The 144,179-nt window shown below is 39.5% G+C and overlaps 4 protein-coding genes and 1 non-coding gene across 6 annotated transcripts; 1 reads left to right on the forward strand and 4 right to left on the reverse strand.

Moving 5' to 3' along the window:
- Positions 1 to 6,879: 6,879 nt before the first annotated feature.
- Positions 6,880 to 38,084, forward strand: LOC121510696 (kynurenine 3-monooxygenase). The gene is made up of 15 exons (XM_041788866.1): positions 6,880 to 7,047; positions 7,780 to 7,849; positions 7,990 to 8,087; positions 10,955 to 11,044; positions 12,461 to 12,509; positions 18,759 to 18,846; positions 27,953 to 28,118; positions 28,207 to 28,278; positions 32,070 to 32,191; positions 32,685 to 32,832; positions 32,913 to 32,970; positions 33,067 to 33,149; positions 36,139 to 36,240; positions 36,318 to 36,377; positions 37,557 to 38,084. Exons 1-15 carry the CDS (start codon positions 6,985 to 6,987, stop codon positions 37,701 to 37,703), a joined length of 1,416 nt encoding a protein of 471 aa, XP_041644800.1. The 5' UTR covers positions 6,880 to 6,984; the 3' UTR covers positions 37,704 to 38,084.
- A 6,584-nt stretch (positions 38,085 to 44,668) lies between these two features.
- On the reverse strand, positions 44,669 to 58,596 carry opn3 (opsin 3). Its single transcript, XM_041790198.1, has 4 exons — positions 58,270 to 58,596; positions 49,940 to 50,259; positions 45,613 to 45,864; positions 44,669 to 45,001 (listed from the first exon to the last, which is right to left on the reverse strand). Exons 1-4 carry the CDS (start codon positions 58,592 to 58,594, stop codon positions 44,729 to 44,731), a joined length of 1,170 nt encoding a protein of 389 aa, XP_041646132.1. The 5' UTR covers positions 58,595 to 58,596; the 3' UTR covers positions 44,669 to 44,728.
- A 19,266-nt stretch (positions 58,597 to 77,862) lies between these two features.
- On the reverse strand, positions 77,863 to 77,935 carry trnar-ucg. The gene has a single exon. It is a non-coding gene; the product is annotated as a tRNA-Arg (tRNA).
- Positions 77,936 to 85,677: 7,742 nt separating this feature from the next.
- On the reverse strand, positions 85,678 to 93,827 carry LOC121511295 (C-type lectin domain family 4 member M-like). 2 transcript variants are annotated; one of them, XM_041789913.1, is made up of 7 exons: positions 93,728 to 93,815; positions 93,337 to 93,394; positions 90,019 to 90,129; positions 89,677 to 89,892; positions 89,434 to 89,579; positions 88,279 to 88,388; positions 85,678 to 86,492 (listed from the first exon to the last, which is right to left on the reverse strand). In XM_041789913.1, exons 2-7 carry the CDS (start codon positions 93,374 to 93,376, stop codon positions 86,360 to 86,362), a joined length of 756 nt encoding a protein of 251 aa, XP_041645847.1. In that variant the 5' UTR covers positions 93,377 to 93,394; positions 93,728 to 93,815; the 3' UTR covers positions 85,678 to 86,359. The 2 variants fall into 2 exon arrangements, with proteins under 2 accessions (XP_041645847.1, XP_041645848.1); XM_041789914.1 differs by lacking the exon at positions 93,337 to 93,394 and having other exon boundaries at positions 93,728 to 93,827.
- A 3,973-nt stretch (positions 93,828 to 97,800) lies between these two features.
- On the reverse strand, positions 97,801 to 107,059 carry LOC121511266 (CD209 antigen-like protein E). The gene is made up of 7 exons (XM_041789868.1): positions 106,975 to 107,059; positions 106,584 to 106,641; positions 105,690 to 105,800; positions 105,345 to 105,563; positions 105,106 to 105,251; positions 102,691 to 102,800; positions 97,801 to 98,962 (listed from the first exon to the last, which is right to left on the reverse strand). Exons 2-7 carry the CDS (start codon positions 106,621 to 106,623, stop codon positions 98,830 to 98,832), a joined length of 759 nt encoding a protein of 252 aa, XP_041645802.1. The 5' UTR covers positions 106,624 to 106,641; positions 106,975 to 107,059; the 3' UTR covers positions 97,801 to 98,829.
- Positions 107,060 to 144,179: the final 37,120 nt, after the last annotated feature.

Here is a 144,179-nt window from a genome sequence, read left to right on the forward strand (position 1 = left end):
CAAATGGAAAGCGATTTTTACGCTCTTTTACGCTCTCTATCTATCTAAGCCATCTAGTGTTTAATCACCTGAATATTTAAAATTGTTTTATCCTTCTATTACCTTAGAATATGCCTTTTGTTCGTACACAGGGAGGATCCCCTCCACGGAGTCTGTCATCTTCGGGTTTTTGCATCATGCATGTTTTCACAGTGCCACAGAAGGGAACAAAGAACAGAAACCCATTTTTTATTCCACTGGTTGCCACAGTTATCATCAGAAATGAGAATTGCAATCTCAAATCTGACCGTTAGATGTGGCTAATATTCCCCAATTTTACAGACAGCACCGTTAATGTGGGAGCTAAAATTATGGCAGAGTACAGGATTTAATTTGGACTTCAGCTTTTTCCATTAAAACACACTAAATCAAATATTTTCAAGAAGAGTACAGTCATAACAAACACATGACCTCTCAGAGTCTGACGTACTTTCTGGGAATATAATCCGTTGAATATTTCACTGATGACAAATCAACTTGGTTCAATCAGAGATATCCTGAATTGTGTCACCCTTAAAATTTTCAAAGAAACTGAACTGCCCTGGATTAAACTTTGAAATTTAACATTGCATGACTGTACTGTACTGTCTCAATTCCATCCATAATTTTATGCTTCAGTGTCTGTGACTTCCTATTGGTGAATCCTCAAAGAAAGCAAAGTCTTGTGTCATGTGTTTGTAGGCTACTAAATACCTTGAATTTCTCTCAGGACTGATAAAGTAAGCATCTATCTGTCTATCTATCTATCTATCTATCTATCTATCTATCTATCTATCTATCTATCTATCTATCATCTATCTATCTATCATCTATCTGTCTATCTGTCTATCTATCTATCTATCTATCTATCTATGTATCTATCTATCATTTAGAGTCCCGGGTTTTATCTTCGAGAAACTTTGCTCTTTACACCACTTTCCACATGATTTTGCAAATGACATTTTTCTCTTATTTTCCTAAATATTAATGCAAATGACAGTCATAATATTTTTCAAGTCATCAGCCGTTGGAGCATAATTCAAATGTTTCTGAACAAACTTAATAATGATAACCATTATTTTTTCAAAAACAAAAACCTCAAAATGCACTGTTTCACATTATTAAGCAGGCCACAGGTTTCAAGCAATATGGGAAAGAAAAAGGATCTCTGCTGCCAAAAGTGTCAAATAGTGCAATGCCTTGGACGAGGAATGAAAATGTTTGACACTTCATGAAAAATTAAGCGTGATCATCGTACTGTGAAGAAATTTGTGGCTGATTCACAGCGCAGATGGGTTCCTGCAGATAAAGGCATAATGAGGAAGGTTTCTGCTAGACAAGAGTTTCTGCTAGACAAATTCATCAGATTAAGGGAGCAGATGCTAAAAGCAGCAAACAGGTATTTAAAGCTGCTGGTGCCTCTGGAGTCCCACCAACCTCAAGGTGTAGGATCCTCCAGAGGCTTGCAGTTGTGTTTAAACCTACTATTCGGCCGCCATAACCAAACTCATGGTGTGGCCCCATCCTCTCCTGACCTTTAACCCTACTGAGAACCTTTGAAGCATCCTCAAGCTAAAGATCTATGAGGGTGGGAGGAAGTTCACATCAAAACAGCAGCTCTGGGAGGATATTCTGACATCCTGCAAAGAAATTCAAGCAGAAACTCTCCAAAAACTCACAAATTCAATGGATGCAAGAATAGTGAAGGTGATATCAAAGAAGGGCTCCTATGTTAACATGGAACTTGTCCTGTTCAGATGTTTTTGATTGAAATAGCTTTGATTTCAGTGAATATGACCTCCTAATGCTGCAGATTCAACAAAAACCATTTTCAGGTCTTTACAACCAAAGAAATGTTTTAAAACTCTGTCATGGTTAATAATGCAGAACAGTGCATTTTGAGCTTTTAATTAAAAAAAAAAAAATAACGGTTATCATTATGAAGTTTGTTCAGAAACATTTGAATTATGCTCTAACAGCTGATGACTTGAAAAATATTCTGACTGCCATTTGCATTTATATTTAGGAAAATAAAAGAAAAATGTCATTTGCATAATAATGTGGAAAGCAGTGTATAGAGTTCAGTGGCCCTGAGTCTGGATATGAGACACCTGTGACCGAGTCTTCAAGGGATGGAGGTTGGGCCTCTGTTGACCTCAGAGGGCTCTGGAGGATGCAGGTTGCCTTCGCACAAGCTTCTACATGTGGGGATGTTGCCTCATCACCTGCCAGAACATCCAAAACCTGGAAACAAGGATCCCAAATGTGTACTCTGCCTGTAGAGAGCAGAGCTAAGGAGAGATGGAAGCTGAATTATGTATTCAAACATCAAAAGTCAAAATTGTACATTTTAAAGGTCAACTAGTGAAAATTCAAAGTGGTGAGATTAAAAGGCTAAGATATGAGAAATAATTAAATTGTGCATCCAAAAGGTCAAAATAAGTGATCAAATTCAAAGTTGTGAGTTTAAAAGTTCAGAGTATGAGGTAAAAGTCAAAATCATGATTTCAAATGGTCATAATATGACAAATAAAGTCAGAATTGTATGTTTTAAAGGTTAAAATATGTGATTAAGGTCCAAATCATGAGTTTGAAATATCATAATATGAGATAAATGTCAAAATCCTGACTTTAAAATATCAATATTATATGAGATAAGCATCAAAATTGTGAGTCACAAAAGTCAAAATATGAGATAAGTGTAAAAATTTTGCAGCTAAAAGGTCAAAATATGTGATTAAATTAAATTAAAAATCACAAGTTTGAAAGTTCAGAGTAGGAGATAAAATTCAAAATCATGTCTAAAGGTTTAAAATATGACAAACTCAAAATTGTGAGTTTTAGAGGTAAAATTTGTGATTGAAATTCTTCTAATCTTAAGACACATCAGACCATACTCTGTTATGAGATTGCAATGATCTGAAATTAATCTGTGATGAGTACACACTTTAACTGTTGCAACATAAAACATACATTTTTTAAATGTATGTTTTAAATTAACTCAGAATAAGCCTGTTATTCATACATAGGGAGGGTCCCCTCCAAGGATGCTGCCATCTTGGATTTTTGCATTTTGCCTGTTTCTATGGCACCATAGAAGGAACCAAATAACAGTTAAGCATGTATTGATTTTTAAACTTCACTGGTTCCAACAGTTATCACCAGAGAAATGAGCATCACACTCCAGAACTGAACTGTTAGATGTTGATAGTCCCAATTTTACACACTGCACCTTTAAACATTTTTAGGACTGGATTGATCCACTTTCTCCATGTTTAATTTATGGATGAAGGAACAATGCACACTGGTTTTAATTTATTGGGTGCAGATGGCATTCAATCCAGCTCACTTCTTTGTGTGTGACACGCCTACACTGAAACGCAGCTAACATGTCGGTAGTGTAGACTTCAGGCTTCTGTCTGTTGAGGACAAAATTTTCAAATACCTGAACTTTTTCCTCTTGCCATAAAGCTCCTTTCTGACCAGGAGGATCAGTGTCACTGCTGTTTCTATGTAGTGTAGTGAGCCGGGGGCGTGCCTGTAGCTAAATAAATGTTTTATTTTAAAATATTTTGATATTTTATTTTGGTGAACATTTTCAAAACTTGCTACTTATATTCTCTGTCTAAAACAGTCATAATGGTTATTTCTGTGCACCTTGAACCTATATTAAGAGCGATTTTGTAAATAAGTTATTTAGTTCCGCATTACCTGTTGTAGGGGGGATTTAATTAATGAGACGCTCAGAGGCACAGGTATGAGGAAGCTGCGCGCTCCTGTCTAAAGGGGGTCGGCTTCTGTGCTGGTAAGAAACATTGTGATGCTCTCTCCCATTGTTTTAAGCTAGCAAGTCTAAAAGTTGCTAAACCTGTTTTAAACTGCATAAAAGCGTAGTGTGAATTTATTTTAAATCTGTATATGACTGTTACAGTTGGTTTTGTTTGTTAAAAGTGACGCTAAATTATGTTAAAATCGTCTTAGATTTAGCCTCATTTGCATATTGTTTCACTGCAGGGGAGAGACCGCACCATTTTTTTGATTTATTATTTAACCTTTATTTAACCAGGTTGGTCCCACTGAGATTAAAAACCTCTTTTCAAGGGAGACCTGGTCAAGATAGGCAGCAGCAAAAAACACAAAGTTACAGACGGAAATACAAAGACAGACAAAGTACAATTTACCAAGCACAACGTTTTGGATTAAAACCATCTGTGAGTCATATCCGGGAATCAAACCGGGCTAAAACATCGACATCCTAAAGAAACTGCTTCTATGTCTTTCATTTTAGATTTAAAAAAAATTTGAGGGCACCAGTTCCGTGAGCTTTAAGTCATTCTGCAACTGATTCCAGGCTGAGGGTGCAGAGTACCCAAAAGCCCTTTCTGCGTTTGGGCCTGAGGGCATAAAAGGTCCTGAGAACGCAAAGAACACTGTCCGGTACTTCTCTGCATGATAAAAACACATAGACAGAGGGGAAGCAGACCAAGAATTGGCTTAGAAATAAAGGTGTACCAGTGAATGAGCCTCCGGGTCGCCAAAGCGGGCCATCCAACCCGAGAGTACAGCCCACAATGGCGAGTCAGAGTTTTACAGTTTGTAATGAACCTCAAGGAATTCAAAATGTGAAATAGACTGAATTTACAATTTAATTTGAAAGTGTTTATACTTACCCAGTATGGTTGTGTATTCTGTATTTGCTGCAACACTGTGTATGTTGTTCAACATGTTTTTAATACTGTGGAAATTTTAATGTATAAAATACATGTGCTGTCTCTTTATATGCTCTCTCTTGCTACATTGCAGAAAATTATAAACATTATAAACATTAATTTGTTTTAGATGATGTATTATTATTACTACTGTACCTACTGTTTATTGTGAACTGTGTGAGTTTGAGTGTGTTTGATATTTGAAACTGCATTGCTGCCATTCTTTGCCAGGTCTCCCTTGAAAAAGAGATCTTTGATCTCAAAGGGACTAACCTGGTTAAATAAAGGTTAAATAAGATTAAAATAACTGTGATTTCCTCTGAGACAGCTTGCACAGAATGTAATAAAATCAACTGCATCATAAATGGAGGAAAAATGTATAATGGTAAGGGGAACAGACTGATCAACTGATATGGCTCCATGGTAAAAAGTTTTTTTTTCTTTTGTGGAAGACAACAAATTTAACAATGGTAGGATTATTTCTTTACCTGTAAGCTACTGGTGTGGAGAAAATATGACATAGCCCAGGTTAATCAAAGTAAATTAGTCATCATAGGCCCAATGTGCCACAAGTCAGTGCTGGAGAGGGGCAGCACTGGCATCAAGGCAAGAGTGAAGCTCGACACAAGGCAACACACATGAGTGTCGCTCAGATGCTAAGGTCAAGCTCGACAGCATCTCTATAGTCCAGGTTTTTTTTAACCCCTGGAGACTGCCTTCAGTTTTTTAAGTCTTTGGGACATGTATGTTATGACCTGGGGCTCATGGCAACACTTATACACACTCATACCAAACCTGAGGATAATAACAAATGTGAGGACAGACTCAACCATTGAAAAATAAAGTAATTCATTTTCTACACACCCAAAACCAGATGAGCTTTCACAGGCCCTTTTAATCTACATCAGCATTTTCATCAAATGGCAGCTATTGACAATGACAACACATAACTTTGGATGTGCTTCACAGTCTTCCCCTTCATTGCTATTAAAATCAGTGAATATGATTTTCCTCTTAAATTTATACAGAAGTTGGTCTTGTGACATCTTTTAAAGGAGTAGTCACGCCACTCACCAGCCAGGCCTGCAGAGAGACATAGCCATGCCCCCCTGTAAATGGGCCCTCCTTAGATCATCTATTTATGATAATGCACACTTATAAGATCAGTAGCATTAGTGCTAGCCCCCTGGCTAATATTTCCCTCCTGGTCCTGGTTTGATAGGCTTTTCCAGCTGACTGAATTAATTTTGTTGCAGGTCCAGGCATAGATATGCAGTCCAACAATACTGACCTTACAGGAGGGTTCTTTCTTTCCACCTGTTACTTTATGAAATAAAACAGCAAATTCAATTTCAAGAAGGGGATTGCATTTTTAAATAGGCAACAGCAAAACATGAAGTGCTCTAATAAGTACAAGCTAATAAGTACAAGCTAAAAAAATGAACTTGGTTTTCATTTTTCAAGCTTAGAATAAACTCTATCTTTGGGCCCCTAAATGGCACCTGGGCCTCAAAAACCGTTGCCTTTTCCTTCCCTATGGGAAGCCCTGCCACCTGTCCAGGTGCTGCATCCTCCCTGGATGATTCAATTTTTCAAATAGCATCTGTATTTACATGTGTGCTACCTGCATGTATGTGCAGTGTAGAATGAGCATAATCTAAACTTAGTTGAGCTTTGTCACTTGGGTTTTTGTTGCAGTTGCCAGAAACAGCCACTAGATGGTGACAGATTTCTTTCCTTTAATATTCCGAGTTAAATTCATTGCCCTGACATCTGACACAGTTTTCCAAACACTAAACATTTCATTAATTTTCACACATGGAAAACAACACTGCCATTATCACCCTGCCCCATTAATATGACCAGACAAAGCTAATAATTGTGAAAGCTTCACTTAAGCACATTTAACACCTTTAGCAGGTTGTTAGAAAGGCTTTTGAGGGTGTTTTTGCACCCTCTTGTCTGCTATATATCAATTGAAAGCCATTATCTAATGAGACACAAACTCTGCTTCTCTACTCATTGACCTGACTGGAGTATTCGGTTCAGCCCTTATGACACCAGAGGATTGTCAGACTGTCCTCAGTTATCTTTCACTTGTGTTTACTTTAAAAGGGGAACTGATTTGACGAGTGACATTCATGGGACCGGCTCTGCTCCACCTCTTTTTAAATCTCATTCTCCTGCTTGTGTAAATCACTCTGAAGTGTGCACGGTGAGAGGGTCAGACCTGCAGAGAGCTGTCAGCAGCACCGCCATGGAGGAACCAACTCACAGAACAAGCAAGAAAAAAGTGGTGGCAGTGGTGGGCGGCGGTTTGGTAAGACAAGGAAAATGAAAGTAAATAATTTAATCATTATACAGCACTTGTGGACTTTTGAGCTTCTGAGCTTTTGACTTATCACTGACCTTAGTAAAGCTCCTCCTTTGACAAATCACACCTGATTGGGAAGAATAGGACTTTATTTTTTGAATTCTTAATGATAATGTGTATCTGGGCCTAAAAAGTGTGAGATAAAGGAAGTAAGCTAGCAAAAAAGTGTTCAAGTACAGCTACACAGCCTGTAAGGTCTCCAAATTCTTAATATCTTGATAATATTTGATACCCTGTGCTTTTATTTTTTTGGCTTTTATTTAACAAAAGTAATAAAAGTGCAGAAGCTTTAAAAAATGACACATAGTTCATAAGACAGCCACAAAAGAGAGGACTACATTCATGAAAAATTGAAAATGATCAACCTCATTTTGTCTAAATTGTACAACCATGTTGGCAAATATTGCCAGGTTAGACAGTTTGCAGGTTTTGCTTGCAGTTTTTAAGAGCTAAAGGCAGAGAAATGTCCAGATCCTGAGGACTTTTGCTTTTTGTTGTCCTGGTATAAAAGAAATTATCCATGTCTTTTAGGTTTTTCAGTAAAATAATTTCTTGGTGAGGTGTTGTGCCCACCCTAACAGCTTGTATAGTGTGATTACTGTAACACAAAAGGCAAAATAACTGGTTTATACAAAAGGGACACATATTAAAAATGCTGTCCTGACTGCCCTCCTGCAGGTGGGGGCCCTGAATGCCTGCTTCTTTGCCAAAAGAGGCTTTGAGGTGGAAGTCTTTGAAACTCGGGAAGGTAGGCTTCAAAGCTCTGTCTTCTTTGTAAATAACACTGTCACCTCACCTGAGTCGGTGGAAATTACAATATTCCTAAAGCGGAAAAGTCATTTTTAACACATTGTTCCACATTTAAACTTTGTGTTTGATTCTGGTCAGATATCCGACAAGCCAAAATCGTGAAGGGGAGAAGCATCAACCTGGCTCTGTCTCACCGAGGTCGGCAAGCGCTAAAGCACGTTGGGATGGAGGAGAAGGTAGGCAGATCAAATATTCTTATTCCTAATATTTATTAGGAATAAGAAGAGTGTGATCTTAATGCGACCTTATCTGTCTTGTTATGAAGTCTAAAAGGCAGGTACTGTATATATAAAATAAACTGTTTGGGTCATTAAATAGTCCTACACTTTAAGAAAGAAAAGTGGTGAAAATCAAAGCATCTGCTGATTTTTTAGGATTTATTACAATCTTGTATTGTCCAAATTTGGTGAGCCTGTGTGAATTGTAGCCTCAGTTTCCTCATTGGATGTATTGCACATTCAGAGATGCTTTTTTGTATACGCCTTCTGTAACAAATTATTTTAGTTTTCTTGCTTTTCTATAAGCTTAAACCTGTCTGGTCATTCTCAGACGTCCGCCACTGCAGGTCACTGGATATTTCCTCTTTTTTTCTCACTATTTTCTATAAACCTTGGAGATGTTTCTGTCGTAAAATCCTAATAGATTGGCAGTTTGAGAAATACTCACATCAGCATGGCACATTCAGAGTAACTTAAATCCTCTTTCTTGTCCATTATTATACTAATTTTGTACTCCCTCAAATGGTCTTAACCATGTCCACATGCCTAAATGCATTGGTTGCTGCCATGTGATTGGCTGATTAGATATTTGCATCAATGAGCAGGTGAATAGGTGTGCCTAATAAAGTGGCTGTTTTGCAGCTGGTTGCTTCACTTTCAAAAGTAGAGAACTTTTCTAACAGTGTGCTCTTGTTGTCACTGTATTAGTCCCCTTGAACCCCGACATCATGAACTGAATTTGAGCCAAGCAGTTCGGGAAGCCTTCACTTTTTGTTGAGCTCGATTTGTATTAATGAAATATTAACTTTGTGGCCAGGCCTCAGGGACTCAGTCCACTCAGGACACTGGCTTCTGAGGTCAACACGCTCCTCTTTTTTATTTTTTTTGTTCCACATTTGCTTTGCTGCACTGGCCGCTTTGATGCGTGCCTTAGAATACTGCATCCAACCCTGATACTTAACACATGCATGAGAAAACAGGGTTTTCACTCATATCAAGGACAGATACTGGGTCATGTGAGCAAGCTGAGTGGTCAACAGCATGATAAAGTCCTTTTCTAAGTATTCATCTCACCACCGTGGACTTTTTCTCTTCATGCAGTGTTAAGAGGAATTTAAATGGACATTTTACAGCCTGTTAAACAAATATGAGTCTGAAAAGAAGACATTTGTTGGGTTCAAAATATGAAACCTCAAGGCAGTATGCTGCACCTGAGCTTTTTTGGGGGTTTCATAACAAAGCACTCAAAGCTTTTAATATCACTAATGCCATTAAAACAATGTGACTTTCAGGATAAAGTTAGGTTTATTGCCAAGTAAAGCCCACATAGTCTCTGCACCCATCTGAAACCATCATATATCCTTGTCAGCACGGGCGATCTTCTTAAAATCAGATCCTTATGAGTGCTCAACTCGCAAAGACATTGTGACATTTAGACATTTTTTGTGTTCAGTACCCCTACCAAACAATGTCACTCTACTAGTGATATTTTCCTACATGCATCATTTATCAAATTAACAACAACCTGGGTTTCACCCAACAGACATTTATGCTATGATGCTGTGCTATGGTGTTTAAGCTAACATAGTGCTGATTATTACTACGCTTTAAATGGTGGCTAGAGATAGTCATGTTTTAAAAGTCTGGTTGGGTAATTCCCTTGCTATTTTTTAGGGGTGCTGAGATGAAATTTAGGGTGCTTCAACCCTGCTTAAAGAAATTTAAAATCGCCTATGATAGTCAGTTTTAGAAATCTATACCTCTGGAAATTGATATTACATTTCAGTAATTCCCATAAAGGTAGACGTTAATGTCAAAGGCCAGACTTCCTACTTGTGGGGCATTTACACATGCAATTTACAAAACCCTATTAAAAAAAGTGGGACATTGTGTAAAATGTGAATAAAAACATGATGCAGTGATTATTAAATCCTTTTCAACCCATGTTCAATTGATGCAGAACAAAGATATGATATATAATATTCAAACTGAGAATGATTATTTTAGATGATATGCACACTCTGAATTTGATGCCTGCAGCATCTTCCAAAAGAGTTGAGACAGAAGTATGTTTACCAAAGTGTTACATCACATGTTCCCTTAACCAGCACTCTGGGAACTAAAGACAATAATTATTGAAGTTTTGCCGATGGAATTCTTTGCCATTCTTTCTTGTTGCACATGCAGGTCATGTCTCTGTCTTTCACCTTGAAGCCATGCTGTTGTAACTTATGCAGAATGAGCATTGTCTTGCTGAAAAAATCAGGAATGTTCCTGGATAGAAGCATGTATTTCTCCAAAACCTGTATGTCCCTGTCAGATTTAATGGTGTTGTCGCAGAAGTTCAAGTTACCCACGACATGGACACTAACGCACCCAGACACAATCATACATGCTGGCTCTTGAACTTTGTGTTTCTAACATTCTTAATGGTCCTCTGTACACCCAAACGTCTCGATGGCAATTTATTAATAAAATAATTTTAAATGTAGACCTGTCCAACCACAGCACAATTTTCCAGTGCAGTTGTTACATGTGAAATTTTATAAAGTTCAACAGAGCACAAATTGGTTAAAATGTATTTATTTTTCGTGAAACTGGTTGGGATAGAAAAGCGCATAATAATCAGCATTCAAACAGTTCATATTCATGCAAAATATACAGAGGTGAGCAGAATAGCATAATATTGTCTGTTCATCTATATAGTATTTAAGAGGACCTTTAAGCAGCATAACATTTTTTTTCAATTGCAGGACACAAGAAATATTTTGCTCTGGATGGAGATAAATGCAGTTTTCAAAATCTGACTCTATGTCTGTCTTCAGATTGTCTCTCAGGGGATCCCCATGCATGCAAGAATGATCCATTCACTCAGTGGGAAACAATCACCGATCCCTTATGGCAAGAAAGGACAGGTAAGCTGGATATGTTTTATTTAGAAGAACAAAAAGAGATTCAGTGATTTGTCATACTCATCTAACATTACACAGTAGGATGACTTTTTCTAGAATTTTTAATGCATTCATTGTGATGTTGGAATGAAGTTGGTCTACACGTGAAAAATACAAAGGGTTTCAGCATCTTCAGTTATTCAGCTCTCTTCAGTCACAGTGTTTTAATATAGTCTGCAGTTTTGCTATCTAACCTGGCTTTCATTACACATGTGAATCTATGCTACATGTTACAATTTGAGGAAGATGGATTGCAGTCTGAGAGGCATGTCTTTTCTGTATTTGTACTTAATTTTAAGGATTTTGAAGCATAATTTTATCTACCTAGCAGTTCCTTAATATTAAAATTTTGGCCGATAATTCATTAAACAGTTTTCATTAAACAGAAAGTATTAACCGAATGAAAATGACTTTAATGCTCTTTTATCATGTTATGCTCTCATCTGTAAGAGGTCCCAATCCACTGAAAAGCTAAGTGACCAACTGCTTAATCAGCTGCTGTTACAAAAACTAAACTATGATTGGTATAGATGTCAGCTTATGTCACTCATAGATGATTGGTATCGGTATCTGCAGCAACAAAAATGACTGGGATGTCCCTAGTAAATAGCACTTAACTTTAATAGTGTTTTATATGAAATAGGTGTAGAGCATGACAGTTGTAAGTTAGAATTTTATTAGAAATGTCTCCTGTAAGCTGAGTAATAGTGCAGCTCTGCTGAATGCATCCCAGCCATAGCAATGAAGCATCATGCTACGTCCACCACTTTTGATTATTTGCTTCTTTTGAACAGAGGAGTCTTTTCAATGAAAATGGCATTCAATAATGCATTACTAATCATTAATTACTATTGTCATTACATGGATGAATGTAACACATAGAGTGATAGAAGCTGTTTTTTGTTAACTGTTTCTGTGGTGATATGCTTTGACTTTATTTTATTTTGTCAATCCATATCTTTATTCCAGTCAGGTTTTGTTCCATCTAAAGTTCAAACTGCAGCATTTGTCATTTAATGAATTTTAGTGGTAGAAATTTTGCAGACATTTGGGTCATGATCTCTCAGTAAAGACGTGATGGTATGCCCTCTAGACTAGACTAGTTGAGAACCACTGCATGAAAGAGGTTATGATTATGTGTGCTCCTTTAATATGTGTGTTTGAAAATGAGAGTTTTTAATTAGAGTTGGTTGTAACTCTCAGGAGGAAGAAGAGACTTTCATATTTGAACAACAAAACAAAATTAAACCAGAAGGACAATCAAAGCATGTAGAGCTCTTATTACCCCAGAAGCTCCCTGTTCCCCTTTCAGTAAACACTGTCTGAATTCAGTTTGTGAAGCTGCAGATTTCACTGAAACACTGATTGTTTTTGTTTCAGTACATCCTGTCAGTGGACCGAGCCAATCTAAACAAAGAGCTGCTAACAGGTAAGAAGGCATGGTGTAAATTTGAGCTGATCTCATAGATATTATAACTAAGAACTTAAATGAACTTGTCTAATTTGAATTGCCATGATATCCACTATAATAGGAACCAAGAAGTCAACAATGCAATACCTAAAATCTCAGTGAGATTTGTCCATTTCTATTTAGGAAAATTTTCATTCCACGTATTATTGGCATAAAGATAATCCGATATGGATTGGTTAACCGATCTTGACATCAGCGGTCCGAGTGCATCGGTCCACAGAGCCCTGGATCGGTAAAAATGCAGCATGAACCGATCTTTGGACCGGTTTTAACGTCAGAGATCGGTTCACTGAGGCTCTCCTGCTTGTTCTCATAGCCCGATCCACCATGCTCGGGCTCAGTGTTTGTAATCTTGCGCAACCCATGGTGACCTTTTACCTTTAAATGAGAGTTCCGTTCGGCGTAGGTGCTCATTAGGTAGCTGGATGTGTTTCACTGGTCATCGCCTAAACGTCTTTCAGTTACAGTTGTGCACCTCACGAAAAAGTCATGTGGACTTTATATGAAGGAAGGATAACTTTTGAAATGTCCAACTCCAAACTCCAGCGAGAAATGCACGCTGGCAGCTCAAAACTTCCACATAATTTATACTTGATGTTCACAATATAGTCATTTTATACATCGTGCGTGGCAAAAGCCACCATACATCGAGTATACGTGATATATCGCCCAGCACCTACTCCCAACTTTGTGGGAACAGTTTGGGGATGGCCCCTTCCTGTTCCAACATGACTGTGCACCAGTGCACAAAGCAAGGTCCATAAAGACATGGATGAGAGAGTTTGGTGTGGATCAACTTGACTGGCCTGCACAGAGTCCTGACCTCAACCTGGTAGAACACCTTTAGGATGAATTAGAGTGGAGACTGAGAGCTAGACCTTCTCGTCCAACGTCAGTGTGAGACCTCACAAATGCACTTCTGGAAGAATGGTCAAAAATTCCCATAAACACACTCCTAAACCTTGTGGAAAGCCTTCCCAGAAGAGTTGAAGCTGCAAAGGGTGGACCGACGTCATATTAAACCCTATGGATTAAGAATGGGATGTCACTTAAATTCATATGCGAATCAAGGCAGGTGAGCGAATACTTTTGGCAATATAGTGTAAGTAGAATTACAGACAAAACGCTTAGATTTGTCAGGCCTTGGAAGCCCTCAAAGACATACATCTGTATGTTTTTAATTTTACCCTGATCGTCCATAATAGCGAGTAAATTCCTTTTTTTTTCTCAAGAAACAAACTATTTATTAGAGTGTCTTGGAATTAAAACACTTGTTTACCCCAGACATTAATTAGTTAAAATAAACTGCATGTATACATGGCCTCTCAGAGCTTCCATATGGATCTGCTTTTTTTACCATGGTTTATTATATTAATTTTACATTGCAGAATAAATAAAGCCTTATTTTTTAGGTCTTAAGGAAAAAAGCAATTATTGCATACAAACTCCTACATATCGCCCAACACTTTCATTAGCAATGCTTTCATACTGGACTTCAATCAGGCAAGGAGTTTATTAAAACAGATGGTGCATCTTGGAAGCTGGTGTAGCTCAGTGGGTAGAGCAGGGCTACAAGCTTACAACCAATCAACACCAAGATAACAGATCTAAATTTGTTGATTCTTAAATTAATAGATGAGGCAAATGTTTCTTTCAGACATAACCTGAAATTTCAGGTTTTCTAAAGTTAACCCAGCAGACTTTAAATATCTATGAACATGTTTTGTGAGGCTGTTGGTAGACTATATTTATGGCTAAGTATATTTGGTTCAAGGCTTGGGTGATGTGGCCTAAATGTCATATCACTTTTTTTTTGCCCTTTGCAGTAATGTATTATATCATGGTTTTACAAAATTACATGCATTTAAGTGTTTATTTAGGGGATACAACACTCTTCTCCCCCTAAAACAAACTTGAGATGGCATATGAAAAGTGTACCTGAGCATAAGATCCCACAAAAAGTATGTCATACATCGTGAGTTAACAGAACTACAGAGTCCACAGCTGCTTCTCTGACTCTTGTTTATTGCCACACCCCGCCTTTTGAATCATTGTGGACTAAAAACAAGCAAACACCCCAGGCTGTGGTTACTCACTACATCCAATCTTTACCCCACCCTAAAGGTTTGGACTTTATTTTTTTGACAGATTATTTCCCATGTCCCTGGTAGTGTGCAAGGTCATCCAGAGCATGACTGGGTTGTGTCAATCCTCCTGCCCACCTGATGACACTTACCTGTCACAAAAACACCTTGATGCAGCCTCAATGTTTGGCCCAAACGTGCCTAAAAGGCCTGTAAATGCAACTTAGCCCAAGTGCAGGGTACTAATCAGCAAGCAAAACTGTCAAGTTATTATTAGGCATCTCCTATATAAAAGAATTGTTGAATCTGTGCAGCACTGACCCTTCTGCATGATAGATGTGGATGTAGGAAGAAGGTTGTTGTCCTAAAACAGCAAAAATAGCAATAATGGTTGCATGGTCTCCATTGTCTGCACGGAGCATAAGCAAATGTCGACCTGAGTGGTCGCCATGAGTGTCTGTTCTTTCTCCTTGGCAGATTTGCAAACATATTCATGAAACAATTTTATTAATGTGAGAGAAGACCACAAGAGAGAAGAGTGAAGGAAGGAAGGATTAATTGTGTGGGGGACCAGCACAAAACAATCATGCCTAATGTGAAAACACTCATTATCAAAAATAGTGCAATATTACGCGTGACTCCTAAAAGGCTCAGTTGTAACAAAGAATAACCATAGGGAGACATAAGGAGTTTAATGATTTAGTTTTATAACACAGAACTGATGGCTGATTCAAAGTATTCAGAATTTCACTAATAAGTAGTAACAAGTTGATATTTATACCAAGGTGGGCCATATGTAACAATTAATTTAAAGAACAACAGGCAGATCTATAAAAAACAGACATTTAATACCCCTAAATACACTATATGGACAAAAGTATTTGTCTTCAGGACCATTAAATCAGTATCTACTGTAATGACGTACTCCAATACGTGTGCTTTAATATGAAGTTGGCCCTCTTTTCTAGCTATAAAGGGCTCCAATCTTTTTGGAAGGCTCTCAACAAGATTTTGGGGTAATTTTGTAGGAATTTGTGCCCATTCCTTCTGTGGGTGGAGCATTTTTGGGGTCAGGCACTGATGCGATTTTACATGGCCTTCTGCATTGTGGCTGAGTTGCTTTTGTTCAGATAAAGTGAACCTACATTTTGAATCCAGATTTTTCTTCTCTCTGGGTACTCCGGCTTCCTCCCACCACCAAAGACATGTTCGTTAGCTTAGTTGATCACTCTAAATTGGCTGTAGGTGTGGATGTGAGTATGACTGGTTGTCTGTCTCTATGTGTCAGCCCTGCAATTGACTGGCGACCAGTCCAGGGTGTACCCCGCCTCTCGCCCAATGATAACTGGGACAGGCTCCAGCCCCGCCCCTGCGACCCTCAGCGGGATAAGCTATGCGGTATAGAAAATGGATGGATGGATGGATTTTTCTTGAAAGAAAACTATAAAGTCAACGTGTAGATTAATTTACATTAATTCACCTTTAAAAAGAAAATTTGAAATCTAAAGTTCCTCCTATGTGTTTTTTTTAAACAAAGTAATCTATTCTTTATCACTTTAACGTTACTTTCTTCATTACTTTGAAAAAAGTTAAATTGAGAGTATATCTTTTGGAAATCTTTGAAATAGAAAAATGCTATTTTAAACAATTCCAAAATAAAACATAGAAAGCAAAATATGACATAAGGTAAGTCCCTTTAAATTCCTGTTAATGGCAACCGTGCAGCCTTTCTTCCTGATTTGGAATTTACCTGTGTTTTCTGAAGGAATATCACCATATCTTCATTCTCATGTGGAGGCAAAGATCTCGGAACATTCACAACGTCCACATTAGTACAATAAACCCTTTTACTTGGGATAGAAGCAGTGTTAATTTCATTGACTAAAACTATGACTAAAAATTTTAGTCGACAGCCTTTTTTTCCATAACAAAAACTAGAGTAAGACTAACAAAAATAGATCTGTAATGACTAAAACTGACAAAAAGTAAGTTTAGTTTTCATTATGTTGAATAAAACTAGACTCAAATGCAATGTAGTTTTTGTCAGACATTCAAAATCCGTGATATTTCTCCACTTTGGGTAAATCTGTCAAAAAGCATTTTATCTGTAGCTATTCTGCCTCTCAGCTGTAGAGAGCAGGGACCCCAAGTTTAGCAGAATGCGTAGAACACACTACCATGACTTGGTACCCGATTAAGGCAAGAAAATAAGTGTGACTAAAATGTGGGGACTTTTTATGGACTAAAACCAGACTAAAACTAAAAAGGGCAGAAGTGACAAACTAAAACTAACTAAAAGACTAAAAGACATTTAATGACTACGACTAAGACTAAAATTAAAAATAGCTGCCAAAATTAACACTGGATAGAAGTGGTTAGTATGGAGAAACATGACTTTGCTAGAGGAAAAAAGTAGAGTTTTCTTTACACCACTGAAGTCAAACTCCACTCCAATGTGTTGCTACATCAGTGATTATCTTGTGTGGGGGCAGTTCCAGTAGTTTCTGTTTTGGCGTGAGTACAGTGGTAGCTGCTCTGCTCTGTTGGAAGAAAGCCGCAACTCGCCCTCTTGTCCCAGGAAACGATTGATCTGCGGTTTCTGCAGACTAGCTTGGGTGGCCAAATTGAGCAAAGCACTTGATGTGTGTGTGTGTTATCGATGATAACAGCATTGTGTTCTCGAGTTTGTGTAACTTATATTTATTTTTAGCTGATTGAGGATATATCCTATACACTCCCACTTTCTGATATCACTTACAGTTGACTGTGGAATATCCAGCCAGGGGAAAATTTCTGTCTGAATGCAAAGGTGGCATCCATCACAGTACCACGCTTGAAGTCACTGAGCTCTTCAAAACGTCCTATTTTGTATCTCAAATGTTTGCAAGTGAAGAGTGCACAGCTAGATGCTTGATTTTATACACCTGTGGCAACAGGTCTGATTTTTTAGTTTAGTTTATCTATTTGCACATTATTAAACAAAAAAGAATAACATGAGATAATTAAAGCAAACCTCGTGCAAGAGATGTTAGAAGCCAAAAAGGCTAATCAAGATGAATCCCCCTCATACATCTTATTCATATACCTGATTCTAGGTAGCTAGGAAAAAGAACAATAGCTTTAAACACTTGAATTCATGACAGATGTGGCCAAATACTTTTGTCCATATAATGTTGCTGAAAAGGATTCATCCTTGTGTCACAAGCATGACTGGGCCATGATGTTGGCAACTGAATGAGGCTCTTTTGAATGAATCATCAAATATTTGAATATTTTAGGTCACCCCTACCTCATCAGGAGCCACCAAGTTTAGCTTACACCAGGTACATCCAGATACCCTGTCCTCTTAAGGAAAACTGTGACATTATTTTGATTGGAGTGATCGCCCCTTTAATTTTAAATATTTTCAACCTTTACTTTTCATGTGAAAGAATGAGTTATTTCTTCTTCTGTATATTTCTACAAACAGCATATTATACTATGAGTTAATATATACTCTCGTTAGAAAGGCTTTATCATGTCTGTACCCTTAGTGCATACTTAATTCATGACCTCTGCTGCACAAAGCTCACAGTTAAAACCTACTCAAACCAAATGAGGCTGTTTGCTAGCGTGCACAGACCCGTGCCGCAGATACTCCCTTTGCTTCAGCTACACCCCAGATTTTTAAGCTGTCTGGGTACAACAGGCAGGCGATGTGCCAGTCTTTCCAGGCTGAAGGGATCGTTCTTTACACTTAATGAAGAGCCTGCGTGTGTGCTTGGAGATAATTTGTGACAACACGGTCCTGTGCTGAATTAATTTGCCAAAACAGAGGCTGATTGTGAAGCTGAGGCTCTTATCTTATCAGGAGCGATCCAGACTCCTGGAATGAAGGTTTGAGATAAAGAGATTTCAGAAAGTGTGACAACATAAACATCATTTTCTGTATCTTGATTCTCTGCTCAGCAGGAGGTCTGTCTCCTGCAGCGAAGGGCGAACTGTTTGCTGACAGTCTGTTTCTGACTGTGTTTTATAAGAACAGTTGAAGGTTTCCTGTCTGTTTTAACAGTCTTATTAAACTGCTGATGTTATGTCACCGTGATATAAGCTCCTTTTGTAACATGTTATGTTCCCTCTACAGCGGCAGAGACATATCCAAACACTAAGCTGAACTTTGACCACAAACTGAAGGACTGGAGTGCTGAAACCGGGCTAATGACCTTTGTCAGGTAAATAGTTACTGATCCCACACACGTGCACCCCCGTACTCACACAAACTCCTCCTTGTTGGAGGATTCTTTGTTTTAACAATGCTTTTATTGATCCTGCTCCCTCTGTGGTCCCACATGTAAATACATGTTAACATCCTGAGCTTAAGGAGGCTGATAAACATGCTGCCTTTGAAGCCTCGGTGTGTGACTGCTGCTCTTTAATTGGTTGTCCTTGAGGTAAATGTGACACGCAATTTACAGCCCAATTAACACAGAAACACCTGCAGGTGTTTTAAGCTGTGGGAATTATTAACACTGCATGCAGAGGCACAACCTGAGCTTTAAAATTGGATTCATCCTTATCTAAAACTGTGTAAAAAACAATCTGATTTGTGTGTCGTTGTTTCTGGTAAATTTTTATTTTTATGCCTGGCAGTACAACATGTGCTGAGTCAAAAAAGTGGATTAGAGTCACTGTGGCAGTAAACACTGTCATGCACTTTAATTTAATCAAGTTTTACATGACGGCTGTGAGTGTGCCAGGAATATAAAAGCCCCCCCTGGAGAGCACCTTACTCGTCCAGGACTCATCCCTCCCTCCCTGCTGCAGCCGAGCAGCTTGTGTTTGCTCTCCAGCTTGTGTAATTAAAGGTACACGGAGAGCCTGATGCAGCTGTGATAGCATTACCATCCTCCCACTGCAGCCAGGAAATGTTCACAGATAGACATCTGCATGAAATAAATGTTAATGACCTGATCTTTTCTTATAATCATCCAATAATCCACCATATTACTGTAAATCTAATTACAAGTTAATGAACCCTGACAGATCCTGATCTGATTTGTCAAAACAAACTTATCAATGTAAGGACTCAAACATAAAACAAAGGATTGCCACACTGTAAGGAAACCTCATAATGGGTTGTTTTACCATTAGGCAAAGGTAGGCAAATACCTGGGACCTCATGCTCCAAGGGACTCTAGATACAGTCATTATAGGTGTGCATACAATAATGAGGCAGACTACATCGCAATAGACCTGAACAATTTGTGACAATGATCTAATTGTTTTTTTTTCTCCCAATATTGTGATTTAATATGCAGTTATTTCTTGCTTTCTTATCTTACCTGTAGTTCACCAAGCACAAGAAATCATTCTATATTATAATTAGCACAAGAGTAGATTAACTAGGGATGAAAGATTAAAAAAAAAAACCTAATTGTGATTTTGACTCATATAGCAAATTTGATATCAATTGCTCTACTGAAGGGATGACATTTTTTTTTGTTTTTCTGTTTTTTATTAAAAAAAAAAAATTATTCACATGAACAGGAAAAGTAGGATTTTTGATCCAAAAGAAGACACTTGATTGTATGCACCATGTGAATTGAAAAAATTTCTTGTGCTACAAAAATTGTATCAAACCTATATTTTGACATATTTCAGGTTAAGGGAATATTGCGCTGTCTGCGATTTAAAAATTGCAGCAGGCCATATTGCGATTTAATCTAATTTGTGATTAACTGCCAAGCCCCACTAAGGAACGAGTCATTAAGATGTGCATTTCCAGTGTCAATATGCTGCCAAGAGCGGATATATAGCATCAAAATAGATTGAATTTCAAAAAATGTCCGTGAGGAGGACCCTTCCCTGAAGCAAGGGGTCAAAAGTGCCAAAAAAGTCTTCATACTAAACTAGTTACAGTTATGTAGATCTCTCTACATATATATTCAAACAGTGAATATGTGCATTACTGTGATGAAAAGGCATTAAAAGAAGATTTGTGGCAGAAGAATGGATATTGGACCAGCAGCGACCATATAATATCTATTTCTATAATTTACCCCGGGCCTGGAGACATGTTTATGTATTACGATGTGGTGAGAATTAGTTGCGATGAAAAGGCGATGAAGTGTTGATCATGTTGAATGTTATGTTGTTCTTTGGCTTTACTAGATGAGAGGTAGTCTTAAATATTTTGTTCACTCACTGTGATCCCTTTTGGCAAAATGGAGTGGAGCTCCATTTTTTGGTCTTTGTATTATCAAAATACCCCAAAATTTTCAGAATAATTGACAAGGAAAAACAGAAAATCTTTACATAGAAGTTTTGGTTTTAAAAGGGGCCAATCAATCAGTTTCATGATACTTAAAATGTACGTCATCAGATTAGCTTGAGATTAATTGTTTAAATTGACCAAATAAGAGAACGCTACTGTGCTTTTTTTATGAATGGAAATAGTGCCCATAAAAAGTGTTCAGCCGCTTCGATGGTTTATCCCGTTATTTATTTTATAAATCAATCATGGTCAATGTAACTTGGCTTTTTTTGGCTGAAAAGATTGCAAAAAAAAAAAACCCTCTTTAATGTCAAAGTTGAAACCGGTTTCAACAAAGTAATGTCTGTTAAATAAAAATATATAATGCAAAATAAGTGACTGTTAATATTCATCCTACTCAAGTCAGTATTTAGTAGATGTACCTTTGGCTACAATCACAGTGCTGAGTCTGTGTGAATAGGTCTCAGTCAGGCGTGCACATCTGGACACTGCAATTTTAATCAGTTCTTCTCTGCAAAACTGCTCAAGCTCTGTCAGGTTGCATTGGACCAGGCATGAACAGCCCTTTTCAAGTCCAGCCAGTAAATTCTCTATTGGATTGAGGTATGGGCTTTGACTTGGCCACTCCAGAACATGTCTTTAAACCATTTCTTTGTAGCCTTTGCTGTATGTCTTCGCTCATTATCTTTGTGGAAAATAAATCTTCTCTAAAGTTGTAGTCTTCTTGTGGACTGAATGAGATTGTCCTCCAGGATTTTCATATGTTTTGTTGCATTTATTTTACCCTCTACCTTTACAAGCAGAGTCAAGACGTATGGTGCCACCACTGTGCTTCACAGTGGGGATGGTGTGTTTGTGATGATGCTTGGTTTCCATCAAACATAGCATTTTGTCTGATGCCCAAAATTCACCATTTTTGTCTCATCAGACCAAAGAACTTTCTTTCATTTGACCATGGAGTCTCCAACATGCCTTTTGGCGAACTCTCGTGCAGATTTTGTACAAGTTTTCTCTACCAGTGGCTTTGTCTTTGCCACTCTCCCATAAAGTTTTGGATGGTGAGGAACCGGGGCAACAGTTGTTGTATGCAGAGTCTCTCCCATCTCAGCTGTTGAAGCTCGTAACTCCTTCAGAGTTGTCAGGTGTCTTGGTGGCCTCTCACACTAGTCTCCTCCTTGCATGCTCACTCAGTTTGTGAGGACGGTCTGATCCGGGCAGATTTACACATGTGAAATGTAATGGCAGTATGTATGGCTGATATTCTGGCCACAAATATCAGGAGAAATTTTCATATCTACAGATAAGATATCTAACTTTTTAAAGCTCCTTATCTACTGATACTGATATCATGCCGATAATATTGTAGATTCCTAGTTCATGTCTTCAAGAATTATGGCTTTACAAAATTTCAGCCTTAAATTTAAACGAAAAATGATCTGGGATACTCTAGCAGTGTTTGAATGACTAAGAAATTAGTGTATTGCAATAATATGAATTGCAAAATGAGAACAGTGAAATTATTATTGCAGTCATAGTACCTGCCAAAATTTGCAGTGAGTTTGTACCATATGATGCAGACTTACTCATGGTACGTTGGGTAAAAATATGTTAAAGGATTTAAAATATACAGCATGTTGGCTTGTGTCTAAAGGCTTGGAATAATGTTTAATGCTGCAGGGCACAAAAAAACATCATCATGTTCTTTTGCAAGGACCATTAAATGCCATAACAGACAACAGACAGATCTACTGAATGTAATAAATGCAGCTTCAGCTTTCAGGCTGTTAATGTGAGTTCAGTCATAACCTAAATGTTTAGAAATTCTACTTTATGGAAAAATGACAAGAACTCATGCTGCTGGTGTCACATAAGATTGTGTTTGAAAATGTCAAAGCTTTGACTATTGTTTGGAGCAGATGCATGCAACAGTAAACTGTATGTGTGTTTAAAAATGCAATCATCTGTAACCACCTCCCCTCAGTAAAATGACTATCAATTGCAAATTGTTTAGATGAACGAGTTTGTTTTTCAGAAGCTTATTATTACAATTAAAAAGTCAACCATCATTTATTTGGTGAAAAGCATTCAAGTCAGCAAATCCATCTGATGTTATAAAATAGGAACAGAATGGAAAAGTTGTTTTTAAAAGAAATTAAATCCAATGATTACACATGTATTAAGCAATAGAACAATTAAACTTTATCAAAGTATTTTGCATTTTTCTGTGATGTCAAACAGTTGTCTCTAAGTCAGCCATGTATGCTGTGATGTCATTCTTCATCTGCTGCCAACAGTACTGAGAGGACATAAACCTTAGTGTGTGCTCTGCTTGACAAACAACATGATGTGGCTCCCTCACTAAATCCCTCTGAATACATATTACATCTGCACCATTGATGCACAAGAAGAAAAAGTGCACCACACTGGTAGAAAAAGATATTGCACAATAAGCAATATAAACATGATATGGACGAGAGTATTCAGCTTCTTGACCATTACACTCACAGGGACTGAAAAGACATTGTATTCAAATACATGTCCTTTAATCTGTGGGAATTTGTGCCCATTCATTCTGTGGAGAATTAGGTCAGGCACTGATGTTGGACAAGGAGGCCTGGCTCGCAATCTCCATTCCAGTTCATCCCAAAGGTGCTTGATGGGGTCAAGTTCAGTCAAGTTCTTCCACTCTAAACTCATCAAACCGTGTCTTTATAGTCCTTTCTTTGTGCACTGGGGCACAGTCATGTTGGAATAGAAAAGGGCCTTTCTAAAACTGTTTCCACAAAGTTGAAAGCATAGCATTGTCCAGAATGTCTTGGCATGCTGAAGCATTGAGACTGGCCTTCATTGGAAGAAGGGGTCTAGTCCAAACCCTGAAAAACAGGTAATGTTCTCCTTGCATAAGCCAAAACCATTACTCGCCCATCTGACTGCCAGACAGGAAGTGTGAATTGTTACTCCACAGAATATGTGTCCACTGCTCAGTCCGGTGTCGTGTGCCTTACAGCACTCCATCCAACGCTTTGCACTGGACTTGGTGATGATAGGCTTGTATGCAGCTGCTCAGCCATGAAAACCCACTCTATTAAGATCTCACTGCACAGTTTTTGTGCTTACATTAATGCCAGTAGAAGTTCAGAACTCTAAAGCTTCGGGATCAGCAGAGCATTGGTGACTTTTCTGCACCATGCTCCTTAGCAGTTGTTGACCCCGCTCTGTGATTTTATGTGGTCTTTTGCTTCATGGCTGAGTTGCTGTTGTTCCTAAACACTTCCGCTTTCTAATAATATCACTTACAGCTAACTGTGGAATATCAAGCAGTGCTGAAAATTCATAAACCTTACTGCAAAGGTGGAATACATCACAGCACCATGCTTGAAGTCACTGAGCTCTTCAGAACAACCCTTTTGTATCTCAGATGTTTGCAAGTGGAGACTGCATGGGTGCTTGATTTTATAAACCTTTGACAGCAGGCCTGAACACCTGATGGGGTATGACCAAATACTTCTGTCCATATGGTGGATCTTTGGTAGAATGTGATTGTTGCGCTGTAATTGGAGGGATACACCTATCTAACTACTTTAAAGAGTAATGAAACCTCTGAGTTTCAGCTGAGGAGGATCTACACAACTCAACACTGCCCCCACAATTAGCTGTAACATTTAGTCTATCCTCAAAACTTAAGTCAAAACATGCAAAAACGAATGCAGAGTGCAGACAGAAACCTCTGTCTGTATCTGTATGTATTTCGAATGCAGAGCATAAAGGAGCCTTCACATGTTTATGTCCACATTCTTGATCTAAATGTAGTTACACATTGCTCTGGTCAATATGGCAAGTTAACTTTATCTCAGTTTTCTGGATCAAAATACCACTAGAGGGCTTCTCATACTAGCTGCTATCTGCTACAGCCTCCTCTAGTGGTGAGTGCTTTTGTTACAGTTCAATCATAACATTTAATGCAATTGGGACACAACATCTAAAATTATGAATTTTTAATTGAATGGACTTGTAACTTTGGTGCTGACTAGCCAGGGTGATGATAGCGGTTAACCTACGAAATGCACATAAGGGGATACTATTGTATATGGATAGGAGAGAAGGATGAAGGATAATAAACACTGCCCCTATTGTCTGGTGCATATTAGAGGTCGGTGTGCTTAAAGCATTAGTGAAGACATTGCCTTAGATCAGTCTGTCCTTCTGATGGGCCTGAAGCGCCTGCCAGAGGGCACTAGCTTTAATAGTTCAAATCAGGACGTAGGCAGTCCTTCACAATGTTGTTTGTTGAGGCTGTGAGAGTTGTAAATGTCTTTCAGGGAGGAGAGCATGCAGCCTGTCACCTTCTGTGCTATTCAGATTTTAGTAATAATATCTAGAGACCAAGGATCAGGCTCTCACAATTTTCAAATTTCACATTTTTTTAAGTTTTGTAAAATGCATCTTGTAAAATTTTACAAGTATTTGCATAAAATGAAATAGGTGTAATCAAGTTAGACAAACATACTGTACATAATCAAAGTTTGCTTTATGGAAGGTTAGACACAATGCAGATACAGCTCTTTGTAAATTCAAACAGAAGCAGATAGCCTGAGTACATTTTCTCAGGCTAACACCTTTAATGAAGCATTGAGGATGCCTTTATTCTTGGTCTATACCGAGCTCAAAGTCCGGTTTCCTTGGCCAATGAGAGTGCTTTGTATCAGCAACAGGCATGGTACACTTCCTTGGACCTGGAACAATCGATATGCTATTGCCATATGCTTTGGCTTGTTTGTGCACACATAAGCACTGGTGAGCTGTCTGGATGTACCATTGATATGACTGTTCCTTTTCCCCATTTTATACATTTTAACATTTTAAACAACGGCGGAGGGTTATCTGACCAAAAAAGTTGGTGGCATGTTGTCTGTGTATTTCTTCAGTGTGCCAAGTCTGTGAGACCAGGCATCTTGTGAACTGTCTGTGGCATATTACATTATCCATACTCCTGCCCAGTTGAGCTTAAAGAAGTGTGACTGCAGGGCTGACTGGTGAGAGGGGGGCAGCATGCTTCAGGATGGTACAGGCAAACTGGCCTCAGTGTGTGTGCTCCTTCATTATCCTGCTGGTTGACAGTAGGAGGCATTCTTCTTCAAAAGGTGTCTATAATTGAATAGAACATAAAATATTTTATTATCTACTTTTGCAGACAAAATCAGTTTTTCCCCTTACTTGTATGTGTGATTTATTCCTTCAAACACTCAAGGTAGAGCTGCAAATTATTTAATTTTTTGATGATCAGATTTTCTGTAGTAAATCACCACTGATCTTCCCATTTTAAATTTCTACTGTTTTGCATTCAAAAATATTTTTTGTATGGTCTTAAACTGAATGTAATTGACTTCCTGTTTGAATACAGACCTGCTTTTTTTGTTGAAAGAAACAAAATAAAAATCTTCAGGTAGATTGAAGGTTATAACGTAAACTTACAGAAAGAAAAGGAACTTGTTAGAGATTGAAAAGGAAATAAGGGTACAATGAAAAGGTGAATGCTGGAAAACACAAGGTGCAGATGACTTTTTACCTTTCCACTGAACTGTCTGTGAGGGTTTTTTTTTATGTTTTGGTGTTTTCTAGCCTTTATCTAGATGAGACAGCTGAAGAGAGACAGGAAATACAGATGGGGCAGACATGCTCCAAACAGCACACTGACCAGGAATTGATCTCAACACATGTCATGTAGCATGGGATCAATTCCTGGTCACTGGTCAGTATATGGGCGCCTGCTCTACCCACTGAGCTAAACCAATGCCTCTCTGTGGATTTTCTAAAGTGAAATGAGACTGTGCCAGTGTGTAACATTGGGGATATCAACATCTAAGAGGAAATTCTAGAATGCAGTGCTCATTAGTATTTGTTATTTGGCTCCTTCTGTGGTGCATGCAAATTTCAAAAATCCAAGATAGCGCCATTCATGACGGGGACACTCCCTCTGTATGAATAAATGACTTCTTTTGAGTAAATTCAATAAATAGCATTTATTTATTCAGATGATTAGACACTAATTTAGATAACCCTAGTTATAAATGATACTAGACAAAATATTACACACTGCACCTTGAAGGAGCAGTAGTGGACTTTTTACATCTCTGTGCCTGCAGGGTGGCGCTGCAGTGGCCAGAGTATGCCAAAAGGGACAATAAAGCATGCTATTAATCTGGATTTTTTTTAAAAATGCATGCACAAGGCCTTAAATAATAATTTTCAAAACGCATCAAACACATAACAACAACCATTAAAAAAATGCAAAACACCAGATACATTAACAACTGCATTAAAAGGAGGGTAGATGACACTTACTGAGGTACATATGACCATAAATCAGCTGGAGGCCCGGGGGCCACATCAGGTCCCCCAGGGCTTCCCATCTGGCCCCCAGGTGATAACTGAATTCAGAAAATTTTAGAAGTGAAAAATATGGCATAGTATTGTTTGACTTTTTTCTTAAAGTTTGAATTAAACCTTCACCCTAGGGGCTTATCAGACAAGAAGCACACTAGTATTTCTGTAATTTGACATACTTATTGTTATCTGGGTTAAAGTTGTAGTTTTTTGCATCAATTTTCCACTTGAGGCTCTTTGAGAGTGCAATTTCCCCCTCTGAGAATCCTCACAGAAGAACTGTTTCCAGCTTGACTTTTTTGCCAATAATGACCCAGCATATTAGCAATTGAACTTGGTAATAGAATCAGGAGGGCTCCAGAAATATGTAGCAAAAATATCTCAATTACTCCCTTGTGGCTGGCTGCAGTATAGGGACTGATCTCACTGTTAAGGCTTAAAGGTCAAATAATTTTTGGAAGGAAATAATATTTTTACAAGAATGTGCTAATTAGAAGAAAAAAGGATTTTACTTCAGTTTACTTAAGTGTCCGCCCCCACAGCGTTGGTCAAGAAAAGTTGGCCCTTGTGAAAATGGAGTTGATAACCCCTGCCATAAATAGTTCTTTACATGGTCTTTGTGAAGATTGCCTATTTGTGCCTTGGACTAAGTATGGAGAGGATTATTTGTATATTTTCAGGTCTGATGGATCCACACAGCAGATCCAGGCTGACCTGATTGTTGGCTGTGATGGAGCTTTCTCTGCCATCCGCAAGCAGTTCCTCCGCCGAAGCCGCTTCAACTACAGCCAGACCTACATCCCCCACGGCTACATGGAGCTCACCATGCCCCCCATCAATGGAGAGGTCAGACATCTGTACAGTAACCCTCTTTTTTAAATGTATCTTTAACATTTTTGTTTATTTAATGCCCCACTTTGATCATCCCTCTCAGTTTGCCATGAAGCCGAACTATCTGCACATCTGGCCGAGGAACACATTCATGATGATCGCTCTGCCTAACCTGGTGAGTGGAGATTGTGATGACTTGTGCTTTGGGGCTGATTTCCTCCATCACTTCATCACTGTAAGCTGTTAATTTGTTATTTCTTCACATTATTCTGCCACCGCACCCAACAAAAGCCTAATCACTTCAGGAAAACGTGCAGCATAATTGACCTCTGGGACGCCCTCGCCGAGTTAATTATCCTCATTCACAGGCGCTTCAGAAACCTTCCCTTCTTCTCACACAGTGCCGCGTCTTTGTGTGTGTTTGAGTCAGACTTTACTCCGTCCTTTCCGTCCTTCTTAATCCCAGAGTGATTTCTGTGCTCGGCTGAGTCAGCACAGCTCAGTGAGACCAGGTTAAAGCAGCACATTCACTCTGTGGCTGACTGCCCTAGTTCCCAGGAAAACATTCAGGCAAGAGGGAAAAAAAAAAACTAAACCAAACACATCAGTGCTGCTGTGGATGCCATGGTAACGGAGATGGTGTTAAAAGGTCCTCAGGGAGGATGTGTGTGTGATGTTGATAGATAGCACCTGCTCAGACAGGCTGATAATGGCACACCTACAACCTTTGTGTTCTTTCATCCATCAGCTACACTGGGTGGAGATCAGCTGTGACATTTCATTAAGGAGGGAGGATTTTTAAGACCCGTGAAAGTGAATATGCATGAAAACATGGTAAATGGCAAAACGAATGTGTAACATTGCTGAGATACAGGATGCAGAATCAGGCCTGCTGAAGGAAGGGTCTGTTTTCCAGAAAAGTGGAACTTTTTACAGTTTCTCCTCTAAATCAAATAACATATAGCTGTGTTGTACATTGCATCAGACAAGTTCTCTAAACAAGCATAAGTGGAAGCATCACATAAGTTAATTTTTACAGTTACAATATGTAGAATTTTTGCACTGAAATGTAACTAAATTAACCAGAAAATTAATACTCCTATATGCTTTAGTTGATTGCCTCAAATTTTTCCAACTGTTTTTTTAAACCAGAGAATTTCTTGATTTTCTTTATTGTTAAAGGATGTGTATTATCATGGTGGCTGTCATGATGGACCCACTGTGAAAGACAAGATTTTTATCATTTCCATGGAAATGCTCAGTGTAAATGAATGCTACATGATGCAGAGGGAACTGCTACTGCCAGCTGCCTTTCTGTTGCTGTATCTCGTTTATGTGTCTCACTGATACTTGTGATGGACAGCATTTTTCTCTGACATTGGTTGTGAGTTTGGCTGCACAGCAGCGCAGGGGTTAGTGCTGTTTCTCTGTTCTCTTCCCCTTCAGGGCCTTTCTGTGCAGTTTGCATGTTCTCCCTGTTCATATTAGGGTTCTCTCCGGGTACTCCAGCTTCCTCCCACCACTAAAGACATACTCGTTAGCTTAAATGTGACCTTAAATTGGCTGTAGGTCCAGGGCATACCTTGGTTCTTGACCAATGACAGCTGGGATGGGCTCCAGCCCCCTGCAACCCCAAATGGGATAAGCTGGGTATGTTTGAATAAGGTTGTTGTTGCCAGGCAAAAATCTGAGCCTGTGACATCCCCAGTCTTGATGGGGGAATGCCCCGCCCCTCTAACACTACAATGATGTGAAAATACAGAGCATTTCATCTCAGTACAGTCTGTTGTTAGCCGATGTCACTGCCTTCATTGAAAGTTAACAGCCAGTTAAATGCTGTCTTCTTTTTTGTTCATTGTGAGGTAAATTTCCTAAATCTATCAGCCATGGTGGCCTATAAGCCATTAAAAGTATCAAATCAGAGAGACTTGCACCAGAATACAATACATTTAATGTCAGACTTCTGTCTCTCCGCTCCGGCACAGACCCAGGAAGTTGTGCTCTGATCAGAAGCATTTTTTAAAAGTTGAGACGATCATATTTCTCCTGAGTGGGCATGGCTTCAGCTCATTCAACTGACACACCCACACATCCTAAAGCAGTTCTTACTGCCTCATTTTTCATGAGTTTGAAGCTTATTTTTATAAACGTAGAGATGTTTTTCATGGCTGATATTTGACCTTCAGTTTCATAACAGTGGCCTGTCATACAACAAACCTTAAAAAAAATTTTTTTTCATTACTTTACAGGGACTTTAAAATCTCTCTCCAAAAGTTGTATTACTGAGAATAAGAAAAAATGTCAATAGTGCTTTTTTTTTTTAGGTTCGCACTACAAGAAATACCAGCATGCTGAGTAGCACTGGTCTTTACTAAGGGTCTACTGATATTGGTTTTTCAGGGCCAATATCAATACTAATTTTTAGTAGGGCATGTGACCGATAACATGTATTTGGAATAGATATGTGTTTACTGTGACAAAAAATATAGTTAAAGTGGCAAAAGTAAAACTGCTTTTTTCAAAAATTAAGGAAAATAAACAATTTCGCACTATCTCTGTCAACATGAGTAAAGGAACAGAGCAACGCAGTAGCTCTGTGCTGATGTCGTACACTCCTGATGTCAGTTCCACCCCGGCCTCAGTGCTGATAGGCTGGTAGTGGTGTGACATCAAGCCAATCAGAAAGTGTTCTGGGCAGGATCTTAGGTGAGACTGTCGGGAGTAAAAATAAAACCAAAGGGAAGCAACATCTTGCCATGGAACATTTTATTTAATTGATTTTGGCCCTTTATTAGTAAAATAGAATGACAATAATATGCTGAATGCCAATATCAGCATCAATAATTGGCCACGCCTGTAATTGGTCTACCCCTAGTTTGTCCTTATCATGTTGTGTTATTGTTTTGATTGTGAGCCCCCTGGTGGTGGGATTTACATATTATTCATTTTGACAGGTTTAGGGCACAATCATAGAAAGATGTTCTAGTTTGGGTAATACAGGTGCATCTAAAACATTTGAATATCATGGAAAAGTGGATTTTTTGCTGTGATTTGATTCAAAAAGTTAAATGTTCATATATTCCAAATTCATCTCCACAAAATGACATTTTTCAAAACTTTTTTGTTCAAATCTTGATGATTTTGAAAAATTGCAATATTATGATATTACAAAACAAAATGATTACTAATACAGAAATGTTCAACCTCTGGAAAATTCTGTTTATTTTATACAGTCAGTTCTTTGTTGTTGTTTTTTTGTGTGAATTACGGCATTGGTGTTATGTGGCGTGGAGCCAATCAGTCTGTGGAACTGCTGGGGTGTTATGAAGCCTTGTTGCTCTGATAGCAGCCTTCAGCTCATCTGTATTGTTGAGTCTGGTGTCTCTCATCTTCCTCTTGATGGCTTGCCAATCAAACACAATAATACTATGGCGTGGTCAGGTGTGATGTCCTGCTGGAAAAGTAAAGAAGTATCTCCATAGAGCTTCTCAGCAGACGGAAGCATGAAGACGGCTAACAGCGTTGACTCTGGACTTGATAAAGCACAATAGACTAATAGCAGATGACATGGCACCCCAAATCATCACTACCTTCACACTGGACCTCCAGCATCTTGAATTCTGTGCTTTTCTGATCTTCCTTCAGACTCTGGGACCTAGATTTCCTTATGAAATGCAAAATTTACTTTAATCTGAAAACAGGACTCTGGGCCCCAGAGCGGTGGTCCAGTTCTTTTTCTGTATAGCCTAGGTGAGACACATATGTTCAAGGTTAATTGAGAGCATATGAAAGTTTAACTTTTTGAATTAAATCACAGGAAAAGAGAACTTTCTATTGCATGGGTCTGAATAAACTTTAAAAACAACATGCATTTTCACATGTTTGCGTATGTAAATAAAGATGACCTGACGTGGTTGTTAAATTCTGCCTACAATGGGTAAACATCTTGCATTTATTCTGTTTCAGGACAAGACGTTTACCTGCACCCTCTTCATGCCTTTTGACGAGTTTGAGAAGATCACCACAGGAGATGAAGTTATCGAGTTTTTCCAGAAATACTTCCCTGACGCCATCCCTCTAATAGGAGTGTAAGTCACTTTCTCAATACTGCACCTCCCTCTTTTACTCTGCCAATCCTATCTCTCCATCCAACCTGCCAAACCATCCTCTTAAAACATTTTCTTTCCCCATCATGCATCACTCCAGGACACGCATTGCTAGGATCTGTGAAGTGTGAAATTGCAGACTCAGTCTGACATGGGTTTGTGCAGTGAAGTTTTAATTTGAGATGAACCGTATGTCGAGGTGACGCAGAGATAGCTGGGGGATTTCATTCACCCCCTTCCTCTCTGTGCTGACTTTGGTTTGAGCACTCAGGCATGTTTTAGATTCCTCTCTTTGGCTATCTAACTTCCCTGGGACTCACAGATACACAGAACATGGTCATTTTAGCTTCCTGAGATGCAGCAGGGGCTTTTCCAGCAGGCTTATTCAGAATCTGTTGTTTACAAGCAAGCAACTGTGAAAAGAAACATCTCAAATTGAGTTTCTAATAGTTTTATTTCCATTTCTTCCTTGCAGCGAGGCTCTCAAGAGGGATTATTTCCGACTGCCTGGGCAGGCCATGGTGTCTGTCAAGTGCTCCCCGTATCACATTGGGGACAAATGTGTCCTAATGGGCGATGCAGCCCACGCAGTGGTGCCTTTTTACGGGCAGGGGATGAACGCTGTGAGTAACACTAAATGGAGGGGAAAAAAAGGCAGGAAAGGATTGAATTGAGACCTTATTCATGTCTCTGTGCTTTTCAGGGCTTTGAGGACTGCATTGTCTTTGACGAAATAATGGAAAAGTTCAATGAGGATTTCAGTAAGTACTTTTTAAAAGAGGAGGATTAAAATGGAAGCAGACTATGGAGTGACAGTTCATATAAAATGTCTCTTTTCCCCTTCTGTGTCTGCTCAGGTGCTGTGCTGCCCGAGTACACCAGAGTTAGAGTCCCAGACGACCATGCCATCGCAGACCTGGCCATGTACAACTACATTGAAGTAATGTGTTTTTAAGTTCTTCCTAAATGAAAATGTCCCAGCTATGTCCTAGCATTTCTGTGCTTTGATCAATCATATTAATATCAAATAACACCAAAAAAACTGCTTAAATATTCTCAGAATGTGAACGTAATGTAGCATAAATTTGATTTACAATAGAGAAAAGTGACAAGAGTAATGTGGTTTTCTGGTCAAGTTTGATGCTTTAAAGAAAGAAAATGGGATCGATTGAGAATTGTTATTGGCAGGTTCGACCTGGAAAGAAACTGTAATCAGAATCATCCAAAGTTATTCCAAACATGATTGGCCCATTCTGGATGGAGAACATTTCAGCTCGATGCCTCTGCAAATGTCTCTAACAGCGAAGTGACACATTTCTCTGTGATGTGTTGTTTAATTTGTGCAGGGAGGAGTGAAAGCTTATTTTGATCAGGTTAACGATGGAAAGAAAGGCTTGTGTTTCCTCTCATCCCAACTGTACTAGATATGTGCCTGTCCTATAAAAGTATATATACTTGTTAGTTAAAGTGTTAAAATGCTCAAAAGTTGAAGGTACCATTTTTATTTACATTTAAAATTGACTAGTTCAAGTAATTTTTAACATGCCTTAGTCAACCTGAATAATATGAAATGTAATTTCATATATGTAATTTAATGTCAAGCACAGGAAAAAATACTAGATTAATATTATTCCCTTACATTTGCTTGAAAAATAACAGCTTTATAAGGATATTGATAGGCTTAATAATAAAAAGTACAATTTAGGTTTTAGTGAGGTTTTTGCCTTTTCTAAATTTCTAAGTTAGCTAGTTTTCTGAAACATTTTGATAAATGATGTTGCATATCGAAATTAATTTCCTTTATTAAGTGCTTCTCTCTATCCTTTCTTCACCCTCACACAACTCTGATTTAATGAGAGAAAGGAACTACATATCACCCTGTTAACTGAAAAAGTGACAAGTAGCCTGCTGGGCTAGCAAAATGATTTTTATATCTACTCAAACTAACTTGACTTTAAGGGAACATTGTAAGCTGTGCTGATGCTTTTAGATTTGACTGCTGCATTTGACACGGCTGACCACCAGATTCTTTTATCATGGTTGAATCATGTGCTGGTGTTAGAGGTACTGTCCTGAAATGGTTACAGTCATACCTTTCAGAAAGGACTTTCTCCAAAAGTACTGGTCAGTTCTCTTCTGCTCTGACCCCATTATGTCATGGGTCCGGCAAGGCTCCATTATAGGCTCCCTACTTTTTATTTCTGTAAACGCTCCATTTGGGGCCCAATTTTTAAAAAACACCATGTGTCATTCAGTTTCTTTGCTGACGACCTGCAAATTTATCTGCCCCTGACACCTAAAAAAAATTCTTTAACAGTCTTAAAAATTTGTTTAAAAGATGTAAAATCATGAATGTTAAACTTCTTGCATTTAAATGAAAAAAATCTGGAATAATAAGATCATGACAACAGCCTGGGGATAAGATTCCAATAGTGGGATTCTGCTTTTATTACATCCTCTTGCAATTATTTTATCCCAGAGGAGCCACAGGCAAGCCTCAGCCTCTTAAAGTTATTCATATTACGATAACTTATAAACATTTATCACTCACGTGTTCAACAAGCTAACGCTAGTTCGTTCATGCTTGTTGTCAGACTGACCCGCACTCATGGACGGACACACAGACTCTTCCCTCAGTCACACATACACAGACACACACCCAACTGCTCCTCTCTCCCTGTGACTGCAGCTCATGCTCTTCCTTCCTCTCTCCTGTTTTAATGGACATTTAGAACGCAAAGTGGGGCAAACATCAGGGATTACATGAACGCCTGACAGTCCACCGCTGTTGTTCTTATCCAGTCTCGTATCGTAACAGAAGCTAAACTAAATTTGCGGAGTTTTCACAACATCGAGCTATTTTTAGATCGCTAGCGTCTCATCTCCATCATGAGACACGGTTGATGATGAATATATCTACTCAAGTTTACCGCTTATCATCGGATTATAATCAGGGAAGTACTAAACTAAGCGTAAGTAAATTATCAGCCGTCCGTGTGTGACGACAGACAGGAAGTTGACACTCTGGTGTTTGTTTTTCAAAATTAAGTTTCTTGCAGAGCAGTGTCACAGTTCATGATTACAATTTCAAACTCTTATTATGGTTTGTAAATGTGCGCAAAATATAGACTATATGTTTATATGGATCCATTCATACAATATAGTTTACATTTTTAACATCTGAAAAAGAAGATCATAATTCTGAAGGCATGGCAGCTTTTAATTTAGCATGGCAGTGCGCCACGATCAATTACATGTAGTGGAAACTCTGCAGTATCTGTTGTCTGTGTAAAACCAGTTAATCCCCAAAACACCCTTGATGTCAGCTGTTCACTCAGTTGACATAGTTCAACTTTTTGATCATCTCTTTGCTCAGCAGGGTGGCTGTTAAAAGCATGATTTTTGTGCCCCTGCGGTGTTTCACTTTCACTTCACCTTTCACCTTTAATTATTCAGGAAACCCTTGCTGAGATGTAATATTTTTCAATGAGAGTCCTGCTGTAGACTGGCAGAATGATGACCAAAGTTTCTGGCACACAATAAGGCAGTCATATGTAAACATAATATAAGGCGCATGAGTACATTAAAAGGCATGAAATAACAAATGAAGTAGCAACTAAAAAAAATGGTAACAATTATAAAGATAAGGCAGAGCGTCTACTGAAAGATTGTCCAAGGAGAGCGGCTCAAGTTTTCTGCTCCTTTTGTAATTATTTCAAAGTAAAGGGAGTAGCTAGCTAAAATGAAACCATGAATGTCATGGAGGCATAGTAGGGAGGACAAAGTGATCTGTCTTCCCACCAAACTTCTCATCTAAAATCCAGCCCCAAAAATGCTGAAATATATAAACAGAGTTGGTGTCAAAGGCCACTGATTGTGAGATTTATGAAAACACATCATTAATATAAATGTTCCCTTTTGCTCTGTAGATGCGAGCTCATGTCAACTCCAGATGGTTCCTCTTCAGAAAGCATGTCGATAACATCCTCCACACCCTCATGCCAAAGACAATAATCCCCCTCTACACAATGGTGAGTGTGCTGATTTACATATTAATGACATTCATTGGTGTAATTTCACATCATGTGTGTCTCTTCACCATCTGCAGGTAACTTTCACCAGGACGAGGTACCATGAAGCCGTGGAGCGCTGGCACTGGCAGGACAGAGTAAGACCCCCACTGTCATTTCATCTTTGTTTCATACTGTTTACATTTTCAGGCCCGTTTTGTACCTTTGAAGATTTTAATAGTGCAATTCAGGACTCTTTTGAAGTGGCGGTATTATCAGCAGCCAGAATGAGAGGCGAATGAGACTCTCACTGGGGTAAATATTTCCTTTTTTTTTAGAAACATTTGATTTAGTCCAACACAAACACGGTGCTCTGCTGCACAATGAAGTGTTTGTGGTTTCACCAGTGTGAGCAGGTTTGTCCTTGGCTCTATGCTGAACTGTGTGATGTGACCTGTGCTAATGGTCCACAGTCAGAGGGACGGCGGGGATTTCACAGGCTCCCTACACTGTGAAAACCCCTGAGGATGTTCGTGGAAATGACCTCTACATGGGGAAAGAAAATCTGCTGAATGAAGCAGTATGTACAGTGGTACAACATGGCTGTTTGGAACAAAGTGGTTATATACTAACATGGTTTTAACAGCTGTGCTGCAGAGAGCAAGGGCGACCCATAGAACGACTATAAAACACGGACATATAATATAACCTATATGATGCTCACAGCAGTTACAAGTAGAGTTGTTGTAAAACATAATTCATGTAAGGATTTAAATTATCTCATCATTGTAAGATTCTGAATCAAATCTAAAGCAAGACATTGATTTTCAAATACTTTCTTTCATCCTTAATTGAGTAACAGCACTATTTTTCACATCTTTACTGTCCAGCAATTTGGTCAGCATTTTGTTGTTTTGATGAATTTGGACTGGACAATAATAGGAATAATGAGTATTTAGGTTAAAACAAAATATGGTTATCACAGCTTAACTTTACAATAAACCTTGTTTTTCCTGATCTGAAAGGGGCCCTCTTCCCCCTTCAGCCCTGATATCTTTAACCAAACAGAAGAAATCTACCCTTTCAAATTTGAGAAAGCCTCCTTATACAGAAACTTTAGTATGCCCTACAATAAGGCTCAGTCTGAGAATATTTGGTATGCACTGAGCTTGATGAGTATGAAATGATCAGGTGCCAGAGTTTCTGTAGCAGAGCTCACAGGAACAGAGCAGTGACAGGAACCAAAAGAGCAGGCTGGAGTTTTTTTGTTCCTAATCTTGTGTTTATGAAGAAAGAGTTGGAATAATTCACCGCTTATTCACACTGCATTTTCACAGGTGATAAACCGAGGCTTGATGTTCAGCGCTACAGGAGCTGTTCTAGGAGGATCCTACCTGCTTTTTAAAAATCCTCCGGACATCAACAAGCTCATCATCCCTGTTGAGAAAATGTGGAGCAGGCTCATGGCCCTGAAGACTGCCTGAACACTTTCTCCGTCTCACCGTCTCTGATCTGACACAAAAAGTGGAGTGTCAAAAATCAGAGAGAGTCCAAACTTTAATTAGAGACTGATTCAGACCTTAATGAACACAATGAAGGGTCTGCCCGGCAGATTAATGTTCTGTAATAATGGTTGTCATAACTTATCACAGTCATTATGATTGATAATAAGATTTTAATGATAATGGTTTAGCAGAAGGAGCTGCATCAATGAAAAGTTTGAGTCTTTGTCTGATTGTTTTCAGGCCCCCCATCATCAGTTACACTGCTGCAAAACCAAAACCCTCAGTATTAAAGTCAATGCCAGCAGCTACAATTTATTCTGTATGAGCTTGAAAAGATGATTAAAGATGGCTGCAAATGAATCTTCTCTAAGTTCACAGTTACTGACAGATTGATATCGTCTCGTCCTTTTGTGCTCCTTTTCCTGTACAATGAAACTGCAAAAAACACTTAAAGTAGCCACTAACACCAGCAGAAAAGTTCTCATAACGTTTAAAGGGAGCAGCTTATCAGCACACCCAGTCTTAGAGCTCAGTTAGTGACTTGTAGCTGTTTTTGTTAGTCTCAGCAATCTCTGGGTGGAAAAGTCCAGAGGTGCTGAGCAGTTCCTGACTATGTCTTACTGTAGAGCAGAGCAGGCTGTGTGCACCACGTTGAAAGAGATTATTTCAATAAAAACAGACGCAGATAAAAGTCTGAAGAGTACAGAAGGTTAACCAGAATAGCAAAATCACAGCTAGAGTAAAACAGGGCCCTGCAACCATAAACTGTACACTCACCAGCCACTTTATTAGGTACACCTGTTTAATTGCTTGTTAACACAAATAGCAAAGCAGCAACTTAGTGCATTTAGGCATGTAGACATGGTCAAGACGACTTGCTGAAGTTCATCAGAATTGACAAGAAAGGGGATTTAAATTACTTTGAAAATGGCATGGTTGTTGGTGCCAGACAGGCTGGTCTGAGCATTTCAGAAACTGCTGATCTGCTGGGATTTTCACACACAAGCATCTCTGGGGTTTACAGAGAATGGTCAAGAAAAGACAAAATACCCAGTGAGAATGGGCAGACTGGTTCAAAATGATAGAAATCATAATCATAAATCTTGTTGAAACTATGCCTCAAAGAATTAAGGCAGTTCTGAAGGAAAAATTGGGGCCATCCTGTCACTAGCAAGGTGTACCTAATAAAGTGTCTGATAAGTGTATTTATACCATGGTCTTGGTGAATACTAGATTCTGATTGGCTCTGGAAATTCCACTGGTGTCCATTAACTTCTGATATGTGGACACCGTTTGAACTTCACAAGTAGTTCCGGTCAAAAAGTCATTACACTGTTCCAAATTCATGCGCAGCAGCCGTTAGCTGTTACTCTGTTAGGAGTAACTATAGCAACCTGAGACAGTCATATTTTCTGAGCAGGGAGTACAGCGCTACAACTGTCACTTAACTGACAAAAGTAAAATGACAGACTCCAGGTTTAAGGCCAGTAACGTAAGACGGTCTTATCTTCTAAAGCCGATGTACGTCTTGTTTCCAGGCTCACCTTAACACTGAGAGGTGAGTGTCGCATAAAACTCACGTCCCTCCTGTTCTGCTATAAACTTGTCAGGAGATTCAAATAACACAAACAAAAGAAAAGAAGCAATTATTTCTTTGTAGAACCAAAGGAAACACTTCTGATAAACCGGCATGATAATATAAATATTGATGTGTCTGACGGACAATCAGCACCTGCAGGGAGTGCTCCATTTCACGTCTGTGACCTCGTAGTGCAGAAGGGGGAATTATTCTGTTTATTCAAACAGCTGGTCTGCTAAAACTAAGCTTTCTATTAGATGACTGTTGAAGTCAACATGGCCTCCACAAGTATTTTGATGGATCCCCCAATTCACCCATCAAAAGAGCTCTTCTTTTCCATATATCTCTGATTGAAGATATTAGGAGAAAACACAAAAGTGCAAAGCCAAACAAAGAAAAGCAGTGAATTGCAGAAGTAGTCAGTAATATAGTGAAGACGTACAAAAATATGCTCTTTAAATACTCTTAGAAAAGGGTGAAGTTTCATGACGATCTTACCTACTGTGGGAGGAAGGAAGTTGAATTTAAATTAAAAAGACAGTTAAGTCCTTTTTTCTTCATGATGATGTCAGCCGAATCATGACTGGCTGCAAACAAACAAGCACGCACCTGAAGTAAAAGATGCAGAAGCAATTGCTTATTGATGCGATGAAGAACTTGCACAGGAAGTTTGTCTCTGAGAATCTTGGACATGTGTCATACGCCACCTTGTTGCGTCTCAGACCCTTTTGGGTGGTAACCCCCTCTTCCTCTGACTGTGAAATATGTCTGTGCAGAAAACACAAGAACCTGCAATTAATGGAAAACACATTAGCCATTATCCAAAGCCATGGGATCCTTTCCTTAAAGGGATACTTCAACATTTTGGCAAATTCGCCCATTGCCATAATCCCTATAGTCTTAGTAATAGGTTTGTTTCCTTTAGTTGTCAGTGCAAGCTGTTTTTAGATCTGGGGGGCTGATATGCCAGCTGGTCACAGCTAACACTATAGAGACCTCCGGTATTTCCGGCTTTCCCTCATCAAATACACAATCCAACAACTCCAAAACTGTTAGTGCTACATTTCTCAACACTGTGGATTTCTAACCACCGCTTGGATGACTGTGTTTGCTGCAACAGAGGAGACTGCCAAACGTACGTTGTGTTTTTACAATGCAGTGACAATAAACGACTATCTATCTATCTATCTATCTATCTATAGTCATGAGCTTTGCAAAAATGTGCTAAAGTATGGATGAAATGAATGGAGAATATGGACAGAAAACTCTGTCTGTATCCATTTGCATTTCAACCCTGCAGCAGAAATGAGACTTAAGTACTTTCTAGCAGCAGTGAATCTGCTTTGCAGTTCTTGTAAACTCCTCATTCGTCATTTCTTTTATTACCAGCTTGTCATGTTTGCTGTTTCTTCAGCCTGGTGTGTTTATATGCTTTTTTGTCATAATTCCAATATGGTCTTTCTCCAATAAAGTATTGCGTTACACTGTTTTCATGACAACTTGATTGTTCAGGTAACTCCAGAGTAATCATTGGTTTATCAGTGTGAATTTAAATGTACAGACTGATTCAGCTTTTTTAGTTTAAACTACCTGAAGAAATTCTAAGAACCCCGATTCATAGGGAGGCACAACTATGTGTTCATAATAGACTATGCTTAATGTCTCTAAGGCAATATTTAAAATTTTGTGGAAAATCTTTGGATTAGCTGACCTAGAAAGAAGGCAAACAAGAGTATTTTCCACAACACCAAACTGTGTTTAGACCAAGCAATATAAAAACAAGGAGTGCTGGGTCACATCATCACTGAATGAGGCTTTTGTCGGCATGGAAATCAATTCATCACATCTATTCAGAGCTTACAGCCAAGGAGGTTATGAGAAGAGTGTCTCACAGGAGCATACTGAGATCCTGCGCTCATCTCCTCTTATCTAATTACACCAGGATCGTCCTCATACATATAAATCCACCAAATGTCATTTCACACTGACTGCTCGTCATTCTGCACAGAAAGATGGAAGTGAGATAAACGCACGAGACAGCTACCTCAAAATAGCATCTCTTTATTGAATCCATACACAGTCAGGTCAGTTTGTGTATACAATGGTGTATGGCTAAGGAACTAAGGCTTATTTTACAGTTGGGTACCAACCAAAAATCGTCTGCTGTCACGTCTTGGTCCAAATCACAGCTGGCCTCTAAAGGCACAGCTAGGCAGATATACTGTGGCATTTTATACACAGGAGTCTTTTTTCTAAGAAAAAACTGTTGTTACTACACCATTATTTACTTAATTCACCACAGCTGATGTTAGATGAGCATGTCACACTTTCATATTACCTGCTTACACAAAACAATGTCAGGAAACAAGGTTCAGTTAAGATCTTAGGCTGTCAGAGTATTTACAGTCAGTTGTAAAAAGCTGTGTTCAGTCCAAAGCAAAGCAAATTTTGTCCTTTAAAGGAGATTTTATTTGCACCTTCAAAACTGTTGGATAATCAAACACCATTATGGCTTTTTTAACTTTTATCTGTTGTCACAATTCCAGATTTTTATGCTGTTGTGCTGGTGATGGCCGAGGCTGGAGGTAGTGCAATGGCACATAGCACTAGCATAACTTGTTCCCCAAATAACATTCAAGATTTAATAAGTTGTAACTAAACCTAATAAATGTAAGAAAACTAAAGTGGCATCTTTAAACAGGCTTACTTATTTCAGGCTCTGCAGCATCCCTTTCATTTACTATTGTAGTGTAAATGAGTTACAGGAGTCATGGCCCGCCCCCTTTGATTTGCTGATCATGTAGACCATTCAGCACCCAGGCCACTGACTTTATTTTTTTGTTTTTTTAAGATCTATTTTTGGGCTTTTTTGGGCCTTTCGGGGGAGAAAGTGAGGAACAATAAATTGGACAGGAGCCCCAGGCCAAATTTGAACCCAAGCCACCTACTTTGAGGCCAACAGCTTCTGTAAATGGGCCATACAGATATAACCACTAGGCAACCAGCACTCGAGGCTACCTAATTTTGACCAGTGACACAACTGTTAAGTTACAGACTGTAAATTACCAAGAAAAAAACTTTGCATTTTTTTCGACAATATATTCTACAGAACGTAGAATACATGATTTCTTGAAGCTCTTGTGAGGAACTTTCAGTTGTTGTTGTTTTTGATGCCTGCTGTGGATAATGTGGTTTTTCTCTTTGCTGATCTCACCCTGAACACATCCTGCCTTTTTTTTAACAGTCAAACATCTCACTCCTTGGGGATCTTTTGGGAAAAAAAAATCTGTTTTGGCAGACTACAGCTAAACACTTAAATTGACACATATTACCTGTGATTTTAGGTGTAAACTATGACTATTTTTGAAGTAACATCATAGCTGACAGTCTCTTTTGCTTTCGCAGATCATCTAGAGGCATCTCTATTAAATTGAGTATTTTTAAAGGAAGATAAAAAATGTTAACCCTCTCTCATACCCCTCCGTTGACTGACAGGCTAACAGCAGGAAATCCTCCTCGATTAAGGGACAAGCGTAATCAGAAAGAAATTTTCTGGTTAGGCAATGAAAATTCCAGGGTTACATGTGTGAAGGAGGCTATACTTACCACTCATGAAAAGTAATGCAGGAGTTTTATGAATCCTTGTCCATCTGTGAGAAACTACACCACCCAACGTTTATCATGATACAGATTTGTAAAACAGATTTTTGCTTGTCGGGTCTATATGATAAAACCCCAAATTCTAAAAAGTTGGAGCTGCTGTAGATTGTAAATTAAAAAAGAATGCAATGATTTGCAGATTTCATAAACCCATATTTTATCCACATAGAACATATCAGATGTTCAAACTGAGACACTCTACCATTTCATGAAAATGGTCCAAAAATAAAGAAATACATTAAAAAGTTTATTTTGAATTTTGATGGCAGCAACACATCTCAAAAAAGCAGGGACGATGCAACAAAAGGCTTTAAAAGTCATACTAACAGAAAACAGCTAGAAGATTAACATGACTGAATATTTTTATAGAGGCAGAGTCTCTCAGGAGTAAAGTCAGGTAGAGGCTCACAAATCTGCTAAAAATTGACTTTAAAATTGTGAAAGATTTTCAGAAAAATGTTGTTCAATGTAAGATTGAATATCCCACTATCTACAGTCTGTAATATCATCGACTGATTAAGAGAATCTGGGGAAATCGCTGTGAGCAAGGGACAAGGCAAGGGGTCAATATTAGATGATCGTGATCTTCAGGCCCTCAGGCAGCACTGCATTAAAAACAGGCATGGTTTTTACTGGAAATGCCTGCATGGGCACAGGAAAGCTTCCAGAAATCATCGACTGTCTACACAGTTCACCATACTATGCATAAATGCAAGTTAAAGCTGTATCACGCAAAGAAGAAACCATATGTGAACACAGTCTAGAAATGCTGCTGTGTTTATTTTGTGGGGGGCCCAGGGCTAATTTAAAATGGACTGAGGAAAAATGGAAAACTGTTCTGTGGTCAAATGAATCAAAACAGGAAATTATTTTAGGAAACCATGGACTCCTCTTTAGATGGACCCTCCAGCTTGTTATCAGTGTACAGCTCAAAAATCTGCATCTCTGATGGTATGGGGTTACATTATTGCCTCTCATTTGGCACTTTAAATGCTAAAAAAGTTCATAGAGGTTTCAGAGCAACACATGCTCCCATCCAGACAACTCTCAGGGAAGGCCTTTTCTATTTCAGCAAGACAATGCTAAACCACATACCGCATCCATCACAACAGCAAGGCTTTGCATAAAAAATCCTCATAAAATAAAAAATCCGGCATAGAAGACCCAGGACTTTTGAGCAGCTCGAGTCCTACATCAGACAAGAATGGGACAACATTCCACTCCAAAAACTAAAAACTGGTCTCCTCACTTCCTACATGTTTACAGATTGTTGTTAAAAGAAGAGGGGATGCTATACATTGCTAAACATGGCCCTGCCCCTACTTCTTTGAGATGTATTGCTGCCATTAAATTCAAAATGAGCTAATATTTTTCATGAAATGGTAAAATGTCTCAGTTTCAACATGTGATATGTTGTTTATGTTCAATTGTGATAAAATTTTGGTTTAGGAAATCATTGTATCCTGTATTTGTTTACATTTTACACAGCTTCCCAACTTTTTTGGAATAGGGGTTGTAGATAAAACTGTAAAAACTCCTAAATGCTTTTTTTCCTATGATATTTAGACCAAGTGTATAAAAATTTACACAGTTTCACAGCAGCAAAAGTTTGCTTTGCTTCCATCTGAACACACTTTAACCAGTCTGTATAAACGCAGAAATGTCCAGGAAGGTCACACAGGGTCGTTTTGGCCTGGATTGCATGTAAGGTCCTAAGGCAAACAGAGTGGTGCGGGGTTGGGGAAAAGGGTCCAGTCTTTGTGGATTACAATGGCCTCACTTGGATGACATTAACCTCACTGGACTCAGCAGCCTTGGAGGTCATATCCAGCTGATGGAAGTCATTGCTGGTAATAATGAAGACAATGGAGGAGGAGCTGAAGGTCACCCTCTTCTTGGGCCGGTCCCTGCTGCCGTACGGCCTCGACACTACGATGGGTCTGATGGGGCGCTCGACAGGAGCCAGGGGGCGCTCTTTGAGGCTGCGCTGCAGCCAGGAGAGCCGTGAGCAAAGCAGCTGCAGCAGACAGCGACGGAACTGTGAAAACAAAAGGAAGAAGATAGGAGCGATGAAATATCACCTTGTATTTAATCATTTTACAGTCTCACACAAACACAAGGTACCAGCTTCAGAGAGCGCCAAGAAGCTGAGACTACTGACAATCTCACTCCTACACATTGGCACACCGCACATATTAAGGTGCAGAGAATTAAAACAGAAAAGCATTAAAATGAAAATTTAATGTAAAGCAGGAACAGATCCTGTCACATAATTTTGGAGCATTGTGCTTGTGGGTAATCTGACTTTTTCTGTGTAAGAGAGCTTCCCAAAATGTCCATAAAAGTACAACTATCTCTGACAAATACAGAAGCACTCGTCCTGCTCAACAGGCAGCGGCACAAAAGCATGGCTCCTGATTGAGAAGCCATTGATTTGCCCTATTTGTCCACAGACAGTTCAGCTTTGGTCACTGGAGGGGAAAATATCGACTGACCACCCAGGATGAGACCGATCACGACTCCCCAGAGAAACACACTGTGTTCCAGACAGCAGCAAACTTCAGCTCAGCAGTGCTCAAACTAATGTCCACTCTCAGACTTCACTGAAAGTTCCTTTTAAGTCATTCACAGATCTATAGGAGTACAAACCTTTCTGCTCATGAACACATATATGAGCGGGTTGTAGGCCGTGCTGGACTTGGCAAAGAAAGAAGGGATGATAGCCATTGTGGGTGACACCATGCTCCTTCTGCCGAAAGCCTCCATCATGGAAACGACAGCATAGGGCGTCCAGCACACCAGGAAGCAGGAGATCATCAGGAAAAACATAACAGCCACCTTCTTCTCATAGCGCAGGATTTTGATGATCTGGACTGTCTGGAGGTCCTGGATGGAGCGCAGCTGCAGGAAACAGGAGAGAGAAGGCTTTACATCATGGATGGTCACGAAGGAAACCTAAAAATATATATATTTTTACTCTCATTAATTTACACTCCATCATGACAGAGTGAAACAGAATATTAGATTTTTTTGGCAATTTGTTAAAAACAAAAAATGAAATATTACATTTACAAACTGTAAGAATTCAGACCCTTTGCAAAAACACTTTGCTTAGGTTCCTCCAATTTCTCTGGATCTTTGCTGAGATGTTTCTACACCTTGGTTGGAGTCTACCTGTGGTAAATTAAACTGATTGGACATGATTTGAAAAGGCACACACCTCTCTATAGAAGGTCTCACCACTGACAATGCATATCAGAGCAAAAGCCAAGCCATGAGGTCAAAGACAATGCCTGCAGAGCTCACAGACAGGATCTAACAGGCACAGGTCTGAGGAAGGCTACAAAATGATTTCTGTTGTACTGAAAGTGCAGTGGCCTCCATAGTTCTCAAATGTAATAAGTGTGGCACAGCTACGACTCTTTCAAGAGCTGGTTACCCAGCCAAACTGAGCAATCGGGATAGAAGGGCCTTAGAAAGGGAGGTGACCATGAACCTGATGGCCACTCTGACTGAGCTCCAGAGATCCCATGTGGACATAGGACAGAGTTCCAGAAGGACAACATCACTGCTTTCACCGATCTGGGCTTATGGCAGAGTGGCTAGACAGGAGCCTTTCCTCAGTGCAAATCACATAAAACCCCGCTTGGAGTTTGCAAAACACTGCACATGAAAGCTGAGCAGTGACATATTCCTCCTATTTCTTGATGATGGATGGGGGGTGCTCAGTGCCTTGGACATCATTTTGTATTTATCCCCTGACTTATACTTTTTAATAACTTTGCTCTGAGCTGCTTGGAGTGTTCTTTTGTCTCCATGATGTAATGGTAGCCAGGAAAACTGATTAACCAGTGACTGGTCCTTCCGGACACAGGTGTCTTTACACTCCAGTCACTTGAGACACATTCACTGAACTCAGATGATCCCCATTTCACAAATTGTGACACTACTAGCACCAGTTGGCTGGACCTCTCTTAAATTAGGTCAGTCCCTCTAAAGGGGGTGAATATTTATGCATTCACTTATTTTAGATTACATATTTTTATATAATTGACATTACTTTGTAGAAATATGTTTCCACTTTTATATTAAATAGATTTTTGGTTTTAAAAAAGGCCAATTTATATGGTCCATATAATTACTGATAAATAACTGATTTTTCATAGGCACTGTAAGTGAAGTAACATTTCACAATGAATGCACTTGGGGCATTCTGGCCAAATTCTTTTGCTTTGGAAATGACATTGATGGAAAGTTGTTTTATCCAAAGTTATAATTGGGACAAATAGAAGGAAGAAAAAACACCTTCAAACTGAATCAATTTTTGGATGTGGATGTGGCTATGATTCTTGCATCTCTCAGGATATTGCGGTCCACACTTCCTACAAGGTTGTGACTACCTTATGAGGAAATAAAGCAGCTTTTCAAACAGTAATGCAGACAGAAATCTGGGTAATTTTTCAGAGCTGAGTGTTTTTTTTTTTCATTCACACATTTGCTTACATACTATCCTGTTCAAATATTTCAGCAGCCATCTGTTCCATGATACAGCCACAAACAGATTAGAGAGGGTTTTTTTTGGCTCCAGAGAAACTTTGAGCCATGTTTCTGCAGGGATCATCACCACCAGTCTGCTAACATTTAATATACAGTACTTAACAAATTTATTAGACCACCTGTCATATTTGTCTCAGAGACCATCCAGCATCATGAAGTGCTTTAATGTGGACTCTTTCATTTTCAGTGAGCTCTCCATGTTTTACCATTTTTAACAGGAATGAGGAATTTCAAACTGAATTCACCCAAATTTGAGCCGGCTCACTGGGCTTCTCTGAGAAGTCAGAAATTAATCAAGTATAACATTCAACCATTTCTGTTCAGAAATGCAAGTAAATAACTATAATTTGACATATTAATCAAGAAATATTATTACTATTACTGTTTTTTTCAGTTTTTTTGTAAATCAGTAAATTTGAAAATTCATGGATAACAATAATAATTATATTTTAGCATTAAAAATATCATTTTGGTTAAAGAGCTTCTACATATTGGTATATTAACCATTGCAGAAACATAAAAAATGATTTTGGTAATTACCAATGCTGTTAATTTAGGGCAGCTATGGCATAAACCTTACTTTGCTTAGGGTTAGGGTGGTCTAATAAATTTGTTAAGCACTGTATATGACCATGCTGTTTCTGCAGCTGATGACGTCAGTGTCACTCTAAGGCTTCACATCTGAGGCTCAAGCAGAGCAGGCACAAAGAACAAAGAGCTTTCCAATTATTCCAACTGTACAGGACGAGCCCTAAAGGCGCTGGAGTATATTATGATAATGGAGGCAAAATGAAAAAGGAGTGAAGGGCAGCACTCGGCCAGAGAGGGTCAGGGATTTTTCATTAAATTGAAACACCCTGAGGAGCGCAGAGTCTGCAAGGGCTCCAGCCCAAAGCTACAATATCCTAAATATATTCTACGCACATTTAAGACTTTATTTCACAACTGTAATTAGAGAGGCTTAAATTTTCTAAAGAAAAAGTACGTGAGCACACTGACAAAGATGAGTAAAAGTGCTGAAAGCAGTTCAAACATCAGGGTGTAGGTGATAAACCGATGTAGAAGACAGTTCAAGTGGAAATAAACTGATGCCACTTCACATTTATTTGACCTAAAAGATGGTGGCAGTCGGAGTGTGAGAAGTGAAACTAAGCGCTGAGACCTGAAAGGGTGTGAAAAGTCACTTTAAGCTGTTTAAATTACCTTAGGAGACTCCATGGAGCTAGTATCCATCCACAATATTTCAAAGTCATTGGCTTTGAAATGTGGACTTTTGCAACACTACACAATAACACTAGAAAGGACCACAAATCTGAATCAATTTGACAATATACTGCGGATGTCCCCTTTTTTAACTAGCTGAGGTCAACATCTGCCTTTGCTTCTTCTGTTTGCCAAAGGGAGGAGGCTACAGATATGCCGGAGGTCAGTTAGTATTTTTAGGTTGATAATACTTGTTTTAAAGCCAGGATACAAAACCTAATAGGATTGTGCATTAAAACGCATTTTAAAAGCCCAACGAGCATCCTTCTCCACCTAAAACAAGCCTGTGATGTGATATTAAACCTATGTCTGTACATAAGATCACAGAAAAATGTTTTGTCTTAACTGCCAGTTTAGAAACCTTCCATTTTCCAATTTCAAAATAAAAGGCTTTAAACAACATAACAACTGGGGACTTTCCTTATAATCAACATAACAATTGGGGAGGTTTTAAGAGACTACAACTATAGCCTGTATATTCCATGCCTCTTCCAAAAGAGCAAGCCAGCGCTCACAACTGGGGGCTGTCATTGTGAAGATCTTGTTGTTGGAAAGTAAAGTAATTATCACTGTGTTGATTGAACTTTACTGGAGATACGATTAGCAGCGAGTATACAGAGTCACAGTATTTACAGCTATGTCTTTGACCACAGTAACAGCCACAGCCCACTTTGTTTAATCATCTTGGACTTACACCTTTAAGCTGTTGTTGTTTGAGCAAATGGATTCTGCACTGTACTAAAGACAAACAAGAGTGTAAAATCCTTCTCCTTCTGCACCGCCACCAGGATGAAGGTCCATAAAAACAAGGACAGTTTTATGCATTTAAATCAAGAGAAAAATCTATTTGGGGTTAGGCAAGGCAAGTTTATTTGTATAGCACATTTCTGCAACAAGGCAATTCAAAGTGCTTAGGGGGTGAGAGTCCTGTGGGACAAGGTTCCCGGGCTCGGGCAGAGAATCTAACCCCAGATAAAGTTTATTTAGTTGTAGTTGCAGCACAATATCTAGTTTCCCCATAGTTGTCTTTGTTTACCTCTCAGATTTGCATCATCTGCAACCCTCCATTCATAAGTCCATGTAACTCATTCTGTTTATCTGACAAACTCATTCATAATTTATTAAATATGCAGAACAAAAAAAAAGCATGCCTTACCATTTGCACAGTGTAGAGGATGTTCCCATAGCAGTAGATCATGATTCCTACAGGCACAAAGAAGCAGGCCAGGAGGAAGAGGAGGATGAAGGAGGCATCATTTGGGTCTTTAGATGCCCAGTCCAGTGAGCAGCCCAGTCGGTGGATCTCCAGCGTGTAGCGGTTCCACCCCAGCAAAGGAGCCCCTGTCCAGGCCAGGGAGTACAGCCAGATATGGGCAATGGCCCGCCACGCCCAGGGGAAGTCCACCACCTGTGCATGGACCACCCGAATGTAGCGCTCATAGGCCAAGGCTGCCAGAGTCATGATGGAAACGATGCCTGGCAGCAGGAGGAGGGAGAAAGATACGCTGAGTAATGCAGAGTGATCAGTGCAGGATCTGGGTCAGTGGCTACTCAGCGGCTATTTGGACCTAACGGGTTTCATCATGCATTCTGAACATCGCATTTAAGCATTTTTTTCATGAATCCTTTAAACCTAAAAGAGACTTTTACTCCCACGCACACACTTCTGAGACCTTCATCTGCATTTTTCTTCTTGTTTTCTGCTTGCAAGTTAACTGGTCTTGAACTAATGGTTTGTACTGCTCTTATTTTCCTTTTGTGCATTAAAGATTACATCTGCAAGCAGGAGTCACGCTCCACTGCCTAAAATCAATTCTGCATCTCATATCCCCTCTATTCATCCAATGACAATCACCCAATACCCTTAATTCATTAATGTCTTGATTAGAGGGAGCAACAAAAGGGCCTCTGAACAGACTCTGTGCAGTGACTCGTTTCAGCTCCTCTGCTCGGGTTTCAGGAGGACGGACGGGCATTGACAGATCTGCCAGAGCTCATTGCTGCAGTCCCTGTGGCCAGCCCGTGTCGGGCACACTGACACCAACCTCCTCTGAGTAATACATATTACAGGATGACGACACGTCCCTGTGCAGAGGACTAGAGGACACAGATAGAGCTATGGCATTATTTTTAACACTAATACAAGCTGTGACCGCTGGGAGACGTATATGGGTTGAGTAATATGGCATTTCTTCAATATTGATCCAAATACACCATATATTATCCACTTTAATGTTACTAGTTTAAAAGTGTCCTGACAATGATGGATGCTAACACACCAGATTGTACATTATTTCACCTCCTGTAGCATTCAAACTTCTCACATCTCTTTAGGTGCTTAATTGTATTTTCATACAGAAACAATCACTCAAACCTGGTGGCAGCGGAAGCATCATTCATTAGGGGGTCCTTCTTTTTCAGATGGGCCATCCTAGTTTGTTAGGCAGGAGGCTACACTTCTGCCTCACTCACTGTAACCAAAGGTGTGCCTCAGGGGCCAGTTTTGGGGCCACCCCTGTTTCTTCTTTATATAAAAACATTGTTTAGAATGTTATAAAAGCAAATTTTCATTTTTATACCGATGACACTAGCATGTACTGTTCAGTAACCACAACAGACCAAGCTCTTACCCAGCAAGAAATGTCTTTTGACTAGTGCTGCACAATTTACTCAATTGTAACTGCAATTACAACGTCATGCAGGGTAACGACATAATTTAAAGGACAGCAATTATTTTTCAATAAGAAGTACTTGTATGGTCAACCAAAAATCCTGCAGGAATGTCTTTAAGTTAGCAATAATGCCACTACTGTACTTTGTAGATGTACCTTTATTCTCAAAAATAAAAACTTTCATATTTTTGAAACTATAAAGTTATTTTGAAAGCAGAACTGTAAAACCTTCAGGTTTTGTATTTTTTATACTACTTAATATTTATAATTTTTGAATTGAGAAATAAACACTTCAAAACTTTTATTTTCTCTGCATTCACACCATAACCAAGCAAGTAGTCCCATGATAATGTTTATATAAAGTATCATAAATGTAATTTCAAATTGCTGCAGAGTGTAGATTTTGACCTCTGATCATAGGCATGTGATGAATCAGTAGCTTCAGACACAAGGGACACCTTTTATCTACATTTATAATTCAGATTACACTTTTACTCAATGACTCCATGATATTTATCTTTGAAGATGTAGATACAGTCATGTGCATAACTTTTAGGCACGTAAGGTGCTAAGGATTCACCCCTGAACCCAGTGTGCCACAACCTAGGGCTGGAAAAGGAGGGGCAACCAGAGTCAAGACTGACACACGTCAACAACAGTAGGGCTGGGCACTTAATTGCAAATTAGATTAAATCACAATATGGCCTGCTGCAATTTACAAATTGCAGAAGGTGCAATATTACTTTAACTTAAAATTTGTCAAAATAGCAGTTTAATACATTCATTTTTGCACTAGCAGAGATTTTATGTACATTATGCAATAATTCAAGTGTTCTTTTTTATAAATGGTCCTTTTCATGTTTTATGTATGTTTGGTTTTAGTCAAAATGAGTGACATAAAAATGATAATCCCCTTCAATAAAGCAATGGGTATCAAATTTGCAATATGAGCAGAAATGACTAGTTCTTTCTGGCTTATACTGATCAAGCCTAGCATTAGTTCATACCCCCAGCTTATAGCCAGCTTCACGTCCTCCACCCCAGCCGCCTCCTTTATAGCTTTAAGCTTGTTGCACCCTCATGTTTAGATTCATGTGGATAATTTGCTTCAAAAATAGTTTCTTTGTTTTTAGTGCACATTGTCATTTATGTATCTATTTATATGGGCGTTCCTCCTCATGCACTCCCTGAAAAGTCAAAGCATGCTGCTTGACTAACCCAGGGAGCAAGGGAGCATCTTTAGAGCAGAGCCTTTTCTGCCAGGTTAAAATGTCTATTTTGCAATAAAATGGCTAAATGAATGATGATTGTTCCTGGCTGATTGTAGGTTATGATATTGAATGATTTATTGCTTGAACTTGTTGAAAGATGCAGAAGTTGAAGAACCTAATAATAATCGCACATTAAATCACAATCACAATATTGGGGGAAAAAAATCACAACTAGATCATTTTTGCAAATTGTTCAGCCCTGCTCAACAGCGTCTCTTTTTTCCAGCCTCTTCATCCTGGTAATACATCCCGAGACTGCCGGCAGTTTTTGGGCACTTGGGACATCCACAGCCTGACCAGGGGCTCGTGGCAACCCTACTATCAGGCCAGACAGAAACCTTGACCATGCTTACTCATGGCCCCACCCTAAAGGTGTGGACATTGTTATTTTTCCAACAGATTATTTTCCCATGCCCCTGGTAATACTCAGACATCCAGAGCACGACAGGGGCTGTGCCAATCCCTCTACCCGCCTCAGGCAGCTTACTCACCACATGTACGCCTTCTTCCAGCCTCAGATTTTGGCCCAAATATGCCTAAAAGTTCTGCACAGTATATTGGCAGTATGTGTTTCTAACCAGTTTATTAAAACCTCACTTAGTGGAGGTCTGTCATTCTCTGTGGAGTGGTGTGGCAGTATTCTAGAGACCTCTATAGATCAACTGTTAAACTGACTACTGTTAAACTTCTAAAAAGATTGAATAAAACATCACAAGGTTATAAAGAGGTTTTCATGGTTCTCCTCGGCAGGTTTTGATCATTGGGGGGGCTGCCAGCTGAGCTGCCACTAATAATGTCTCAAAGTTTCTACTGTGATATAAACTATTTGCACAGGTCCAAATAAAAGGAACCTGGTAATTAAGTATATTTGGCTAATTTCATGCCATTTCCCTTAATATAAGCCATATTCATTTGACAGGTTAAGAGAGATATCTTATTCAAGAAATAATTATAAAAATAAGACTTTCCTGCTTCTAGTATTTTAAAACGACTGGCAAGGGGTAGTAAATATTTACTTGTCATGTTTCTTACATTAGAATTTTTAAAATTAGGTGTTAAAAAATATTCTTTCTTTTCAGCATCTTGACGCAAATTTGGGTGACTGTGCATAAATGCAGTGACAGAAAATAACAGATTATTGTGTACTGACATTACTTAGGCTGGAACAATACAACTGTTTTAGTTTGGCTTACAATGCAAAGTCATCTTTGTTGACATTGTTTTTTAGAGCACTCTCTAAGAAATAAAACATCGAATTCATAATTTCTGATCGACACTGATGATAAAAAAGCCATGAGCAGTATTATAGACAAGAGAGGAAGAAACCCAGTATGATGCAGCATGTAATTGAATTGTGAGACCAGTGAAGATGCCCAGCCTGAGTTAATGCATCAAGTTTTTATCTCTATTACCAAGTCAACATTTCTTTTCTTATTGGCAGGATATTATTACTCACAATTAACCTTAGTTTAGACTTTTAGATTTAAAAAGGTATTTAAGGTAGGTATATCTGTAAAAAAGAAGGCTTATACAGAGAGCATACAGTATAAGCCAAAGATTTTCTCTGTGACAAATCAAACATTACAGGTGGTTTAACCCAGTAAAAAAAATACTTTAACAATACTTGATGGTCCTTAAGGGGCCTTGGGGGGCTTTCACCTACTGTAACTCAGTTTTTCAAGCTATCTAAAGAAGGAAAAATATCTTAAAAAACAATGAAGATAAAAGTAGTGAATGCAAGTAACAGGGACATCATTTTCACTGTCAGTCATTTCTATTAGCCTTCATGGTTCACAAGGTTATAATGAAAGCTCATTTATCCTCAGTGATGCTCTCCTCTCTAAAACAAATGCATCCTTTAAATGACACATTTTAAATCCCCAACAGAACACCATAAAACATTGTTACTCTAATGCTTTTTGGCAGGGCTTAAGGGGCTGAGTACCCAGCTGCTGCTGCTGCTAACATGAGCTCAAACATTTTCCATCTAAACTGTCAGAAATAAGATAACCAAAATCCTTCATCCATATCCAAAATACGGTTCAAAACAACTGAGATGTGAAAGCGATGGTGACAGGATTTACAGCAGGAGAAATATACAGGCTTAAATTTATTTAATGTACAGCACGCAAGTTAGAAGACTGCACACTGGCTTGGTTTTGTCTTAAAGGGTAACTAACCCCCAGAGCTTCAGCTGAGTTGTATCTCCACTACAATAAAAGTCTTTTGAACATAATGGACAGAGCCAGGAAGGATAAGACTCAACCACCTGATCCTTCATAAAGTTGCAATGAGCCACAACACCATAAAGTCTTTGCTGCTTTTGTGGATTTGGCGATCAACTTTAACACCAAAACAATTCAAGGTAGAGAGATCAGAAACAACAGTATATACTCCTGTAAAAAACACATCTTTGTCTGTTATCAATAGACCAATACTGGGGTCAACCAATATTTTTTTTTTTCAAAAGGGGTCTGGCTGCAGACTGCAGGTCTCAGATGGCCCCTCGCAGACCATAGCTGTGAGACACCACATCTGTCAGAATGGATAAACATGCTAAAACTTTCAAAATAAAATTGGACTCAACGTTTGTTTAGCCTAAGGTAAGGCTAAAGGTAAGGGTCATTATACCAAAAGTTAAAAACCTGACCTGCAACACTTCATTACAAAACATTTAATAAAGTAAACAGTCTGCCTACAGGAAAAGCTCGTCTTCCATAAAAACATCCTAACTTTGCTTAAGTAACTCTGTTAGCTGTGTAAGCTATGTAGATAATGTAGCTACCTTGATAATGTAGCCTAAGCTAACAACACTCGTAGATATTCAAAGCTATAAAGCCAACATTTGCTACATGAGCTATGTAGCTACAATATGTATGAAACTTAAATAGCTTTGTTACTTTTAACCACATTTGCTAAAGTTTATGTTGCTACAGCTTACCTCGTCACATGGTAATGTTGACTATGTAGCTAGTGTAGCGATGTTAGCTTTGGCTGAAGCTAATGAAACTAAAGCAAGCCACTGTTCTATTTTCAAGGGGTCTCCATAATTTAGACCTCTGACCTTTTTCTCTGTTTTAATGAAAATGAGACTGTGATGTTTGCAGTGTGGTTGATCATGAATGTAGCTGGCAGACTTTATGAATTAAGTTTAGTTCCTTTTTTTTTCAAAATATTTATTTTCAGGCTTTTTTTTTTGCATTTATTCAGAGAGAGGGACAGCAGATAGAGTGGGACATAAGGATGAAAGTTTAGGGCAGAGGTGTGGAAAAGGAGCAGCAGGCTGGACTTTAACCACCCGCATGTATAGGGCGTGACCTAACCACCAGGCCATCTGTGCCCCTGAAGTTGTATTTCCAAAGAATCTCTGCATTACAGGCCAGCACTGCTCAGCTCCGCCCATCTCCGCTGCCTCCTTCTCAATACTACTGCTTGTTTTGAATTGAGGTCTCTGTACAGTAAACAGACCTCATATGGCGTATTTACCAAACAGAACACCATTTTGTTTTCATTCATGAATTTCTCATCTATGCATTTAAAAGTGCACTTCCACACTCGCGCTGGAAGCGACCTCAGAGCAGAGGTGCACTATTCAGTGCACTTCTGCATTTTTTCTCCCTCATTATGCAAAATCTATGAATAAAAACAAGACATGTTTTTCTGTTGTTAATATGAGTTATTGGTGGAGATGGGCAGCGCTGTACTCGTCATATTATGTTATTGTTTTGGTTGAGGGCCCTGGTGGTGGCATTTTACATACTATGTGTTTAAAGTGTTCTAAGGACAGAATATAATTTATTTGTTCATCATTAAACTTTAAAGTTCATTATAAGGACTGAAGTTTTAGATCTGACCTACATTAATTCTGTTATCGATATCAGTACTGGCCAAAATAAACGTGCAAATATTGGATGTTTGCAGAAATCCAAAATCATGCATCCTAAAAAATGTAACTACTTTATAATTCCACTGATTTTCAGCTGAAAAAAGGTGATCAGGGGTTTAGTTACTGTTTAAATTCTGCTGCGTAATGTGCTGTTCATTCATACTGGATCATGCCATTCTCTCTGCGTGACCTTGGGGCTTTCACATGTTAACAATAAACGTCACAGTACAACCAGGGATGTTTTAAGCTGCTGTAGTATTGTGACTGATGAGGGAGGGGCAGCAGAGCCCTCAGGATGTCCTGAAACATTAATTGAAGTCTCAATCATCTGCCAGGCTCATCAGAGAGAGGGCTAAGAAACCACAACCTTTCTGCTCAATGTCACTGACAAAAGACGACATTTCCATGAGTTTGGACTGAACAATAAATCAGCTTTAAAACACAAACCAGGCATGATTTTGAACTCTAACATGTTTAAAAGGAAACCAGATCAGCACAGTGAGTGATGCAGACTGGTGAGAGGCAGGCAAACGTGTTCTTTAGATCATGTGCACAGACGATTACAGGACAATGTAATGTGTTTAGTTTGCTGATAAAGCAGCAAACACCTGGAGGGTTTGAATCTAATGAGCTCATTATCACAGCCCGGTCCTCCTGAGCTTTAATTCCTTCAGGATGGGACCTGAAGACTGACCCTGACTGTTCATTCACACATCACTGCAGCTCTACATCATCACACCAACATTAAAAGACAATTATGCTACAGTAAAATGTGACTGAAGGACTCCGCATAAAGCCACTACCTGCAGAATGAACTCACTTTGAATAAAAGACACTTAAATGGGGAAGAAAATGATCTGTAATAGGAAAGGATTCAAGGTCGTCTGATTTCACAGCGGGGCAGAGGTGTGCACAAAGTGATGTTCAGCTGTTAGCTGCATTCATTTAAAAAAGGCATTGCTCTTTTTTATGCAGTTTTCCAGACTTCAGATGAGCTTTCTGCATAGTTGTATGCATGCATGAGGCTGTTTTTATTCTGAATGACTCTTTGTCTGACGCTGATTTTATAATTTACCCTAACTCATTGTCAAAAAAAGCCATTACTAAACAATTCATTAGGTTTTAGAGAAATACTTGACACAGAAATATGGGCAAATGTGACGTTCAAGCCAAGTATAATTAATAAAAGGTATCATTAGGAGCAATTTACTGTAGTATAATGAATTTAAAAGTTGTATCATATGTTCATTTGATAAAAAAAGATTATAAATGTGCAGCACATATGAAAATACAGAGTAAACAGGAGTCTTGTGGATAAATTAGGACATATATAATAAATATGACACATCTGCTTGATAAATTAGAATTTATAAAACAATTATATGTCACTTTAGACATAATTTCCTTAATAATAACACCATTTATCGTTTTTATTGTAATAATGACACATTTTATTATCAAGAATGGAAAAGTAATGGTTATAAGTGGGTCAAATGCTTTTTAATAGCCAATTACATTGATAAAAGTGTCATTTGCTGTCGTTGTATGACTTCTTTCAGCATTATTTTGACTTTAATGCTCATGCAGTAAACAAACTTTGAATGTTAGTCTGACATATATGCTAGTGTGCCGGATAAACGGAGTTTTTAGTCCTCACCGAACAGGCTGTTGCTGAACCCGTCCCAAACGCACGTCGCCTGGCTCCACGTCCATCCTCCCTGGACGCACGCGGCAAAGGTGAAGTTCACTCCGATGAGAGAAACGAGCAGGTCACTGACACTGATGTTGACCAGCAGCAGGTTGGTGGGAGTGCGGAGCCTCTTGTATTTACAGTAGAGGAGAACGACCACCACGTTGTTGCAGAAGCCGAACACTCCGATGGTGCCGATGGTCAGAGCCAGAAGTTTGTAGGTTCCAGCCGCAAACAGCTGATGCTCAGAATCCGCACTTCTCCCGACTCTGCTCTCGTTTGCGGGATTCATTGCGTGGATGAAAACTTGGGCTCCTGCATCGTGGAGTTAAGAGAGCGCGCGTCCTGGATACGAGACAGTCTCACCACGCTCTCCTCCACGCGCTCCCCGCGCTGCTCATTCAAACCAGCGCGAGACTGCTGTTTGTTCAAACTGGGTCACTGAACCACTGTCAGTTCCACGAGCTCTACACGTCATATTTCCGACTTTACCTTCACAATAAAAGTTCCTGACGCAAATCCTTCATCTTTAGTCCAAAATAAAACCTTTTTTTTATGACAATAACACGTGCAAATCATTTCATAGAACTCTGTTTTCGTAAGAATGACAAACTTATGTCCATTCATATCATTCAACATGATTAAATGCTGTGATGAAGTTAATTATTCATACCCAAAGTACAATAATTAATGTACTTTTAATGTGCTTTAAATAATTAAAGATGAGGTTTGTCATGTAGGCCTCTAAAAAAGAGCAGGGACACAAAAGGCCACTGTTTAAGGAATGCTATATGAGAGTTATGTTCTCTCTAAAACACGTGTGTAATGTGAGCAGCATTTCTTTGTTAAATGTCTTTCTTTCTTTGATCTGTCCTCATTTCTCACTCTCCCACTAAGGAGGCTTTTCTTGGCTTAGACAATTCCCCCCCCAAACTTGATGCTCTGAATACATTTACACAGAACCTATCTTAAAGAGATTTGTGATGTAGGATTATATTGTCATCAGGGCTCCCAGCATTAATGCATAAATTGCAATACAATTAAGGTCCATTAATGTGTATACATTGTTTTAATTACATAATTTATTGTTCCTTTCAGCAAACTTTGGTTAAGCCACAGCAGCAATGCAATGCAGCAACAGTAATGTATGATAAAAAAAACCCTAAGTTCCCTAATTTCCTTTTATATTCCATTATACATTCATTTTTTTTGCATGGTTATATTGATGTCATAATCTTCAATCCACCCAAAGTTCCTTATTTTTCTTCAAAATAAAAGCAGTCTGTGTCCAAACACAATGTCAACCATCCTTAGCTTAAAGTGGGGGTATTAAGCCTTTTTTCTAGTCTTTCCACCATCTCTCTGATACCCACGTAGTAGCTTTACATGGTTTACAACTCAAAAGTCTCCTCATGTTTCTCACACTGGTGTCCTGAAAAACCTTTATTTTAACCTCCGTCTGAAACGCTTTGGTTTTGCCCCCCCCAGATTTGCTTTCCTCCGATTGGCTGGCGGCAGGACTCAATGTTTTGTGCCCGCCCCCTCCAATGTGGCTATATCGCTATGCTAGTACTTGTAAACTTTGTAACTGAGTAAAATATGGTGAATTTTGATATACGTCTGTACGTGTTAGACCTGGAGTCTGACCCTGATAGTTTGGAGAGAGAGGGGGAAGAAAACCAGCAGCAGCAAAAGGATAGAGAAGGACGTATCTGTTTGGTAAGTGTTTAATTACTGTGTTACTAAATGGCTAAATGCTAAAAGGCCTTGTGGGGGCAGTCTGTTCCACTTTGCCAGCAGCACAGACGAACCATGAACCAGTCAGGAGATCCTATTGCGATGACCTCATCAGTTCACTCCATCGAAATCTCGTCTCGGGAAAATCTCGGAGAGATTCCCAACGAACCGTTTTCATCAGTTTACACTCTAATTCCAAGATTACTGCCACATATGTTTATCTTGCGGTTTGAAAATTTGCATATAAAACATAATTGAATGAATAATTGAATTTGCATCAACATCATGACTTTATATTTAAGTTTTAAAAAGTATAATACCCCAATCACTATGTTTATCATGATGGGAAAGAGAAATGACAATGCCAGTGCTATACATGCATTTCATTTGGCTTATATCACTGAAGATACTGTATATTAACTTAAATGATTATACGAAACACTTCATTAATGAATGATGTGTAAACTACAAGAACAGAATAGATGATTAAATGTGAAACCTTCTACTTTTCATTGAAACATTAATTTTCAACATATATAATTTAAGGATGGAAAAATCTAATGAGCTTATTACCACAGCCCGGTCCTCCTAAATCTGGTTTGATTTACACTCTTAAGTCCAACTTTTACCACTTGCTTGAAGGTTTCAGAGAGCAGGACCTGTTGTTATCTATCAGTTAAAAAGTTTGCAATCAACAATAAGAACTTATCAGGCAGCTTAAAAAAAGTAGAAAGGCGGTCAGTTAGAATGTGCAGTTGCATCTTGTTAAAAGCTGAAGAAAAGTCAGCAAATACAGTCTAGTGTGTGACTTTGGCTTCTCTAAATGCTTAAAAATCTTGTCCAGAATGAAGAGTTTTGCATCCTCCACTCCTTTACCAGCTTGATTAGCAAACAGTAAAGGGTGAATTTTTTTAAACACAAAGGAAACAAGCTCGTCTTTTAAATTCTCTCAAAGGTTTTCATCACCAATGACGTTAAAACAACAGGTCTAAGTTCTTTTGGATTTTTGGATGTAGGAACAGGGATTATAGTTGAAGTTTTCCATATTACAGGAAGCTGGCAATGATCAGCACACATCTGAAGGAGTGTGGAGAAAACTCCACTGAGCTGGTCAGCACAGTAACAAAGAGTGAGACCACAGACAGAAGCGGGACTAGCTGTCTTCCTAATATAACTTGACACGCCATTTGAAAAGATTTGAAAAAAAACTCGGAGTATGATTGGGTGAACGTTCTGTCTGTCACATCTCTATGGGCCATTCAGAGTAACAAAGCACGTGACGTAGCTGCTACCAAGCTGCACGTACGCAGCTACTGAGAAATAACGCGAAACATGGCGACATGTCAGTACTCGACTTCTGTCGTTTTTGAAAAGGAAACAACTCTCTGCTGTTCTTTGTTCTTCTTGTAACGAAGAAATGTCGTCAAGTTCTGATAAAACTGGCGCTTTAGCAGCATCCACACTAATCTCTTCCTCCATAACTGCACCAGCTCTTGCTGCTGCTTGTTAACGTCACGACTCTGCTGCGCCTGAAAGTACTGCCCCTCATCACTGATTGGTCCTGTCACTTTCTAACGGGCCCAAACGGTTCAGATGGGAGCTTTGCAAGATGGATTCACCAGTGAAAAACAAGGAAACGGGCGTATCCATCTGCTTTGCAAGGTTATTCCTAATATTGGTTTTCTTTAACAATGCCTTCACCTGATCCTGACATATTACAAAATCACATTGAGGTACAAGAGATTCTTCTGACTGGAGAACACCACGTTAAAAGCCCTGTGGAGCTTATGGCCATCTCACCGAGGGCCTTTGTTAATTCTCTTAACAGATTTAACACTCTTTACACGTGACATTGTTTTTCCTGCCCATGCCCATCCAGCAACTGGCTCTCTGGATGCCACTGCTAATTAAATACTAATCCATAAATTTCCCATGGTGATCTGTGTGCTGCACATTTTGTATAAGGTAACTTTGGAAAGCTTTATAAGTCTACTAGAGACCCATGAGTCATTTTATGAAGCGTTAAATGGCATCTTACAGTTCGCAACAGAAACACTCATGCAAACCCTAGCAAACATTGGTTTTATTTTTAGCTCCTTTCTGCACAATGTGGGTAAGCCATCAGCGTCTCCTTGAAGCCACAGTGATGTAAAATAAGTCCACTGCTGCACCTTAATGTCTCATATCAGTTTAAAAATTCTCAGACAGCACAGAGAAAGGTTACACCATGTGTATCCAACATTTACCTCTTTTTTTCCTTTTCAAAATTCTAGCAAGTTCCTTTTCTGCAATTAATTACATGTCAAGGTCTTTGATTTACCCAAAGTTCCTTAATTTCTTTCAAAATAAAAGCGGGCTTGTGTCCAATCAGGAAGTCAGTAAACCTTAATTTCAATCAGTACAAAAAACCCAAATGAAACAAAAACAGATTTCAATGCTAAAAACAACAAACATGGTTATCTTGTCAAATTCTGAGATTAATTTCTATGACAGATTTCAATTGTTTGCAATAAAAAGGGCATTATTGTGGAAGAATTTCAGAAAAATGTTCCTGAAAATAAAATTGCCAAAACCTTGAATATCCCACCATCTACAGTTTATAGTATAATCAAAAGATTCAGAGAATCTGGAGAAATCTCTGAATGCAAGAGACAAGACCAAAGGTCAGTTTTTGATGCTTGTGTTCCTCAGGCAAATCTGCATCAAAAACAGGCATGATCCTACACTGGAAATCACTGCATGGTCTCAGGAACAACTCCAGAAATCACAGTCTGTCACAGTTTTCTGTGTGAAAGTATAAGCTGCACCATACAGAGAAGAAACCATGTGTGAAAATGATTCAAAAATGCCTTCTTCTCTGGGCCAAAGCTCATTTAAAAATGGACTGAAGCAAAATGGAAAACTGTTCTGTGGTCAGATGAATCATGATTTTGAATTGTTTTTGGAAACCATGGACACCGTGCCCTGTGAACAAAAGAGGAGAGGGACCATCCAGATTGTTACCAGGGCACAGTTTAAAAGTTTATAGAGGTCTTAGAGCAACATAGGTTCCCATCCAGACAGTGTCTCTTTTAGGCAATGTCTTGCATATTTCAGTAAGACAATGCTAAACCACATACCCTATGTATCACAACATCATGGCTTCACAGTAGAGGAGTCCAGGGGCTGGACTGGCCTCCCTGAAAGCCCAGACCTTTAACCACTGGAAAACATTTGGAGAATCGTAAAACAAAAAAAGAAGATCCAGGGCTGCTGAGCAGCTAGAATCCTACATCAGACAAGAATGGGATGACAGCAACTGGTCTCCTCACTTCTCAGATGTTTGCAGACTGTTGTTCAAGAAAATGGGATGCTACACAATCGTTAACATAGCCCTGTCCCTACTTTTTTGGCATGTGTTGCTTCAAAATGAGCTAATGTTTTTCATGAGATAGTAAAATGTCTCAGTTTCAACATCTGGTACGTTGTTCATGTTCTATTGTGAATAAAATGTGGCTTTATGAGATTTGACAATTATTGCATATTTTGATTTACATTTTATACAGTGCCCCAGCTTTTTTGGAATTGAGTTTATAATAAAGACATTGTATTGTAAAGGAGTTTTTAGGATGGGAGGTGGAAGGATGTGAGTGAATAACTGGGGAAGAGGAACCAAATCAGCCCAAATGTCGGGCGTATGTACACTAGTGCCTCTGCAGGAAGGCCTCGCAGCTCTCCAGTCACATCCCAGCTGGGCAGACGAACAGCAGCACAGTAGCGTATGACGACAGCAGCAGCTGATTGTGTTGTGTGTCTGCACCCTCAGTGACATTTAGAGGTGCTCAGCGACAGAAATGTCACTTTGTTGAAATGTCTGATTTCTGCAGCGACATTGTTTGCGTTTGACCTCATTTCTTATTGCCTTCAGGTTGATCCAAAATAGCAGGTCTCTCTATCTCTCTCTCTTCAGCAGCATTAGATGAGAGTGTGTGCTGGAGATGAGCATGACACACACTCTTGAGGAACGTTTCATTCTGCTGGCGCTCATCCACTGACGCAATTGTGATGTTCATCCAGGTATTTCTCTCAAAGCTTAACAGTCCTGCTGATATGAACGCAAGGGCTGATGCACTTGTGTGTTCAATTATGTTTTATTTATATCCGCAGGGCATTTCTTAAGGTTTATTTTCCAGGAATATGTCGTCACACATATCTCAGCATTTTTAAGACTGATATTGACGTCTAAATGTAAACACATCTGGAAAAGAACTGGCAGTGATAACACTGCATTTGCATCATCATTTATCTGTTCTGGGAGAAACAGCACTTTAAAAATAACTAACTGAATATAATCAACAAAGAGGTCAACAGCACAAGATTTTAACAAGATGATAAATTCAGGTAAAAATGTCAAAAAAATGTGACAAGTTTTCCTGACAGGCATTTGTTTAAATCTAAATGACCACAGCAACCTCAGGGGGAAAGAAGGAGCCAGAGCAGAGGGGCCAAAGAGCTGCAGTTCCTCTTGTGGCCACTTGAGGCGGACTCTAAAAGTGAGTTCATTTCCATTAAGCCCCATGTTAAAAAAATAATAATAATAGTTTCAAAATCCTGCATTTTTAGAGCCGAGTTATTTTGTTTTTTAAGTTTTAACCTCTTTAACTTATCTCTCTGTTTGTGAGACTGTAACATGGATTCAAAAAGCCTGAAAAAAATAAATAAATGATAAAGTTATGCATAGTGTTTAGCCAGAGGTATCTTCGTTTTGCAAAGCCTTTCAGTAACTTAACTTCCTGTCTCACTGTTATCTCCTTATTCACTGTTAGACAAGAGGTTTTGAACAGATTTTTCAGGGTATATGGATCAAATGTCAAACCTTTTGTTTCTTAGGATGCTGTGCCCTCATTGGGCCTCATACAGCTACTGTTCTTAAGGGTAAAAACTGCTAAAACAATTCTAAAAGATTTCTTATCTATGATTTGTTCTTAGCTAAGAATAAAATCTAAGAAAACTCTAGAGCACTCTTACGAATATTTGAACACTGATATGAGAGGATAAAATGTTTAGTTTTGCACTTGTCAGCACTCAAATGTGTTAGATTATGAATAACACAATAAATTTATATTTCTATTTTCCTGCATTATTTTTCAATATAACACATGTACATAACCAAATAATATTAAAAGTGCATGACTTAAATATGGTCAAGTATAAATTTGAACAGAGAGTGCTTGATCTCAGTTGCAAAATGTTATGTAGTGTGTCTACTGGTGCTAAAAATATCATTAAATCTTCCTCTCTTGGTGCCATTTGGAGCAGCACGACATCCACTTCAGAACTATCCGGTATCCTGAAGTATTGTGATTGTTTTTAAGTTCATTTTATTTTGGACCCTGCTGAAATCTCCTTCCTCTTTTCTCACTCCCAAGTGCCTTCTGTGTTTGCACACTGCCCTGTAGTCTAATGCCCTTATACGGCACATACTTCCAGCTTACACCCACCTTGCATTCATAAGCTTAAGAACACAGGTGAAAACTATTCAGTAGTTTAAGAGTGTGTCATGGCCTTTCTGTGTGGCGTTTGCATGTTCTCTTCGGATACTCAGCCTCCTCCTATAGACCAAAAACATACTTGTTAATTTGGCCCTGAGCGTGCCTGGTTGTTTGTCTCTGTGTGTCAGCCCTGAGATTGACGGTGACCAGTCCAGGATGTACCTTGCCTCTTTTCCCAATGTCAGCTGTGATATGCTGTGACATCGGCCCCTACAACCCTAAAGAGATAAGCAGTGTAGAAAATGAATGGATAGGAATTAAGAGTGTGAATCAGGCTGTGTTACTGTAACTGTATGGTGTCATTATGTGAAATTACAAATGCATAATTGTTCTTCTGCAGTTATGTGGTTCTTTTACTCTGTCTTTTTGTTTTATTTATGGTAGGAACTATAACATTTTGGATGAAATGCATTTAAGCAGTTGAAAATCTTGAATAATTTGTGTTGTGATTTGTCACAGGAAGGTGGTAGTGGGATCTTATGCCTGGCCAGTTGAGAACCTCTGCTCTAGAGCCCTTCTGAGTCAGTCTGAATTTCCACTGTGTGTGCCATGGTCAGTCTCTAAGTATACCAGGAATGACTCTCCACTCTGCTCTTCTAGAGATACCTGCCAAGTCTGTTTCCAGCAGATTCTGCTGCCAGACTGCTGATCAGTCCTCTCATCACTAGATTAACATTATGTTGAATCAGGAAGCAAATAAACAGCTAAACGAGCATGGATGTGTTCTTTCTCTCTGTCTTCTGTGCTGGACTTGGCGAAACCGCAGCATGGATGGATCGCTGCAGACATGGACTACATGAAAACTGTGGGTAAGGCTCTAAACCAGCAGTCTACAAACCAGTGACTGACGGCAGGGCTGCTAGATCTATTATATGTCGATCTTTGGTTCTGTGAAGCCATGAGTCTTTTATTGGTTGTAGCAGTTCATTAGCCTCTGCTGACACGAGTATGTTTATGCTTTTTATCTCTGGTCAGAGTTTCTGAAACTAGGTCAAGCTTCCAATCAAAGTAGCCAAACCATCCCTCTCTCTCCTCCCTCTCGCTTATTCAAATGAGAAACAATGAACATAATAGGTTCTGCTGAGTGGAGTCTTATTAAAGGTAATCTCTGAGCATATGGACCATCACATACAGGCAGCCTCTGCTGTGCTGTCCCTGAGAAGTAATTACTGCTGCTTTACACACAATGTACAGGCAATGGATTCAGTGTTAAGTGGCCTTTCTCGAACACAAACACCATCACATGGCTGTGTTTAAGGTCTGTCTCCACGTGCATGCAATTCTCTTTACTGCAGCTCTATGAATACCAAAGATGTTTTATAAAATACAAAGAGAACTGTTTTTCTTTGGTTGGTTTCTGCTCTAAAAGTACTAAATGTAAGAAAAGATGATGGTTTTGAATCTATCTAAGACCACACTGTCCACTCGATTAATGTTGATTCAAAATGTTTGACATTGCGATGTCAGTGAAATATTGAATCAAGGTAAATGCGTCTTGAAACTGTATCATGATAACATTTTATAGGGCTGCAGATGCTCTGGCCTACAAATTTTGTAGGATGTAATAAACATGTTTGATAGGTCATGATGAAAAGTCACAGTAAGACATCTCTTCGTGGGTGCACATCCCTTGGATATTCATATCAGCTGGCATTTTCTACTCATCCTCAAAAGATTGATTTCAGATAATGAAAGGCGGCTCAGCTGTGCTCCAACCTTGTTCAACTTTGTTGTGGGCAAACTCGGTGTCTACTTCACTTTTATGGGATGTGAAATTTTTAAAAATCAGAGGGCAGGTTTTTTTTTCATTCAAATAACTATATGAAATTCAGTGTTAGGTTTTTATTAAGTTGAGTTGCATGACTGGTTTTGCAATGGCACTGAAGTTCAGCCAGATCTTGGTCCATAACTGTGCAATGTGAAGGAGGACATGACAGCCAATCAAGGTACGATCAGCTGCTCTCAACCAGTCAGATGATTTATTTATTTATTTATTTTTTAAAGATATTTATGATTTTATGCACTTTCACAGTACTGGACTTGAGCTTGTATGAAACTTTTCTAGTCATCTGGCAACTCAAAGCGCTACCCATTCACACCTACCCATTCACTGGGGATCTGGGGATCAAACCAACAACCTTCATATTGTGAGACAACCGACTCTACCTACTGAGCCACAGTCACCCATTAAAACTAAACTGCAGGGCATTTTTCCCTTGTAAACTACCAGATGGAATCTGGTCATTGAATGTGCTCAGCACAAGTCCATTTCAGCCTCTGGTCTGCATGGTAGACACTGAAGCATGAAGAAGGTCCTTTCATCTAATTTCCTGCAAGAATCTTAAACAATTGTTGCTTAGTTAATGACCAGCAAGTGGTTTCCATGGTTGCTTCTTTTTCTTTCTTCTCTTGGTTGCAACATGCATGCTACTCATCTCAAGTGTGCTTAGGCATGAAGGTTACTAATGAATGTCACTCATGTGAAAACAGACCAGCGAGGGAAAATCGCACCAGGACATAGTACGAAACAATTGTGCCTAATGTGAAAGCAGTCTGTCATCTATGACTCGCACTTTTGCACATACAACATCTGCACCGTAGTCTGGAGCGCCAGAGCAAAGGCCACTGACCTCGTCCACTGGAAGCGTGTCTAGAATGATCTGCTGCAGCACAAAGCCTTTATCATTGAGCAAAGATCTCGGGAAAAATGCAAGTTCATGCAGGAATAATATGTCAACACCGGATGATTTGACCTTTTAGGGGTTAATTTATCATCCTTTCCAGCATGAGTCCACGATATTATTGCTTATGCCATGGGTGAGTACATTAGGAAGTTGAAAGATTAATGTTGAATTAAGGATCTGTGGTTTTATGTAAAAATTTGTGGTTAAATTTCCTCAAAAGTTAACTTTCCTCATCAATGGCGCTGTTGTAGCTCTGTGACCAACTGACCTCTCATTGACCCTTTGCTCTCGCAGCAGGATGAGATATGATTTGTCATGGGGAATCTGTGCATTGTGCTGTATTCCGAAAGAACCGGATACTCTACGCTTTTGACTTCCTGTTTGGAGCTTTTGCGATCGATAGGGATTGACAGAAGCATTAAAAAATAGACCTGCAGCATATCTCTTGCTACCGTACTGCTAACTGATTTCTTTTTGGTTTTATTCGTTATTAAACTAGTACAGCTTCAGTCAAATTTCTCTGTCTTGTTGACATACCACATGACACTCAATGTCCAGGAACAGAACATAAAGTTACTAAAAAGCTATTTGACTCAGAATACCGCAAAATTTCCACCACGTTTAAGGTGTTCAAATTTCTGATTCCTCACATGGTTAAATTTCTGTCCGTTTATGAAAGGTTTGTAGCGTTGTCTTCGATTTAGCCCACTTCGCTCTTCAGGACTGACACATTTAGTCCACAGTTGTTTCTCTAGCAGCTGGCACCTGTTTCATGAAACAAAGTTAAATGCATATGCCCGGAGCCAGCTTCTCTCTGTCATATAATCCCCTCTCTCACAGACAGATTAGCAGAGAGGAGAAAATGAACCTGGAAGTCTGGGACAGCTGTGATGCAGACATAAAATGTGTTTTAGCTTTGCGGTCACATCTTTTTTGATTGTTTTCTAAATATTGGTGTAATTTCAGACTGTTTGGTTTAAGCTGCATAAATCCATGGAGCTCAGAAGTCACAGTAAGCGAGCTCTTCTCTCTGAGGATGATGGCTGTCATTGTGATGATCACACGCAGCGTTCAGCGACTGAGACGTTCATCATCAGCCCTTCTCGCTGTCACTGAAGAGGGTCTCTGAGAACGCGCCGAAGGAGCTCAACTGTCCGTCTGATAAAGCAGGGATGTGTGAATCTTCCTGTCCTGCGGTGATTTTGTCTTTGACATGTAAAAGATACACTCAAGGTTATCGCAGGGTAAAAAAACAGAGAGGATAGAATGATGATGAACGCTGGCTCATGTAAACGTCATGGTGAGGCTGCAGAAGTAACGCCAGGAACCCAAACTTTTTTAATCCCTAATGCTTCACGTGACCCTGGTGCAGCTCCAAGGTCGGCCAGAATTAAACAGTAATCACAGATCTGTGGCCCAGTTCTGCCCCCGCAAAAAGCAACTTCATTACAGCAAGCAGCAATGTCAGCTGAATGCAAGATATAATCTGTTAAAGGGATTCAGAGCAGCACACCCCAGATTAACATGCTAACCTTTGTGCTGTGTACTTATCCACTCATGATTTATTCATTAGTGTGGAGCGTCTTTTACACCAGGAGTAACTGGATCACATACATGTTTGTGAGCTTTGCTGCAGAGCTAAAGTGTCACATAAACTCCAACAGATCCAGACACACATTTGGAGGTTATCACTGAGTCTGAGGTGTATCCTCCCCTGAGCTACAGGAGCTCTGAAGGTATTATTACATGCTTCAGCCCCCCTCTTCCTTGCTGAGGCTTCCTCTACCGGTGAATGCTTCCAGGAGGGTTTCTGTTATCAGGCTGGTGTCTGGTTTAGAGTTGCACACCATGTTCGAGCCAGGCCACTGCCAGAGGGGTGCAGAAGTTTCTTTAAAAATGCAACATTTTCAAGCAACACTCTCAAATATCAAAAAATATTTTGATTTGAACTCATAAGGATGAAAATACCCATGTGTAATATGAATAATAACTTCAGCAGTGGACCTCTATAGGCCAAAGAAATGGTTGATTTTAATTGTGCTTCCACATGGGCATGATTGCTGTCCATGTGCCATGCATCTGCAATGGGAACAGCACTGACAGAAAGTATAAAAAACAAACTGACAGACCACATTTCAATTATCCACTTCTGTAAAATGTGTTGTCACAGCAACATACAACGCTGTCAAACTTGTGAGATAAGATTTGATTTAGAAGTCTAAAAAAGATAATGGAAAAAAGGTCCATTCTCCCAAAATACAGGAGAAAAAGAGTGAGAACAGTGCAGAAAATGTCTTCAGTCCACTGGTCATCAGTCACCTGGCCTGACCTGATGTCACTATTTATCACTGATGCTATTATGATGTCAATTCAGATTTAAGTTTCAGCATACCAGTTACCTCCTCATGTACCACCTGCTTTGTAATTTACATCCCACAGAACATGTAGTTTCATATTCTGTTGTGCCTTCTAGTAGTGTCCTCCAATGACACTATGGTTGTCATTTATTAAAGTACTGTGCTGCTTTGCTGCCGCTAAAACTGTGCATGCAAAATACACTGCCAAGCAAACAGCATCCTATATCAGGCTTTGTCAGGCCCCGTCCACATGGAGACGAATTCAGGAGTATATGCAAAAGTTTTTTGACGTATTGGCGTTTCATCCACACAGGAGGCTGTTAATGCTACTTTTTGAAACCGGGTCCCAGAGTGAACAAATCTGTAAACGCTTTTTGTTTCATCTCCGTGTGGACAGCCAACTGCATCTTTCTTAAAACGATTACGTCGCACATAGCGTAGTACACTTACACCGCATGCTCATGTCGAACCAAAACAACAATGACGGATTATAGGGTTGAGTTCATGCTGCAGAAGCTAAGGAGCTTATTATGGCTTTGACAGCTAAATCTACTGCTCCTTTACCACCACTGAGAACAGCAAACACCAGATGTTCTTAAATCCACCGCGAGAACAACCAGAAGGGCAACTAGGAGAAAGTTTGTGGCAGTTTTCTGTAATCTTCTTCTCTCTTTTGGTGCATTTCCATGGTAGCGTTACAGCACCACTTACAGGCTTGGCATATATACTACAGCTTTTAAAGACATTTTTAGTGCTTCCGTGCTTATGCAGACATTTCCTAAAATGATCCCGTATTTACAGAAAACATTTTCAAAACGAAACAGAAATATGACATATTCATCTCTGTATGGACAAGGCCTCATTTGCATGAATGCAAGTATTTTAAAAATGAGTGCAATATTGACCCCTTCCTGGGCAAGTAAACATATTCAACTACCATGTCATTAACAAAGTTCAGATCAGGTCAGGTGTGGGAGCATATGCCTGTTTGGCACTTCACCACATCAATCTTGGTCCTGTACTGCTCTGGCCTCCTGATGGCCATCCTCCAGGCCTGCACCAGCACCAAATTTCTGGGTGAATAGGTGATAAAACGGCAGATTGCAAGTGAGCATTCTGTGCAAATCATGTTGATACTATAGGGCATAATCCATTAGGGCTCTCAGTGTGTAGAATAATACTTAAATTGCTCGTGTGCCAAAACCCAAACTTGGCATGTGACAGTTCTACATCAGAAGATGAAGTTATGGTTTGTGCTCTGGGAGACTGAAGGTGAGACTCTGATAATGAAACCTATGACACCATTTTTTTAAAGATTAATATTAACAAATTTTTGGCATTAGAAAGTAGAGTGTGGCTCAACAGGCTTGTATTAAATTAAACTGTAAGCTTATAATGACGTGGATAGTGTGATCAAATCCTGTATTTTTAGAAATGAATTGTTTCTGGTGCATTCATTAACAAACTGGCTTCAATTCACCACCTCACCACACGTCGCCAGTTTCCCACTGCCTCAAAAACATTCGTACGAATGGGTGAGAGTTTGCTTAAAGGTGCACACATTTTACTTTCAGGTTTGTTTGCTTTATAGATACCAGACTGTGTGTGGGAGGTAGCACATGCTAACTTCAGACCCCGTTTCTTACGTAGCACTTATAAATGAGGCCCCTGGTCTATAGTTGATTATGAGAGCACTTATGTTCATAACTCAGCTGGTTATGTAAATGACAGATTAAAAGCAAGTCGATCTCTAATTTCAAACTGTTGAAGCAACCAAATGTCACAGCTACAGGAAACGTTCCAATAACTTTAGAGTAATGATGAAGCTGCTCAGGGTTGTACATTCGTGTTCATTTCCCTATGAAAACCTGCTCTCTGAACATGAGAAAGTCTGTCAGTAAGCTTTACTGTAAAATTAACTGTTATATAATGTTTTGATGCCTACACGCTGCTGACAGCCAGGGCTGGAAGGATTATGTGTCCGTCTGTCTATCCATCTGTTTGTTCTGGCCATTCTTGTGACACAATATCTCAAGGATGCTTTGAGGGATTTTCTCCAAACTGTGCTTTGATTGACAGTCAAACTACTGTACAGCTAAGTCAGACGAAATGCTGCAGATTGTACTAGCTGATTGTATCAGAACTGGACAACATTTCTGTATCAAGTAAAGAGTAAAACAACACTTAAAGCTTTTCATGATAAAAAAATATGGACTGTGAGTGGTTGTGCACAGTGGCTGCCAGTGAAGTGATTATTTCAGACGTTGCCACAGCGGGGGTTTTGTCAGAAAAGGACAACATTTATTATAAAAACAATAGGCTGTAGAAAGAATTGGACAGAGCCTGTGTGATGTCAACAGGCGAACTCAAACTGCTTTTGAAGCCAATCTGTGGCGGCCTCCATATTGAAGTCACAGTCTCAACCAAACTTTGGATTAACCTAATGGCAGACAAGAGCCCGCCCACTGAGATCCCTGAACTTCCTGCCAGCTAACTAGCTATTTTGGTTGACAGATAGGTAGCTTCTGCCTGTCAAGCTATATGTCAATCAAATGAGACATGCCAATCAGTGCGGAGTGAGGTTTTTCCTAAAAATAACCAAAACAATTGTGATACAAAAAATTCACCTTCTGTACAGTGAGAGGTCATGAAGACATTAGCTAATGAGACAGCTAATGAAACGTCCTTTTAACGTGTTGTGTAGATGACTTCCGGTGTTCCTGCAGCCAGCCTCAGGTGGACATTCGCTGTATTGCAGTTTTTTGCACTGGCTTCATTTTTCAGGACCAGAGGTTGCCGCTTGATTAAAACAAGAGAAAAGAGCCACACTGAAAGCTTTTCATGATGAAAAAATTTTTTAGCACTCTTCTCCAAGCCTGCTTTGGCATGGGTTTGCGATTATTAGGGGAGGGCTCCGCCTGTATATCCAATGGCTGCTGCTGCAGTAGCTATTGACTTGGGTGTAGCCGCAGGAAAACTGCAGTTTAATCGGACGTGGACCACATTTTCCTTTGAAAAAAGAAGAGTCACACCGAAAGCTTGTCTTGGCAGAGACGATGTTTTTGCACATCTCTTGGGAAACATTTATTCACAGAAGAGCTCCACCATTCACAAATATGGCAGCGGTAGCCTGTCTGCTCAGGAGAAGTGCACCTTACTTTGTACTAAGAATGTTCCTCCAGTCACCTTCTGACAGTTTTTTGAAAAATCCTGCCCTTCCCAAATGCTCTCTGTGGGAGCTTTACCAGATGAATTTGAAATGTATCCATGCAGCAGATATATGAAACAGTCCATCTATGATGACAAATAGTGAGCGCAATATTTCAAGAATGAGTTTTTTTTTTTAATTAAAGAAATTTAGCTTAAACTTTCACCTGGACTCTGAATTAATTCCATAGTGAAGGCCAGACCAAGGTCACTGGCCTTCATGTTCTTTATGAAGAATTTTTTGGGATTTTAATAAATAAAAAAAATTAAAATCAAAGTATGATCCAGCTCTAATTCTTAATTATTGTTCGTTTTTAAATTTGTTTATCTGTCTCTTGAGTATGCATTATTTATTATGACGTGTGCTGGCCAGGTCACCCTTGTAAAAGAGATCTTGTTGCAATGGGTCTTTATCTGGTAAAATAAAGGTTAAATTGCAAGAAATAAATACAAAATTTAAGGCAAACTTTGCAGGATGATAGGCTGAGTACACTTTTGAGAATTTGACAGTGAAAGCTCACAATGACTTTATACCATGTAGTATCTTTTATCAATAACATTGCAGCAAAAAACACGCTTCAGCATGACTCAGTCCTTAACTTTGACTGTGGAGCTTTTGTATACCTCACAGAGGCATGTAACCACCCAGCAGTAGTTCTAGTTTTCTATGAAACGGTTAAGTTATTCTCACATTAAGAGATCTGTTATAAATAATGTAGGGGTGTTGTTGCAGGAGCACATGGTGGAGGATTTTTGTTCTCAGTTGTATCTGTATGTACCTTCAGCTTTATTTTCTCCACTTGTTGTCAAGTGTTTTCTGTGGCCTTGAGTCAGATAGTGTTTGGAAGTGATGAAATAGATTTTAACTTGTTTGTTTTCTGCACACACACATTTCTCATGCCCTATATCTCTCCCCACAGATTGAAGCTGTTATGTCAGTGCAGAAGCACTTTCTCTGTTTTCAGCTCTGACTTCTATCTCTCTAATGTTTTTCCACCTTTCTCTCTGATGTGACTGACATCTCTGGAGGTTTTTTTAAAGCTCAATACTAAAAAATGTTTGAAGTCAATACAAAATACATCAAACAACGGCACCTTTACAAAGACCACTGACTCCTGCACCAGTGGATTCCATGGAGTTGGTTTTATTTTTGCTGTTAGTTATTTTTTGCAGATGCACTCCTCAGACTCAGGTTTGGTGCTCTCATGGACAATAAAAGCATTCAGACACCCCAGTGGGACCTGGAGGTGTCAGCTGTCTATTTTATCCTCAGCTCAGCCAGCCTGTCTGCTCCCCCAGGTGCTTGGTATCTCATGCAAGTCAATTTCATGCTTTTAAAATCTGGCATAAGGATACAAGAGTGTGTGTAACTTCTTTGCAGTGGTCATCTTTTTATATAAAAGCTCCAGACTGATCTCTGAAAGTTACACCATGACGAACCCCCTCTGTGTTACCTCCAGCGGCCTCTCCTGCACAGTGAGAAATGCTGATTCACTGTGCTACTCCTCATGATCACATTCTCTGGACTGATGCCCCTGCTACAAACAGTCATGTGCAAATTATTATAATCAGCATCTCCTGGGGACCTCATTAACACAAACTCATTTATAGGTTCAAAGCCGGAGTGGTGGGTGGTTTGAGTGGAGGCCAAAAATGTGAAGTCCACACTCTGAGGCTCCCCCGAGAAATAGTGGCTATTAAAAACTAATTCACTGCGATTTCACAATTGATTTACATAATTAATGCTCATCTAAACAGCTTCCCCAATCACTGCACATGAGTCATTATATCAGACGTGGTTATTTGCATCTAAAGCTCCTCCAGCATGCAGATCAGGAAGACAACTGAACCAAATCTGCTTGTATCTGCATCATATTAGATGTAGATGCAAAATGGTATGTCATATAACACTCATTGATCTTGGTTGTTGCTCATTGTTAATTTTGTTTAACTGTTTAAATTAAACTGCTGGTTGTATTCTTAAATGAAGTGGCTGAGCCTGGTGAGTGCTGCATATAATATTGGCATTTGAGACAATTTCCACTTAAGCTAGGGACACACTACACGACTTTAAGAGTCTTTACAGGTTTTGAAAAGACTAGGAGAAGACACTAACAGACTGGTAAGTAAACCCCCAGCTCAGAGCTAACTCCGCCCACTTCATTAATTTGAAAAATGCACAAAAGGCGAGCAATTTGGTACCAAGAGGAGGGAGGGGAAAAGGACTGGGTGTTCCAGATGAGGCGGGAGAGACAGTGACACGGAGTCCCACAGCACTGCTGCCTCAGAGCGATCTTAGAGATGGGTGATACCAATGTTCCATAATTCCATACGATACTGATACTTTCTCATGTAATTTTATCAATACCGAATACCAATATCATTACTTTTGAAGAAAGAATAAAATACTGGACCTGCAAACTTTCAAAAGGTATACATTTCAGGTAAATAAAAAGACATATGCAGGACATTTAGAAGTTAATTTAGGGAGAAACTTCAGTTAAATTAAAATGTTTGTACAAGCTGGTAAAAAATGAAATAAATAAAATGTAATCATAGCTCAAATGTGTATATAGAATTAGAATATCTACAACATAAAAATGCCCAATTTCTTTTCTTTTTAAAAATTCAGATAGAATGGCAATATTAGCCACCAAGTTATCAAAGATTTCCATAGAAACATTTATCCTGTTATGTTTCTACAACCTTCTCTTCATACATTTTATGGTATTGGCATATGGTGTCTGTATTTTTTTTAATGTTTTCTACAATTTTTTACTTAGGGACCACACTGAGTGAGAAAGACAGCCGGGCTCACATCACAGACTGTAAAATGAATTCATAAGTGAGTGAGTGGAGTTGCTGAAATAGTATGAATACTCCCACCACTAGTGGAGGATTTTTCCCTTCCAGAGTCCCCTGAAGCAGGCTATAGTGTGGTAGCTGACCGCGGTGGTCCTGAGCACTAACTGTTTGGACCGTTTGCTCCAGCACCGGCAGTACTAAAGCCGGAGCTCTTGGAGCTGAGGCAGTGCAGATGCAGGAGAGGATGGGAGCGGTCTCTGAATGGAAAAGTTGGTTAGAGGCAACGTTCTAACTTTTATATAAACTTTGTGACGTAGAAACCGGTTTCTACATTGTACATTTTCTCTGCACTAACTTGTTATTTTATTGAGATATTTTACTACTTTTGTGAGGCTAAGACTTTGGTAAATCTATTTCAAGCAACTAAACAGTTGCACCCTGAGTGAAGGTGTTTTTTCACAAGAGATTAAAAAAATTTTAAAGATAAGTTTTCAAAATTCTGCATTTTGACTAAGATAACTCTTCATACAGTCCTCTAGGACAAAAATGTATGTTTAAGTTGAGATTGCCCTGAAAATTTTGATATAAAACACTTGGGTATTGTGGTTGCAAGTACCTTAAACTGTGAATTAAAAATAATGTAAAAATCAAGGAAATACCCTTAGACCTCAGAGGGTTAAATTAGTCAGGAGATTGAACTCACCAAAGCTAGACACAATGTCCACGTTTGTGACAGATGGTCAATTATGCAGTGAGGTATTTGCTGTCCTAAGAGCAGCTGTTTTTATTCCACTCAGAGGGAGAAGTTTTGATTTACAAAGTAAAGACCTCTCATATTCGTTAAGGCCTGACATGCAAGCTACTGGTCAGAGGTGCAGGCAGGACTGAACTCTAGTAGGATGAGAGAGCAGAGTGCAGCTGTGCACGGTGGTTAAGTTCTTCACCTTTGATAAAATCTTTGAAACATGAAACAAAGACAATAGAAATCCATCTCTTTTAGTCTTGCAAAGCATACAGACTGTATCAGCCTCTCTTTTTCATTGGCTGTTAGCAACACGTGTTTGCATCTGGGTCGGTAATGGCCACGTCTGAAGTTGGGTTGGGTCTGTTCCCCTCACACACTAAGATTTTTGTGCCAACTAGCCATGCTGACTGTTCCCAACTGGAGTAGACTGCTGCAAACTTTGTCCAACCCAATTTAAACATTGAAGAAGTGTCCATTAGACAACGTTAATGTTGCAACCACGAAGGGACTTGAACCCTCAATCTTCTGATCCGAAGTCAGACGCCTTGTCCATTAGGCCACGTGGTCAGCTAATTGCAAATCTGATTTTGCAATATACCACATACTATGGATATATGAAACAGTCTGTCCAGCTTTGTCCATCAAAGTTTAAAGCAATATAGACTCAGGGAGTCCAGTTCTTCAGCCATGGTAACTAAAGGGGACACACTTGTCAAACAAACTGAGACTTTAATATAGGAGACTAAAATCAGTTCTTTGTCAACTAATCTTCAGTGCTGACTAATTTAGAAGTTACATAACTCAGGTATGTTTGTTTATCCTATCCTATATCACTGTGTAGCTTAGATCAGGGGTTCTCAGACTTTTGGGGACTAGGGACCCCTTACAGGGCCGAGAATTTTCCAAGGACCCCCACATAACCTGCATGCTGATTAAACATATGTTAATTGCCATTTGCACTCCTAGATGCTATATTTTAAACTCTAACCTAAAAACCAGCTCTTGTCCAATGCTTTTATCCTTTGAGCAAACAAATAAGAAACCCTCTGTGCTTTTTCTGAGGTTGTGGTTGGGTTCACCTTTCATGTTTTCTAGCGGATGTATTCCTCACTCTTTTGTAGGAAAAAAATCTTTTGTCCTGTCCTTAAACTCTGCATGCTTTGTTATCTGATGACACTTGAGTTTGGCGGACTTCATGGCTTCACATGAACACTGACAGCACATTTTGGTCTTTCGTCGCTGTTCTCAATAAAACCAAACTGGAGATAGCTTTCATCATATTTTCTCAGTTTAGCTGGTTTGGGCCAAGTATCACTTGATGAAGTGGACGTGCTTAAATGTGTATCCGTTGTTGCTAGCTGGACCTGCACAACAAATTTGTCCTGAGCAAAGTGACTGATGCGTGGCGAGTGGTAGATTTATGTGATATATCAAAATCATATCTGAGTTTTTAGTATGGTGGTTTTGTGGTGCTGTGGTCCCTATGTATTGATTTGCTTTTTAATGACATGGCATTACATAATAATTTATTTTAAATTATTTTGCAGAACCCAGTTTGAGAACCACTGTCTTAGATTAGCCATGTAACATAAATATGTTTGTTATGTAATGATTGAGTAACATAAGACATGCCTGTTGGTCATGTAACTATATACACATGCTATAACTTATTCAAACCCAAACCTGATCTCTTTCTCTACATTAGACCAAGCTGTTTGTGTCTAAACATAGACAGATTATATTTCCGTTTGATATAATTAACATCCCCCAAGTTCCGAACCTGACCACTTTACTTTGAAAGTCTTAACTGCATGTTAAATATTCATGGCTAAGTTAACCTCAGACCTTTAAGTCTTACTGAAACTTTAACTGCACTGACAAGCAGTATGAGTTAGTATATGAGACCCTAAAACACTTCAGCTTTTCTGTAACGCCTCCCTTTAGGCTCTTAGTGAGAAAACGAATCGGCTGATGGATACATCTTTTGGATTTATCATTGTAGCAATGGGTCGCTCGTGAATGAGCCGGTTCCAAGAGCCGGGTCTTTTACTTGAAAGATAAGAGCCGGATCCCGTTAGAGAGCTGTTTTTATATTTTGTCCATGTGTCCATGTGTTATTTGATTAATAGTAGGGAGTATATTTTATCATCTACCACAGGTACACCTTGAATTATGGACTCATGTTTGATGGTGTAACATTTTATGTCAGGTGTGTTATACATCCCAACCAGTGAGCAGATTTTATCTGACCCACAGGTGTTTTGTTTGTTTTAAGCAATTTAAAAAAATTGAGCATAGTTAGGTGCCATTGGTTAAAGCGTAGGTTGTCTCACCACTGTTCAACTCATAATCCCAGTATCTTTCAAGGGAAATAAAATAATTAATGTTGGTATCCATGTTGCGCTACCTGTCCTGCATACGTGCAAAGTATGAAGATATCAGAGTGTTCCTCTGCTTCCAGAGCAGAAATCCCCATAAACCATGCAGGAGAAAACATAACGGGTGTTTCTGCCTCCACATTCTGCTTCAGTGAACTTCATTTGTTTCCATCATTTATTACCTCCTGCCGCTGTGCAGACCAGCATGATCTGTCCTGCACTGTTAGTCTTCTCTGCCCAGCAGCAGCTCTGAGATTCAATGTAATCAATGGTCAGGAGTAAAAACCCACTTTAATCAAGTCTGTGTGCACATACCTCTGCAAAGATGTACCCCGAGACAAAATAATTTCATGCCCAAATGTGTATGAAAGATTAAAACTGAAGAAGAACAATTAAAGTGAACAGTTTTGCAGAACATAACATGGACGCAAACTTGTTGAGAAATACTTTAAAAAATCTAAAAGTACAAGTTTTGATTAGCAGTTCCTTGCACCTAAAGCTGGGCATACATTTCATCTGATTCAGAAACAAAATTGGGGTCTCACTGTCAGTTGGATCATGTGTCATTTGTCGCAGAGTGTGGAGGGACAGGACGGCTGACCATGGCCCGACCAGCTGCTCCTGACCAGTTGATTTCTGGCATGTATGATACTTTAGTCATACGGCTGCTCAACTCTGGGGCATTTTTTCCTCTGTAAGATGGCATCTTAAATCCCAAGGCCTTTTAAATGCATCTCCCTGACTGTAATAAAGGGATTAAATGAATAGGTTTACTTGTGGACCTCCAGCTGACACATATGGCAATACTGTTTGTGTTCTTATGAGAGAGAGGGAGCGAGAAAGACAGACAAGATACGACTAGACACATCTTTAATCTCACTATGTGAGACTTTTTTAAAGGAAGGTCCACTGACATTTATCACAGTCTGTCCCAACTTTTTTTGTACAGTGTTAGCACTTAGGTTATGCATGACCATCGGTCTGTATAGTTTGAGCACATCAGTTTTTCCTGATGGACAAGTGTCGTCAACAATCAAGTTGCACAGTGTGAGTTCACATTCAACCTCGACTGCTAGAGTCTTCTAGGATTTGCTTAATGGGCAGTTTTCACAGGGTCTGTGTCATAAGTGTTTTTGTCAGTGCAGTAATGGAGTCTCCAACCGGCAGCACACGCCCTCACCCACATACTTTGCTTCTGCAGGGGAGCACAGGGAAACTACAAATGTCAAATATTGCTTGGAGTGTTCTTTTGTTTTTGTAGTGTAATGGTAGCCAGGAATACTGATTAACCACTGACTGGACCTTCCAGACACAGGTGTCTTAACACTACAGTCACTTGAGACACATTTACTGCACTCAGATGCTCTCTGTTTCACCAGTTATGAGATTTCTAATTCGACATATTGTATCTTAAAATTCTGTTTATCTTTTATACAGGCCGATTACTCTTACACAAGTTAATGTGCTGCATCAAAATGCAAAGAAAGATTTTTCAGCTTGTTGCAACAGAGCCCAGATAGTTGAACTTAACACCTCTGACAAGGTACACTGATTGTTACTTGCAGTTCAGGACCTTAGGTTAGCACCTGTGGTGGCTAATCAGATATGAAAAAGGCAGGAACATGCTGCTGCAGAGAATCAAGATTTTGTTTGGAGCTTATGTAAATGCTAAGGAAGTGTACTGATGCAGATAAAAATTAAAGCCTGACCCTGAGGACGCAGAAGATTCCCCTTTTACCCAAATGAATGCATAAATAAAAAACATCCATCCAGTCATCCGTACCTTCGCCTAGCCCGCCCACACTCAATAAAGGGTTAATTGGCTCTTTAGTTTCACGGTGCACTCTTCATGGAAGTCAGATTCTCCAGGAGGAGTTAGAGCCAAACATGCTAAGTTTAAAAGATGGTCTTTAATCACATTGTGCTTTAATCATGTTTTCCTTCCACGTGCTCCGTCCTCCTCCTGCTGTCGTCTGCTCCTCTCTATGGTTCACCTCCTGCTCTGGCCTTTATCACCAGCTCTGCTGTCAGAACAGATTAGTCTGAGGAAACGCTCACTCTCCTCTCTGTCTGACACATTCTCACAAATGGAACGCTAGCTGTAATCTACTTCGGTTGTCTTCTTCAAGTGCCCGCTGCTTTGTTCTATTTTCAAACTTGTAATTATTTTTCATTTCCTATCTGATAAGGTGAAATGAAGGGCACAAACTGTCTGAATGTTCGTTTTAAACCTTACTACAGACTGTAGTGGTTAGGCAGCTTCAATTACTACCTCTAGTACTTCTCAAAGATAATATTGTAGTGATAAACAGTGCATTTAAAGAGCCCTGGACAGTGTAAGAGAGGTGATTAGCACATAGCAGTGATGTGTTGCACAGAACATCAGAGGAAACAATGCCTCGTGATTCAGTTGCATGCAGCTAGTTGTTCTGAATGTGACCATAATTAAGTGTGAAGCTATATCTGTCCACATATGTGGTAATGTGCACCAAAGAGAACACTAAGAACATGTATTTAAATGAAGCAGTACGGTTGCATCCTCTCTGCATTGACATGTTCGTGGGTGTTTGCTAATCGTTGTTTACTTCTAAGTACATTGTAAAGTTGCTCAAAGCTTTTAAACTGCTTTACTAGTTACCACACCTGACTTTGTAAAGATTCATTGTACAAAGTCACACATATATATCCATATTCAAGGAGAATGTGCTCACCAGAACATGAACAAACAGGTTGCCAAAGTTTATGACACATTGCAAGGTTTTATTTTGACTATAACGGCCTAGCTGTAATTATGATGGGGGGGGGCAAAAGAGTTCTGTTTGGTAGCAGTAGTGATGGGTGAAAAAAACAAGACTAAAAAGCAAGAATATGTAACTTTTTCACCATAGGGTAGAAATTATCTACTGCTACAGTCACATTAAAATAAAATAGGCTGCCTTCAGTTATTAAAGAAGTTCCAAACACAACAAAAATTAAGTGGATATTGTGGGAGATTTAAGCAGAAAAAACTGCAGATGAAACTCAACAGGAAATGTCTAGCTTCTGAAATAGGAAATATTTGAGATAACTGACTGAGTTGAGGTTTTACCAGAAAGAGGAGTATTTTACTGCAAAGTATAAACCTGGAGGGTGTGTGAGAGCTGACCATTAATGAACATGGAATATTCATCTACACTGGATTATGATCAATCAGCATGTCTGTAGACTTAAATAATCAATCTTATCTGCTTCTGTGTGAATAATTGTGCATGGATACAGGCTGAATCTGGTTAAGGACTGGACCTCATCCAGCACTCTAAAATATAAAAATCTCATGTGATGTGTTTACAAAGAAAGCTATTCAGATGAGAAATAGACATTATAACAAACACTTCTTTGTTCATTGAGTATGGGACATTCCAGGCTTTGTGAGATCTCTTTTAGAGCCTCACCAACATATCAATGTTTTTCCCCTCAAAACTTGTTATATTCTAAATATCAATGCCTGAGACTGTGGTATCACAGACCACCTCTTATTTGACTGAGACAGTTTAAGGCTACCCTCCTGTCTGGTGTGTTTTCTTTATGAGCCAAACACGCATTTTTATAACCATCCATCCATCCTTCCATGCATCCATCAGTGCATCCATCCATCCATTCATCTATGCATGCATCCATCAGTGCATCCATCCATCCATCCATCCATCCATCCATGCATCCATCCATCCATCCATCCATGCATTACCTAATAATCATCCATCCATCCATCCATGCATCAATGCAGTGCCTAATCCATCCTTCAATGCATCCATCCATCCATGCAGTGTCTAATCCATCTATCTATGCAGTGTCTAATCCAATCATCCATCCATCCATCCATCCATCCATCCATCCATCCGTCCATCTTTTTCCACATATCTGGGAATGGGTGGTAGCAGGCCGAAATTGTTTTTTGACCCATTTTTCCCAACTGAATAGCCTAGCTTCCCCATGTGTGTTTTATCTGGAGGGTAGTGCTACATACAGTTGAAACCAGAAGTTTACATACCCTATATAAAAAGGCACATAAACTTTTTTTTTCTCACCGTCTAACATTAAATCAGATTAAACTTTTCCTGTTTTTGGTCAATTAGGATTACCAAAATTATTTCTATTTGCTAAATGCCAGAATAATGAGAAAAGGATTTTTTTAGACAATTTTTATTACGTCCTTCAAAGTCAGAAGTTTACATACACTAAGATTACTATGCCTTTAAACAATTTGGGAAAGCCCGGATGATGATGTCATGTCTTTGGAAGCCTCTGATAGGTTTATTGACAACATCTGAGTTAATCAGAGGCACACCTGTGGATGTGTTTTAAGGCACACCTGAAACACACTGCTTCTTTGTGTATCATCATGGGAAAATCAAAAGAAATCAGCCAAGATATCAGGAAGAGAATTGTGGATTTGCACAAGTCTGGTTCATCCTTGGGTGCAATTTCCAGATGCCTGAAGGTGCCACGTTCATCTGTTCAAACAATTATACGCAAGTATAAACACCATGGGAATGTCCAGCCATCATACCGCTCAGGAAGGAGACGGGTTCTGTGTCCCAGAGATGAACTTGCTTTGGTCCGAAAAGTGCATCTCAACCCAAGAACAAAAGCAAAAGACCTTGTGAAGATGCTGGCTGAAGCTGGTAAGAGTGTGTCATTATCAACAGTCAAACGAGTCCTGTACCCACATGGGCTGAAAGACCACTCTCCCAGGAAGAAGCCATTACTCCAAAAGAAACATAAAAAAGCCAGATTACAGTTTGCAAATGCACACAGGGACAAAGACCTTAATTTTTGGAGCCATGTTCTGTGGTCTGACGAAACTAAAATTGAACTTTTTGGCCATAATGACCATCGTTACATTTGGAGAAAAAAGGGGGAAGCTTGCAAGCCTGAGAACACCATCCCAACTGTGAAACATGGGGGTGGCAGCATCATGTTGTGGGGTTGTTTTGCTGCAGGAGGGACTGGTGCACTTCACAAAATAGATGGCATCATGAGGAAAGTACATTATGTGGAAATACTGAAGCAACATCTCAAGACATCAGCCAGGAAGTTAAAGCTTGGGCGCAAATGGGTTTTCCAAATGGACAATGACCCTAAGCATACTGCCAAACTGGTTACAAAGTGGCTTAAGGATAACAAAGTCAATGTTTTGGAGTGGCCATCACAAAGCCCTGATCTCAATCCCACTGAAAATTTATGGGCAGAGCTGAAAAGGCATGTGCGAGCAAGGTGGCCTACAAACTTGGCTCAGTTACACCAGTTCTGCCCGGAGGAATGGGCCAAAATTCCTGCAAACTATTGTGAAAAGCTTGTTGAAGCATATCCAAAACGTTTGGCCCAAGTCATACAGTTTAAAGGCAATGCTACCAAATACTAATGAAATGTATGTAAACTTCTGACTCTCAAGAAAATAATAAAAAATTGTCTAAAAAGTGATCTCTCTCATTATTCTGGCATTTAGCAAATAGAAATAATTTTGGTAATCCTAATTGACCAAAAACAGGAAAAGTTTAATCTGATTTAATGTTAGACAGTGAGAAAAAAAGTTTATGTGCCTTTTTATATAGTGTATGTAAACTTCTGGTTTCAACTGTATATCCCCAAGTGCCTCTTACAATCCAACTTAAAAAAAAAAAAGATATTTTCCTTTTGGGGTTTTGTTCCTGAGTGAGGGTAGAATGGACTGTGAGATTGACAGGTGGATTTGTGCAGTGTCAGCAGTTTTGCAGGGGCTATACTGTACCGCTGTGGTGAAGAGGGAACTGAGCTGAAAGGCAAAGCATTAAACTTACCGGTCAATCTACAGTATGTCCAAACCCTTACCTATGGTCATGAACTCTGGGTAATGACCGAAAGAATGAGATCGCAGATATAAATGAGAAAAAATGACAAATGTTTGCATTTAGATATTTTCTGAAGTCATCTTTAATCAAGCAAGTACACTTTGAAGCATTTTGGACCCTGAATGTTTTAGTAATAGTACACTTCCTGTTTAATGGCAAGGCATCAAAATTTGGCAAACAGTCACTGCCAATGCCATTCAGTTTTGTGCAAAAGATGAAGGTGTGTCTTTTTAGAAGGACATTTCTACATCTATACAACGTGGGTTTAATTCACTCAGAAGGAGAGATTCAGCCTAAAATAGTGGAATGGAAATCGTGAAATATACCCCTTTTATGTGAAAAAATGAAATAAAAATGATGGACTCTAATGGTTTTACAAAATGGGTCCAAGTGACTTTTTTTTCATTTTTTAAAGGTTTATTTTAGCCATTTTTTGTATCTTTATTTGATAGAGGGGGACAACAGATAAAGTCAGAAACAGGGACAAGAGAAGGGGAGAGACATGAGGTAAAGGGCCTCAGGCTGGACTCGAACCTGGGCTGCCCATGTACATGGGGCGTGCCTTAACCACTTGGCCACCTGCACCCCCAAGTGAAATTATTTTAATGAAGAATTACATTCTGAGCCCTGGCAGGACATGACATGACTTTTGAGTTTTGCACATGTTCTTAATAAGGTTTAATAAAAGTTAATACAGCAATTAAGATATGCATTCACAGAATAATTAAGGGTGAATGACAAAAATCTTATTTTTCACAGATCCCAACATTTTCAGCAAAACAGCCATCATCGTTCCATCCTCCCACTTCTCCTGACTGCACAATTTCTCCACAATCCTGCTCCCCTTCGTGGCTGTTGGGTTGCCCTTCCTGCCAGTACCTGAAGCGTAGATAACAGAGAAAAAAAAATGTGTATCTTCTCTCATACCAGACAGTTCTTTAGGAAAAGAAAGAAAAGATTTCACCTGAAATGCGGAAACAGAATGACCACCAATCAGTGTCATTTCAGGAGAAAGAGGCAGCATTAGCAGCATTGGTTTAAATGAGGTGACTGTAAGGCTGTAAACAAAGGCTGCCAGTGAAGAGATGAGTACAGATGTAGTATTAACAAATCACCAATTTATTAGAACTGGAACACTTTTCTGTTTTAAGACTTACCACTGGCTCACTGATAGAGCAGCGACAATGTCTGCCTTTCAAGCTTTTGTTATGTAGTTTCTCCCAGTCTTCCCTCACTCAGTAGCCCATACAATTTTTTGGAAATGTATAAAGAATAAAAAATTGTAATATCACATTCACATAAATATTCAGAACCTTTGCTGTCATGTCTGCTGTCTGTCACTTGGTGCTCTATTTCTGTCTGGTCACTCTCTCCGTCTTCCTCTGCTTTCTTTAATTTCTGTCACTTTCTGCACACTTACATCTCGGTTTCAGTACTTCCGGTTTTATTTTGGTGATCACGCACCCCTTTGTCTGCACGTCAGTTTTGCTTCCTCTGTCACGTATCACCACAGCTGTTTACCATTAGCACTCATTAGCCACAGTATGTTAGCACCCGGTTTTCACCTGTTCTCTGCTAGTTCGTTGCACTTCATAGTCCTCGTCCCAGCGCTTTGTTTTCATTATCTTAGCTTTCTTGTCTCGACCTTGTTTTCGTTCTTTGGACCTTTGCCTTAGCCTGCCGATTTTGTACCTCTGCTGGAGTTTAACTGCCTACCCGTGTACCGACCCTGTTTTTCCCATTAAAACTCTGATTTTGCCTGAACCTTGCCGTGTCCTGCAGTTGTGTCCAGCATTCTGTGTCTCGTTCCTTGATATTTGCAAAAGCACTTGAAATTTAGATCAGGTTCTTTCCATTTTTTTTTTCAGCTTTGCTGAGATATTAAATAGAAAAAAAATCTGTTGCCCTGTATGCATTGTCAGCTGTGAGGTCTTCTAGAGAGGTGTTTGCTTTTCCAAACCATGTCCAATCAATTCAGTTTACCACAGACAGACTCCATCAAGGTGTACAAACATCTCAGCAACGATCCAGAGTAATGGGAGGAAACTGAGATAAATTTTAAGCGTTGTTGCAAAGGGTGTAAATTCTTTTGTGAATGTGATAATTTCTTTTTTTTTTTTATAAATTCGAAAAAAATATGATGGGGTGGGTGAGTGTGGATTCATGAGAAAAACTGAATTCATATGACTGTAGCATGAGGCTGAAAAATGGTGCAGGGGGTCTGATAACTGTTAAACAGTCATGTTAATTTCTTGTTGATCTGACGTGCTTTTAAAATGAAACAACAGGGTATACAGCAGTGTTTTTTTTGTTATTGACTAAAACCATGACTAAATGACCATGACTCTTTTTTCCATGAGATAAACCAAACTGAGACTAAGCTAAAAAACAGATCTTTGGTGATAAAAACTGATGAAAAGTAAGTCGAGTTATCTTCAAGGACACTAAAATGAGACGAAAACTTCAGGGCTGGACAGTTGGACATTAAAAATCGATATTTCTCCCGTGTTGTTAAGCCAAGAGTTTCTGTAACAGTTAAAGTACTGATAATGAATTAACAAGTCCTTCACATTTTTATTAATTAAAAAAATGGCTAAAGTTTCAAACTGGTGAAATGTCATCATCCAATAAAATGTCAGTTTGTAGGCTGTAAATAAAAACTTACGACACTGTGACCAGGCTCCCATCCACCCACGTCCAAGTGCCCTCTGTAAGACTGTCGGTCAGACCGATCCAGGCATTCACGCCAGTTTGCAGCAGCGTGTTGACGAACATCTGAACACAGAAATGACAGCAGTTATCCACACTGAAACATAAGGTTTTTTCTCTCTTTTTTCTTTTTTTCAGATTTTATAATTTCTTTATGTCATTTTGATACATTCTATTGATAATGAAAATAATGTTCAAAGCAAAATCAAAAATGCTCCCTTACTCAGTCCATATAACAGGGGTGCCCAAATTCTTTTCAGTGAAGGGCCAAAAATGAATCGGGGTGGAGGGTCGCGGGCCAAAACTAAACATTCATGTTGCAGTGCATGAAATTAAATATGCCTATAGCATAATTGTGCAAAATGATAACTCATACAAAGTAATTTTGAAAATGATTAACGCTATTCTTTATTGTGTTTCACAGCATGAAATTACTCAACAGCGCCACCCTACCCCCAATCTAACACCATGTTAATTTGTGGTCAGGAGAGGAAGTGCAACAATAAATATTGAAAGAAATATTTAGACTGCTGGCAGTGGGAAATTAATAATAAATGGAAAAAATAAAAAAATTCGAACATGGGCAGTGGGCAAAAAATAATAGCTCGTGGGCCAAAGTTGGCCCGTGGGCCCCAAATTGGACAGCCCTGCCATATAATCTCAGAGGGGTTTGTAAATGTATTGTAAAAAAAGCTAAAAAAAAAAACAAAAAACAAAAAACAAAGGTATGAAGAGGAGATGTGTTTCTATTGATGGAGTTAAATTCTGGAATGATGCCATTATAAATTTAAAAACATAATAAATGTAATTCGCTTTTGATTTTCAAGAAAATGGTTTGTAAAGCTGTTTTTGTGACTGATTATCTGTTGTTGTTTCTTTGCAAGTCTGGAAGTTAGTAGCTTAAATTGTTGAAAATGTAGGATAGGCTTTATAAGCAGTTTGCTTCTGCCTATGCCTTTCTCAGTCGTTACTCAACACACTGACTATTGATTTTGTTTGAAATGTGTATACTGTGTAAAATGTTTAGAGTTGTGTTATGGCTGAATAAACTAAACTACACTAAACAAATCTGCAGCCAGTCTGAAGCAGGCTTGACTCCTTTGTTTGTTACCTGTTCCTGGCTGCTGTTTATGATGGTCAGATCAGCTCCCTGGTTGAGGCAGTCTCGTCTACTTGAAGTCCAGTTTTTCTTCACACTCAAAACAGAGTAACAGCCTGTACCAAACCTCTTCCAGCCTGACGGACAAAGTTTGTTTTCTTAAAAAGAAGAAAAAAAGAGAACGTATTAATAAAATGCTTAAAAAAGCCCAAACTCTACTGTACATTCAACATTACAGAGAATAGTCCTACTTACTCTCCTTATCAATGATCTCCACCAACTCCCTGACCTGCTGGACTAACTCTCGGTTTTTTGATGTCAGATTAAAGTACTGAGTCTGTATCTCTCCAAGTTTCTTCAGTGCCTCTTTTCCTGTTGACAGGTTACCGAGTCTGGACTCACAGCCTCTGTCCAGCTGGTCCTGTTCGTAGTTGACCTGAGTTGGGTCTGCTGACATGGGATGGCAGGCCTCTGTAAAATGTCAAGGAATATAAAAATATAACTAGAAATGTGTACAGATGATCAGGCTTTTGATATCTCAAGGTCATGTTTATCTCTTGTTGTTTTATGGATTGGAAACAGGAAGGTCAACCTTACGAGTAATGTAGATGATCTGTAAAATGTTGGTAGTCAGCAGAAGAGCACAAAGTAGTCCAAGACACAGAGCTACACACCGAGATGGTTGCTTCTTTCCTCCCTGATAAGCAACTAAAATCAAAGAAAGAAAAAGTCAACAATACTTTTCTATATTTTCCTGAATTTGTGTCAGCAAATACAAAAACATTTTTATGATGGTTGGTACTTTGTTTTAAAACTTTTTTAAGCCCAGTTGAAATCTTATTCTGTCATGTCATATTCTTATAAAGTCTCAAAGTGTTTGGCCACCTTACCATTACACCAACAGGGTGTGTAATGAAATTCAAATACATGGACTTCAATATGGAGTTGACCTCCCTTTTACAGCTATAACAGCCTCCACTTGTCTTGGAACACTTTCCACAAAATTTTCAAGTTTTTCTGTTGGAATTATTCATTCTGTTCAGCATTTATGAGGTCAGACACTGTTGTTGGATGAAGGCCTGGCTCACTATCTCTGTTGCAGTTCATCCCAAACATGCCCGATGGGATTAAGGTGTGGGCCAGTCAAGATTCTCCATGCAAAACTCATCAAACCATGTCTTAATAGTCCTTGCTTTGTGCACTTGGGCACATTCATGTTGGAATAGAAAAGGGCCTTCCTCAAACTGTTGCCACAAAGTTGGAAGCATAGCATTGCCAAAAATGTCTTGGTATGCTGAGGCATTAAGATTGCCCTTCACTGGAGATAAGGGGCATAGAGCAAACCCTGAAAAACAGCCCCATACCGTTATCCCTCCTCCACCAAACTTCACAGTTGGGACAATGCAGTCAGGCAGGTAACGTTCTCCCGGCATTTGGCTAACATTAATGCCAGGGGAAGATCAGAACTTTTCAGTGACAGAGAGTTGGCAACTTTTGCGTACCATGCGCCTTAGCAGTTGTTGAATCTCCTTTGTGATTTTGCATGGTATTCTGCTTCGTGGCTGACTTGCTGTTGTTCCTAAATGCTTCCTCTTTCTAATGATATCACTAACAGTTGACTGTGGAATATCTAGCAGGGATGTCACAAATCATCTTATTGCAAAGGTGGCATCCATAACAGTACCACACTTGAAGTCTCTGAGCACTTCAGAATGACCCATTTTGTATCACAGATGTTTGAAAATGGAGACTGTATGGCTAGATGATTTTATACACCTGTGGCAATGGGTCTGATTAAAACACCTGAATTCAATAATTAACAGCTGTGATCACATACAGTCATGCACAAAAGTATTGGCACCACTGGAATTTTTCCAGAAAATACACCATTTCTCTCAGAAATTGTTGCAATTACAAATGTTTTTGGTAAATACATGTTTATTGCCTTTATGTGCATTGGAACAACACAAAAAGCCGAAGAAAAAGCCAAAATTGACATAATTCTACACAAAACTCAAAAAATGGGTCAGACAAAATTATAGGCACCCTCAGTTTAATATTTGGTTGCACACTCTTGGAATAAAAATAACTGAAACCAATCACTTCCTATAACCATCAACAAGCTTCTTACACCTCTCAACTGGAATTTTGGACCACTCCTCTTTGGCAAACTGCTCCAGGTCTCTCAGATTTGAAGGGTTCCTTCTTGTAACAGCAGTTCTGAGATCTCTTCATAGGTGTTCAATGGGATTTAGATCTGGATTCATTGCTGGCCACTTCAGGACTCTCCAGCTTTGTCTCCGACCATTTTTTGTTGTTTTTGATGTATGTTTGGGGTCATTGTCCTGCTGGAACACCCATGACCTCTGACACAGACCCATCTTTCTGACACTGTGGCCGTAAATCTCTTGATAGTCTCAGATTTCATGATTCCTTGCAGACAGTCAAGGCACCCAGTGCCAGAGGCAGCAAAACAACCCCAAAACATCTTTGAAGCTCCACCATGTTTGACTGTAGGTACTGTGTTCTTTTCTTTGTAGGCCTCATTCCGTTTTCTGTAAACAGTAGAATGACGTGCTTTTCCAAAAAGCTCTACCTTAGTCTCATCTGTCCACAAAATGTTCTCCCAGAAGGATTGAGGCTTACTCAGGTACATTTTTGCAAACTCCAGTCTGGCTTTTTATGTCTCTTTGTCAGCAGTGGGGTTCTCCTCAGTCTCCTGCCATAGCGCTTCATCTCATTCAGATGATGATGTATGGTCCGAGCTGACACTTTTGCACCCTGAGTCTGCAGGACAGCCTGAATTTGTGTGGAAGTTGACTGAGCATGTTTATCCACCATTCAAACTATCCTGCATTGCATTCTTTTGTCAATTTTTCTCTTCCATCCACGTCCAGGGAGATTAGCCACAGTTCCATGGGTTATAAACTTCTTGATTATATTACGCACAGTGGACAAAGAAATTTTAAGATCTCTGGAGATGGTCTTGTAACCTTGAGATTGTTCATATTTTTCCACAATTTTGCTTCATAAGCCCTCAGACAGTTCTCAGCTCTTTCTCTTTTCCATGCTCAGTGTGACATACACAGACACACAACACAAAGGTTGAGTCAACTTTTATACGTTCTAACTGGCTTCAGGTGGGATTTTTATATTTCCAGCACCTGTTACTGCCACAGGTGAGTTTAAATGAGCATCACATGCTGGAAATAAAATGATTTAGCCACAGTTTTAAAAGGGTGCCAATAATTTTGTCCGGCCCATTTTTTAGTTCTGTTTAAAATTAAGTCAATTCTGTGAGAAATGGTGTATTTTCTGGAAAAATTCCAGGTATGCCAATACTTTTGTCTGTGACTGTACTTTTGCTCATATCATGTAGCTCTCACATGGTGAACTAGCAAAGCAATTTTTTTGTTGTAACAGAAGTTTCGCTGCCATGTTTCAATGGGGATGGCAGGAAACATGCACAAGCATCTTCTTTATAGGGAATTAGTCATAGAAAACCCCTCAAGCAAGAGTCATACAGCTTTATGTGATGCATAATCATGAAGTTATGAAGAAGAATAGAAATTCTTGGCAATAAAGATTTATGAGGAAGACAGATAGGAAGTGTGTGTGAGAGAGGAAGTGTGTGGTATTTCTAACTGCTTTGGTGTGCATCTATTGCCATGCAGGTATGCCAGTGAAGCTACAGTCCAGCTCCTCTCTGAACAGACTGACTGCAAATTACAGAAGCTGAAACAATGCAGCACTTATGTGTCTGGTTAGACGGCTACATGATTTAACCTCTGGCCTCTTAGTGTTGGGCAACAAAAGTAGGTTTACCTACTTTGTCATTCATTTAATCAGGTCAGACCTACAATGCTAATTCATCACCTTACTCTATAGAAATCAAAGCTTAGAGGGATACATTACTGTTGGAGTAATCATCAAATTCCATTGTATCCATTTTCATATTGGTCTCACTGGTTTCCTGTTTTAGAGGAGAAAATGAGAAATTTAAAAACCACAATGACAGTTATTATGGTTAAGAAACTTCTTTTTTTTCTGCTTATAAAGCATCTTCTATGAAGAATTTGTACCACAATCAGTTATTTGAACAGAGATACTACTCTGAAGTGTGCACAAAACCACACTTTATTTGAGGTGGTTTAAGTATTTACTTCAAATTAAGATCATTTCATATTTAAAGGGAGTAATCATCACCGCCTGCACAAACACAGTGGTAGGAAAGAAATAAAGAAGGGTAATCCTAATACTCAATTATAGAATTTTAACATGCAGAGAGAACGTAACAAGCACTTACCTTTGGATCTGGAGAAGCTAAAACAAGTCAGGACTAGAACAACTGTATTAGCTAATGTAGCTGGCTCAAGTTCAGACAATATAAGAGTATTTCAGGAAATGATGTGATAACAGGATGCTCCTTTTGCCTGCATCATCAGATTTTAGTTTTAGACGTGCCTCTGATTGGTTAAAAAAAAAAAAAAAAAGTAAGTTATGAACCAAAGAGCCAAGTTTCCTTAGGACAGAGACATATCTGTTAAAATATTGTTCAGGGTTCATACTGCCATTTTATCTGGTTTCTGTTCCCCTTTCCAGTTTTTTTCTTCTTCTGGATGTACCTTTCTTGTTCCATATAGTGCTGAGAATAAGTGTTTGCCCTCTTCCTAATTCTTTTTTTTTTTTGGCATATTTGTCGAATTTTCTTTTAGAGCATGAACATCCTGTTTAAAAGGAACCCTGCATGATCAGACAAGTTCATCTTGTTGGATAGATATTTGTGTTTCTAGTATGTATATTGAACTGAAACCCTCACTAGATATCTGCATTTTGAGTAATTTGAGTTTATAAACTCACCAGGAGGCTGCTGTTAGGAATAAGCATGATAGAGTTTCTCTTCAGTTCTTTTCTTTTCTCTTTGTAAATTGTTTTGGACTGGTTTTCATGTGGGAAATAACCAGTGGATTAAGCTGTGTTGGAATGTCCGACAGTCTTGAATGTAACTGCCATGTTTTGATCTGCGCTGTGATGTCACAGTTCTGCAGCGCTCCTCACCGCTCCTATGCAGTAACCTCTGTTTCAGACTGGCAGCCAGTGTTAGGACTGCATCTCAGAAACGCAGCACGTCTCACGCACGAAGGGTTTTAAAATTTTAGTTCTTTTCTGTTTTTTATGATCCAAGTGCTTGAGGTCATGAACTGAGAGCCACACACTCTCCTTCAGGATGTTCTGGTAGACAGCACACTTCATGGTTTCATCAGTTATGGCAAGTTGTCCAAATCATGGTCAACTTCTTATTGTTCAATCATGAACACTGACATTAACTGGGACAAGTGAGTCCTGCAGGTCTGTAGATGTTCTTCTGGGTTCTTTTGTGATCTCCTGGATGAGTCCATGATGCACTCTCTTGCATATGATTTTCCTGGGAAGGTTCACCACTCTTCCAAGTTTTCTCCATTTGTGGATAATGACTCTGGACTGATAGGACTGATAGATGCCAATGACTCTGTTTCTCATCTGTCCTTGAATGTCTATGGATCATCAGGTGTGGGTGTGAGTAGTGAAACTGAACTCAGCTTTCCAAAGAATCTTATTAATCCCAGTCCTTACTGGTTATACTAATGCACTCAGGCCTTATATGCTAAGAGTAAACTCAAAAATGGCTTATCATTTGCTGCCTCTAGCTGCTTCATTTTGAGGTCTAATTCACAAGCCATGTATCAGTGATGATTTTCCAGCACACATGCAAAAATTGTCCTGCTTCATGTAGACCAGGACAAACAGTGATTAGAGGTAAGACTGTGTACAGGACCAGCTCTACACAGCCATTTTTGTTCTCTTCAAGCTGCCATCTACACTGTTGCCTTTGAATTATAATTTTGCAAAAAGACTGATCAGTCTAAATCCCAAAGGAATCCAGTCAGAGACCTTGCAAGACTACAATAAGACTGTAAGGACCAAGGACCGAAGGACTGTCTTGCTCAGTGAACCCATCGCCCGACGCATGAGTCCAAGTCTGTGGCTGAACTTAACCTCGCAGTCAGTGGATCAGTGGATTACGCTGCAAGGTAAGTGAACTGGTCTACCACTTCAACGCTGATGAAACGTGATGTCAGCATCTAAGGCATTCCCAAATTGCTGGATCTTTGTTTGTCTCCCACACTTTAGCCTCCTCACTCAGCAAGTTAGCAGCACCCAAGGACATCTACAGTCTCTGCAAAGATCACAGCATTGTCAGCAAACTAACTGGGAGAAGTTTCAGTTTGTCTCAGATTCTGCATTTCTGGTTTCTCTTCCTTTTTTCTATGAATAACCTTCACACTGAGGCAAAATGAAACACTGATAGAGTTCTAGGGAAAAGTATAAGGTATTAGTAATGCTTCAAATCATGAACATGTATGTTTAAGTCATTTATCACACATTACGACTGTCCAGCCATTATCTACTTTGCTTATCCTGTGTGGTGTTGTGCGTGGATGGAGCCAATCCTTGCTGCCTCCGGTAAAAATCGGGCTACACCTCCCAGACTGGTTGCTAGTCAATCACAACTAGACATCTAGAGAACCAAAGAGAGACACTCACAGCTATGGGCAATTTACAGTCACACAAGGAGAGCATGCAAACTCCATACAGAAATGCCCTGAATGACCAGGAAAATAGCTGGTTTAATGTGATATGCTGTTGTGCATTTGGTTTATTTGTTGATAATGTGATGTAATATAAATCAAGATGATGGTTGTGGATGCTACTAAGAAAAAAAAGTGATGTGAGTGAGACCCTGGAACAGACAAACCTACTCAATCCTTCAGCAGACAGGCCGCCACCACTCCACAGCCTGCTTCAGGGGACTCTGGAGGGGAAAATCCTCCACCTCAAAAGACCGCTCTGAGGCAGCAGTGCTGCAGGACTCTGTGTCACTTTCTTGCAAGGGGAGTCTCTGTCACTCCGCTTTATCTGGAAAACCTCATCCTCTTAAAAAAGAAACAAAAAAACAAATAAACCGTCCTTTTCCCCTCCCTCCTCTCAGTGCAAAACTGCCCTCTTTCTGTGCATTTTTTTAAAATCCTGATGTGGGCAGAGTTAGCTCTGATCTGGGGGTTCACTTACACTTTAAGAAAAAAATGGCTTATTCACACTCTCAAGGAAAAGGAACTAAACTGTCCACAATCCTAGTGTGTTTCAGGGATGTTTCTAACTGGGCAAACCTGCCGATATCAAGTACCCATCAATGTAAGTTTTCAGATAAAAAAGAGGCCTTTAAGTCACTTTTAAAAAACCTGGTGAGTCTAAATTATGTAGTGTAAGAATAGTGAAGGGAGGTTTGTGGTGTTATCAGAGCTCATCATTGCTCACAGGCATAGGCAGATGGTATTTTACTGCATATTTTAGAGTTGTCACCATTCTCACCATCTGACCATATTGCCAGAGCTGCTCTGAGGGATGGAGAGACAACAGTCAGATAGTATCAGACAGTAGAGTGGTGTACTGTACTGTTGTGGTGAGGAGGGAGCTAAACTGAAAGGCAAAGCATTAAATATACCGGTCAATCTATGTCCAAGCCCTCACCTATGGTCATGAACTCTGGGTAAAAATGAAAAAAATGAGATTGCAGATACAAGCAGTCGAAATGAGATTCTTAGGAGGGTGGTCAGGCTCAGCCTTAGAGATAGGGTGAGGAGCTCGGACATCTGGAAGGATCTCAAAGTAGAATCGCTGCTCCTTCACGTTGAAAGGAGCCAGTTGAGGTGGTTTGATCAGGATGCCTCCCGGGCGTCTTCCTCTGGAGGTCTTCCGGGTTTGTCCTACTGGGAGGAGACCCAGAGGCAGACCCAGAACTCGCTGGAGGGACTATTTTTCCCATCTGGCCCGGGAGCGCCTTGGAATCCCTCAGGAGGAACTGGAAAGTGTTGCAGGGGAGAGGGATGTCTGGGTTGACTTGCTTCACCTGCTGCCACCAAGACCCAACCCTGGATAAGTGGAAGAGGATGGTTGGATGAAATTTTCCTTTAAATAACAAACATCAGCTAGAGCAGTGATGTCCTTCCACAGGTGGTGTTTCTGATTCCCTTTAATGCCACACACTCAGGCTGAAAAACAAACATTTGATTTCCTTTCCTTCCCTGACCTGGGAATACACACTTTAATAAGGAAGGCTGCTTATTTTCCATATTACATACCGTATGCTGTAAACTTGAGATGAGACTGGTTGATTTGTGATTATATAGGAGTGTGTTACTGTTTTCAGCTGCTGCATTTAGCAACAACTGTTCATTCTACACTGTGATTGACCAGATACACACGTTTCTGTCAACAACTAAACCAGAGACATGACCCAGATGCACAACTCGAAGCAAAAGGCAGTTCCAAAAAGCACAGTTTAATCACAATCAGGGTTCGGTACACAGGTTGGCCGTCAGACAAGGCAGTGGTATCCAAGACGTGAGGCAAAAGGCGGGGTCAAAAACGTTAACAGGGTCAGAATTACGAGACTATGAAACTAAGTAGAAATGCTGGAACGTGACAATAATGTTCAACGAACTGGACAGACAGAGTGAGACAAGAGGTAAAATACACGAGGTAAGGGGGAGTGATTGGACACAGGTGAGGGAAGGCACAATCAGGAGCAGGTGCGCACATGATGGGGGGAAGGGACAGGACACCATCCTGAAACAGAGACAGGGGTAAGTGATCTTCAAAATAAAACAGGAAATGCAAGACATGAAACATGAGAAATAAATGAACAAACAGATACCCAAATCTACGCTGGTTTTTACGCCAGTGTGATAAATGAAGGCCAATGAGTGCAATCACTGTGGAGAAAAACACAAGAGCAGGAAGAACACTAGGACACAAACACAGGGGATGAAAACGAGCATAGATTACAGGAAAGAAGGCCATGACAAATGATTGCATTTAGATATTTTCTGAAGTCATCTTTAATCAAGCAAGTACACTTTGAGGCAGTTTGGGCCCTGAATGTTTTAATAAAAGTACACTTCCTGTTTAATGGCAAGGCATCAAAATTTGGCAGTCACTGCCAGTGCCATTCAGTTATGTGCAAAAGATATAGGTGTGTCTTTTTAGAAGGACTTTCCTACATCTATACAACGTGGGTTTGAGTCACTCAGAAGGAGAGATTCAGCCTAAAAAAGTGGAAATCATTAAAAAATACCCCTTTTGAAAAAAAGAAATAAAAAAGAAATAATAATTATGGACTCTAATGGTTTTACAAAATGGGTCCAAGTGACTTCTAATGAAGAATCACATTCTGAGCCCTGGCAGGACATCAGACTTTGAGGTGCTGCCATGACTTTTGAGTTTTGCACATGTTCTCAATAAGGTTGAATAAAATTAAAAACAGCAATTAAGTGTTCACAGAATAATTAACTGAGAATTACAACAATCTTATTTTTCACAGATCCCGACATGTTCACTCAAACAGTTTTCATCGTTCCACGCTCCCACTTCTCTGGACTGCACTATTTCTCCACAATCCTGGTTCCCTCCGTGGCTGTTGGGTTGCCCTTCAAGCCAGTATCTGAAGTGTAGATAACAGAGAAAAAAACTGTGCATCTTCTCTCATACCAGACAGTTTGTTAGGAAAAGAAGGAAAGAAAAGAAAAGATTTAACCTGTAATGCAGAAACAGAGAATGACCACCAGTCAGTGTCATTTCAGGAGAATGAGGCAGCATTAGCAGCCAGGGACGTGCACAGACATTTTAAGGGGCAGGGGCTCAAGTGTGAAAAAGGGCACTTTTCTTCATAAAAATATTCAAAGAAAGTTAAATATATTAACAAATCACCAATTTATTTTTATACCCTCACATTAAGTTGACGAATACTCAACATATTCCTACAAAATCAATCGATCACACGAAGACATGGTCCACTTCAGTATTCACTGGGTTTATCACAAGAGTAAGCAAGGACAAAATAATGACACCATGGTCATGTTGTCTATGCTGCTATTCTCTACTAAATAAGTAGAATAACTGACTGTAGCTAGGGAGAGGGGCATGGTGAAGGAAGTTTTCAAGAACAGAAAAAAAATGCACTTTCAATTTGTTTATTTTTGCGCAAGATAATAAATTCTTTGAATTATTTTGGTGTAATTGAATTTAAAAGTACTTCAAAATAAACATAATCTTCACACTAAACTGAAAAAGACTGTTCTCTACATAAATAAGCAAACCAGCCTACCCTCCAGACTGCTGTTAGACCAATGATTAGCTGCAACAATAAGGTTTAGAGCATCCACACTCCTCTACTGCTAACTTTGTTTATTTTACTGGAGAAAACAGCAGAAATGCTGAAAATCACTGCAAAAACATTATTGACAAAATGGAAATGGCATTGTGCTGCAGACATGATTAAAATGTAAATGATTTGAGCTTCTATAGCCAAGCAACAGAACACAGGATTTCCTCATATTAATGATCCATTATTATTATAATGATTATTATTACTGTCATTATTATTATCATTATTATGCCCTTTCCAAACAAGCACACACTAACTCCTTGGTTCCCAACCTGGGGTCTGGGACCCCCCAGGGGGGGCGCCAGAGATCTTGGGGGGGGTGCGAGGCTTTGTCTGCCCTGAGGCTGCCAAAAATAGGTTTGCAAATATTGACTAAAACCATGATAAAGCAGTTATAAAGTAGTTCATACAAAGTGCTTTTGTTAAGAAAAGTATGCATGGACCTTTTTTAGGGTTTTATCAGTGGAACAATTAAAATCTATGTTGATTTTTGGCAGCAATGTGTCACTTTTTCTTCTCTTTTGGGTCGGGGGGGGGGGGTTGGGGGTCTGCTTTTCTGAGGAGCGTGTAGGGGGGGCTCCAAGGAAAAATGGTTGGGAAACACTGCACTAACTGATGGTGACCTGATCTTCGTTTTAGTGCATCTTTCACATCTGGAGGAGGTCTGTCTGTCTGGTATCAAATATCTAGTAGAATGAATAGTTGTCAGCTGAGGAGCCTACAGTTAAAATGATGCAATAGCTGTTTCAGACAGGACTCTACAGGTTAAAACATTGTGTTTTCATGTTCTGGTCAATTTAGAAATCTTGGTCTATTTTGCATCCATGTCTTCTTTCACTCTAAAAGAAAGAAAACTTCTAAAAATACACATTCAGATGGTGTTTATTTTGACTGCTCTCTGTCTGTCTGCATCTGTAGATTTTTCCCTTGAAATCCCCGATCAAGCTCCTCTACTTATTTAAACATTTCAGGTAAAATACTGTCTTTAATTAACTGGGGAAGTTCAACGGTGATCTGTTTTAGTTCATTTTTTTTTAATCCTTTTAACCCGCAGGGCCTCGTCAAATATGTGCACATTAGCACTATTTAATTAAAATGCACTAATTTACATATCAATGCCATGATATTGATGACAGATTTTTAGATAGGCTACACGTAACTGTATGAATACTGTAGTCTCTCCCCTTATGTACAGTACATTAGCCTGAGTGTCCATGAGAAAGAGCCTTAGCTAAAGCAGACTTATTACAGTGGCTCAGCTGTGCAGCAGCAGGCTGTGATGGGAGAGCTGGACTCTGCTGCTGCTGTCTGTGTGTTCACAGAAGCTGCAGGAGAAGGGAGGAGGGTACAGAGGGCATCAGAACCCGTCATCTCCTGACCTGCTATTTAGAGTTTTTCTACATCTATGTTTCTTTGATGGGAAAGCTGTGTGCAAACAGGAATATACAGTATAGAGAGAAAGAGAGGGATTCATTTATTTAAAATAAATAAATAAAAAAATAAAAACGCCCCAGAAAAAAGGGCACTGTGAGGTGACTGTAAGTCTGTAAACAAGGGCTGCCAGTGAAGAGATGAGTACAGATGTAGTTATAAAGGCAGTTTTATTAGAACTGGAACACTTTTCTGTTTTAAGAAAAGTAAAGAAAAGTTCCTCTTGGATAGCAAAGTTGCTCTTCTTCCATCTGGCTTTGGCAAAAGTTGGACTTACCACCGGCTCACTGATAGAGCAGCAACAATGTCTGCCTTTCAAGCTTTTGTTTACTCCCAGTCTTCCCTCTCTCAGTAGCCCATACAATTTTTGGAAATGTATAAAGGACAAAAAAATTGTAATATCACATTCACATAAATAATCAGAACCTTTGAAAAAGTACTTGACATTTAGATCAGGTTCTTTCCATTCCTCTTGAGCTTTGCTGAGATATTAAATAGAAAAATGTTGCCCTGTAGGCATTGTCAGCTGTGAGGTCTTCTATAGAGAGATGTGTGCCTTTCTAAACCATGTCCAATCAATTCAGTTTACCACAGACAGACTCCATCAAAGTGTACAAACATCTCAGCAACGATCCAGAGTAATGGGAGGAAACAGAGCTAATTTTTAAGCGTTGTTGCAAAAGAACTGAATACTTGTGTCAGTGTGATAATTCAGTTTTTTATTTTAAATACATTCACAAAAATGATGGGATACTGAGTGTGCATTAATGAATGAATTAATATGATTATAGCATGAGACTGCAACATAACAAAACTGAAAAACGGTGCAGGTGTCTGATTATTCTCTGAATGCACTGGTAAACAGTCTCTTTGGTGTTTCATGTTAATTTCTTGTTCATCTGACATAATTTTTAAAAGGAAATTAAAGGCTATACAGCAGTGTTTTTTTGTGGACTAAAACCATGACTAAAAATGTTCACTGACTTCTTCTTTTTTTTTTTTTTTTTTTTTCATGAGATAGACCGGACTGAGACAAGCTAAAAAACAGATCTTTGGTGATAAAAACTGATGAAAGGTAAGTTGAGTTATCTTCAAGGACACTAAAATGAGACTAAAACTGCAGGGCTGGACAGCTGGACATTCAAAATCGATATTCCTCTACTGTGTGTAGAGGTCAAGAGTTTCCTTAGAATATTGCATATCAACTAAAGTACTGATAATGAACTAACAAGAGTCTTTTACATTTTCATTAATAAAAAATGGTTATCAATATTAGCTCAAGAAAGTAAATGTCTTGATGAAAAGTAAAGACTACAGAACACAAGGACTTGTCTAAAATGTTTTTGAGTTGTTGTTGACTGAAACCATAAAGGCTAAAAATAATAAAATGTGACCATTACTAAAATTGAGATTAAATTCAAAGTTGCCGCCAACATTAACACTAGCATATTGTAAGGTTGGAGGAATCAGGTAATTTGAGTTTGTGAAACAACTCCCATTTAACAAACCAATAAACTGGTGAAATGTCATCATCCAAAAAAATGTCAGTTTGTAGGCTGTAAATAAAACCTTACGTCACTGTGACCAGGCTCCCATCCACCCACGTCCAAGTGCCCTCTGTAAGACTGTCAGTCAGACCGATCCAGGCATGCACGCCAGTTTGCAGCAGCGTGTTGACGAACATCTGAACACGGAAATGACAGGAATTATCCACACTAAAAAATGCAGTTTTTTCTCTCTTTTTTCAGATGTTATCATTTCTTTATGTCATTTTGACGTATTATTCTAAGACACTTTAGATTTGTCATTTTTCTTGTTGGCACATTTTCAGTGTTTGGTTCATAACTCTGAAACTTCTGAACATGCTGTTGCTCAGAGTACCAGTGGTGCCCACCTGCATTTCATTATTTGATACCTGTGCAGCCTTGCTACCAGACTTGGATGGGCCCCTGAAAAGTCCAGAGAATGGGCCCCTCCCCTGTTGTAATTTATCGATGATGTCCATGCATGTGTGCTGATCAGTAGCCATGGTGACAGCTTTCTCTGCCCATTTTTGCCACTTTTATTTGCCCCTTTCTTCTATTTTGCACTTTTTTAACCAGTTTTTGCAACATTTCAGCCACTTGTAATGACTTTCCTGCCCATCTTTACCACTTTAAACCCATTTTGCCACTTTTGAATCCTATTTAACAGCTCCACTGCCCATGTGCCACTTTCTGAACACTTCCCACCACTTTTTTGGACCACCCCCCCCCCTTTCTCCATTTTAAACACATTTTTGTCACTTTTCATTTTTTTTTGCCTCTATTAACCAATTTTTGCCACTACTTGCCTATTTAGTTTTTCTTTTTTCCCTCTATTAAAAATTTTTTGATATTTTAAATCCATTTTGCTGATGTAAAAAATGTGTTAAGGATGAGTGCCCTCTAGAGCACTGTTTCCTAAAGTCTGGGTCAGAACCTGATTGCAGGAGATTTTCTTGTTTGAGGTCACTTAATGAGTTTTATAAATTTCTTTGCTACAGTATTTGATTGGAAATCTATGTCTGCAGTACACATTATAACAACATGCTCCACCCCATAACACAGACAACAAAGTTAGTGTGTCACAATGGTTTGTACCTTCTAAAAGATGGGTCACCAGAAAAAAGCTGTGAAAAACACAGCTCTAGAGCGGTGATTCACTAATGGTTTGGTAAGGCGCATTGGTGTGCCTCGGGGCAAGTCTATGTATACCATGGAAATTTGTGCAAACATACATTATTTCAACAAAAATACACCTAAAGATACTGTAGCATGTGTTAAAAAGACTGCTTTGCATAGATATGAATTTAGTGTGCCTTGATTTTCAGGCTTGATCTTAGGTGTGCCCTCTTTGGGCAAAAAAATTTGAGAACCACTGCTCTAGATTGCCCTCTAGGTGGGCAAAATTTGACAAAATGGTCAGTTTGGTGACCTTTCTGTGGTCAAAATCTATTCATTGCCCTCTTTGATCCTCTTAAAGTGGACAAATCTTGACTAAATGTACTCATTTGTACCTTCATAGTAGATAACCTTTGACAAAATGCCCTCTTTGGTGCCCTGAAAGTAGAAAAACTTTGAGAAAATGTCTTCTATGGTTCCTTTAAGTGGACAAATTTAATAAAATGCTCTCCTCGCGGCCCTTTCAGTGGATGACATTTATCAAAAAGCCCTATTTGGTGCCCTTAAGGAAGACACACTCGGACAAAAATCCTTCGTTGATGCTGTTTAAGTTGGAAAATTTAATCAAATGTATTTTTGTGCCATCTTGAGGGAAAGAATTGAACAAAATGTCCTCTTTGGTGGCATTTCCAGTGGACAAACTGTGACCAAATTTACCAAAAATTGTGTCTATGGTGCCCTGTTAGTGGTTAGAAAGTTGTCACAGTACCTTCTTTGATGCCTTCTTATTAGACAAACCTTGAAAAATGCCCTCTTTGGTGCCCTTTAAATGGATAGAATTGAACAAAATGCCTGTGGTGCCCTTTAAATTGACCAACTTTGACAAAATGCACTGTGATCTTAGTTCCATGCTAAAGTGTGCTTTTGGTCCACCGTCAGTAGAAAAAACCTGATAGGGTGCATTCAAGTTCACGTCTTATCGTGGAGAAAATGCAATACAGTGGAATAAAGTTCCTCAGTATTAAGTTTGTTTTACTGGCATACTTCCTAGTCTTCGTTAAATAATAGGCTGAATAGTGCACAGTTTCTGATTTGTTTTATTACAATGGGTTATCAGTATATTAAACATAATAAACCATTCCATCTTAACCAGGGTTTCTTTGTATATCAACATCAGTGTATTGCACTTTTGGTGGCCCACTGCATACAGCAGGTGCCCTTGTCATTATTTTGGCCCCTCCCCCACTATCATTCTTAGTCCACCACTGGCATCTGGCATGAAAGTAGCACCCATATGCAGAAAATCTGCAGCCAGTCTGAAGCAGGCTTGACTCCTTTGTTTGTTACCTGTTCCTGGCTGCTGTTTATGATGGTCAGATCAGCTCCCTGGTTGAGGCAGTCTCGTCTACTTGAAGTCCAGTTTTTCTTCACACTCAAAACAGAGTAACAGCCTGTACCAAACTTCATCCAGTCTGTCGGACAAGGTTTGCTTTCTTAAAAAGAAGAAAAAGAGAGAAAGTATTAATGAAATGCTTAAAAATGCTCAGACTCTACTGCATATACAACATTACAGAGGATAATCTTACTTCTCTCCTTATCAATGATCTCCACCAACTCCCTGACCTGCTGGACTAACTCCCGGTTTTGTGATGTCAGATTAAAGTACTGAGTCTGTATCTCTCCAAGTTTCTTCAGTGCCTCTTTTCCTGTTGACAGGTTACCGAGTCTGGACTCACAGCCTCTGTCCAGCTGGTCCTGTTCGTAGTTGACCTGAGTTGGGTCTGCTGACATGGGATGGCAGGCCTCTGTAAAATGTCAAGGAATATAAAAATATAACCAGAAATGTGTACAGATGATCAGGCTTTTGATATCTCAAGGTCATGTTTATCTCTTGTTGTTTTATCATTTGGAAACAGGAAAGTCAACCTTACGAGTAATGTAGATGATCTGTAAAATGTTGGTAGTCAACAGAAGAGCACAAAGTAGTCCAAGACACAGAGCTACACACCGAGATGGTTGCTTCTTTCCTCCCTGATAAGCAACTAAAATCAAAGAAAGAAAAAGTCAACAATACTTTTCTATATTTTCCTGAATTTGTGTCAGCAAATACAAAAACATTTTTATGATGGTTGGTACTTTGTTTTAAAACTTTTTAAAAGTCCATTAGAAATCTTATTCTGTTGTGAGATATTCTTAAAATGTCTTGAATTTGACTTTTAAAATTTAAGGTGACACTATAAGGACAAAAGTGTTTGGCCACCTTACCATTACACCAACAGGGCATGTCATGACATTCAGTTACATGTACTGTAATATGGAGTTGACCCCCCTTTTTACAGCTTCACTTCAGAATGACCCATTTTGTATCACAAATGTTTGAAAATGGAGACTGCATGGCTAGATGATTAATTTTATACACCTGTGGCAACGGGTCTGAGTGTCACATCTGAATTCAGTAATTAACAGGTGTGACCACACACTGTTGCCTGATCCTGTAGCTCTCATATGGTTAACTAACAAAGCATTTTTGTGTTGGTGTGTGTGGTATTTCTAACTGCTTTGGTGTGCATCTATTGCCATGCAGGTATGCCAGTGAAGCTACAGTCCAGCTCCTCTCTGAACAGACTGACTGCAAATTACAGAAGCTGAAACAATGCAGCACTTATGTGTCTGTTTAGACGGCTACATGATTTAACCTCTGGCCTCTTAGTGTTGGGCAACAAAAGTAGGTTTACCTACTTTGTCATTCATTTAATCAGGTCAGACCTACAATGCTAATTCATCACCTTACTCTATAGAAATCAAAGCTTAGAGGGATACATTACTGTTGGAGTAATCATCAAATTCCATTGTATCCATTTTCATATTGGTCTCACTGGTTTCCTGTTTTAGAGGAGAAAATGAGAAATTTAAAAACCACAATGACAGTTATTATGGTTAAGAAACTTCTTTTTTTTCTGCTTATAAAGCATCTTCTATGAAGAGTTTGTACCACAATCAGTTATTTGAACAGAGATACTACTCTGAAGTGTGCACAAAATCACATTTTATTTGAGGTGGTTTAAGTATTTACTTCAAATTAAGATCATTTCATATTTAAAGGGAGTAATCATCACCGCCTGCACAAACACAGTGGTAGGAAAGAAATAAAGAAGGGTAATCCTTATACTCAATTATAGAATTTGAATATGCAGAGAGAACTTAATGTGCACTTACCTTTGGATCTGGAGAAGCTAAAGCAAGTCAGGACTAGAACAACTGTATTAGCTAATGTAGCTGGCTCAAGTTCAGACAATATGAGAGTATTTCAGGAAATGATGTGGTAACAGGATGCTCCTTTTGCCCAAATCATCAGATTTCGGTTTTAAACTTGCCTCTGATAGGTTAAAAAAAAGGAAGTTATGAACCAAAGAGCCAAGTTTCATTGAGGGTTCACACTGCAATTTCATCTGGTCTCTGTTCCCTTTTCCAGTTTTTTCTAGATGTACCTTTCTTGTTTCATATAGTGCTGAGAATAAGTATTTGCCCTCTTCCTGATTCTTTTTTTGTTTTGTTGAACTTTCAGATCATCATACAAATTTTAATATAAGACAGATATAACCCATGTAAATACAAAAGGCAGTTTTTAAATGATGAGTCCATTCATGATGGGAAGAGGGCATCCAAACCTACCTGGGATATGTCAGATATTGCTCCCTAAACCTAATAACTGGTTGTGCCACCCTCAGCTGCTACAACTGCAAGCGAGGAATTGTGATAAGTGAAAAGGAGTCTTTCTCATCACTGTGGAGGAATTTTGGCCCACTTTTCTTTGCAGAATAGTTTTATTTCAGCCACTTTGGACGGCTTTAGAGCATGAACAGCCTGTTTAAGGTCATGACACAGCACTCAATCAAATGTACGTCCAGACTAGGCCACTCCAAAACCTTATTTTTAAAAGCCATTCTAAGGAGGACTGGTGTGTTTTGGATCATTGTCTGTATAATCCAAGTGCTTGAGGTCATGAACTGAGAGCCACACACTTTCCTTCAGGATTTTCTGGGAGGCAGCACACTTCATGGTTCCATCGATTATAGCAAGTTGTCCAGATCCTGAAGCAGCAAAGCAGTCCCAGACCATCACACTACTAACGCCATGTTTGAATGTTGGTAAGATGTAATGGTATGCACACTGATCAGTCTAAATCCCAAAGGAGTCCAGTCAGCCTTGAGACCTTACAAGACTACAATAAGACCAAGGACTGAAAGACCATCTTGCTCAGTGAACCCATCGCCCTACGCACGAGTCCAAGTGGCTGAACTTAACCTCGCACTCAGTGGATCAGTGGATTACGCTGCAAGGTAAGTGAACTGGTCTACCACTTCAATGCTGATGAAACGTGATGTCAGCATCTAAGGCATTCCCAAATTCCTGGATCTTTGTTTGTCTCTCACGCTTTAGCCTCCTCACTCAGCAAGTTAGCAGCACCCAAGGACATCTACAGTCTCTGCAAAGATCACAGCATTGTCAGCAAACTAGCTGGGAGAAGTTTCAGTTTGTCTCAGATTCTGCATTTCTGGTTTCTCTTCCTTTTTTCTATGAATAACCTTCACACTGAGGCAAAATGAAACACTGATAGAGTTCTAGGGAAAAGTATAAGGTATTAGTAATGCTTCAAATCATGAACATGTATGTTTAAGTCATTTATCACACATTACGACTGTCCAGCCATTATCTACTTTGCTTATCCTGTGTGGTGTTGTGCGTGGATGGAGCCAATCCTTGCTGCCTCCGGTAAAAATCGGGCTACACCTCCCAGACTGGTTGCTAGTCAATCACAACTAGACATCTAGAGAACCAAAGAAAGACACTCACAGCTATGGGCAAGTTACAGTCACACAAGGAGAGCATGCAAACTCCGTACAGAAATGCCCTGAATGACCAGGAAAATAGCTGGTTTAATGTGATATGCTGTTGTGCATTTGGTTTATTTGTTGATAATGTGATGTAATATAAACCAAGATGATGGTTGTGGATGCTACTAAGAAAAAAAGTGATGTGAGTGAAACCCTGGACTAGGGTCTGTAGACACCAGTGGAGTCATATTTGCACAACATCTGGTAATATTACTCTCTGTTGTCAGTTGGCAAGACTCTTCACAATACAACAGAGATGTTCTGCCTAGAATGTGTGCTTTGTTACATGTTTGCACCCAGAGATCTAAGGTGAACAAACAGTGCCTATAAAAAGTACTCACCACCCTGGATGTTTTACTCTTTTCTTTATTTCTACCCTGGGATTTTGACAGGATACCAATGGCTGGGGGGAACAGACAAACCTACTCAATCCTTCAGCAGACAGGCTACTTACTAGCAATAATGTCATAACTATTCAAGGTGGACTTAACAAAAAAAACCTGAGCCTGAAGTGATAGATCATGCCCCTTTCAATGACCTATTTTAAGAAAAAAATGGCTTATTCTCACACTCTCAAGGAAAAGGAACTAAACTGTCCACAATCCTAGCGTGTTTCAGGGAAGTCTGTAATTGGGCAAACCTGCTGTTACCTGACAATATCAAGTACCCATCAATGTAAGTTTTCAGATGAAAAAGTGGCCGTAGGGTTAAGTCACATTTAAAAACCTGGTGAGGCTAAATTATGTAGTGTAAGAATAGTGAAGGGAGGTTAGTGATGTTATCAGAGCTCATCATTGCTCACAGGCATAGGCAGATGGTATTTTACTGCATATTTTAGAGTTGTCACCATTCTCACCATCTGACCATATTGCCAGAGCTGCTCTGAGGGATGGAGAGACAACAGTCAGATAGTATCAGACAATAGAGTGGTTTTCTTTCATTTTTAAACCAGGATGCAGACGGCTTATAAACCAGAGTGTAGTGATTGTGTGGAGCTTTAAAAGTCTGATAGTTGTCAGAAATAGTTCAGGTATTTACTACAATGCTGCAAATAGAAACTTATAACTTACAACCTCTACAGACCCCTCCAATCCGGCTTCCGACCCCAACACAGCAGTGAAACAGCTCTCCTCAAAGTCACCAACGACCTCCTCCTCTCATCGGACTCCAGCCACCTGAACATCCTCATCCTCCTGGACCTCACTGCTGCGTAATAATAATAACTCCATCCTGCTTCCTCTTTTGAAACATTCACTCAACATCACCGGTACCGCACTATCCTGGATCAGATCACACCTCACCGACAGACAACAATTCATTCACATCAACAACTGCTCCTCCTCCACATCCAGCTTACCTGTGTCATCTGCACCTGGCTGCAAGCTTTAAAAGAATAGGTTTTACATTTCTGTCTTCTTTAATTTTCTCTTTCTTTATCTTCAGTATGCCACCTCTGGTTTACACAACCCTGAAAATTACCTTGAGATGTTATGGAGTAAAAAACATTATTTAGACTTTCTACAGCATCAGCTATAATGTCCCCAGTGTTTTCTGTTGAATGGTGCTGTCATTTATTGTGCTGCTCCCACACAGCCTCAGGCTCTCACCTCATACAGAGGTCAAATTGTTTTCTGACCTCTGGAAAGTTTGTGCATTATAATAACTGCAGCGCATTTCCATCAGCTCTCACAGACACAAGGCTAATCTTAACTATAGTTATGCCATGCTGTTGCCATCCTTGACATTAGAAGCTTAATGCAATAAGGCGAATTTTCATGGAAAGGGGTTTTTTCCCCCAAATAACTGCATAATGGCTCAGTATCTCCATGCACCAGTATTTGTATGTTTATGGTGATAGGCCTACAATATATTAAGGGGAGCAATAAAGCTGTGCATTTTGACTGATTTACAAAATTTTAGTCCACACGCTTTGTTGTTGAGCTTTAATAAGCATCACACCATTTAGCAGCAAAGAGACAGACACATAAGCAAACGTGTACATATCACCAACAACTACAACTGACATATAACAGCAAATAAACTGTGATTCCTAACAACCATGTGTGCCCCATCTCCTGTATTATCTTGTTTAATATGAACACAGAGAAGTTGTTTAAAGAGAGCTTACTTTAACCAGGGATCGTGGAGTGGGTCTACCATCACATTCAAATACAATTCCTTGTGGATTTGTTTCAACACAGCCCAGTTGTTTTCCAGCTCTGTCACTTTCTCAGTTTTCTTTCTCCATCTTGATGTAGTTTCTGTTTTTTAACGTGAAGGCCCTCTCCTCTTTGGCATTGTGGCAGAATGAATGAAATGCACCATCATGGTGTGTTAGATTTAATCTCAGATACAGAAATTCTGAGCTGACAATTGAATAAATCATCAAATATGTAACCCACAATACCTGCAATTATGAAATGAAAGGCTTTCAACATGGCATTCCCAGCTGTGACACCCAACATTCGAGGTAAATGGAACAAAGCATAAACGTATGTTTTATACAGGGGGAAGTGATGTAATGAGGGGTAGGGAAAGGGAGGGGGGCAAACTGAAGCAAAAGGCACAACAATTTCAGATTTTATAGAAAATCTGTGCATATTAAGGATTTTTTACGGCACCAATTCCAAGCCAGTACATCCAAGAATTCTTCTGAGAGGTATCAAGGACAATTGGAGCGATGATGTGGTGCGCAAATCAACACAGACAGACGTGCTGCCAATTATAGTAGTAAGATGTGCAACAGGTCAGTAACGTCTCTGCACCCATCTTTTATCATGATGCCGATTTAAACAGATTCTAAAAAGTTGGGCCTGCTGTAAAATGTAAACTACAACAGAATGCAATGATTTGCAAATATCATCAATCCATATTTTACAACATATCAGATGTTGAAACTGAGTCGTTTTAACATTTCATGGCAAACATTAGCTCATTTTTTATTTGATGGTAGCAACACATCTCAAAAAAGTAAGGACAGGGCAACATAATCCTTTAATAGTAAGTGGTGCAAAACAGAAGGAGCATTTTGCTACGTTAATTTGAAACAGGTAACTAACATGACTGGGTGTAAAAGTAACATTTTAGGGAGGCGGAATCTCTCAGAAGTTAAGATGAGCAGAGGTTCACTAATCTTTGTAAAACCACTTCTAAGAATTGTACAACAATTTCAGAAAAATATTCCTCAATGTTAAATTGAAAACACTTTGAACATACCCTCATCTACAGTACATAATATTGTCAAAAAGATTCAGACAATCTGGAGAAATCTCAGTGCACAAAGGAAAAGGCTGAAGGTCAATATTGGATGCTCATGATCTATAAACAGTCATGATTCTGCACTGGAAATCACTGCATGGACTCAGGAACACTTCCAGTAATCACTGTCTGTCCATACAGTTCACCATGTCATCAACAAATGTAAGATAAAGCTGTACCATGCAAAGAGGAAGCCTTAAGAGAACATGAGCTAGAATCACTGCTGTCTCCTCTGGGCCAAAGCTTATTTAAAACAGACTGAGGCAAAACAATAAATAGACAGGGGGGTTCAGGACTGAATGATGGGTCCTAGGAGGATTTGGATGCGACAATCTTTCAGTGATCCATGTCTCTGTGGTTAGTCAGCTGTTCATTATCCATGGTTAAATAATTGCTCTTGTTCAGCACTTTTATGAAACCACTCTAATGGATTAAGGTGTACCAGGACTCTTTGTGGTTCTAAACCCTGAGATAATGAGCCGGATGTTTAGTTTGAACACTTTCCTCACACAGCCCAGAAGCAGTTTCATTTCCCCTCTCATTTCCATTTTCATATCTACACAAATGTTGACAATTTAAATCCATTTTTAAAGTTATTGTGGTATAAACTGTTCTCAAGGTGTAACATTACACTGAGATTGATCTTTATTGTATTCTATGGTCTGTTGATGGAGTAACATTTTATGTTACGATGGGAAATAAATCTTACCACATGGTAGATATAGTTTTATTGTGCTGAGGCAGGGATATATGGACGAACAGGAGCGGGGTATATAAGCAGACTACATGTACAACAGACTCAAATAAGAGAAGAGGAAAGGATTAACTCTTCAGATCCTCTGTTTTCAGACAGCAGACCCCCTCTGAGGCTGAAAACTTATATACATGTGGGGGTGAAACTAGATCACACAGCCAGGGGATGGTGACAGTTTGAAGCCATCTGATCCACTGTGTGTCCCCGTCATACTGAGAACACACCTGCAGCGCTATCGCCGCCAGGTTTAAGGGGGACTGAAGTTACATTTAAGGTGGAACAGCGACAGGTGGAGGGTTGTTTCTGGCTGCAGGACTGGAGTTACTTAAACAACTTCTTTCTTCTGTATGGTTCAACATGTCTCCCAGAAAGGTGTAGTTTGAGGTAGTTTATGGCACAATGTCTTTGCTTTCTAAAAGATTGCACTGCCTGTACAGCTGACCAGTGGTGTAGAGCACAATGTAAGCAGGTTTACAGAGTATGACCACTAATGTTTTGCTCTGCAGAGTATACCCCAACCGAATCCCTTCTAATGCACATCATTGAGTAAAATGCTCCTTTTTTCTGATGATGAAGACGGGATGCTTCTCAGCAGCTGGACCTAGAAGTCTTGCAAGATGCAAGATGATTTATTTTCCAGCAAGACCACGACCTGAATAATACAGAGAAATCTACTCAGAAATGATTTAAAGACAACAAGGTGAATGTTCTGGATTGAATCAAAGCCCTGATTTCAGTCTAATAGAGAATTTGTGGCTGGATTTCAAAAGGGCTGTTCACCTAACAGAGCAGTTTTGCAAAGAGTAATGGAGTAAAAAGATGTTCAAGCCTGACTGAGACTTCTAGTATCCACACAGACTCAGTGCTGTGATTGCAGCCAGGGTGCATCTACTTAATACTGACTTGAAGGGAGTGAATATCTATGCAGTCATTTATTTTGCATTGCAAAATTGTATTTATTTTGCATTATTTGGTAGAAATTTGTTTTCATTTTGACATTAAGGAGTTTTTTTTTTTGTAATTTTAGGTAAAAAGAGCCATATTATATTAGTCAGGATAGACTCATATAATCAGTAAAAGGGTAAAACATCCAAGGGGAGGAATACTTTTATAAAGGCACTGTATGTTATGCTTTAAACATCAGTGGCTGCTGAAGCTTTTCTGTGTAGAGAGAACTCACCACATTCTTACAGAACGTATTTATTCTAAAAATTTTTTCGGCTCAGTTATCAATGATTTGAGTTGTTTATAAGGACATGTCTTGAGGAAAAACTTTTGAAGCAAGGTAGGGCTGTGACAGCAGGCCAAATGTAGCACACCTGCACCTCATATGAAAGTTGTGACGGCACAAGCTGGAGCTGACATGCTTAGCAGGTTTCACACAGCAAACATGCATCCAGTCTAAAACAGGCATCAGGAATTAGCAGAGGTTCCTTTCATGAAATATTCGACTACAAGGGGTATTGGAAAGATACTTTCACTGATGTTGACGATGCTTGAAGGATGCAGGCTGGGAAAATTAGACTGACCAGCAGAGATGTTAGGTAGAAGAGTCAATCAGAGATCTACGTGGGTTGAAAAATGTATGATTAACACTCCTGAAAAGACATGAATGAACCATTGATCATTTGTTTTCCTGTAGTGATATTTAGTTCTCAGTGAGTAGGATTTATCTCTACACCCTCTGAAGCTTGTGATAACGACAGGTTCACAATAACCCTGAAGAAACAGGATCAGTTTAGTCTTTTGTTACTACAAAGCTGAATGCACGTGCTCGTTTGCACTCCATACCCACCAGGATTATCTGAATAAGAAAATACTTCATCTGTGATGACTCCATTACAATAACATTGTTGCACTAAACTTTCCTTTTACCCTCATTAAAGATTGAGGACAAAAATAAAGGGGAAAATTAACGGCTGTGTGAAATCTACACACCAGAGTAGAGTGAAATGAGTGGCTGCAATCATAGGAACACAAACAGTGACATATCTGTTACCTCCACCTGACTCTGGAGGAGCACAGAGACACAGATCCTCATTACAGCCAATCAGATAACGGCTTAGGTAAAGATATCCTGTGTCATATGAAGCATTGTACGACATTTTTTTCTTTTTTTTTAATAATTAATGTAAAAACCAATGTTGGAAAAAGAGAAATATCTTTAAATTTGAAGAACTTCTTCCATTATTTCCTCATTTACTGCTGATAGGAGAACAAGATGCCGTGTTTTGGCATTATCAATTTTTCTTGCATTGCTCTGTCACAATCAAACTTCAAAGGGACAAATTAATTACTGCCGAGATGAGCGAGCTTTCATGCTAGTCGCACCAACTTTGCAGCATGAATGAATTTGTCTGTTGTTACATCCTGCAGGCTGATTCAGTCTATGCCATCTGTGCTAGAGAAGGGCCTCCAAGCTAATTAAAGTGTACGGCTTTACTGATTATTATTACACACCTGAAACATGAACGCAGCCTCCTGATCCTGACGAGTTCGTGGATGTGTGCGGCCTTTGTGCCCTGTGTGAAGAACAGCACTGAAATACCAACATGCCCATGATTTTGAGAATGTATTTATTGGGATTTAAGTGCCCCATGTTTCCTTAATCCCATCAAAATATCTTTTGAATTCCCCTTGTCCTCTATTTCTCTGCCAGAGAGACACGGGGGAAGACTATCAAGAGAGACTGATCTTGATGTGTCTTTGATGATCCAGTGCCACATTGGTACTTGTTCAAATGCTTCTTATTTCTTCAATATTTTTTTCCAACTGGTATTTCTTCCTGGACTGGTATGAAGACAGAGGACTGCCTTTAAAGCAGCCTGTGATTCTGTGTTTTTGTGAGTCCTCTGTGTACCAGAACCATTCAGCATTCATCGCTCTATCAAAAATCAATACTAATTTAATGCTCTGAAGCAGATGACTGCAAAGGAAGTTGCTTTGTACTGCCAAAAATGGCTTGGATACTTGCAACCACATTGAATCTTTTTGATTGCTTTTAGAGCCGTGCAGAACTGATTTCAAGAAATAAGGCACTATTGTGCCTGTGGAGAGAATAGTTTTTCCATATATGACTGGTGTCTGTATACACATAAATATACAGACAATGCATTCCAATATCCAATGCAATGAAAGGTATTTATTTACAGATGTATATGAGCCTGACAGAAATACCTATAGCCACGCAGACAAGGCTAATTTTGCCATCCAGTACTTTTGAATGTGCACCTGGAGAATTACTGAAACAACAACAGGGCTAATATTGCATGGCTGCGAGGAACACATAAACCTTGCAAAGAATTGTTCTGGCCAGATTCCATGTCTGTCATTAGGTGGATCACAAAGCTTCAGTTATAGGTTTGCTTCAGGTCAGAGAGTGAGCGCACCAATCAGCCTCATTTTAGAAGGAAAAAAGCTTTAGCTATAGGCATGGTTTCAGTGAGGTGACTGCAAGCCTGTAAACAATGGCTGCCAGTGGAGAGATTAGCATGGATGCAGTTCAGAGCTGGACATTTCTTTATCAAAGAAGATCAACTACCACTGAAAGATTTTTTTGGGTGGAAAGGACGGTTTTGGGTTTCTCCTTGGCACGAATTTGATTTTTGACCTGGCTCCACAGGTAATGAACAGTGACAATGTTTGCCTGTTGAGCTCGCCTTGCAAAGTTAACTCAAAGTTAAGCGGCATAGACAGGTGATTATCCAATCACGTGTTTTTTTTAATGGTTATGCACTTCCCAAACACATCTATGAGGTGTTGATTATTTGGAAGTCAACTATAGACCATGTCATGGGTATGTGAAACAGTCTCTCTGATATGCCAGGTTAGAAATGTATTGCAAAATAGAGCACACAAGCCTTCTTGAGTAGAAATGAAACACTTAAAAAAAATTCTCCGTAAAGAATATATTTAAGGCAAGCATTGATTTTGGCTTGTTTTCTCCTAAAATTCGCTAATTTACATGCAGAGGCTGTACTCTATAGCACTGTATAGGCTGTTTGCAATCACATGATCCGTAATGACTGATGGAGGCTGGAAGTGGGTGAAAACCCATTCCTGTTATGAGTGGGGAAGGCTAGTACCATGCAGCTCTAAATGGATCTGTAACTTTAAACATTCTACATTTATTGAGTATGATCCCGAACCTTGCAAAGCAGATGGATACGCCTGTCTCCTTGTTTCTCACTGGCGAATCCATCTAGCAAAGCTCCTGTCTGAACCGTTTGGGCCCGGTTAGAAAGTGACAGGACCAATCAGCGATGAGGGGCAGTACTTTCAGGCGCGGTGGAGTCGTGACATAAACAGGCAGCAGCAAGAGACCGGTGCAACTAGCAGAAGAGCTTAGCACATTATTCCTTGGGAGCTGCGCACACGTAGCTTGATAGTGGCTACATCATGTTTTTTGTTGCTCTGATTGGCCCGTAGAGATGTGACAGACAGATCGTTCATCCAATCACAATCCAAGTGTTTTTCAAAGCATCTGCCTTTTCCCAAATGTTTCCTATCGAAGCTTTGGAGATGTGTGAAACACATCCATCTGGCGTGTCAGGTAATATGATCCCTACACTCTACAAAAAAGTTATTTTTTCCCCACAGTTTAGCTTATGTAGCTGGCATGGAGATGGAGGGCTGTCAAGATTAATCAAGTTAATCACTTGAATCAAGGTCCACAATTAGTACACATTTTTTAAAATCACCATTAATTGCATGCTTTATTGTCTCTTTTAGTACACATTGGTTAAGGCATTTCAGTGTCCACCTGCAGCCACAGTAAAGTAAAATAAGTCGACTACTGCACCTCCATGTGAAATTTGAATTTTACTTTAAAAAATGTACAGGCAGCTCAGTAGACACCTAGGGGCTGTTTCTGGGCATAGGCCATATAGGTGGTTGCCTAGGGCGCCACGCTGAGGGGGGCGCCGTCATGAGCCCTGAACATTGTAAATAGGTCCACCAGTGTAACAGATCATCAACTCCTGCACTCCTCTAACCTCTGCGCCCCTCGTTCATGAAACAGTCCAGCCTCACCTCGCCACTCTGTCTCTCTCTCTCTCTCCATGTGCGCCCCCGACACACACACACACTGGAAGCCCAGCAAGACGTTGAGAGAAAAAAAGTTTTCTTTTTCCTCGTCCTCAGGGGGTTGGGCACCAAATTGTAAGTTTGCCTAGGGCACAAAAATGGCTAGAAACAACCCTGAGACACGTCATAGTCATCGGAACCTTTTTAATGTTCTCTTATCTAATTTTTAATCCATAACAAGTTCCTTTCCCACAGTAAAGCTGATGTTAAAATCTTCTACCAATAAGAAGTAGGTCTGTATCTCACCAGGAAATTAATTACCCCTGGCTTAAGACAGTAGAAAACTTGAAAGTGACTCAAAATGAGTTTAAAATGCAATAAAAAGGGTGCGATTAATCAAATTAATAACAGAAATCCTGAGATTAATCAGGATCAAAATTTATTAGCCTTTGACAGTTGAAGAAAAACAGTTCTTTTGTTGGAAGCTCTGAAGAAAGACAGCAGAGGGATCAGTCTCAGGTCTACACCATTTATTTTGGTCACAGGTAAAGTACATGTGCTCAGCTGAGGTCTCAGAAAGAATGAGCCCCGATACACAAAAGACATGAACACTTATCTTCTTGGGCCACACCCCATACATTGGGTTGGTCTTTAAGTGGTCCAGTTCATTCTGGTCTAAGGCCCTCTTCTATCATGGGCTGCGCCAACCTTGACAGCCCACGTATATTCACTCCTTTATTATTAAAATAGTGTGTGTGTGTTGGTTTCAAGACGTGTAGCTAATGAGCAGTGGAGGAGGCACAGTTTTAGTAGATACAGGTATCTCCTGTTATTCAGAAACATCCTGTGCTCATTCTGTGCTCCTAAAGATTAAAAAGAAGCATTGTTTTAGAATACAGGATCTGAAGCATTATACACTAACGTCACAGTAAACGGTAAATACAAAAGCAAAAATCCAGATATCCTTCACAGCCCTATCAACATCACAAATAATCAGTTGTGTAGACTTCCTACCCTCTAGCGCCATCTAACAAGACTCGGGGAGACAAGAGACTAGAGGAGTCTTGTACTGAGCTAAGAGGCTAGCTGAACCTCTTTAGCATAAGAAAATATTTCATTTCATAAGAAAACAAATGAAATTTTTAAAATTGAAATTATATGATCAACCGAATAAACCTTGTGGGGTTAAAGATTGGATAATGATGTGCTGTTCACAAACAAACATAACACGAAGTGACTCTTTAATGCAAGCCATTGTAGCTACAGCTCCCACTGAAGTGCCAGTTTCCTTTCCTCATTCGTTATTTTTTAGTCCACATTTGAAAATCCAAGCTGCTGCTAAAGTGAAGAGCTGTTTGTGAGTCAAACAACCAGCTAAACTTGGCTGAGCCAAATGGTCTGGTTAACTTAAAAGAGACAGATTTCCTGTCACAATATGTGAGAAATCAGGGCTTAATGTGTTAAACCGTGATAAAACTCTATTGAACCAAACTGGACCGCTTTGTATGACACACGCTTCGACAGAGGCTTTTTAAATTTGCCTGGATATTTCACTACTTTCAGGCAAAAAAAGTAGCTTAAGAACTAAATGTTTTTATTTATGAGTTTAGAATGCTTTGCATAGTTGGCATAGTCAAAACATGGCCTTTTTGGAAATGATTCTCGATGCAGAAATGACTACTTTCCCCTCATTGGGAGTTCTCTGCTACTGCTTGACGTCACCTACAAAGAACCTATAGACTAGCTTCCTTACCTTCAGCATGATCTCCTTAAAGGGGCACTGGTGACCAATATTAAAGGCCTTTACAACTCAACTTCAAAAACACTGAAATATCCCTTTAATATCAATAACTGACTTTCAATATATGATTAAATCAGCACTTTTTGTCCATATTGGAGCAGCATTGCATCAACTTTTTACTGAAAATAAATAAAATATTTTCATGTACAGTACTTGGAGACCATTGTCTCATTGCTTTTACGATTTATTTTAGTTTGGACACTAATGACTCATTGCCTGTCCTCTCACTCCTGTGCACCTTCTGTGCACTGCTCTGCAGTCTAGTAGCTTGTACATATATGGGTAGAAAAGGTGAATTTCTCTAAGCTATTCAGGAAAAACATGCACAAGCTTCCAGCTTAGAAAGAAATGGATTACTCAATTTAAGAAGACAGTTGAGAACAATTTAGCTGTTGAGTAAAATGTCATAAATCTGATGTAGGTTTCTCTAAGGAACTTTCTTTTAAATCTTGGAAAAATCTTGGGGATATATTGATGACTGAGGCCCAGTATCACAGCCATACATGATAAGTAGCAGACAGATGCTGTTTTATTTTGATCAGATCAGAAGTACTGTCTGTTCAGATGATTTTTCAAGCAGTCATAAATAAAAAAAAGCAGTAACATCTGTACCCCAGTGTAGCAGAAGTTCTCACCCTGGTTTTTATGATGCTCAGCACAAGAAGACATGCGGCATGTGTGAAACAGTATCACAGCTATGGAGCAGCAGGATCCCAGACTAAATCTGATAGAGATTTTTCTATTTCATTGAACAGCAGCAGAAGCCTGAGATGGGGAGATTTTCTATGCGAGGATACACTGCTGTCTTCCAAATAGGCTTTAAAAATGGGTCAGTGAGGTGAAGGAGGTAGAGTCTGAGTTCTATCTGAGAAGAAGTCTGAGATAAAACTTTGCACATAGCAGAGTAAAGATCAGATTTATGTGTGGGGCATTGATTCAGAGCGTAAAACACTAGAGCTCTTGTAGAAGAAATGTGAAACAAAAACTCTTCCAGGCAGGTTCATGCTCCCAGCTTGTCGAATACTTCAACCTGGTCTGTTCAATATATGATGATATCGACTCCCCTTTGGCATCAATTTAGCTCTGCAGGGCTCTGAAGACAAGATAGCAAAATAAACATACAGCTTCTGCTTTGACTTTCAAAAGAAAGTCTGCTGAGAGGCACTGGGAAACAAGATTTAAAGCTAATGTTTTTTACACTAAATGTCTACATTTAAAAAGACTCCTCTGCTATATCTATCTTTAGTTAAGGTCTAACATTACCTCAAATATTTACAACAGTTTTCAAAGCTTTATTATTTTGTCATATATACAGGCTTTGCATAACCCACATGGACTTACATGACACCAATAATTTATCACAGAGCACAGTAGTTATTTTATTGTCATAGAAAAGTCAAGGACATCTCTTTTTTAAGAGCTTTCTCTCGTACTGGGAGGCTTTAAAAAAGATTTTGGAGTGTTTCTGGCTCACAATTTCTGTTCCAGTTCATCCTAAAAGTGCTCGATTTTCCATTGAGACTGGTTGAGACCAGCACTGATCTACTCTTCTTCATCCTCATTAATGAACACTTACTTTAGGCCTCATTGACCTGACAAATCTAGATAAACATGTCGTTTTCAGATATTTGAATAGTTCTGGACTTGTCAGTGTCTTTTATATACACACATGGATTCATCTTTTACAAGACATTAGTTGAACAGATTTGTTAAGATTTGAGATATCTGCATGTTGTGCTTTAAGAGTTGCAGACACCTTGTTTTTATCTGTCAAATTTATTTAAAAGGAAACAAAAATTAAAGAGATAATACTCTTTAACTAATCAACCTTGTCATGGTTTTATAAAATTAATTTTTTTGGTTTTGTCTCGATCTTGACTCGGTCTCGACCCCCAAAAGTCTTGGTCTTGTCTTGGTCTCGGTGCACTCTGATCTTGTGCAAGTCTTGGTCTCAGATAGCGTGGCCTTGAGTACAACACTTCCATGTGCCTTAGCAGCAGTGGTGGGTAGAGTACACAGTTACAGTACTCAAGTAAAAGTACTGTTACTTAACAATAATAATTACTCAAGTAAAACTAAAAGTACTCATAAAAATAAGTACTCGAGTAAGAGTAAATAAGTACCTTATTAAAAAACTACTCAAGTAGTGAGTAACTTTATTCTGTGCTATTTATTAAAACGTATTGCATTAGAACACTTTATTCAGGGGTAGTGATGTAAACTGCACATTGTCATAAATAAAGTAGCATAACTTTCCAAAAGTAAAAGAAAAAAAAAAAAAAAAAAAAAAAAAAAAAAAATTATTAAAGCAGCAGTCAAGTTATGTTTGTTAATCACAATTTTGGGATGAAAAATTCAATATAATCAGAAAAAACAGACTCTTTCTCTCATAATAGTAATCTTATTTCTACATAATGATTTTAATCTCACATGCATGAATTTATACCTTGCAGTTCTTTCTTTCTAATCAAATTATATTAATTTCATCATGTGTGAATGATTTTTGGCTCATATTTATGAAATTAATCTTATGAACTGGCCTCATTTCTGACTATTTGTCCTTTTTTTTATTTAATTTTTACTTTTTAGCTCCAATTTATGAATTTTTATCCTGATTATCACTTAACAAATTCAGCAAGCAACCAGTGCATGCCCATTGTAACGGAGTAGAAGTATCGTTTTTTAATCACAAATGTAATGGAGTAGGAGTAAAAAGTACTCTGCTTAATAACTACTCTCAGAAGTGCGATTTTTCAAAAATACTTAAGTACATGTAACTGAGTAAATGTAACGTGTTACTACCCACCTCTGATTAGCAGTTGTTGACCCTGCTCTGTGATTTAACATGGTCTTAATAATTTGGAGTACTCTGACAGCCTTGTTTAGTGTTTTAACTATTCTTAATATGTGGTTGTTAATTCTTTTTACCAACAAATTGTAATAATTGTTTTACCTTTATTCTTATTTCCTGTCTGTTCTTTGTGAATCTCTTTGTGCTGCATGTCCTTTTATGACAGTGACATATAACTAGAGCTGAGCTGAGGTGAATTAAAAACCGGGGTCCCGGGGTGTCTGACAGTCATTCTCAGAAACACGGTCCCTCAGAAATCTTATCAATGAAACAGGGATGTGGTTCAGAGGTGAGAGTGTGGATCTTTGTGCGTCTGGAGCAGCAGGTATAAGAGGATCAGCTCCCCTCATCTTTTATACATTGCCCGTCGTCATCGTGGGAGCCGCTCTGAGTCAGAGTCCTGTTTGAAGTCTCCTAACCTCATTAGGAAGTGGTTTCTCTGACGGGAGAGGGGGTCGCGTCTTCTGCTCGTCTTTCAGCAGTGAGACCCCCACAGGAGGAGGTTTGGATGCTGCTTTGACGTTTGCAGGAGGGACTGTGTGTTTTGTGCTGGCAGAGACGTCCACTGTGGACCAATCTCTTGAAACTCATTTACAGAAACACACGGCATGAAAAATAAAAACTCTCCCTATCCTAATTCCACCCATCTTGTTCTTAAGTCCACCATTTTTTAAAAACTTCTCTTCCTCCTTTTTTTTTTTTTTTTTTTTTTTTTTTAAGGTGGGGGCTGTTTTAGGGGATCAAAGCTGAAAGCCTGCTGCTGGCTGTCTGACATTTCCACCAAGTGACAGGCAATTTCTCGCAACTAGCAATCAGTGGCACATGTCCTGCCGTGGCTGGAGGGTGATTTTTAATAAATTTACAGGAGCTCTGTCACAAACATCAACACAGCATCCAAACACGCCTCCAGAGTTGATCGCAGAAACAGGAAGACAGGAAACCAGAAAAGCAGGTTTGATTAGGAAAAAAGCAAAAACATAAACAAGCAAACAACAATCTGACTTTCAGTTCTTATCATGATTTGTACCTGGAATAATAATGTGCTCATGTTTACTGTCAGTTTCTGAATGTCAGAGCATCAATTCTTGAGGCAGCTATTCTCAAAGTGGGGATTAAGTGATGGTGGAGGGGTGGGGGCTAGGCTTGATTAAAAACAGCGTGCTCTGTTTTGTGCTGCTAGTGTCAATTTTGAGAGACAACTTCAAGGTCAGTTTAGGTTTAACAACAAATCTACCGCAGACATCAACACTACTAAAAAAAAGCAAATAATATAGGAGGAGTCATATCTCCCTGTCAGCTTCACCTGTACATGATGGCTTTAAGAAGGGAGGCATACTCTGGCCTTGTCCACAACAAGGTGAGCATTTTTGAAAACATTTTGCCATGTGTTTTTATGTGGAAAAGATGTTATTGAAATGTTGCATGTGTTATTTTAAAGGATAACTTATGGTTTAAGAAATACTTGCCAACGTATGAACTAGGCCTCACTCTCTGACACCAAATCCGGCCTGCGTGAGACTTGTTGGAGGTTTTATTTATATGAAAATTGCACACAGTCGTGTGCTTCAGTTTTAGTCATGTAGGTACTAGGGATTCATCACATGACCCTGTGCGCCACAACCTTGGGCTGGAGAGGGGGAAGGAAGTCCAGAGTCAAGCTCAACACATGCCAACTCACGTGTACCACTCCGCAGCCAAGGTCGAGCTCAACAGAATCTCTTTTTTCTGGGCCTTTTCACCCTGGAGACCACCGGTGGTTTTTGGGCCATTGGGACATCCAAAGCATGTCCAGGTGGCTCATGGCAGCCCCAGATGGTATGGTACCCTAGGCCATGTTTACTGGCCACATCCCTGGCTACCCCTTAATCCACCCTGGATGAGTTGCCTTTGTTATTTGTTCAACAGATTTTCTCCCATGCCTCTGGTGAATGCAAGGACATCCAGAGCATGAATGGGTCGTGTCAATCCTCCTACCCCGCTTGATGGCGCCCTCAGGCAGCTTACTCAACACATCTACTGTATGCCTTACTTAAGCCTCATTTTTTTGGTCCAAATATGCCTTGAAGTTCTGCACAGCGCTGAATATACAGTTAAATACATTTACATGTTGATGTACACTATATTTCCAAAGTATTCCCTCACCTGCCTTGACTCACATATGAGCTTAAGTGACACCCCATTCTTAATCCATAGGGTTTAATTTGACATCAGTCCACCCTTTGCAGCTATAACAGCTGCCACTTTACACTTGGCACAATGCAGTCAGACAAGTACTGTTCTCCTGGCAACCACCAAACCCAGACTCATCCATCAGCTTGCCAGATAGAGAGGCGCAATTGGTCACTCCAGAGAACGCATCTCCACTGCTCAGGAGTCCACATGAAGTTTCGAGGTCTGTAGCAATTGACTCTGCTGAAAGTTGGCCAACTCTGCACACTATGAGCCTCAGCATCAGCTGACCCCGCTCTGTCCTTTTACGTGGCCTACCACTTCATGACTGAGTTTCTGTCGCTCCCAACCACTTCCACTTTGTTATAATACCACTGACAGTTAACTGTGTAATATTTAGGAGCGAGGAAATTTCACCACTGGACTTGTTGCACAGGTGGCATCCTATCACAGTACCACGCTGGAATTCACTGAGCTCCTGAGAGCGACCCATTCTTTCACAGATGTTTGTAGAAACAGTCTGCATGCCTAGGTGCTTGATTTTATACACCTGTGGACATGGAAGTGATTGGAACACCTGATTTCAATTATTTGGATGGCTGAGTGAATACTTTTGGCAATATAATGTATATAACCAGGGTATGGGAGATCTTAAGGGTATTTTTATCTGCCAAAGGGGGACCTGGTAGAAAAGATTGGGAACTCGTAGCTCTTAGATGCCCCTCTTGCAGACTTTGAAACACCGCCTCTGTCCGTCATGATGGAAATACACACTAAAACTTTCAAAATAATATTGGATTAAACTTTCAGTTAGGTTTGGGGTTATTTCTATGAGAGTCTTGTGTAATATGGGTATGTCCAGTAATTGTGGGTTATGTGGTTGCATGTTTTATTGATATGTGCAACTTTGTATACACAAGGTCATTGTTACTGTTGTTCTCATTTATTACCCACTTGTTATTAAATGGCAGCTTAAAGGGATATTTCAGGATTTTTGAAGTTGGGTCGTAGGAGGTGCTTGGCTATAGTAGTAGCATTAGCCTCCAGTGATTTCCATGGAATTTGATCCTGTTGTTATTACGAGCTCGGAGAGAGCCAGCGCATAGCGGCTGTAGATGGAAACATGTTGTCCGCGTAAATTAACGAGTTTTACGAAAAAAAGGGCCAAGAAAATATGTTGGCTCGCCTGTGCGCTGTGTCGAAAACATACACAGCACTTTATTTCTCCTAAAGCCCCTCTCTGTGTCAGGCACTAACTTACGATGCAGCTTTCGCCATTTTGTATCCTTCCACCTCTGCTCACTGTTTACTTCACACATCCGCCGGTCAGCTGTGTGGATTGCAGTGTAGCGGGGTCAAGCATCGGTTACTACAACGCATTTTTGGGTTTTTAATCTGTTTTCTTTAGATTCAGAAAATGCCGTGTACTTGCATTTATCCAGGCTGTTTCAACAAGCACACCTCCTGGACACCATACATATCAGCCATTAGAGGAAAAGGCGACAGTCATAAGCTTACCTGGATGACAAATTTCCATTCGGCCCTTCAAGTTGGGGTCTGTTTTTCCAATTTATCTTCGGAAAGTTGAAGAAGGTCCACAAAACATTGGCGATTAGGCAGGGAATTCTGGATAGAGCGTGATGCAGACTGCAGGCGTCTGTGAGCTGCTATCCTCTGATTCAGTGATGTCCTGAGGAAGTGTCACAACTAAGTCCCACTCATGACAACAGCAGCTCTCCGAGTGGGTTGGCATGGATTCACGTTTTCCACACCTACACCTCCAGGTAACTCGGGATCTCTCCTACTCTAAAATTTCAAATGAAGGTTCTCTGGTTTCTCTTTCAGCCCGCTGTATAAGTCGGGTCTGTATCTATCTGTGTAAGTTCTTCTTCTGTGTACTACAGCTAACTTAACACAACCTACATAGCTAAATTAACTACATAGCCTACTGAGCTACATTAGCTTTAGCTTTGTCTGCTGAAACTCACATTGCTAAAGCTAGCTTAACATAAGCTACATTAGCTATGAAGCTATTTTATCTACATAGCCAATGTAGCTACATTAGCTTTATCTATGTTTGCACACACTACAAGACAATCATACCGATTTATGGCCATGGATTCCCACCTTCCTACCAAATTTGGCAAAGGACGGTCAGATGGTTTTTTAAGGTTATATCAGATATCAGCTTTTTCCTCTGATGTGAGGTGTGGTAAGGAGCATATTACCCTCCTTGATCTGCTTGGAAGATGATCTAAGCGCCTCTGACTTAAAATAAAAAATCTTAAACATGTTCAGTGTTTAGGAGTGGGAATCCGGTTTTGTGGGGGGAACACTGAGAACGTGCACCCCATGGAACTCACACAGAAAATTTTATTGCAATGTGAACATAATGTGTTTTGCTGTTTTTTTTTTTTTAAATTAAGGGGTTGCTGTGGCTCATTGGATGAGTTGGTCGCCTCAGTAGGGTTCCAAGCCCCAGCATCTGCAGTCACACATCAACATTTCCTTTATTCCTACAGAGTAACGATCTGTAAATGTTAAAGTGTGAAGCATTTGATTAAATGATAAGAATGCCAAATTGGTTAGTGATTAGGTCAAAGGTCACATACCAACATAGACACCCCCCCAAAATCAAACAGTTGTTTTAAAATGCCTGTTGAAAGTAAAATATATAGATCTGTTTGAGAAGCATATTAAAAGAGCCTCGTCTCACTAACAAAAACATAAGTTTCAATTCTGATGTTTCCAACAGTCTCTTAATTAGGAGGCATATATGAGTAAATCAAAGCAATTTTCTTTTTCATAAAAGGTATTGCATGCTGTGGAAATGGCATTTCCTCAAACAGCAGGGGTCTGCAGCTCACTGTGACTTAGAGTTTTTGCACAGAGGAGAAATACACCCTGCTTACCACCAGAGTCACGGCTCACTGAGAGGAAATCTTTACACAGATAAGTTATTCTCTTTCCGCTCACACCAAGAATAAGTGCCTGTCCAGGCAGTGAGGTTGTATTGAGTCAACGATTATGAAGCGTCTTATTCTTCTTGACCTTGGAAATCCATTTGTTCTTTTGATGGCAGAATGGCAGAGTGGTGTTTAAATTGTCCCTGAGTGTTTTTTACTTGGTTTGAAAGTCGCACAGAGAGAAACAGCTGTCCTTATAGTCTCAAAGAGGAAAATCATGTAGAAAGTTAAAAACAGCCTCTGTATTAGATTTAGAGAAAAACTTAACACCAATGATTCACCTGATACTTCTAAGTGAAAAATGTTTTAGACTAAGTTTGGGTTTTGTAGATAGTGTTATTTTTTACAGTGAATATCCACAGCAGATGTTGCCCAGCTTGACAGCAGTTTAAAATCAATTAAAACATTAAAGATGATGATGGAGGCACTGCATCAGTCTGGTGTATTCTGTCAGGAGGATGAATGTGAGCTTGAAGAAGTTCTAAACCTAACCCTAAGCTATCTATCAGTGCAATCCAACATCAATCACATTATTCAACCAGCATCCTCCAAACATATACATGAATCTTCCAATCAATCCAACTAGACAACATTACTATCATCATCATCATCATCACTGTATCATCAATACAATCGTCAGCTATCCATCCTCCCCAACACCATAAAAATTCATCATCCATCAAATCATCAACTGATAATCAGTCCATCCATGGCCAGTGGCATCAACAATAAATTCCCTCCATCCATACATGCATCCATGCATCATCCATCCATCCATCCATCCATCCATCCATACATGCATCCATGCATCATCCATCAATCCAGCCATCCATCCATACATGCATACATGCATCCATGCATCAACCATCCATCCATCCATCCATCCATACATGTGTCCATGCATCATCCATCCATCCATCCATCCATTCATCCATTCATGCATACATGCATCATCCATCCATCCATCCATCCATCCATCCATACATGCATCCATGCATCATCCATCCATCCATCCATCCATCCATCCATCCATACATGCATCCATGCATCAACCATCCATCCATCCATCCATCCATCCATACATGCGTCCATGCATCATCCATCCATCCATCCATCCATCCATCCATCCATTCATGCATACATGCATCATCCATCCATCCATCCATCCATCCATCCATACATGCATCCATGCATCATCCATCCATCCATCCATCCATCCATCCATCCATCCATACATGCATCCATGCATCATCCATCCATCCATCCATCCATCCATCCATCCATGCATCCATCATCCATCCATCCATCCATCCATCCATTAATCCATCCATCCATCCATCCATCCATCCACCATCCATCCATCCATCTATCCATTCTACCTCCATGAATCCATCCATCCGTCCGTCCATTCATCCATGCATCCATCCATGCATCCATCTATCCATTCATCCATCCATCCATCCATCCATACATGCATCCATGCATCATCCATCCATCCATCCATCCATCCATACATGCATACATGAATCATCCATCCATCCATACATCCATACATGCATCCATGCATCATCCATCCATCCATCCATACATGCGTCCATGCATCATCCATCCATCCATCCATTCATGCATACATGCATCATCCATCCATCCATCCATCCATCCATACATGCATCCATGCATCATCCATCCATCCATTCATCCATCCATCCATCTATCCATTCTACATCCATCCATCCATCCATCCATCCATCCGTCCGTCCATTCATACATGCATCCATGCATCATCCATCCATCCATCCATCCATCCATCCATCCATCCATCCATCCACCATCCATCCATCTATCCATTCTACATCCATGAATCCATCCATCCATCCATCCATCCGTCCGTCCATTCATCCATGCATCCATCTATCCATTCATCCATCCATGCATCCATCCTTCCATCATCCATCCATCCATCCATCCATCCATCCTTCCATCCATCCATCCATCCTTCCATCCATCCATCCATCCATCCATCCATACATGCATCCATGCATCATCCATCCATCCATCCATGCGTCCATGCATCATCCATCCATCCATCCATCCATCCATTCATGCATCCATGCATCATCCATCCATCCATCCATACATGCATCCATGCATCATCCATCCATCCATCCATCCATCCATACATGCATCCATGCATCATCCATCCATCCATCCATCCATCCTTCCATCCATCCATGCATCCATCATCCATCCATCCATCCATCCATCCATCCATCCATTAATCCATCCATCCATCCATCCATCCATCCATCCATCTTTCCATTCTACATCCATGAATCCATCCATCCATCCATCCGTCCGTCCATTCATCCATGCATCCATCTATCCATTCATCCATCCATGCATCCATCCTTCCATCCATCCATCCATCCTTCCATCCATCCATCCTTCCATCCATCCATCCATCCATCCATTTAGAGTGATCATGGTCACACTTAAAATGATTACCCAATAAATCCTCTACTATAATTGGAAAATTTCTCTTCAACTGATCTGCAGTTCTACAGAGTGCTTGCACTTCAGTGTGTAACATTTTCTGTAGTTCCTTATACATGACTATGGCTTAAATATGTATTTATATATTTACAGTATTTAGAGTCTTTACAGATTTTAACCTGTGAGGTTTTTGTTGTTGTTGTCCCTGCTGTGTTATTTTAACTCTAAAAATATCTACACAAAAACACAACATCTTGTCTATACCCTAATCTTTAAGGTATGGTAAAACAGATATGGGGAATACATTTTTTCATTAGTGTTTTTTGATTTGTATGCTTCATAAAAACTCTGCACAAGGGCCTCACTGGGCCACCCCAGAGGTAGTCATACTCTACACCTACATCCATCCATCTTTCATCAATCTGTCAGTTTGCTCTGCAATCCAGAAAACAACCCCTCCAACATTCCATCAGTCATCCATTCATGCATCTATCAATCTTTTCATCAATCAATTATCCCTCCATCCATCATTCTTAATAAATGTATTCACCTTTGGATGAAAAACATCTTATGTAATCTGAATCTGTCTCAGGTTATGTGTAGCAGTGAGAGGTTCACACATTTTAGCAAAAAGCAAAATAACAGGGATGTGTGATATTTTTCATTTTTTAAGTGTGAAAAGAACAAATTTGTGTGAAATTTGTTGCTTCCAGTTTGCCAAAGACTTTACAAAATATGTTGGCATCAACAATAAAGACAGGTACAACCAGCACACTCACATTTTTCTCATTTTTAATGACATACTGTAGAGCTCTTGGTGTTTGAATAACTGTAGGATTGGGTTAGGATTATTAGTGATATCTTCATTCAAATACATATCCAGCTTTTAAGTGAGTGCAGAGCCTCAGGGTACATCATTCTTTATTCATGCATTTTATCTAGTTCAAAGTCCTTCATATGTTATGAATGGAAATGTGCCAGAAGGCTGTGGGAAATAAAGTTTTTATTCTAAAAAGGATCAGTTAATAAAGTTAATAAAGAGTGATGCATACAGCTTACATTTTGTTGTTGTGTTTTGTTTTAATACAAAAATGCATGTAAATGTAGTTTGTGCTCAGCACTGTGAAAGAGTTATACTTTCACAACTAGTTTAATCACATGTGTGCAGAATCTGTTAGTCTAAGTCTTCAAGCATAATAAAGTGATAAAGTATGAGTTTAGTGACACGATGGAAGCCGATGAGGACGGATGAACACGTGCAGACACCTCCAATGAGCTTGTTATAGCACCACGACTTTCTCTCAAGTCCCCATAAAGACTTTGACCTTTAGATCTTCATTTCACAGGGCATCAGTAGCTCTCATTATTAAACTGTGTGCTCTTTTGTGCCATACTGGTAGTGTGGCAGTGTGTACTCTAAGAGCAGCCTGCTTTGAAGTGAAAGTGCTGTTGACCCTCTCCTACGGTCACTGTGGAAATGTATTAGTTTGGTTTGAAGTTGGAGGAGTACTTATTCAAGCCTTTATGAATGCCAGTGCTGTTCATTCTGCTGGTCTGTCAGTCCAGGCTCAATAATTCAACATCTATTGGATGGATGCTTTGAAGTTTGGTACAGACATTCACATTTCCCAGTGAGTGAATCCATCTGATATTGGTGGTTCATATTTATGTTGTGAGTGAAATGTCTCTGCAACAGCTGCCTCAAAGTTTAGATGATTCTTTTATCTCCACCATGGTGGATGTGTTACAAAAAACCTCCTGACCACATTTAAAGGTGTTTTTACTCTCATAGTTAATTTGACCTATTAATGCACACTGTTTTGCTCTGCTAATAAAGCATGGTGAAACATGAAAAAAAAATACTTTCACGTAAGAATGATTCTCCAGGACTTTATACCTCCTATAGCACCACATGTTTATTTAAAAGTCACATATTATGCAAAATACACTTTTTCAGGGTTATCTAGCAAAAGTATGTGCTGCTGGCCTGTCCACAAGCCCTCAACAATAATTAAAAAAGAAAGAATGCTTTTTTCAGCAACAAGCTTCACAGGCATGTTTTGGGGACCTCTGAGACCGATATAAACTTGTCTTAAAGGTGTAAAATATATGACCTTTGACATGTCTCCTTTCTTGACTTTGGAGATAAAATCAGTTCATTTACAGGTTGAAACTTTTAGATCAAATGTGTCAAATATTTCCATGTTGTTTCTTTGGCACTCTTTTGTGGCAGCAATGTGTAATGTTTAAAACAGTGTTACCATTTTCTTCACATACTAATCTGTGTTGGTTTAGTGAAAAATAAAGAAACAAGCCTTCTTTTTCTTTTCAATGACCAATCAGTGTACTTTGATTTGAAAGTGGGTGTGGCTTTAGTCGTGCTGCATGCCTGTAAGCAATACTGAGATCAGTGTGTCTGCAGCCATAGCAGCAGTTTTGATACTGGAAAAGATGTCTTTATTCAAAGAAGAGGAAATAACCACACTGAAAGCTTTTCTTTGTGGAAAGGATTAGGGCCAAACTGTTATGGGATTTTGGGGCCGAAAAAAAATTCAGATAACCAACATACTGACCAATTAAATTTTTACATACTTTTTAACTCATGAATAAATAATACAAGTAGCTAGACTGTCAGAAAGCTACTTTTTCTTCTGTACGCTTCTTACTGAGGTGCTGTTGGTGTGAAGAGAGTCATATTGAGGAGTCTGTGTTATTTTGCCAACCCCACTCACATTCACCAGAGGTTCAATACATTAGGAACACCTCTTTCAACAAAAAGCAACACTCACTATAATGCCAGTAAAGAAGAACAAGTCATCTCTCTGACAGTGTCAACATTTACAAACTCATGCATTTATTGAAGTAGAATTTACAATAGATATGTTGTTGATGTGTACTGCACCGCACAGATGTGTCTAATAAAGCAGTAAATGAATTTACAAATGATACATTTATTATTATCTGTATGTTATAGGTAAGGGGATAAGCATAGTCTTAAGTCACCTGTAAAACATGATTTAAAATGTGCCTCTCCAATGTCCTCTAAATGTGCATTTAATCTCCTCTATGTTTTTGAACTGTGAAGTCATAAGCTACTTTCACACTGCCTCTCTTTTCTGTGTCACACCCTCGTTCCACAACGCCGTTCTGTATGAAAGCGACCGTTCTGCAATGGGGGGTTGATCTCGCCCCACCTCTGATCTGGGTTGGGAGGTAGTATCAGAGCTGTAACAGATTTTTCCTCAATGAGTGTGAAAGGACGTCACGGCATTCCGCAACAGCGAGTGTGCGCTCTCTCCATAAACGGGAGATTTAAAAACCAGCATGGTTTAGCTGAGCGGCATTTCATCAGACGTAAATACGTGCGCTGTGACACTGCTTAAAGACGGACCTCCAACTCAGAAACATGGAAAAAAAGTCTATTGGATCTAACTGATCAAAATGAACGTTCATGTTATTTTCCCCGTATTTCATTTAGAAAATACAAAGTTTTGAACTGAGAAATCCAGAGTTTCAAGTTTCATTGAAAGCAGCAGCTCAGGCAGCGGCTGCCATCTGATTATGGGATGCTGGGGTGTGTGTGTGTGTAAGCTCAGACGTGCACGGCTCTGTTACACCTTTGTGTGAATTGCTTGTTGCAGAACAGAGACAGGCGTTCCTTTTCGCCTTTATTGCAGAATCTGTGTGTAAAAACGGCTACATTGAGTCAATCAAGGTGTAGAAATATCTCAGCAAAGACCAAGAGAAATGAGAGGAACCTTAGCTGTCTGAATACTTACGTCAATGTGATATCTCAGTTTTCTATTTTGGCTTAATTTGCAAAATTTAAAATTCTGATTTCACTTTGTCATGATTGGGTGCAGAGTGTGGATTAATAGGAAAAAAAAGGAAACGCTGTTGTTTTTGCTCAAATGAACAATAAAAACTCAACAAAGGCTCCTGATTCTGGCTGGTAAAACGTTTGTGTAAATGTGGTGTTTGTGTCTAAATTTCCTATTGTAGTTGCTGTGGTGAATTATGACCTTGCTAACCATACAAGCTATGTTACTCCGTGACTCACATTTTCTAACACAATTCACCTTCAGCCCCACTCTTTTGTCTCACATTTGCTCAATTAAAACATGTGAAGACAAACTTTTTCCTCAAAACTCACTCATTAAATGCTTGTTTTCCATTCATTATTCACCATTGTGCTAACCTGAAGTACTGTTACATGAGTATTGTTTATCTTGAATAATCATTCCTATCAAACGTGGTTCTTAAACGTTTGAGTTTCCGGCCTGAAAAGCTGCTGTCAAAAACCTCCCTTTTCTTCTTCTAAATTCTTTGACATCTTCTTCCACCTAAAGCTAAAACTGCTCCGGTTCTGTCACGTCAAATATTTACAGCTCTTCCACCTTATCATTTCTGACTGTTTTCACACTCCGCCTGCTACGGATGAAGCCTCTGTTTTGCTTTCCTGCCCACAAACTTTGTCAATGGTTGTTTGTAAAGGAGAGTGATTATTTAAGCTGACACTGATGCTTTCATCCATTACACACTACACAATAATTCAGAGCACCCGTCTTTGTTGTAAAGGCCAATCTACGAGCCATTACCCTGAGATACAATTATAAAATAGCTCCAGCGCAGCAGCAAAGGAACTAATTATAATGAATTACTGTGGCTGTTGTTGTGTTTGACCCTGAACATGTGATCACATTGTTGTCATTCTGGTCACGTGTGGAGAGAGTGAGTGGGAGAATAAATGCACGTGTATAATGTATGGCTGTAGGATGCACTGTAATGTATGTGATAATCAGATGCAGTTAAGAAGACTATAATGAAGATTTATCATGTGATGTTTGTCCTGAATCTGTATCACAGAAACACTGTCATCACCACACTTGTCATAACAATATCAGCTGCTTTGTTACTATGCACAGGAATTGATTTACTCTGATTGGACATTGGCAGCTTCACTTCACCCTGCTGTGTATGCTGAATGGTTTTAGCTTTATTTAAAGTAAGCATGAGTTACGCCTGACTCCCACACTAGTGCCAAACACAACAGAGGTGGGTGGGCCCCCTCTATCAGCATATTATTCTCAGCAAACAGCAGCTGACATACAGAGAGAGACCAGCGTGTGCTCTGCTAGCTTTCATGAAGGTGTTTTGTGGTGTTGAAAATTATTTTAATCGCTGCAATTGTGTTGGTGTGACAGAGTCCAGACACCACATGGTATCAGTGTTTGTTTTATTGTAAAGAGAATCAGAGTTTTAGGTCTATTTGAGGCAGAAAACCTTTTTATGCCTCCACAATGGGGATAACTGGGGCCAGAGGTAATGTTTCCTGTTGTCCAGACAATTTTTGTAAGCACATTGTTTCACACTTTGAGAGATTTTCCTCAAACTTTTGCATCAATGCCCACTCTGATTTGAGAATGAGATTATTAGATGTTGGAGGTCCTGGCATCATGTTCATGTGAATACACAATCTCAAAACATACAGTTTTTTCCCTGAACTTTGCACTAATATCCACTCTGACTAAAGGATGAACTGCTTACAATTTGGAAATTATTGCTCAAGAGCATTGGGCCCAATGTTAATGCTTTGCTCCTGAGCACAATATATCAAGGATAGTTTAAAGCATTTCCCTCTAATGTTGCACAAATGTCCACTCTCATATAAACAGAATGCTCCAGGGGTCAACAGTAAAAATAATTGGGTCTGATATTCATCCCTTTGCTGTGAAAGTTAACCTTGCAAAGCAGATGGATACGCCCGTTTCCTTATTTTCACTGACAAATCCATCCTTCAAATCTCCCATCTGAACCGTTTGTGCCCATGACAGGACCAACCAGTGACGAGGGGCAGTACTTTCAGGCGCAGCAGAGTCGTGGCGTTAACAAGCAGCAGCAAGAGCTGGTGCAGTTATGGAGGAAGAGATTAGCGTGGATGCTGCTAAAGCGCCAGTTTTATCAGAACTTGACAACATTTCTTTGTTAAAAGAAGAACAAAGAACAGCAGTGAGTTGTTTTCTTTTCAAAAACAACAAAAGTCGAGTACTTACATGTCTATAGTCGCCATGTTTCACGTTATTCCTCACTAGCTGCGCACGTGCAGCTCGATAGCAGCTACGTCACATGTCTTGTTGCTCTGATTGGCCCTTAGAGATGTGACAGACAGAACGTTCATCCAATCACACTCCAAGTTTTTTTCAAATCCTCTGCCTTTTCTCAAACATGTCATATTGAAGCTTTCCCAGATGGATGCGTGAAACAAATCCATCTGGCATGTCAGGTTATGTGAAAGTGACATCTCCATAACCCTTTGAGGTAAGGGTGGCTTATCTCACTCCAATATTTTTTTCTCAAGAACAGCTCTTGTGGGGGAGCACCAAACTTGCCATCAAACTGTTTAGCAAAAAGAAAAAAAAGCAACATACCGGTATGTATCCAGAGGAAACACATTCTCTGAAATATACTGAAAATTAAAGGTAAATTACTCAAGAGTTGTACCAGAACATAAAAAAGTTACACTTGGTACAAATAAAACCAAAATGTGTGTTCTAACTTGCAAATCCACACCAGAGGGCTATTCATTTAATAAGTGTCTGTTCCTGCCTCTGTCCTCAGCTTTACTCTTTCTGGTTGAGTTTGCTAAATGGTAACATTCTGAAACATTTTTATGACCTGCATTATTTTTAATGCATTTTTAATTGATTTGTCCTTGATATTGCTGGTTTCTCTACTTAATGAAGCTTAGCATTAGTACATGCTGGACATGGTAGTCATATTCTCAGCTGTGGTCAGCTGACGACCAGCTGATCCTAATGATCAACTCCCAGCTCTTACAGACAATCACAGCTCTTTCTCTCAACACAACGGAGTGTTTAAATATGAAGTACATCTCACTAGTCCCTGCTTTCATTAACACTGATGCACCACACTGCTGCTGCTGGCAAAGCTTAACCTCCTCCACCCCAGCCTCCTCCTTTATCACGTGAGGCTTGTTGCACCCATATGGGGGTTTCTAACTCCCTGGAAAGTCATACATTTTACCATTGTATTGCAAAATGGATATACAGTTTTACTTTGTGGAGAAGACTGCTCAAAAGATGCTCTCTAGGTTAGTCAAGCAGCATGCTTTGACTCTCCAGGGAGCACATGGCTAGAAACCGCCATATAGACAAATACATAGATCCATAGTAGTATGAATCTGAATATGAAGGTGTGACAAGCTTATGCTATAAAGCTTTGCCAGCAGCAGCAGCAGTAGCGTGGTGGATAAGCATCAATGCAAGCAGGGTTTAGTGAGAACTAAGTCATTTATAAATACATCACTGTGTTGAGAGAAAGAGGTGTGATTGGCTGTGGGAGCTGGGAGGTGACATTTAGAATCAGCAATGATTCATGTGCTCTCTAAACTTTTTACTTGTAGTCTGTCCACAACAATTGCCATTCAGAAACATTTTAATGGGATTTATATAGTGTGTCTGGGAAAAGTGATGCACTGTTTAGATTGTGAAGTTATTTGCGTTTGTGTTTTCACGTGTTTACGGAGATTGGTGTAAACTTGTATGAACCACTGCAAACACATCATGGCGACTTTTTGAAGGGATTACCTACAGTAACAGCTGTGGTAGATTCAGGACCCAGTGGCCTTCAGAAATGTACTGTAAATATACATAAAAACATAGTCTTATAACATTACACCAAACAAAATGCTTCACTTCAAGACACTGGTCACGATCCCTGTGGAGGAACAAACTTCTATCATGGACCTTTCAGTAGAGTGACGCCTCAAACACACAACCTGAAACAGTTTTTATCAGCCACCATGGACCAGTGAGGCTGCATGATCAGCTCCATGAAGAGTTAAACAGTGAAAAGCCATCAACAGTGGAGAGGAAGCACTGAGGTGTAAAGTCTGGCAGCTGTTTCACCTCTGATTAGAACAAGTTCAGATGAGTCACACAGTTTGGAGATCACACATGCATAGATTTGGCAGAGAGGTTAGAATAATAGTAGGCAAAGATACAAAGATTTAGTGGGATGGCACGATTTTCTTATTTTAAAATCCTGGAAACTGCTGGGTTGAATTAAGAAAAAGCTGCAGGCCTAGTTTATTAAATCTTGTCAAATATTTCTTTTGTATTCAATGGCCAGCTCTGAGCAGATGTTCTATATATAGGGCTGATTTCACACATAGAAGTGTTTCTGCTCTCCTGCAGGGAAAGCAGTCTCACTGTGTTGACTGGGAGTCTGAATGCCATCAGATGTGCTCGGTTCATGCTGATTCACACGTCTTTCATCTAATCCAAACATATCTGACAGTGAACAGCGTGCTGAATGTGTGCTGGCTGGGGCAAGACTGAACCAAATATACCAACATGGTAGACAAATTCATGTCTTTATTTCATACAGCAGTCAAACTTTCAGACATGTAATGATTTGGCATGTTTTTATTGAGACATAATTAGGAATAGCTTAGTTAGGCCAAGTTGAGCGAATAATAGAGTGCAGAGGTGAGAACTCTGCCATAAGGCACAGAACAGGAGGGGTTTACATGCTGGTGAGTGGAGCAGCATGACAGACAGCATGAGCTGTCTGTTTGGTTGGATCTGTAGTTCTTCCGTGTCTACCATAGACAGTTTTTTTGGATTGAGGTCTGGGCTTTGACTTAGCCACTCCAGAACATTCACCTTGTTGTCTTTAAACCATGTCTGTGTAGCTTTTGCATTTTACCCTCTACCTTTACGAGCCTTCAGGGCAGGCTACTGAGAAGCATCCCCACAACATGATGCTGCCACTACTATGCTTTACAGTTGGGATGGTGTTTTTGTGGTGATGTGCAGTGTTTAGTGTCGCCAAACATAGCGTCTTGTCTGATTGCCAAAAAGCACCATTTTGGTGTCATCAGACTAAAGAGCCATCTTCTACTTGACCATGGAGCCGACCACATGTGTTTTAGTGAACTCCAGTTGATATTTAATCTGAGTTTTCTTCATTAGTGGCTTTCTCTTTGCCACTTTCCCATAAAGCTCTGACTGTTGAAGAACCTGGTCAACAGTTGTTGTATGCAGAGTCTCTCATATCTCAGCTGCTGAAGCTTGTAACTCCTTCAGAGTAGTCATTGGCGTGTTGGTGGCCTCTTTCACCAGTCTTCTTGTTGCACGGCCACTCAGTTTGTGAGGATGGCCTGAACCAGGCAGATTTACATACGCGCCATATTCCTTTGATTTCTTGATCAAGGACTTAACTGAACTCTCTGAGTTGTTTGGAGTGTTCTTTTGTCCTTGTAATGTAATGGTAGCCAGGAATACCAATTAACTGGACCTTCCAGACACAGGTGTCTCCATACTAGTTAACTGAGACACATTCACTGCACTCAGGTGATCCCCATTTCACTCATTGAGAAAATACTATCTACTATTGGGTAGACGTCCGTTGAATATGGTCAGTGAATTTAGAGATGGTGAAAATGTATTCATTCACTTATTTTACGTCATGTACTTTTATTCAATTGATACAACTTTGTACAAATCTGTTTTCACTTTGACATTAAAGTCTTTTTTTTGTCTTTTTTGGTCAAAAAGCCAAATGATATGGACCGTGATTGATTGATAAAATCAATAAAAGGGTAAAACATTCAAGAGGGTGAATACCTTTTATAGTTGTGTTTCAAAAAGTATCTGTACTTTTAAAACTATCCTCACTGGTTTAGGTCTGTAGAGCAGATGCCCATATGCACAGGCTAGAATTTTCCCCCGCTTTCTCTTCTCACATTTCCTTTCTCTTCCTCCAGCTGTCCTATCTAATAAAGTTAAAAAAAAAGCCCCCAAAATATCTTTAAAAATGGATATCTCCATAAACACACCATATGTTCAACCATATGATTAGAAATAATGCAGAAATGGATAGCATTGGATGATAACTTGTATCACAAAATAAAGGGTTTAGCCTCTTGACTATCTTCCCCAGTCCATGGGTCACGTCATTCTGGACCGGGCCTGTAGCGGTCCCTCAGCTGTACCCTAGACTTAAGAAGATCTGGAACACAAAACAAGCCCAAGATAGTCATTTACATTATTGCAGGGTTTGTAACACTAAATCTCAACAGTTTTTTTTATATCTAAGACAAATCTGTTTAAAGCAAAGGTGGTTGTTTTGTCCTGAAAATGTAGAACTTTCTTGTCGTATTGTCACTTTAAATTGCTTCTTTTGCGAAGCAGCTTAGCTGTCACACACCATGCGATTTCTCTCCTGTAGCTTCTTTATTCACTGGAGATGAATTCCAAAAATATAGAAATGTATGGGCAAAGGGCACGAGATAAAGAGTACTTTCATATGCTGAAGGAGATGGGTAGAAAAGCTTAAAAGAACAGTAATGTGACTAAAGCTAAAAGGCATTTACAGCTAAAGACTAAAGACTGTGCACACTGGGTCTGTTATTTTCAGATGCTTGTTTTTTTGGATCCGTAATCCAAAAAAACGTCACACACTTCAAGCTTTCACATTGAAACTACTGCGTTTTAGTTGTATTCACTGTGGAAATTTGTAGAAGGGGGCAAATTGTTTTGTACTGTGACGAAAATAAGCAGTGAGAATGAGCCTGAGGCTCTCAGACTCTGTAAAAATCACTCTGGATCCATCCATCCTGACAGAGAGCTTCGAACGTCACCAACTTGTACGTCACAGCCGTGCCAAGTTGTTGAGATGATCAACTTTCAATTCAGTCTCAGTTGGGTGGCTATAAGAACAAACGTGTGCCCTTATCTGTTATATGTCCATGGTTGATCTCTACATATTACAGTGTTCAAAGAGATGTTAAATTCACATTAAATCAAAACCATTCCAAAATAATAATGATGAACGAAAGTTTCTGCATCTGTGTGCGAACATAATTAGCACAAAATGAGTTTTCTTTTTCAATGTGCAAAAAATTCAGCAGACAAAAACAGACTCAGTGTGCAAAGGCCTTGAGAACATGGCAGAGGGATAAATCCCTGAAAATAGGGCCAATCAGATCCAGCTACAGTGGTGTGACTTGTGAAGGAGGGGAGAAAGAAAGGCGTGATAAATGGCGTGCTATTGCCACTTGACGCAATTTCTCCTCTGGACATTGAACACGTTTGTGAGGCAAAATGATAAGGTTTGGAGATGGAGTGAAGGTGAAGAGCTCATCAGAGTGCCTGTCTTTAGAAGATTTGTCTGAAAAAGTGTTCATGGATTATATTTGCTACATGAGGTCATTTGAGAGCCTCTCTTTGTTGTCACTGCTGCCGGGAGTACGGACATGTCACTGCAGTTTGAAGAGGAAATAGAAAAGGTGCTAAATGTGGAGAGAATGACTGTTATGATGTCTGCAATCTTGGAAACCATCTGCAATCATCGTCTATCATCGTCTGATGGAGACGCAAACCTCTGGGAATGGAAGTGATTTTTTCTTTAGTTTCAGTGACGCCAGTGATTACTGTCAAATGACTTTCAGACAACATTTCCTTTCAAATATGCCGTTCACGTCTACAGTATCAAAGACTGTCTTTTTCCAGGAGTAACACTGTTCATCTGTTGAGTCCTCTTTTCACAGTAGAATGTGATCATAACTGCAGCTTTACTCACTAAATTTAGGACTACAAGCCCTGACAAGAAACCTCTTTTAATGCAATTTTCTTAATATTAAAGGAAATGAAGTTGCTGAAATAAAACATTACAATGCAGATTTTTAAAAAGTAAAATGTCAGGCTTTATAAGGTCTGTCCTGCAAATAATACAACTGGTGTCCCACAGGTAACAATCCAGTGTCCTTTCTTCCCCATGCCAATGCTTGGTTTGAACTTCAATCATCGTCACCATGCCTACATGCCTGAATGCTTTGGTTACATGTGATTAGCTGATTAGATATTGATAATGTCAGCGCTACCAAAAATGTTGTAATAGAAGAAGATATTCTTCTTTGCCTTTGTTTATACTCTATATTGCCAAAGGTATTCACTCACCCATCCAAATAACTGAAACCAGGTGTTCCAATCACTTCCATGGCCACAGGTGTATAAAATCAAGCACCTAGGCATGCAGACTGTTTCTACAAACATTTGTGAAAGAATGGGTCGCTCTCAGGAGCTCAGTGAATTCCAGCGTGGTACTGTGATAGGATGCCACCTGTGCAACAAGTCCAGTGGTGAAATTTCCTCGCTCCTAAATATTCCACAGTCAACTGTCAGTGGTATTATAACAAAGTGGAAGTGATTGGGAACGACAGCAACTTAGCCAGGAAGTGGCAGGCCACATAAAATGACGGAGCGGGGTCAGCGGATTCTGAGGCACATAGTGCGCAGAGGTCACCAACTTTCTGCAGTCAGTTGCTACAGACCTCCAAACTTCATGTGGCCTTCAGATTAGCTCAAGAACAGTGCGTAGAGAGCTTCATGGAATGGGTTTCCATGGCCGAGCAGCTGCATCCAAGCCATACATCACCAAGTGCAATGCAAAGCGTCAGATACTGTGGTGTGAAGCACGCCACCACTGGACTCTGGAGCAGTGGAGACGCGTTCTCTGGAGTGACGAATTGCGCGTCTCCATCTGGCAATCTGATGGACGAGTCTGGATTTGGCGGTTGCCAGGAGAACGGTACTTGTCTGACTGCATTGTGCCAAGTGTAAAGTTTGGTGGAGGGGGGATTATGGTGTGGGGTTGTTTGTCAGGAGCTGGTCTTGGCCCCTTAGTTCCAGTGAAAGGAACTCTGAATGCTTCAGCATACCAAGAGATTTTGGACAATTCCATGCTCCCAACTTTGTGGGAACAGTTTGGGGATGGCCCCTTCCTGTTCCAACATGACTGTGCACCAGAGCACAAAGCAAGGTCCATAAAGACATGGATGAGAGAGTCTGGTGTGGATCAACTTGACTGGCCTGCACAGAGTCCTGACCTCAACCTGATAGAATACCTTTGGGATGAATCAGAGCGGAGACTGAGAGCCAGACCTTCTGGTCCAACATCAGTGTGACCTCACAAATGCGCTTCTGGAAAATTGGTGAAAAATTCACATAAATCGGAATGAAATGTCTTTCCGAATGAGCTGAATCTGAGGATTTTATTCCGAATGAAGTTTTTATATGAAGCATGTATTTATTCAGATCACAAGTGTGCATCTAAACATTGCTAGTGAGTTTTAATACTTTAGGGAAAATACAATGAGCTGAGTGTCTCATGGCTTAAGAAAGCTCAACAGTGCATGCCCACTTTTTCAGCAGCTCTGGTTCTGGAGTTAAAATTTGCCATTCAAATCCCCCATAGACATTTTACAAAGTTCTTATAACAATGCTTTTAAATCTTAAACTAAGCTAACCAGCTACCTAAGTACTCATGGCTGTAAAAAACATTTGATTTGGTGCAAAAATAGAATTTGAAAAGGGAGAAGCAGGCAAAGGTACAAGACAGTGTGGACAGTATGCCAGACACAGTTTAAAATTTACTGATGCTGAGAGTTATCGCTGCTTATGCTCACAGCACAGCTCACAAGCCACACACTCCCTGCTTCATTTGCATTCCAGGGAAGTTGATGACGACACAGATAAAACACCAGCAGTGGGTTTGCTGTCAGATGTTGAAAACCTGCTTAGGATGGCATAAAGTGTTGTAAATACTGATTTTAGCATGCTTTGAATCAATTTAGAGTCCTAGAAATTAATATTTGTTTCTCTGATGTGAACTGACTTTTTCCATAATTAATAATTGCTGATGCCTCTTAAATAGAAGACTATATTTCCTTGGTATGCACATCTCTACCCTTGACCCTCTAATGACACTTTATATGTCCAAGCCAAACCCTCACCCTTGAAACTGTGTTCCAGCTGAATGAACAGGACATTTCATGTTTGCCCTACGTGTACGTCTAAACCTGCCTCTTAATGCCAGATTCAGGAAGCATGTAAAATGAGTCAGACATCATAACAAAGTCAATACATGGCAGAGGTCATGGTAACATCTATAAACCATTAACATCTGTACAACCATATCATGTGAGCATTATTGATCTGACATTTGAGAAAAGGAGACTTTTATAGAACACTCTTATGTTTGTGTGTGTTAAATCAATCAGAGTCTCTGCTTCTATTTTTATCTTTTTTCTTTGTCTCTTTCTGGGCAGACAGCTTATTGACTGAAGTCTATTTATGACACTGAAGCCTGGCTGCAGCAGTTACTGTATAATGTAATCTGAGGA

This window comes from Cheilinus undulatus, linkage group 6 (assembly GCF_018320785.1).
Source record: "Cheilinus undulatus linkage group 6, ASM1832078v1, whole genome shotgun sequence".
In the NCBI taxonomy this organism is placed as follows: Eukaryota; Metazoa; Chordata; class Actinopteri; order Labriformes; family Labridae; genus Cheilinus; species Cheilinus undulatus.

Bases quoted from the DNA above. Each gene is read 5' to 3' on its own strand.
- LOC121510696 (XM_041788866.1), top strand. From the start codon at position 6,985: ATGGAGGAACCAACTCACAGAACAAGCAAGAAAAAAGTGGTGGCAGTG. The intron at 8,088-10,954 runs GTAGGCAGATCA...GTCTGTCTTCAG, and splicing joins ACGTTGGGATGGAGGAGAAG to ATTGTCTCTCAGGGGATCCC. The intron at 32,192-32,684 runs GTAAGTCACTTT...TCTTCCTTGCAG, and splicing joins GCCATCCCTCTAATAGGAGT to CGAGGCTCTCAAGAGGGATT.
- LOC121511295 (XM_041789913.1), bottom strand. From the start codon at position 93,376: ATGAAAATGGATACAATGGAATTTGATGATTACTCCAACA. The intron at 90,130-93,336 runs GTAATGTATCCC...CTTTGATTTTAG, and splicing joins ATTTGATGATTACTCCAACA to TTGCTTATCAGGGAGGAAAG. The intron at 89,893-90,018 runs GTAAGGTTGACC...GACATTTTACAG, and splicing joins ACAGATCATCTACATTACTC to AGGCCTGCCATCCCATGTCA.
- opn3 (XM_041790198.1), bottom strand. From the start codon at position 58,594: ATGAATCCCGCAAACGAGAGCAGAGTCGGGAGAAGTGCGGATTCTGAG. The intron at 50,260-58,269 runs GTGAGGACTAAA...TCCTGCTGCCAG, and splicing joins GTTCAGCAACAGCCTGTTCG to GCATCGTTTCCATCATGACT. The intron at 45,865-49,939 runs GTAAGGCATGCT...TGTTTCCTGCAG, and splicing joins TCCTCTACACTGTGCAAATG to CTGCGCTCCATCCAGGACCT.
- LOC121511266 (XM_041789868.1), bottom strand. From the start codon at position 106,623: ATGAAAATGGATACAATGGAATTTGATGATTACTCCAACA. The intron at 105,801-106,583 runs GTAATGTATCCC...CTTTGATTTTAG, and splicing joins ATTTGATGATTACTCCAACA to TTGCTTATCAGGGAGGAAAG. The intron at 105,564-105,689 runs GTAAGGTTGACT...GACATTTTACAG, and splicing joins ACAGATCATCTACATTACTC to AGGCCTGCCATCCCATGTCA.